This window comes from Cyclopterus lumpus, chromosome 24 (genome assembly GCF_009769545.1).
Source record: "Cyclopterus lumpus isolate fCycLum1 chromosome 24, fCycLum1.pri, whole genome shotgun sequence".
Lineage (NCBI taxonomy): Eukaryota > Metazoa > Chordata > Actinopteri > Perciformes > Cyclopteridae > Cyclopterus > Cyclopterus lumpus.
The window spans coordinates 7,143,030-7,263,614 of record NC_046989.1 but is presented as its reverse complement, the minus strand read 5'-3'; the positions used below and the strand labels follow the sequence as shown (position 1 = coordinate 7,263,614).

The 120,585-nt window shown below is 42.2% G+C and overlaps 6 protein-coding genes, 2 long non-coding RNA genes and 1 other non-coding gene across 13 annotated transcripts; 3 read left to right on the top strand and 6 right to left on the bottom strand.

Moving 5' to 3' along the window:
* Positions 1-2,081: 2,081 nt before the first annotated feature.
* On the bottom strand, positions 2,082-2,164 carry trnal-cag. Its single transcript has one exon. It is a non-coding gene; the product is annotated as a tRNA-Leu (tRNA).
* Positions 2,165-10,772: 8,608 nt separating this feature from the next.
* On the bottom strand, positions 10,773-14,086 carry sox7 (SRY-box transcription factor 7). Its single transcript, XM_034527819.1, has 3 exons — positions 13,851-14,086; positions 13,442-13,764; positions 10,773-12,470 (listed from the first exon to the last, which is right to left on the bottom strand). The coding sequence occupies exons 2-3, from the start codon at positions 13,671-13,673 to the stop codon at positions 11,506-11,508; spliced, it is 1,197 nt and encodes a 398-aa protein (XP_034383710.1). The 5' UTR covers positions 13,674-13,764; positions 13,851-14,086; the 3' UTR covers positions 10,773-11,505.
* A 1,596-nt stretch (positions 14,087-15,682) lies between these two features.
* On the bottom strand, positions 15,683-34,550 carry pinx1 (PIN2 (TERF1) interacting telomerase inhibitor 1). The gene is made up of 7 exons (XM_034527820.1): positions 34,499-34,550; positions 33,770-33,879; positions 33,583-33,675; positions 33,359-33,440; positions 32,369-32,461; positions 27,736-27,815; positions 15,683-16,581 (listed from the first exon to the last, which is right to left on the bottom strand). Exons 1-7 carry the CDS (start codon positions 34,515-34,517, stop codon positions 15,853-15,855), a joined length of 1,206 nt encoding a protein of 401 aa, XP_034383711.1. The 5' UTR covers positions 34,518-34,550; the 3' UTR covers positions 15,683-15,852.
* A 5,396-nt stretch (positions 34,551-39,946) lies between these two features.
* On the bottom strand, positions 39,947-45,639 carry tdh (L-threonine dehydrogenase). 2 transcript variants are annotated; one of them, XM_034527818.1, is made up of 9 exons: positions 45,451-45,639; positions 43,723-43,917; positions 43,315-43,357; positions 43,110-43,180; positions 42,296-42,445; positions 42,034-42,206; positions 41,729-41,819; positions 41,162-41,431; positions 39,947-40,863 (listed from the first exon to the last, which is right to left on the bottom strand). In XM_034527818.1, exons 2-9 carry the CDS (start codon positions 43,907-43,909, stop codon positions 40,724-40,726), a joined length of 1,125 nt encoding a protein of 374 aa, XP_034383709.1. In that variant the 5' UTR covers positions 43,910-43,917; positions 45,451-45,639; the 3' UTR covers positions 39,947-40,723. The 2 variants fall into 2 exon arrangements, with proteins under 2 accessions (XP_034383709.1, XP_034383708.1); XM_034527817.1 differs by lacking the exon at positions 45,451-45,639 and adding an exon at positions 44,489-44,668.
* A 620-nt stretch (positions 45,640-46,259) lies between these two features.
* On the top strand, positions 46,260-55,897 carry LOC117727481. Its single transcript, XR_004609045.1, has 7 exons — positions 46,260-46,493; positions 50,475-50,542; positions 52,771-53,445; positions 53,618-54,556; positions 54,977-55,330; positions 55,456-55,544; positions 55,682-55,897. It is a non-coding gene; the product is annotated as an uncharacterized LOC117727481 (long non-coding RNA).
* mtmr9 (myotubularin related protein 9) lies at positions 48,362-56,500 on the bottom strand. 3 transcript variants are annotated; one of them, XR_004609044.1, is made up of 12 exons: positions 56,430-56,500; positions 55,891-56,080; positions 55,199-55,307; positions 54,955-55,080; positions 54,672-54,845; positions 54,327-54,544; positions 53,985-54,146; positions 53,666-53,807; positions 53,204-53,424; positions 52,761-52,912; positions 50,301-50,520; positions 48,362-50,136 (listed from the first exon to the last, which is right to left on the bottom strand). XR_004609044.1 is itself a non-coding variant. In XM_034527815.1 (11 exons), exons 2-11 carry the CDS (start codon positions 56,070-56,072, stop codon positions 50,354-50,356), a joined length of 1,653 nt encoding a protein of 550 aa, XP_034383706.1. In that variant the 5' UTR covers positions 56,073-56,080; positions 56,430-56,500; the 3' UTR covers positions 48,362-50,353. The 3 variants fall into 3 exon arrangements, 2 of the variants coding, with proteins under 2 accessions (XP_034383706.1, XP_034383707.1); XM_034527815.1 differs by having other exon boundaries at positions 48,362-50,520; XM_034527816.1 differs by lacking the exon at positions 56,430-56,500 and adding an exon at positions 56,377-56,428 and having other exon boundaries at positions 48,362-50,520.
* A 6,255-nt stretch (positions 56,501-62,755) lies between these two features.
* Positions 62,756-103,932, top strand: xkr6b (XK, Kell blood group complex subunit-related family, member 6b). The gene is made up of 3 exons (XM_034527867.1): positions 62,756-63,318; positions 102,006-102,202; positions 102,962-103,932. Exons 1-3 carry the CDS (start codon positions 62,756-62,758, stop codon positions 103,930-103,932), a joined length of 1,731 nt encoding a protein of 576 aa, XP_034383758.1.
* A 3,153-nt stretch (positions 103,933-107,085) lies between these two features.
* LOC117727415 lies at positions 107,086-113,476 on the bottom strand. The gene is made up of 2 exons (XR_004609042.1): positions 113,427-113,476; positions 107,086-107,802 (listed from the first exon to the last, which is right to left on the bottom strand). It is a non-coding gene; the product is annotated as an uncharacterized LOC117727415 (long non-coding RNA).
* Positions 111,082-118,112, top strand: ccm2 (CCM2 scaffold protein). 2 transcript variants are annotated; one of them, XM_034527704.1, is made up of 10 exons: positions 111,082-111,482; positions 114,251-114,427; positions 114,556-114,639; positions 114,995-115,178; positions 115,513-115,649; positions 115,894-116,029; positions 116,179-116,239; positions 116,374-116,509; positions 116,611-116,749; positions 116,858-118,112. In XM_034527704.1, exons 1-10 carry the CDS (start codon positions 111,453-111,455, stop codon positions 117,151-117,153), a joined length of 1,380 nt encoding a protein of 459 aa, XP_034383595.1. In that variant the 5' UTR covers positions 111,082-111,452; the 3' UTR covers positions 117,154-118,112. The 2 variants fall into 2 exon arrangements, with proteins under 2 accessions (XP_034383595.1, XP_034383596.1); XM_034527705.1 differs by lacking the exon at positions 111,082-111,482 and adding an exon at positions 112,731-113,765.
* The last annotated feature ends 2,473 nt before the right edge of the window (positions 118,113-120,585 follow it).

The following is a 120,585-nucleotide window of genomic DNA, read 5'->3' as shown; positions in this document are numbered from 1 at the left end:
AGCCTACAAACTCACGCACAGTGCGGCAAGCCCCCATGCGGCCATCTGTCTTCAGTCTTAAAGAGCTTAATGTGTCATGGTGGGCTGGAGTTGACTCGAGGAGGGCTTTATTTTGTCGTGACTCATGGGAAGAAAATAGCAGAAAGACCCCTCTGCTGAGTCATGTAAGTAAATGCCGAGAACATGGTTATTGTTTTCTGTGGGCTCGTCTGCGTGAGAAGGGCACCTCCTCTTCACTCCCTCGAGTCAAGTGAAGGAGGTGGCCATCAGTTTGAGTCAGCTGAATGAAGGGAAGATATATCTTTTCATCAAATGTTTGAATTCTGAAATAATATTCTTATACAAGGGCTTTCATGTCTTCTGTGATCAATCAATCAAACCACTCAATCCAACACCTGCCCTGTCAGACCTCAAAAGTGCCACAAAGAAAGAATTTCCCTGCATCAAATTAAATTAAATATGATTAGCATGACATTTCAGTCAGCTGTCTAGCCGCACCATGCCAATGCAGTTTGGATCACAGTCGCAGCAGGGCGCCCTGAAGCTCATCATCCGTCAAGCTCACACGTGAGTGCTGATTCTCAAGGCTTAGCACTCCCCCCTCCTGGCTGCAGCTCACATATCAGGGCTAATTAGTGTGCAACCTGCTGTGCAGCAGTACTCCTGCAATGTTAGTCACATATACTAAAGCTACCCAGGAAGTTGGAGCCTTAATAAATGGTTAGAAAGGTACGACTTAAACCCAAGTTCATGGTTGAGTAAAAGACGTGATAAATACTCTCACTAAAAAAAGGTCCATTATGGTCACACATACTAATATTGTTATGTAATTGCATTGATTTAGGCCAAAACATAGGAACAAATTGCACCTAAAAAGTAATTACAGTTAACCTCCTATGATGAGATATTAAGTAATCATTATGCACACAAGTTCAAAACAAATACTAGTAACGTTGATTGTTCTATCTACAAAAAGAGAAGATAATAATATATGGAATATGTCATCTGCGCATGCATGTTAAATCTGAGATGATGAATACATTCAAACAAACCATGCAAGAGTTATAGAGTGGTAATAAGTGCCCAGACAGGATTTACCCCTGTTACTCTTTAACCTTTACTGTCGCAGAGTAAAGTTGCAGGGAGGTCACAGTGAGGATCACAGGCTGGGAATTTAAATATAACCAAGAGAAGCCGCCTTGACCGCACTTTTAAACACACACAGACCTTTATCCTGCAGTAGCAGGGCCAAGCTCTGGACAAATCCTATTATACTTAAAAAGAACTTCTGGGGAATACCACTGAAAATGTCTGGTTTTATTTATACATTTGTTGTTTTGTTTTATTATTATTCCGGTTTAGCGAAACCGATGTAACAGATTTAGAGCTGCAATGATTAGTTGCTAAAATGATTAGTCGATCAACACAAAAGTAATCACCAACTGTTTTTATAATTGATTAATTATGATTCATGCAAAAATTACAGAAAAAGGCTGTTTTTAGCGTGTAAAATAGATTTTCCTGCTTTTTTCAGTTTTATCATATTTAACTCAATATCTTTTTGATTTTGGACTGACAAAACAGTATTTTTAAAGACGTTATACTTCGACTTTGAGAAACATTTTATTCACTCCACGATTAATCAATTAATATAATTGCCAGATTTATTGATAATGAAAACGATCACATTATTTGCATCATTATTATTTTCCTTATGTAATGAGGTGGATGCTACTTCAAAGGTTAACAGACAATATTGCTCCATATGTGTAATACCACCACCATAACACAAAAAGCAACACTATGTAGTAGAAGGCATAATTTTACAGAAGTCCTACAATGTTTAGCTGGATCAGGTGAGGCTAGTAAAAACCCATCGTCAGCGACCAATAGCTGTGCTCGCGCAACAATGATTTGAGCCAATGGCCGATTGAGAACAGTGTGTTGTGTATAGCTGGATCAGGTGAGGCTAGCAAAAATCCATTGTCGGCGACTAATCGCTGTGCTTGCGCAATAATGATTTGGGCCAATGGCCGACGATTGAAAACAGTGTGAGCGAGGAGCACAAAACAAAAAAATTATGTCAGAAGTGGGATTCGAACCCACGCCTCCAGGGGAGACTGCGACCTGAACGCAGCGCCTTAGACCGCTCGGCCATCCTGACTGATAGTATACCATACTTTTGATAGTACGCTATATAAGTTACACATAAATGACTTCTGTACAAATGACGTCACACAATATTCGCGATTACAATATTTTAAAATAGAAGAAAACGGAATAACTAGCGTGGATGTAGCTCAAGAAAGATAACATCTAATGTCAGCCTGAATCTCAAATCACGGGATTTTCCAGTGCAATGACAGGAAACTTACAGTTCTGCAATAGAATATGGGACAGGACATTTCTAAGTCGGGAAATAATCTCACAGACCTCTCTCTGCTTGGTGGGGACGTCATGCGGGAGGACTGTGGGCTGCAGCGTCTCTCATGGCCACTAGAGGTTAACACGCAGTAAACCACATCAATTCAATGGAAGAATGCTGCAACTATTTTTATTTGTCACCATGGATTACTTTCTCACATTTTTCTTTACAATGTGTACTACAAATGGCTTAACTTATATATCTACTTTAAGGTCTACTTCATCACATAAACACAGAAAACTGCACACTAAAATACTTTTCTATACTAAATTTTTTTGTTGGTACGCATGATCAATTTTAACATGGTCACAGTGCAAATAAATCAACTTCTACAATAACTTAAAGCTATTACAGTATACTCAAAATATACTGTATATGTTATACACAATGTTAAACTATCTCTTTCTCACTCGCTCTCTCTCTGATTATATATATATATATATATATATATATATATATATATATATATATATATATATATATATATATATATATATATTAGATACATCTATGCCTGCATTGTATTTTGTTTTTGCCGGATCATTTAGCCATTTAGAAAAAAACATTTTCAGGAAGTAGCCTAACGTATTTTTTGTAGGAAACTCAAAGGACTAAGAAGTGTGAGCATAAACTTTCTCTCATGTCTGCTTGTTTCATTGTGTTAATCTGCTGTTTCATTGTGTTAATCTGCTGTTTCACTGTGTTAATTTGCCGGCTCTTAAAGATCCATTTCGTTTAGATTAACTCTAAAGAAAATTGGTCCTATCCATGTTAGGTCTAGAGACCAATACAAACCAAATCACCCAACATTATTATTATTTAAGTGCCTGAGATTGACCAATAATATGTTTCCTGGCAGTTTCTTAGATATGGCAAAAACTTTTGCATGTTTTCCCCCGTGTCAAAGTGGGTTCCCTTCGAGTTCTCTGGCTGACTCCCGCAGCCCAAAGACATGCAGCTATCGGTTAACTGATGACTCCAAATTGCCCGTGAATGTGAGCGTGAGCGTCTTGCCCTGGAGACTCGTCCACGGTGTACCCTGCCTTCGCCCAATGTCAGCTGGGAGCTGCTCCGGGCGACCCTGAATAGGAAAAGCGGTTCAGATAATAGATGGATTGATGGATGGATGGAAATGTTGCTTCTCAACAGGAATGACCCAAGAGTCAAACCAAACTAACGAATGCTTTTGAATTGTTCTGTCGGAGAGGCACTCTTGCCTCTTGAATTATTATCCTACTAAGCAGAAATTGTTCAGTTTATAGATGGCATAAATTAACCTATAAGTTCATGGGCTATTGTAATTAATGTTTTTTTTATAGAATCTTAGTTCCAAACACCTTCGGGTAAACTGTCTCTTGAAAGTGCAAGCTGTGTCAGCACAATTAACCAAACTACAGGTTAAAACTTGCAGTTTGCACATTGCAGAGTTTTGATTCTGTAAAATGTTTTGATATACATTTACCCACTTCTTTCTGCACTTCTGTTTCCAGAGTGAAGAAGTATTTGAAGTGTCCAAGGAGCCTAAACACGACATTAGTGGAGCCATGTTTGAATCAGTCTTATGTAATATAGCTTCTGTATAGCGCTGTAAGTTGAGACCAATGGTTTGTGAGTTCATGCTTGTGGATACGTGACTGTCGCTGCTTTAGTTGCTTATCAGAGCTTTCAGCTATCAATGCTCTTAAGTAGCCCGCCATCTGTAATAAACATAGACCTATCCAGCTCATATCCTGTTTTGAACTTGTCAACATGGTACTTTGGTTAAAGTGTCTGAACTCTGGGGACAACTGTGTGAGTCATTTCCACGTATCTCATTTTTGATGTTGAGTCTTTAAGGAAACTGCGCTGAGCACCCTGCAGGAAGGGATTCCTCTGAGCTCAGACATCAACAACATCCCAAATATTAGACCCGCAACGTAAAGGTCAGAGGAATGGGAGTGAGCGTGGAAATGATGCCAGAGTGACCCATTGCCAAGATCATACAGGAGTGCTCTTACCCAGATATTCTGAGTCTTAACAGTGCACATCAAGGCAGCGGAAATGCTGTGTGTCATGACTGACGCACTTTATCTCTGAAAAAGCAGCTATAATGGGGTTTGTTGTTCCTGTGGCCTGTAGGAACTCACATCACTGGTCAGTCATCTTACATCTACAGGTCCCTGGGTAATTAACGCGAGTCCAGAGGTGTGGCCAGGGTTTCTTTGTGTACATAGCACATGTTCTTTTTCTGCCAATAAATACTAATAAATATGAATTAGGGTTAAACATTAATTTAACTATCAATTAACCTGCTGATTATTTTTCTTGGTTATCAATCGAGAAGGATTTAGGTAAAAGGACAACAAAGAAATTATCAATCACAATTTACGAGAGCATCAAATGTGGCATCTTTAAGTGTCTGACCAACAAAGAATTTCAGTTTCAAAATAGGAATCAGTTCATTTTTAGACATTTGTGCTTTAAAAAATCCTTAAATGATTAATTGATTATCAAAAGACATTCATCCGTTACAATACCTTGTATATTCCTCTTGTCCCCCAGACATTTAAAAGGTCAGCTTGGTTCCATGATGTCCTTTTTACTATCAACATGGTAGAAATCACACTTAAAATGGCTAACCCATAGCCCTACGAGTCCATATTTAATAACTTTAATCTCTGTACAAGCCGTCTTTGAGTTTCAAATTCCACAATGGTCTGTCAAAGCTATCGATACTTTGTGAGATGCATGGGACGATAAAGGAATCAGATCATTATACTATTTGTGTTATTTGTATAAAATGTTTTCGCTTACCTTAATCTCAGGTTAGTAATGCAAACGAATGGGGTCCCACGGGGTGACGCTGTATCAACTCATTCACTCCCTGTAGAGGTGGGAGGTCGAAGCTTGGAAGCTCAGTATCTAAGATGAATTCACACTTGACTTCTGTCGTCCATCACATCTGGAGAAGAGATTTTGACTGTTCTGTGGATGACATTTGGTGGTTATCAGTGAGGCCGCATTAAACTAGTATAGGCTCCAGGGTTTTGATTTATTTTTCAAGGCTTTTTCAAGCCCCCTCCCCTCCTACCTTGACGCCTCAACTTACCGTATGTCCTGTCCAACCTGCATACACATCTGCCACACTTAATTTGCAGAAACTAATGCAAAAAATCACTCATGAAGTGAAGGTGTAAAGGCTAAACGTCAGCTAATTGTCAGCTAATCGTCATAAGCCCATGATGATGCATTTAGGGCCGGCAGACCGGTATGCATGTAATGAGTGTTGCTGTTGTATGAAAAATGCACGAAAAATGTTTCTTTTCTTAGGACATCATATGCATTGTTGTATGAGGATAAGTTGCTGAGGGTACAGATGTGCACACACAGACGCACAAGCACACACACACAAGCATGTTGTTTGTTACTACCCTTGTTAAAAGAAGAAAAAAAAGATCAGATGTAATTGCTACCAGTTTTATAATAATATTCGTTCATTTAACATTCATGCCCATCAAGCAAATAATGATTTGAATGTTAACATTTCTATTTGAATTCCATCAAACTTTTCAAGTCGTATTCCGTTTTGATTTTTATGATATATATGTTAATATATTCATAATGTAAGCACACTCAGGATGTCTCACGAGCTGTCACCCTGTTTTGCTTTGTCTATCCTCCACAGTATTTGGTAAAAGGGTCTCTCTCACTACACTGAACTTATAACATCACTCATCTAAATCATTAGTGCGTCTGCTTTTCAGGATGCACGCTGAGTAAACTCTGTTGGTGCAGGACAACAGGTCCAGAAGCACGGTGGAAGTGTGTGAGCCAACTCAAATAGAGAGTTACTTAAGACATGCAGCTCTTGTGATCAAAGAGCCCTTTTAAAGAGCATTGTCAAAAATTAACTGTGATTTGTATAAAGCGAAAACAGCAGCACATCATAAGATGCTCAATTTTAAACTTTCGTTAAATATGCAGTAATTAGCCATATCCTTTACAATTTCACTGCATGTATCCTCCTGGTCTTGATTGAACAAAGTTGTCAGAGATTTAAAAACACTGCACTAAGTATTATATCAAAGCAATCAATCACAAATAATGCCTCTTCCAGTTATTTCCACCATATTGGATCACACGCAGAACAGATAAGGACGTTCTATCTCTCAAATGGAACAACCACATTGCAATTAGGAAGCACAATAGGAACATCCTCCTCCACATTGAGGTGAAGAGTCACACCACCCCTGGGACACTCTGCGGCAGTCAAAAACAAGCCAGAGAGCGCTGCGGCACAGACACACCAGTGCCAGCTATGATATTAGAGATAGAAAGAGGGACCAATGCGGGCCAGATGGTAAAAATAGGACATGAACTGCAATTTTGCATCACTTGTTTAAAAAAAAAAAGAAAAAAGAATACATCCGTGATTGTAAGTATTTATATCCCTTGACTTTTCAGCACTGTTTCTAATTTGAGAAGAAAAAAAACATTCTAATACACAACCGCAACTATCCTATTAAAGTGGGGAGTTTACTGACATGCATATAGTTTTGGAGGACATTTCTAAATCCTTTTTTCCCCGTGCATCTTGCAGTGCTGCACAAGCTTTGCCGCCTGTGCCGATTTGGTAATCAGGCCGTGCTTATGGGTAAATGGAAATCTAGCCTTCTCCTTCCCTGGGTTGGCAGCCATGTGCTGGCCTCCCTCCGTGCTTTTGCTGGTAGCCTGTATCTGCTTAGAACAGGTGCCGGATCCCGTTCAGCTGCAGCATTCACAGCACAGGTACGGGTGGGAGGCCCTTGGCTGCTCGTACAGTCCCCCAAGTTTTCCAGGGGTCCCCATCTGTGTCCCCGCACATCCTCTGCCACATGGCACCTGTCCCTCGACGGGTCTGGTCCATTCTTCGTCCGGCGACGTACACGCCTGCCTGCCACCCCACACTCTGCCTGTTGTTGAGCCACAATGAGATGAAGAATAGCTGCACCCCGTAATCCCTTGCTGTGAGATGTGTGTGTGTGTGTGTGTGTGTGTGTGTGTGTGTTTTTTTTCTTCCTCCTCCTTCCAGATTTAGGGCCAAGTACAAATTGTAAACAGGTTATTATGCGGCTGTAACACACTCCAACTGGAAATGCACTCCGACAACATTTAGTGTTTACTGATGTAAGTGTGTCTTTATCCATCGCACAGAAAATTTTAATTTGGTGTAAAGTTCAGTGCATTTGCTGTAATGAGGATGTTGTAATGGGTTATGTTGTTTTCTATTTGCAAGGCTTAACAGGAAAGATATGATTATCCCCAAAGAATCACTCTGAATGATAACAGTGCTTTATCCAATTGCAAATAACTTACAATATGTGCAAATGCATATATTAGGTTTGATAACTTAGTAGTAATCCAACTGTCTTCATGTAGTAACAAGGCAATAACTCAAACACATGCAGACATATATATATACATATATGTCCACATGTGTTTGATATGTAAGTAGGTTTAAAGGGCATCTTAGTCTCGAGCATTAATATACCATAGTCATGTAGTCCAAATCAAATCAAAATTCCCCCATGACCTATACACCGATTCACGTCATATAGCATAATTGTGACGTGATTGGACGCTCCCTCACCGGCTACACAATGGAGGCTGGACCAAGCAGACAGTCAGCCTCCTCCTTGCCTCGGGAGGACACTGATATTTAAAGTGATCACTGCGCACCTCGGCCCCGGCAGATGAATAATACTTTACACAGCTGTGCAAGCTCTGCGCCCCATCCACACACACACACACACACACACACACACACACACACACACAGAGCCGTACGCCGTTACCTTGACAGTTGGTGTTGGGTTAAACCGCAGAGTTGTTTGTTTGCCCAGGGAAGTGACATGACGGCAGAGGAGGAAATAGGAAACATAACAGACTACCTGACAGACTCATTCCACAGGCTTGACCTGGCATTGGAACTGAGCCAGTCAGCAATCAGAGAGAAATAACAAGAGGAGGCGTTTTGTTTGTTCAGCCTATATCCTTATATTTGCAAATCTTGTCAATTTTGTGAACCTGCAAATGTGTGAACGATTCAATTAAGTCAAATTAAATAGATCACGTGCTCCCTTCTCACAGAAGAAGGGGCTTTAAAGCTACTTCTTGCGAGTGCCTGCATGTTCAAGGAATCAAGTTTATGCAGCTCGCGACAATGTCATGCCAGTGTTTGTTGACACATCATTTTCTATTTCCTTTCTTGTTGATTTATTGCAGCTAAAACAGCAGCAATGGCTGTCTCGGGTTTTTAACAGAAGCCTCTGACTAAATGTTGTGATGACGATGAGTCAACTTCTAGGAAAGAAACGATTGAGGAGGACGAGTTGAGTGTTTTGCCCTCACTTTACGAAACGTAACAGTCACACAATCCACAAATATCTGGCCACTTACACACACACACACACACACATATGTGTATAAACATATGTGTATGTATACACTTGTGTATATATATATTATGGTAGCCAGTGAAAGTGTTCCTTTATGGTTTTTAATTGTCCTGCTCCACTAGCTAAATAACTTAAAAAAAGAAACAGCATTGGATTATCACCATAATAAGAACAGGGCTGTATTTCTTCATCCTGCTTATATTTGTATTCCTTATCTAAAAATATGTTGTGGCAATAACTTTTAAAAACATTAACACTATTAAAACATGAAAGCGTTAGGGAATAATATGACAATATTGATAATAACAAAACACTGCTTTATAGTTCAAGTCTAACGTGATGATGCTTTGTTGACGTTTGAGTCTTTGTCCTTGTTTCCGGTTACATTGTCCCACCCTGAGGTGGTGGATGTGACTGTTGAGACATTGCAGGGAGCCTGGAGCGGCACAGTGAACTGACCCTGACAACTCTGGGGCCGACGGCGCTCCAAAGACATGCTTCTCAGCCCGTAGCACCCGGAGCACCACCCCACGTCCAAAATACAGCCACCCTCCTCAAGAGTGTTGAAGCCCTGTAAGCACAAAGGTAATGATCTAACCCCCGAAGAAATGAACATGACATCAGCAGGAAGCAAACGCTGGTGTCTGATGAATGGTGTCATTCTGGTTAGTTTAATCACAAGGTGTGTCAAAAGCACACACTCATGGTGTGGGGGGAAGAAAGGTCATTTTAGTTACATATTTAACCGAGTGTTCCGGTATGAAAGTGTTGTTTTCTGGTTTTCAGAGTGAGAAACCTGCTCATTGCTGCGTGGATGTTTTGTGGTGTGTTTGTGGTCACGGTGCGACAGGCCAGGCTAACAAATGGTGGGTAAGTAAAGACGGGTTAGTAAGATGCTAATCAGCACGGCAGTGTTTCCTCCCGCTTGCTGAACAGTGGGTTCCCTTCCCTCTCCCTGGCTCTTTAATGCCGGGCCCAGCCAGGCCCAAACATCCTGACGGAGAGAGGCTTTTCCCTTATCAGTCAGGAAACACCGCTCCTCCGCCACATCCTCTTTACAAGAAGCACGACTCAACCGTTCCCAAAAAAAATGCAGGAAGAACAGCCAGACTCCAGGATTTGTCAAAAGCCCCTTGAATTCCTTTTATCGAAAAAGAAAAATTCAAGAGAACAGAGAGGGTTGAGACGGGGGGGGGGGGGGGGGGGGGGAGTGGAAAGGAGAGGAGAGAAGAGAAGAGAGGGGGTAAAACATTTTTTTTTTAAAAGAGAGAGAGAGAAAGAAAAATGAGGAGGGTGTAAAACAGTCAACGAAGCCCTGGGATTTATTATTTTATTTATTCTGCACAGATTACGAAAGGTCTGCATCAGCAAGATAGAACGCGGGTGGTGGGGGGCGGTGGGGGTTTGGGGGGAGTGGGGGTCCGGAGTGCCTAAGAATGGCACCCAGAATAAGACTCCAGGAAAACAAAGGACGGTTGAGATGGAGGCGGGTGGCGACGGCTGTGCCTGTTTTACACTAATCCTCTGTAGCGGGATGAAATGAAAGCGAGTGGAGACGGATGGAGAAGGATGATGTGATGGAGGGTGGAAAAAGCAAGAGGGGGGGGGGGGGAGTGGGTGTCAGAATGGGCCACTTGCAGTACAACAGCTAGATAGAAGAATACGTGACACGGAATTCAAAGATGAACAAATAGCCCCCTCCCCCCCCATTTGTGTCTGAAAAGTGTGAATACTTTTCTTTCTTTTATTTTTTTAAGTGATATATATATATATATATATATATATATATATATATATATATATAGTGGAATGGGTTTCATCCGCCATTGTTTAATTCCTTTCAAGTGTATCAGTTACCAATACTTCATACATAATGATGTTGTTGTGGTATGTTTTCTGTGGGCACATCATCCAAGTAGCAACTGCGTTGTATAAAAATGTAACTTTATTTTAAATTATTGTCTTTCACAAACTTAAATCAGCATACATTTATAGTTACCATTATTATTTTCCATGGTAGAGGTTATGATTATATATTATTAAGTACTTGAGAAGAAGTATAAACGCCTTTTTTCTTCATTATACACCGTTTTGTTAAATTGCATAAGAAATGTCCAACTAAAACCTCATTCAATTACAACTACTGAGGTAAGGCTCCCAAACTTATGAGAGAGAGAGAGAACATACACACATTCGAATGGAAAGCGTTGATAATAGCAATACAGTTAGCATTTATGCGAAACATCAAAGGACTTAAATTAGCTGCTAAAGAGCGTCTGTACATGCCGCGGTGGCAACAGTAACATGGTGACATTTACAAGTGGACAACAAGTCTTTACGATTGTTCTTCTGGTTTAGAAATGTCATGACAACTGGAGGTGGCGTACTATAGTATTGTGTGTCTGCATCCCTGAGGTGTCAATCTCCCTTTCTTCATATTCCTCCAATTGCTCTTTGTTCTTTCCTCGGCTCCAGACAATCATTTTGCTCAGCAATCAGTTCAGGTTCAAATCATGGTGGATTTTGCTCATATCTGCTAATATGGGACTTGCATTTACAGATCAAAGCACAGCCATTTTTATCCTCTTACTGGCACCCAGGTGCAACATCACCCACTTTAAACCCCTGTTGGTGTCTCTGATCGGCAACAAGTCTAATGGGTGCTTACGAGATGCCGTAGTTGTTGTAGTAGGCCGCCGTTGCGTCCGCGAGCACCGAAATGAGGGTGCTTTCTGTGGTGCTGCTGGGAGATGCAGAGGCAGCTGCAGACGCAACCTGGATGTGTCCTGTAACAGTCATGCTGCCGCCCTGCTCAGGATGGAACCCGGCCCCAGTGGAGTTCAGGTACTGGTCAAACTCATTGCGGTCCACCTCACCCAGAAGCTCTGCCTGACTCAGCTGGTCTAGAGTCTCCAGGTGACCCTGTGTCTCTGGTGGGGGGGACAGCTGACCCAGGTGGCCGTGGTGGAGCCCGTGGTGAATCTGGGGGAAAGATGAGGTACTGTAGTAAGACAGCGGCGGGCCAGGGATCAGTCCACTGCCAGTTTGGGACATGTGAGAGATGTGACCTATGTGTGTGCCCCCACAATGGATTTGGGTCTGAGTGTAGTCGGTGTGGTAGGGGGGAGGGCTGCCCATGTGCGTCTGATTCTGGTGGTGCTCATCTGGGCAGGAGGAAGAGCAGGAGGAGCTACCAGATGTTGAATAATAAGAAGGGGGTACATGCTCGTGGTCCATGGCATCTAAGGGGGACATCTCAGGGGGAGTGGGCAGGCCGTAGGGGTAGGTGTCAAAGCTGCTGTTTGAGCCAGCTGGGTCTCTGAAGCTTCTGACGCCGGGCAGAACGGAGCTGGGGCTGGAGAAGCCGCTTCTGATACCATTAGGGCTGCCCTCGTCTTTGTCGAGGGGGTGACAGAGGACTCGCTGGTCGGGCAGGGCGTTCTGATCGGGGGCCAGCCCGCTCAGCATGAAGCCAGGGTCCACTCGCTTGCAGATGCGTTTCAGCTGTTTCTTCCGGCGAGGCCGATACTTATAGTTGGGGTAGTCCTGCATGTGCTGCACCCGAAGCCTCTCCGCTTCCTCCACATAGGGCCTCTTATCAGGGGGAGTCAGGGCCTTCCATGACTTGCCTGCGAGAAGAAAAGATGGAATTTAGTGTGTTTTAATTTGAACTACAAATATAGGTTAGCTCGCAATTTATTTGAGCACCTTTTTTTAAATTCATATTTAAAGTCTGTTATGCTAACACTAAATTAGAATCACTCGCACACTGATAAGCTTCTAACTTGTAACATATACTTATATTCTAGATATGTTTTAAGTTTTAGGCTGAAACTCCTTCATCGGATAATTACGATTAGAAATTGCCTGTAAAATAATTTAAAAAAAGGTTAAAACAGACATCACAAAAATATTAAGATAAGTATTACTTTGCTTTAAAACAAAAACTCTGAATTATCTTCAGAAAAAAAACATTTGCATTAAAACATTCACCAAACCTCAAAATTCTTCTTCCTTTTAGAAGTTCTAAATCGTTTTAAGGGACTTTGCTTCAAGTTATGAATGCTCCATTTAAGATAACCATAAGTGCCAATTGTACCTTTTATAATGACAGCATAATTTACATGTATTGCTGTTTTGTAATTTGTAATTTCATTTGTGCGAGATTGCCAGATATTGAGCTTAACATTAAACACTAATCCAAGTGGCCTAAAATCATACATTTCTGTTATTTTCTATATTAAAGAATGAATGCGTTTTTACAATGACATTACATTTTAAATTTAAAGGGGTTGGGCCACGCGCTTCTTTCTAAAATAGCTGTGAAGTTAAATGATTATTTGACTCAGTCTAACGTTGTTTTATGTTCTTCTTAAACACATGTACTAGTTTTTTAATTTATTTATTTAATATACTTTTGTTGTGGGAAACAACTTTAACAACTTTTGTAAAACAGCCGAGGCCCGGGGGAAACATCTTTTTTGTTTTGTTTTTGTAAAGCAAGTCATATTAGTTACAATAATACAATATGAATACTAATAATAATCCGTAGATCAATAAAGCAGTTCAATTAATAGACCTTAAAATAACTTAATCTCACCCAACATTTTGCTGAGCTCGGCATTGTGCAGGTCTGGATTTTGAACCGCCAGCCGCTTGCGCTCATCTTTGGCCCACACCATGAACGCATTCATGGGCCGTCTGATCCGCGGCTCCGGCGCCTTGTCCACGGGGGTCCTGTGCGGGCCGTGTCCGTCCGACACGTCCCCGTCTCCCGGAGGACACTCGAAGGACTCTGGCCACGACGAGTACGCGCTGATGAGGGCGGCCATCTGCGCGCTTTCTCCTCTCCAAAACTTAAGATGCGCTTCTCACGCTGTCGCTCTGACAAGTTGAGTTCTCTTGAGTGAGATGCACTGGAGGCTGATGGTTTAAAAAAAAAAAAAAACAGATGAAAAACTACTGATTTTTTTTAAAGAAATAAATCCAGCTGTGTCTCACACACTCACTAGATCACTAAAGCTACAGGCAGCAATCAGATGTCAGTAGAAGTTTAAGGCGAAACCAGAGGAATGCTCAGGCAGCGTCTCCTCCTTGTGAATTATGATTCAGTCTTTCCTGGTGGATGGGGAGTGCGCTTTATATTTGAGGAGCAGGTTCCAGGAGAAGCCCCGGAGGAGGCTCGGCTCCTCCTTGATTGCAAGTTGAGCCCCGTGAAAGGGAAGAGGGAGAGAGAGAGAGAGAGCATTTCAATACCACTAACTACTTGAACTGGCCTCACAACAAAACAACACTTTCCACTGCAGACAAACTCAAGAGTCACCGTGCAGGTCGTGGTTATGTTAATGCATTTTTGTGTGCAAGTGGTAATGCTGCTGTGATGACAGAGGGATTATGCAATAATTCGTTTTTCTTCCTACAAGGAAACCCTAAAACTCGTCAAACTTATCTAACCTGTTCGGCTGTCTACTAAGTGGTGCTTCCAGATTCCCCATGAACTCCCAAGCAGACCAGAGCTTCGTGGTCCATGCAGATGGGCAACACTATGATATTGAAATGGAAGAAACACTTTACTTTTGTTTCCATGGTAAGCTGCACTCAACATATATTTTTTTTCCAGGTTTCTAAATATATTGTTCCACTTAATTCCTCCTCTTAAACATCTAAATGCAGAAGCCTATATGTTTAACCCCCACAAAGGAGGAAAGGGTCCTCTTATTTTACAGTTTGGGTGCAGATCCACGTGGAACCTCTAAACACACATGTGGATGACAAAAGAGATAAAACCACTGAACACACGACACATTAAATCTGTTTCCTTCTGTGGCTAGAGGCGGGTGCGTATCAAATCCTTGAGTTCCTGTTGACAGGATACTCTTGGGCTGCAGCCATGGAGTAGTTCACACTCACAAACAAGGACACACACACACACACACACAGCTACTGTTGACCACAGGTCAGATGGTTTGCAGTATTTATGAGGGAGGGGGTAACCTGACAGATACTGTGGTTTTAACTCTTTAACTTCCTTCCTCCAGACTTAATCCAGAAACATCAGGCATCTTAAATTGTAATACACATCTTTTGGTTGGTCACGCCTCCTCGACCATCAAACTCAAGTGTCAGCTCAAGTTGTGTGTGAAACTTGCCCCCACCACACACAGGAAGAGGATACGGCACCTGAAGCCACAGATAGTGCGTAGAGGAGGCACATCAGTGATATATTGGGTCGTGCTGGTCTGACGAGGGCCACAAGTGAAGTCAGTGTGCTGGGAGAAGACATTTCCCAACAAGTGTGAGCTGATGGGGACACAGGAGGGAGTGCGAGTGCCCGTACAGACAGTCAGTCAGCACACTGGCAATGGGAGGGACCAGGTTTCACTCTACATTTGCATATTTGGAGTTTCCCAAATGACTAATGGCTGTACGTGTGTTAACTGCCGTGTTGGCGGAAGCTGTATCGGCCTGCTGTTGTTCACTCTCTGTAAAAGACATGTGGCTACTGGAGACTTGAGGAAGGGGTTCATCTCCATGTGTATGTGCGTTATATAGAAATGTCACTATGGTAACGTAACTCAAGCAAGTACACAAATAAAATCAGTTAATAGGCAAAATGTGGACAGACCTAGTTTCCGGTTTCCTCTTTAGACTTGTCAAACAAAAACACACTTAATAGTGATGCATATGAGATGGTAAAACAAACAACGAGCAGCTCAATGCAACCGATCTCTGTCCGTTAAATATGAATCTACAACATATTAAAGACTGGAAACGGGGAAACCGTTGAACACTTTTAACATCCAACACAATAATCTACATCAAGAGGCCAACAGTACAAGTGTGAGGTTTTACTTCAAGTTTCCTTTAATATGTTATAAAACAGTATCTGTACAAGACATTTGACTTGCTGAGGAAAGGCATTTACTCTGTCCCCGTGTCCCCATGATGTTTATAATAGGACAAGTACCAAGTCCCACTAAAGCCTAAAGGACCGATTCTATTAATTCCATCCTATTCTCGGTGGTTCTTTTTTTTTTTCTTGTCCTTTTTGGATTTCTTTTCTACCACCTCCTCCTCCTCCTCTTTTGCTACATCATCCAGCTCCTCTCTGTGTTTCTTCTTCTTTTTGTGAGCAACCTCAGATTCTACAGTTTGATCCTCAGTTGGCCCGTGTCCATTTAGTGGGTCCATTTCATCATGGCCTTTCTTAAGCTTCTTCTTCTTCTTCTTGGAAGGAGGCAGCGCCTCAGAGTCCTGCTCCACACCAAAGGAGGAGCCACAGTTCTCTTTTGCAGCTCCTTCGCTATCTACCACTTTCCTCTTTTTCTTCTTTTGACCAGAACACTCCTGCCGTTTGTCCTCATTGTCCTCTATTACGATGATAGGAGCGGCAGAACTGTTCTCTTCTACCACTTCGAGGTCATCTGCTGACTTTTTACTCTTCTTCTTCTTCTTCTTGGGCTCTTCCAAGTCGTCGCTGATGATGAGGATGGGGTCATCAGATGGAGCAGATGTTTCGTCAGTCTCCATTGAGGGTGCTGTACTCTGCGCCTCCATTGAGGGTGCTGTACTCTGCGCCTGTCCACAACCATTCTTCAACTGAGCCATTCGCTGTGCAAAATACTCCTGCATGGTGAGAGTACTCTTCACAGTATTGGTGATGGACTCTGTATCCAGTTTAAAGGCAGCTGGAGAAAAAGTCTCCTCCGTCTCACCCTTAGAATCACTGCTGTTGCTCTCCTAGACCAAGAAGACACATGAGAAAGACAGTTAGGATTTAATGCAACATTTAGAGAATACACACACACACACACAGATCTTAAGTGATCGTCAATCATCATGCATAGATTAACCAGGCAGATTTTCGTGAAAGAGCCCAAAATAGGATGTCGAGGTAACAATAGGTGTTAAAGGATCATCTTAAAAATAAGCATCAGTGGACCCAATTGTCACACGTGAAATTTATCATCTTCTTCTTCCAACACAATGTAGCTTCGCACAGCCAGCTGTGTGTCCTTGCACACTCCTTAACAGCCATCTCTCTCTGACCAAAAAAAAAAAAGTGTTGACAGTGTACCGTTTTCTTTTTCTCCATTCACATTGTGAAACTGAAGAATTGCTCCAACATCAAATCAAATGCATACCACTGAAGGCAATCATTTCACACGGTTTAAAAATATTTGCACATATATGCCATTATATAAACTGTATACATTCAAATTGATTTAATAAATTGAAAGTTAAGTGTGAATCAAAGCTGTGCCTTAAAGCTACTTGTATCGGACATGGTTATATTAGGCTTAAACATAAATGGTGAATTTAATTAGAAAGTCAACACTGACAACAGTCCATACTTTAAACATCTTTTATACAACACCATAATTGTGCAGATAAATTGTTTGGAGCTTTGAGGACTTTGTGTGCCTCCTTTACGAGTGTCTGCCAGTAGAAGCTGCTCAGAGCAAAAAAGGCTCCCACTGGTTCCAGTGAGGCAGTTAGAAGGTGAACCCGTTGCCAAAAAACAGTAGTCGTTAAAAAGGAGGGTTGAGCAACTACTCATTCATTTGTTTTGGCTAAACTGTCTCCGATCAGAGTCAGTCTGGTCACGGACTCATCTGTGCAGCCTTTAGGCTGCATTGTTAAACAGGGACCACTTTTCAGCCGAGAGGTACAACACAGTGTAGATTTGAACTCTACAGCAGGAACAATTTGTCACTTCACCCCCGCGGCCCATTTGTCTTCATTTTCCTAATGGCCTACTCAATGCATAATGATTTGTCCAGAAGAATTCAGGAGCTCCTCCTGAGAGTCGCACTAAACAATGCTGCCGCTCTGTGTATTGCTTCACCTCGGAGATGGTGACGCGGACGGCGTTTGTTCAAACCCGACAGATTAGAGATGAACTGAAAACACTGTTATGTCGAGTCACCTCGTGGTTGGCCCTTTAAGCCTTTACATTCAGATTACACTACTTTGACCCTCGACACTGATGGAGATGTACGGACAAGCTAACGGATGTGCTGATAAAACAATGTGGATGGACACCGGAACAGGTCTTGTGGGACCTAAATAGAGTGAAATAAGGAGTGACGCTAATACTTGTGCACTGGGAATCCTCGTTTACTGTAAATATTCGATTTTTTTTAAAAGAAGAAGACTCTTCATAGTTAATACATTTTCCATAAGGGAAACTACCATCGTTTTGTGGCATAGTATATTGATTAATATGGAAAGAAATGATTGCGTCTGAAAAAGTTTGTTAAGGCTATATATCATGCATGCAACATCATGATCTGACAAAGTGTAACACACTTGAGTATCTCTGGAGTTACTGCATATTCTGTATACTGCATTTCATCTCAATGTATTGATTCAGAAACCTCAAAGTCACGAACATATTGCGGCTAAATGACAAGTCCACCACCTCAGACCTCGACCAAAAAGAACCCCAACTTCTAACAAGGGGGGGGATAAGGCCCTTCACGTGAGGTGCCATTACACAAAACTTTCCAACTTCCCGAAAAAAGAAAATCTATACTCCCCGTTACTGCACAATGGCATCCTCTCTGCTTGGGAGAGGCGAGATGTGGCTTAGAGCTGACAGCGCCAAACAACATGTAACTGGGATTAGGGAAGATGGCTGGGGGCCACTTTAGAACTGCCTGTGAAATTACTCTCGAGAGGGAGCGGGTGAATGAGCGAGGGGGGAAAAGAGAGAGAGAGAGAGAGAGAGAGGAGAGTGACAGAGAAACTCCTTCATCAGGGCAAGTAGCAGGAACTTGCTCCATATGTCCTCCCTGCCTGGGGATCTCCATTAGACCCTGATCCAACAGAGCAAACACACCAACAGTAGGGATATAAACCAGATGCAGTCAGCATTACTGGCAGCCCTGGAGATTTTTGTTGGCGGGTGCCGAGGGCAACACGTTACCCAGAAACACCTCTGCAGTAATGTTTGAGGTCTTCTTTCCCCATTTCCAGGTACGTGTTGTTTTCTCTAGGCTGTTATTGTCATTCATCATTTCTGTGTGAGTAATATATTAGTGGACGAGGCATGAGACAAAACCCTCAGAGCAGAATAAATATTTCCATGACAAAACAAAAATAACGCAATAAACACAAAATACAGAAAATCACAAAAAGCCATTAAATGAATTTATACTAAAATACCAAAATGTAAGCACCACTGTGCTCCGCATAAAGTAAGGCCACAATGTTGTGCGTTTGTTACACCACAGAAAGATGCGGTAACAACCCAGCCAAATTTGAATGAATAAAGAAAAAAAAATGAATCAATAAGTATATCAAATTAGGTTTCAAAATCATGAAAAAAAAAGCAGTATTCTCTGCTCTGAAACACTAGGGGCAAACACAAGGCTTTGAAATCCCGACCAATCATGGGTGAGGGTTGATTACAAACTGGCACCAGAGACATCTGTCGGCCGATCCGGCTAACTTCCAGTTTAGCCCTATGCCACCTTAAATGGGGAGGGGAATTATTAAAATCGTGCAGCTCTTCTAGACTTTCCAAATGTTACCAGACCGAATTGATAAAATTCTGATCTTGAAGAGTCATTTGGCAAATGTTGTGACGCTCCAAACTATTTATCCATCATTCAGCAACAGTAGTGACACGGTAGGCTACAGCAGAGCCCGGGAAGTAAGATGCAGCGCACCCTGAATGGCAACACAAAGAGAAGGGCGGCCAGGACACACAATAAAATTTATATTTTGGCTAAAAATCCATTGTTTAAAAACAATGCGTTTAGAAACAAATCTCAGACTTTCCTTGACCCAGACATAAAAAACAATCTTCTTCAAGACTTTGAAAATGTCCATGTATTTATTAAGGAATATTGAATAAAAAAGGCAGCAGTACTAATTAACTTTTTTATAATTATTGTTAATTGCAGCTTACAACAAATGCAGTAACTTAAAGCAGTATATTTTTGAGCACAGGTTTGCAGTCCATTTCTGTAGTTTCAGTTTGTCGGTTATTATTTGTGTTCATTGAACTGACGCACAACAGAATATACTTAAACATACAGTGCATAGTTGTTAAGGGAAACCTTTTCATGTCACAAGATATTAACGCCATCGTGGTTTACATTTTATATTTCTTGTAATGTCGATCCTTGAAAAGAAAAATATTTAACATAACTTGTTTAATGCTAAACCAAATTTCGAAAGAGCAAAGTTTATTTCCAATGGGATTTGTTCAAGAAGGAACACAACCATTTTGTATTTATGAAATCTGTTTTAAGAATGGCTGGAACTACGGAAGAATGATTGAAAAGGTAGTCTCAAGCTGTAACACAGTGGGGTTGGAGAACACACCTATATCCAGTCGTGTCTACTCCTCCTCCGCCTCCTCCCGGACCCAGAACCCCAGGAAAAGGATGCGCTCAGTGCACTGTGTGCAGTTCTGAGATAAGGCTCCTTCGACAGAGGAGCGGTCTGGCTGGCTATCGGGCCCTTCCTGCTCCACTCTCTCCCCTGGCGGGGGCTGGGGCTGGGCAGGGAACACAGGGAGGGCCCGTAGAGGGTCCCAGAGAAAAGGAGAGGGTGGGAAGACATTCACCAGGCCGCCTCCTTCAAGACACTCCAGTCCTATCTCTCCCTGCTAATGTAGTCGATGGAAAGCCAATGGTATACATGTGCCAAGGCACCAAGATACTGAGGCCAACATATTCAGGAGAGTCAATCAAGCCAGCAGAGGGCCGGTAGAAAAGGTTCACTAGAGTGCATGTGAAACTTATTTTGACTCACTGAGACCGGTAGAGAATTTTACTTGACTTCTCACTTGATCGGAAACCTTTACGTAGCAAGTAAAGCCATTTCATGTCTACCTTTTTCTAAAGAGAGAATATAATTCCAGAACCAATACTTTGAGTGCGATGCCAATCCAAGGCTTTTAAAACAAGTGGGTATCATATGGCTCATTACACATTTGCTAGTTACAGCTTAAAAGGGTTAATTATTGTTGGACAAAATGATAACATCCAACTCGTGAAGAGCATTTGTCATGACTTATGTTAAATGGCAGCCCTAATTCCAGACATTGCCAATTGAAAGCACCTTTAATTGTTTTTATGAACAGAAGTTTGGTCAAATTGTGTGGCAAAGCACAGATTTGGTATTTTGGCTGCACAATAAAAACCCAGTGAATGCGGTTGACTTACAGAATGTACAGTAACGGTAAACTGGGGAATGCAAGTATTTTTGAATGCTTTACCAACTGACACGTTCCATTTTTTTGGTTAACAATTTAAGGGAAAAGAAGATCATAACTATTCATTTTTTTTAAATTAAATAATAAATGACTGGTTATATTTGGTACACTGTTAGTCCAAAAATATAATCTCATGTAATAATGTAAAACTGAAGATACAAATGCAAGGTTGAGAAGTTCACTCGCATTAGAGCTACTAAAAGTTATGAAAAAAACCTTCAAGATAAATATGTCTCACTAATTAGCTTTTCAAACAGGTATGAAGTCACTTTCTGGTCCACATCTTAATTAGCATTTGACAAAGCTGCAGTCGCCCATTTATTTTATTAGAAACTGCCGGTTTGCATTACTTGCCGTTTCCCCCCACCCCTCTTCTTCAATATTTTCTAGCCAATATTGGTTGGGACTGTAATTGCGTGAGTGTGCCCTCATTGTCCTGCCACAATAATAAATTTGGCGATACTCAAGGTCTATGGATCAGGCCTTGATTAGCCAGCTGTCTCTCCCTGATGAGCACACGAGTCCGGGAGCCCATCCTTCATGGGCCTGATGTGGGCGGACAGAAAAACAGGTTCTTATTCTTTAGCAAACCCTTTGGTTGACGTCAATAATTCTGTAAATAATGTCACTGCCCGGAATGTGATGCAAATATTTTACTTCCTTTTTCTGCGAAAAAACACTATTATAAAAACTATAAAATGACGTAGTGTAAAATGCCACACATGGACACTTCCCCAAAGCTGTACTTTTGCTAAAGGCGTACTTTGTGTGTGTAGTGAGGACAAAACACAAAAAGAAAATGGGGTTTGAAAAATTGCACTTTGTGGCCGGTGCAAGAACGTTTATCATAAGTAACACATGAAGACAACATTATGCATGCAGCACGACTGCCCCGTGCTTGATCAACATTGCAAACGCTTGCCGACAATGCCCCCCTCAGGTGCATCGGGTGCCCCCACCCCAACCCCAGAGAGGGAAGATGCAGTGATTATTATCCCCAGCTGTGATTTATTAGATTAAAGAGTCAGTGATTAAATGGTAGTCGGTGGCTGTGAACAGCCGAGAGGGCTGGAAATCTTTGGGCGGTTAGCTTCACCAGGCGGTAATTACCCTGGCCCCATGTATTCTAGCTTAGGCCCGTAACTAAGAGACAGACGCCCTCTTTTTCTTTTTTGTCCTGCGCTAATCTGTAAGTGTCAGCGAGCTGGCATGCCAGGAGGGAGCAGTCCACAGAACTGCCAGGGAGGTAGGTGGTAAATGTGTGGATGTGTGTGTCTTTGCAGCAGGGGGTGGAGTCAGGGTGGGGGGGTTGCTTGGCGGGTCCTGATATTTTCGGCGGTAGAAGCAAAAGGGCCTGTCAACAACCACACTCAAGAAAGGGAAAGCTTTTGCTTGAGGCAATTAGATGTTATCTGAGAATGAATTAAAGCTCTTCAGCGTCACAATAAAGCCTTCACCCTGCATGAGTGCTCTGGCCCATTCAAACTGCGCCAAACACAATGCGACAACACACGTTTACACCGGCAACCGCTTTCAACAGATTTGTGATGAGGTCGATGGACAACCGAGCCAAAAAGGAAATCTCTGACCCCCATTTCTATTTATACTGTCAATTATTAAAAAGGCAGCGGAACTCGGCAAATAAATCAAGTAAAATAAAGAATAACTCAGTTACTGTATCCCAAAAGTACACTGTTAGTGTTGAAGAATAGATGTTAATATAACAGCTTGATACAAATATAAAGAATACAATGCCTGTCAATCTGCATAAAGTTATTAAGATGCAATAAAACTCATGTCTTAGTCTTAGATAACTAAAGATATGTTAATGGTACCATGTTATGCCTCATCTACAATAACCAGCCCAGTTATTAATAATGTTGAGGCTGTCAAAACAACAATTCAACATTACCTCACTTCACGTTTCACAGGCCTAAGCAGTAACCTGTGAAACCCGAGTGGAAGATGAAAAAGACATTTGGCCCCTGCGTTGTCAGCAAAGTTTCAGTGCTCGACTCCGCCCACCGGCTCCCTGGCGCCTCGCCGACACATCTGCCAAATGCTCGAGCCCCCAAACTGTGCTGCTCCATATTCCTTAAGATGGTGGTATCGGGGGAGCCCCCGCTGACGTGCGATCCTTCATGCAGACGGCGCGTAGGCAGGAAAAACTTGCAACAGGTGCCACCCGATGAGGCCTGATCCTCGGCCCTTTGTGCCTGAGCACGAGTGGGAGTGGGAGAGGCCGCAAAGGTCATGCCGACCCAAAAGCAGGGCGAGCCATACCGAATGTCTGACTGCAGGATTCAGGACGTCAAAACAAGCCGTGTACCAAATTATAATCAACCATTTTTCTTCCCTGACATTTTTAAGGAGTACAGAACTAACATACCGGTGGATGTAACAATTTTAAAGGGTTTACAATATCGCCGTATCTATTGGCCGTAAAATGTGATTAGTTATAGAAATTTAGATACTTTTTTAAAGAGGCTTAACCGTAAGGTGACAATTTCATTTTGCTGATTGCATTAAGCAACAGTACAATAATATTAAAATTTATGCTGGGGATTCCTCAAAAATCAATACCTGGAAGACTAAATTAAATAATATTTGGTAAGTTTGAATGTCAGAATCTAAATTAATAGCATTTTACACTCGTACTATTCTTTTTTAAAAGGCTTCAAAAGTAAGAACAAGAAAACCACAATAAAACAAAGATTATAAATATAATGTTATCTTTTTCCAAACACCCCCCACTAGAAAAGAAATGTGGTAGCAACTGTAGGTAGAAAAATAAAACTATGGCTCGTTTCCACTTTCATCCGAGCTGGCGGCTTTAAAAAATGACTAACTTTTGTTGATATATGAATCGGCGGGGAGTCTATTTATCAGCAGGCCCTCTGCGGTCGCCCGCTTGGGTCCCCCAAGTCACAAGCCGCGTCGCTCCCCTTTGACTGATTAATTAGCCAATCAGAGGACATTTTTCACCGGGCGGCAGAATGGTTTATTTCAGCTAATGCCGGGCTTTCGGGCTGAAGCCCGTTGGAGCCTCGTCGGCTCTTTCGGCCTGCCTGAGTGGTCGGGCAGAGGGGCAAGGGAGATAAATCAAGCCGGGCTGGCCCTCCATGTGGCTCCCCTAACTAAACCCCCTGAGGAGGGCACAGTGGTGGAGAAGGTGGAGGAAAGAGAGGGGGACGCAGGACGGCCAGGGGCACTGCACGTCCGCCGATAAGCACGGGGAGCACAGGGCTGCCAAAGTGCCTTCATTTAGAAGTGGCCGGGGCTTTTTGATATCTCGGCAGAGAGAGCTTGTCGTTTGTCATGCTGTGAGTAATTGTGTTGAGGGGCACAAGAGGAGGCAGGAGATGGTGGGGGCTCGCAAGCGTGGGACGGGTGATGGATAACAGAGAGCCGTGTAGATGGACAGGTGCTCCACCACAACTTGAGAACCCTCACTGGTTAGGGAGTGTAAATAATGGTCTTAAACATACATTTTCAAGTGGCTATACCGTATGGTGGAGTGAGGTTGTGGGTGGAATGATGGACATCCATTTATCCTGTCATAAGTTAAAATGTCTATATTTAGTTATATGTTTATTACCAATGTCATAGTTAGATGTGGTGGTATGTTTAAATGTGTTTGTGCTCTTATTTACATGCATGAAAGTGGCAGAATATTCAGAATAAAATGGCACTTGGCAGAACAGTTGGATTGCATTAGCTTGTACAGGTGTACCTAATAAAGTGGGCACGGAGTATGTTTTGTATGCTTTTAATGCTTGCAGCTTTGTCAAATGCCCTAATAACAACATGTTTCTATTATTGATTAATGTATTATTCAAAGTTGACAACATGCTTGCCTAGGAATTTTCACACATTTTTTTTATCAGATGCCTGAATATTATACCACTCAATATTTTTACTGTTTATGAATAATTGTAAGCATATTGAGTCGTCGTACATGGACATTTTATGTTTGCATATCACACAGCTTGAAAACTTAAATTGAGTTGTTCCTCATACATCCACGTGCATCTATGGTCGTTTAAAGAATTCGAGACATTGATCAATTTAAAACATAAAATGTCAAAAATGTGAAAGTTATCTTTTATATTAAAAAGGAGGGGTTTTAACCTAACATACAGCTGTACGTTCAGGTCGAGAGGTCTACACAAAAACACTTAAAAACACAGCAGCTCAGCTGAAACAGGATAGTGGATGAAACGTTGTGGCCAACTGTATCGGAGCAATTAATATGAGGGGGGTTGATAATCTGTCCCATGTGCTCATTTGGTCATTTCAACACATTCAACCCTGCCTTTGATGAACAGGGACATGTGGGACAGCTGAGTGTGTGTGCGCGTCCGCCTGTCTGCATTTCAGGGAGCGTTGTGAGCAGCGATAAGAGGCAAGCAGGAAGCACATCACTGCGGAGGAAGGAAAACCCCAGCAGTGTGGGACTGGTGGAAGGGAGGCTGGAGAGACAGCCGTGGGTGGTGGTGGGAGATTCATGAGCGGGAAGGAGAGCAGTTCTGGAGAAGCCGAATCCAGACTCGGTCGGGTCTCCCGGCCTCCCCTTGTCGTCAGGATGCAGATATGTGATAATGCGACTGGCGCGAACCCCTGCCAATCCATTTCACCACTGAATCAGAGCCCTTAACGTTGACAGTGTCACTACTTCGGAATACAACTCTTTAGGGTACTGAGCTTATTGCATGCGTGTATAATGTAGAGCGTATTTTGTGCTGTAACAGTGGATTACTGTAAGCACAGATCAGGGTGCACTGAGGGTCACTGGCAGTGTCACGGACACTCGCAGGAGATTCTGGACAATGCCTAGAGCTTGATTGGTCCATCACCCTCTTTACCTCATCCCAGCAACCTCAGACGTTGCTGGGCTTCAACACAAAGCCTCATGGGATGCCATTGTAATTGTGTTCAGTGTTTTCGATATGGTCAATGGTGTCCCTCCTGGCTGAAAAATAACAACCCATAACCAAACGATTAGGGAGAAAATGGTGGTGTATATTGCTTGCATTTCCAATGTTAATCAGCAAAGGGAGCAGCAGCCATTGTGATGTTATGGCTCGGCACCTGCGCGGGAATAGAAAAGGTTTTTCCTCGTGCAATTTATGGATTTTAAGATGCCAATTTCTTCCAGCCAAATGCTTGAGATAAACCGAGGAAGCCAGCAAGAGGCTTTTCTGTATCTCTGCGTACAAAAGCAACATTTGTCTTTGTCCTGCTGGCTCCGTATGGAGTCAGCAGAACTTGAGACACAAAAAAATACAAGTTTTATAAAATGTAGATTTATTAAAATAAAAAAATAATAAAAAGTTATGCGTCTGCTTGAGTCAATGCTCACATCTTTGTAATATTAATAATCCAAGTTTGTCAGAAAAAAAAGTGCCATCGCTTAGCACTCAAACCATTTAATATCTGAAAAAGTATTTACAAAACTTTTGGGACTATTGCAATTTTATGCTCATACTTATCTACTTATGTTATTCACCATGATTATTTATTTTGTCAGTATTTATAAATAAATTCAACTGGGCCTTCAGTACACAAATTCCATTAGCAGATACTTATGTTTAACTTCTAATAACTCAAGCTCTGTTTTGTATTTCAAGGCAGCAGACTAAAATGTACCAGACTAAACGCAAGTTAATTCAATATCAAGTCCGGTTTTGTTCCTCACAAGTAAGCCAAATGTAACTTGTAACCTGTGAGCTATGTTTCAAACAGCACCAGCATAACGCCACATGGCAAGGTGACGTTTGAAGTGACCAACCACCAATGCCAAAAGCAAAAAGAGAACTTTTTTGCAAGCATCATCGTTTGACATTTCCGCACACCTCATCCCAATTCTGGAATTGCCTTTAATAATGCCCTCTGGCATGAGCACCACCTGATGTGAGCGCTCCAAGACAGAAGTAGAGAAGAGAGGGATTTCGGAGAGAGGAGTAGGGGGTAAGAGTGCAAATCCCTTAACTGGATTTAGGTGCTCTTGCCGCCATCAATGGCCTGTTGGCGGTGTTAAAGCCGCACGATGTGACATGGCTAATCTAGAGCGACAGGCTGTTCGGGAGCCGGGCCCCGTCGAAGCACATGGATCACATGACGCCGCAGCGATGATTGAGGCATCAGCACCAATGTTCACCCGTAATTATCAAGACAGAGGCAAATAATCTAAAGACACCTGGCTCCTCCCCTCGTTCACACTTGACAGATGAGACAGATCAAAGGCCTGCACTCAGTTTCACTGCAAAAAGAGTCATTTGTACCTTGTCAAAATCCTTGCATTAATGTCATATTACGGCCATTAGTCATGATCATATTTCGGATCAAAAAAGACAGACAAGTGTGTCCGATCAAAAACTGATAATGAAATGAGTTCACTTGAACACATTTTGGAAAATGTTTATTTTAGTTAGTTGTTTTTTTTAACACTTAATTTAAGACTTTTTGGGGTGATTGTTTCGATAAGTGTTTTTTTGTCCGTGGTTTTCATTACAGAAATGAAACCATTTATTTTTTTACTTTTGTATGCACTCGCCTTTGTTTGTATATTTATAAAATAAAACAATGACAAAAAATTATTTTTGGATGGAAATTCGAAACTGCCCAAATTATGTAATGTAACATATCTTGATGCATTTTACCTGTTGTTGATTGGCAGGACTTCCTCTCTTCCCAAAGATGCAGTTCATGTCTGTTTCACTACGGGAGGACAGATCTTTTCCTAAATACGAAAAAAAAGAAAAGGAACAATTAAAAATCGGTCTAAAACAGTTTGATTTTGGACTCTTTTTTTAAAAGGTATGTAAAAAAAAAAGAGACTAATTTAAAACAGGATACACTGCTAATGCACAACATACAAAAATTATTACAGGCATAAACTAGTACGTTTGTACATTTTCTCACACACCCAACAAATAGATAAATACATCTGAAATGTAGACATCTAAAGGGCAACTGTTTTACCTAGGCAACCTGTAATGGTTGCAGTTGAAAGAATGAGTATGTTTGTGTCTATATGTGTGATGGGGGTAGGGGGAGGTGATATCTTGAGCAAAGAAAGGGGAGGCTTGCGGGGTTTGCTTCTGCTCCAGGGATAAAACGGCAAAGAAAAATAAACCAACGACAAGGTCTGCCACGCCTCCGGATTCCCATTTTCAAGGCAGGCCTCAAAGACTCCTGGAGCACAGTCGCCTGTCTCAAACCCAGGTCCTGTTCGTACAGCTGCATCCTCTTCCTTCAGTGGGGCTCTGATAACATTTGGTTATTTATTGCTTTTGAACCTCTATCTTCCCTACTCTTGGCTTTGAAAGTCACTGCACATGCAGGTCTAAGAAGTAAAACCAAGACAGTATGTTGAAAAACTAAAATAAATGAGGGCGGCCTGTGGTGTTTGACATCTAGTGAACTCAGGTCAAATGTAAAATTATGCCCAATCCGACCGTTCTGCTGTTTGGATGAGGAAGTACCCGTCAACATTATCGGGCTTTCAGGTGAAAGTGCAAATAACAATGTTCTGATAAAAAAGGAGCTGAAACGCTCAAAAGGTGGCTGAATGCCATTACGCAGGATGAAGCATGTGCGCTTCTGTCGTGCAATAGGACGAGTTAGTGAATGCATGCTGGTTTCCAAGGACACAGTTGGATCGGCAACAACTGTCGGTACAGACGACTAGCCAAACAGATACACAAACTTGACAAAATACAAACTCCCCCCCAAAAAAACACTATATGATTAATGGTAATATCAATGTCACCAGTATTGAACATTGATCTGTAGGTAGGTGGGATGTTTCTGGAGCACAACTAACACAACGTAATACCTGGAGACCTCGGCTCTTCAGCTCGGTGTTATGCTGGAGTGCATTTGGTCCGTCATGCTCTCTCAAAACCTTTTAATTTACGGGCTCATAGCGGCTTCAAACATTTGTTTTGAGCAAAAGAAGTCCCAAGACTGCGATAAAGCCAACCACAGAGAGCAACGGATGGAGAACTGTAGTTGCATTCTGCATCAACCACCCTTGCTGCCGTGACAGATGATAGATGGAGGTAGCAATTAAAACTGGGTTACTGGTTTATACTGTGGGTCCCGGACCTAAGCAGCGGAGATTTTGGTGCCTTTCCCCACAAACAAAGGCCATCAATCCTCGGCGCTGGCAGTGAGGGAACCAGCCTGAACAGGATATCAATAAAAAAGCAGGAGAGAGTAAGGAGGAGGCCCGCGCTGCTACGGAGAGGGAGATGTTAAGGAAGGTTCTCAGGTGCTTCTGTAGCCACAACTCTTTTTCTTTTCAGCAATGGTTTTACACACACACACTTCTTAATAAATTAACCGATCAACTAATAAATACTAGACACGACTAGTATTTAAGAAAGCAATGAAATAAATGTAGTACCCCGTTATTGATTAATATACTAATAGTTTTGATGACTGGACATGAAATCGGGTTATTAAAGGGTAGATTCCATGCTTGACCGTTGCCAGATCTCAGACTTTTTCCAACTTATCATGTAACAAGCTGAACAACATTAAATCCATTACCACGCCTTCACTTGGCAACAGCTTCACAGGGAGAGGAGGAATGCTAACAGGCGTGGCTGCTTATATGTTGCCAGGTAACTTTTTTGGTTTCCCATGCTGATCCAGAGTACAAGTCGGACACAATAAGGCGATGCCAACAGAAGGAGATGATTAAAAACGTTGTTTGTTTTTTTTAACCATTAATAAAATACTGCATGTAGCAGTCTAATATCACTGTGAGAGGACCATAAATATTTCCAAACATAAAGACATCCATTTTAAACAGTTGACAGTTTCACAGTCAACCTGTACTGACAGTTTATGGCCGTCAGACCACTTATGGGAGGCGGAACACTCAACTCTCAAGTTCCCAATCATGTTATGAATCGTTTATGGACAAACAAGTAACGCCCGCGTCCTTTTTCGTTGCATGACAACAGCTGCTGCCTCTTTTCAGTGGAAACAAGTTAAAGTGGTGTCATGTTGCTATTGACATGTCGAATGCCTACAGAGCAACAAACTGGCTCAAGTTTAAATTCCAGTAAAAACATTCCCACCTGCATTTCCCCTAAACTGCCTCCTGAAAGTCTGAGAAAATAAAGATACTGAAGAGAGTGGATCTCAAATGTCTTAATGTAACAAACACTAGAAGTGTCAGGCGCTACTTGCTCTTTGGTTTCCCTCGACATTTATAAACAAATACAAAAAAATTAGAATATACGGTCCTGGGGGGGATCAGACTTATTTAGTTGACAATAAGCTTGAGTACAAGTGCATCCTAATGCAAAGACAAAAAAAGAGGCCCAAGTTCACAGTCAGCACAAATATCCCGTCATAAACAACAGACAAATGTGGCTGTCAAAATGTCAAAAGCACTCGAGCGTTTGTTTTCGGTGCTTTTCATGGGGTCATTGAGGCTGTGTTGAGGTGGACGAGAGGTGGATATAGATGCAAGGATACAGAGGTCCAAATAGAAATGGAGTAATTCAATAAGCTCAGTTTGGGGGGGATTCACAGTACAGGGTTAAAATGTTGCTGGCATAAAGATATTAGCATTTATTTACAAAAAAAGATTTTTGTCGGTGCAAATAGCATCATGCTCATCGGTCCTCGATGATATTCCCTCATTAGTAAAAACTTTAAAACCCAAACACCGTAGATGCTCACAAATCCAAATTTCCAATGCAAAGATGCAATAACATTTAACAATAAAAGGTTAGGGTTAAAGATGGTATGGCTGCATTCATAATCAAAGCTGGATGCGGACTCGCAATATGGGACATCAACTAAGGCAAAGGTGCCTCTGCACAAACCAGAAAAGTCTCACATTGAGCACAAATTAACTGCTAAAATGAGTTGTATGACTCCAATAAAGTATGTATGTAGTGTGAGGGCAGAAATAAGAGCCATATATATTAATATGTGTGCTTTGTGTCTTAAGTGCGTATGGTGGATCCAATCCACCGGGGACTAAGTCTTTTTCTGGCCCCTGCCAAATTAAGATCACAAAAACAGGGTGAGAGGGTCTGGGGAAGAGACGGAGACCACATTTTATCTGGCAGGGTCATCTAATGGGTCACACAGCCTCTGGGAGGTGTTGTTTGGGGGGGGGGGGGGGGGGGGGGGCAGTAAATGGACATGCCAGATGCCCCAAACAGGAAACAGGAAGTTGCTATTGAATGACGTAAAATATAAAAGTCTCTTCCAGGTGAGGCAAAAGTTGAGATTTTGTTTTCCCATGAATGCTGCCCTGATGAGTACATTTAAACCCAATAACAACAACGCTTATAGAATAATTACTTGAACACATGTTGGTATTTGATGAGCTTGCACTACTTCTCTGCAAAAGAACTTGTAGAATTACTGCAATAAAAATTACTTCCATTAATATTAGCTTAGTATTGCAAGTTCAACATCAAAACACCATTACTAATGAATACCTTGACAATCTTAATGAGAAATTGTGCTTGTAATCAGTCAACTATGCTCCATGCTTAAAAAGCAGCTCAGCAGTACATTTTGAGTTAGTGGTTATTCATTTCAGTCTCCAGTGGTCCCGAACACCAAATTCCTCCTCGTGCCTATCAGTGCACTGGCCTTGACCAGCAAATGTTGGCTTCCTGACTTGTAAAGGAGTAATGAAAGTAGAAGGAAGAGTTATTAATAACCTCCCCTAGCATTGACCGGGCCAAGTGACCCAGCACAGCCTGACAGTGCTCTGATCAGCATCTGTGGTCTGAGCCAAGTGCACATGGCTCAACGAATGGCTATGGAGGCCGTCGGTCTGTCTGGATTGTATGGAAAGTGGGAACACACACACACACACACACACACACACACACACACACACACACACACACACACACACACACACACACACACACACACACACACACACACACACACACACACACACACACACACACACACACACACACACACACACACACACACACACACACACACACACACACACACACACACACACACACACACACACACACACACACACACACACACACACACACACACACACACACACACACACACACACACACACACACAAATATAGAGGCACACAGTTTAGCAATTTAGCAGTTCAAAAAACAGTTGATCCAGTCTGGCGTCAGAAACAGTTTTCAGGTAATCAATGTAATGGCTGTTAAGAATTAAAAATAAAACACTGTGCACAAACAGCGTCCTCTTAAGCTATTTGTATCGATGTGATCTCTCTCCGCTGACAAAAGATAAACTCACCTTTAGTGAACTTCATGTAATGGACCCTCTTTTTGGAGGTCTTGGACTTCTCTTCCAAGCTGAAGCCCTTCGGATCTTCTGTTGGTGGAGGTTCTATAGATGATGAAACAAATACAAGAATATTATAAGTCACCCGTTACAGTTTTAAGATGAGCATGCAGCATCATTGCATTTCTCTACCACCTCATAAAATGTGCTTTGTCTCCCAGAACAGTGATAATGAAGACGTTCATCGTATGACAGTGACTAGTTTTCTCTCCTAAATGTTGCAGTGCAGCACCCTCTACTGTCCGATAGATGGACCACACACAGAAAGAGCTGCACTTGGGCGTAGACATGTAGTTTGAAACAGAGCCAAAGTGGGAAGATTACCATTAAGAGTAAGTATATACATCATGTGTCAACTCTAAATGATGCAGTACCAGTGTGAGTTATATGTGACACATTAATTGCACAACCTCTTTCTAGATGATTACTATTCACAAAATAAATCAAATCACAAATACATAGGCAATTACAATATCTTTGGCCATATAAGATTACCAATAGTAACTTCGATTGGGGATGCGCTGATGTGACTTTATCCTCCCAGATAGACAAAACAGATACCTGGGCTATGTGTATCAGCCAATAAAGAGCACTGATCCAATACCATTGTTTAATTAATACGAATTTGTTTATAATAAGGCAACATCATGGTTGGCTAAACATTGCTTTCTTAAATATGTAAAACAAAATGTAACAAATAAATATAGATATAAATGTGAGCTATGATGTGGCAATGGGCATAAGGACCTCGTTTTTGTCTAATTACTCTAAATAAATTAACACATTTTCTTTAATGCAACAGGCAGGTATACTTTGTGTGCGAAGAACAAGTGACACTTTTGTTCGTAACATCCCATGAAGCTGGCCACCACAAATACATGTTCAACCCGTTTGTTAACAGAGATGCACACTTTACATCTTAAACCTGCCGTTTGTACATACCAGCGCTGCCGTTTTGTCCATGGCAGTTGTTCAGTTGAGCAAGAAGCTCGTTGAAGTCATCTTGGTGTGAGATCCAGTTGTCCTGTGAAAACAACAGATCTCAACAAAACAGAATTCGGTTTGACAATAAAACTTTAAAGTCCCCGCCCTTTGTGAAAAATGTATAGCGTAACAACAATATTTGATTCAAGCATTCTGTCAAAAAAGGTGTTAAATATGCTCACCTCATGGCTGGCACTTTGTCCAAGACCATAGTGGTCGTTTTTTACTTTAACTTTGATATTGTCAGTGGAGCCTTGCTCAGTTCTGCCCAGACCCTTAACGTGAAAAGAGAAGACATAACATAACTCATCAAGTCACTGTGAAATGTCTTAAGAAATCGCCACACACAACAAGAACAATCCATCTCACTTTGCCCTTGGACCAGCCCATTCGCTCCATCATCTTCTGGCCGAATTTGGAGTCATCTTTACTCCAGTTGCTGTTCCTCGGGTCAACAGACCACTTCTGTTTCTTCCGGGCTGAAAAGAGAGCAGCAGCAGCATCGTTACATAACAGCCATCCAACACAACATTACGTGGACGAGCCACTCACAAATAATGCGTTTATACGCGCTGTATCGTCGGTTTCTCTTAACACACAGTGCCTTACGCCATTTAAATACACAGCTCGTATATGTTGATCTTACCTAGGCAATGAACCAGGTTTTGGCACAGATATTAATCGGGACACAGAGATGTGGTATGCATGTAAGTTAGCGTTAAGGGCATAAGCAAGCCTTTAAACTCCAACGTAAGGCCATGCTGTGAAAGAACAATCTGCCATCGCTTACAACACGTTTAATAGAAATAAGGTACTGTTCGGCCATTGAGGACAATACAGTTAGCTAAACTAAGCTAATGACAAGTTACTGGAGAAATAGATGCAGAAACACGTGTCGGTTTACACAGACTGCTGTCGTAATGCTAATGCTAATGCTAGCTACTAGACTAGTTTGACAAGTACGACATGCAGAATACTTTCGGACAAAGCCTCTCTACAGTGGGTACACAAAGCGAACACAAAACACAAACATACATGTTGTTATTTTTTAAAGAAAAGGGGAAATATTTGTAAAAAGTCTAACTAAAATGTACATACGGTCAGCAAGCATGGACATCTTGGGGTCCTTAAACAGCTTGACGCAAGTCGCGTAGGGTACCAAGAAAATGCCTGAAGAGAATACCACACTGGTTGTTTGCGTAAAGACATCCCGATACAATATTTATTGTGAGTCGTATTCCATACGGATGAAAGCATTTTAATGTGTCGTTCATTATAACAATATATCATATAATATATTAGTATCACTGCAAGTGGTTATCTTCGCCAACAGAGAGCGCCACAGCCACACACCTACAGCATAAACACATGCCACGTGTCCTCGGTCACCCGGGTTCAATGAACCTAAAACCACAGCCCAATAACGTCATACCAGTATATCATATTGCAAAATAGAATTTTCGCATTCACCAGAAATTTAACAATTGTATGTATAATTAGAAAATACGTCAGCCTACCAGAATATATATTATTCTTGAAACATGGTTTAAAATAGTTATATATATTATATAATATTTTTAAAATTATTATTTTCTTTATTTTTTTAATGCAAATTACAAATAATTAGTGACTTTATATCTTCCAATATACAGGATATGCCTGTACCAATATACGTAGGCATATTTGTGATGAGCCAATATTAGCTAATATCAGCCCAATAATTTTGTCCCCAAGTTCCATCCAAAACAAACTGATTTGACCAACTCAAACAAGCATTGCTTAAAGTGCTCTTGCAGACAGTGTCATACTGTTTGTACTGATGCACGTGATTCACTAAACTTCAGCTGTACAAGATCACATTTCAAAAGTGTTTCACAACAAATGATTCAACTCAATTCAATTATATTTATTTTGTAAAGTCCAAAAACACAAATCACAAAGTGTTCAACATACACCATCCTTTGTCCTAGGACCCTCATATTGGAACAGGAACTTTAACGGGTAGAAAAAAAGGACATCCCTGTGTGCCTACAGGACACAAGGCATGGCAATACTATTTATTTATGCTAACAAAGCCCCAGGAATGTTTGTTTTTAAAACAGCTGACTTGGTTCACCTTCAGGAATTGTTAGCCTAACAAAAGAGCTAATGTTTAAAAAGTGGACGTCAGTAAGGAAACCATTTTCCCCATAGACCCTATGTGAGGTAAACAATGCCAAATCCCAAATTGTTCAACATATGACAACATTGTAACATGAACCCCCCATCCAAAAAAAAAAAAAAAAGGACGAAATCTTCGGAAGAGCAACAGAGGAGGGATCCTTCTCTCAGGATGGACAGAAGTGCAATACGAAAACAACATAATAGAATTATAACACCGTCAATGCATATTATATGAATTATATATATATAATGAAACTAAATAATATATAAATATAAGCAAAATAATGATGAAAAAAGTACTGACTACTTATAATAACAGCAGCAGTGGATATAACAATAATAATGTTAACAAAAGCATTAATGGGAGCAGTAATATAAATGTGACTAGTAATAATAATAATAGTAGGAGTGGATGTCAGCAGGGCCATGGCAGGAGGCACGAACTCGGTCCAGATAAAACCTGCAATGAACATCTCAATACAGTGCAGAGATTTAAGAACCTGCTTTAAATGATGGTAACAGAGAGGTATCACTTTGTCCTCTCTGAACACAACTTCAAATACTCATTTGAAAAAGAAAAACTATATTTGTTGTTGTTCGTTATGCATATTGAAGTCCTCTTATGTCCTCTTGTCATCAACATTTCAGACCAAATATTAACATAAACAAACAACCAGTAACCAAGGCCTTGGAGAAAGATATAGCTGCCAGATTAAGGACAGTAATATAGTAGCAACAGTAACATTAGCAGCAGTGGAAATTCTACTTGGTGGTTGCGTCGGTGTCACTTAGAGTTGCTATTATTAGGGTGTTAAGTATGGAGCCGGATGTGGTTGCAGCTTCAATTTATTAACTGATACAATTAAATACTGTAAGAGTGAGTGCCCTTGAGCTACTTATGAGTTATACAAGCTGTTAGGGACACTTATAAGCCCTATCAAAAGGAACAACTTTAGTCTTGATATGTTGTTGCCAGTTTTTACATTTCTTGGCATTGCAATAATATTTATTTATGCTAAAAAGCCCCAGAAGGATGTTTGTTTTTTCAACAGCTGACTTGGTTCACCTTCAGGAGTTGTTAGTCTGAGAGAGGAGCTCATGTATAAAAAGTCAATGTCAGTAAGGAAACCTTTTTTTCCCCATCGTTCCCATGTCCCTCCTGAGATGCATGAGAGATTTTGAGATGATATTATTTGTATCGCAGCATTGTTTAACAGCAAAAATGTTATCATATTGCACCACACTAAATGAGCATGTTCCCCGGACATGTCCACTTTTACTCTGCATTAATAATTTATGTATTAATCTAAATCTAAATATAATCAACACATTTCGAAATAAAAAAATGAATAAAATATATATGTATATGTTCAATCCATTTGCTTGAGTTTATTTGCTTAGATGTTGGATCCTAATTATTTTGCTGTGGAGTTTTAGTTCATAAATTGAGCTTATATCTCCTTGCTTTGCATAAACTTACAACATGCACAAAAACAAGGTCAGATACTGACAATCATATATACGCCACAGCATCTTGCACATCTTTACCTAAGTAAACAAAATCATCACATCTGTTATTAAAGAGTCAAACATTAGTTTATTAAGGGTTAATGCCGAGTCATGGGAAACTCTAATCTGACCCCAAATCTGTAGTTAAAGGTATCACCTCAAGCTAGGTTGTGTAACTGTGTCCGAAAGCCTGAAAGGGATCAGTGACAGCAGCAAAGAATTGTGTCTGATACAAAGAAGCTGACAATAAAGAATCATGATACATGTGCAGTATCACTGCACCTGATCCTTACCCTCTTCGTTTTTCAACTAACCTAGAAAGAGTCCTCTGTGTGTTATAGCCATTATGAATTGAATCATAGAGCTCATGAATGTGGCCATGATCTCAAAGTCAACATGGCTCTCTTCTGACAGTCGGCCCTGTTCCAGACTAGCAGAGACAATGCCATTAAAATGGTTTCGCAAAACCAATAAAACCTGATGAACGAATAGAAGACGTTCAACACATGACATCTGTAATAAGGGCAACACAAGTTGTTATATGATAATGTCACTTCTGTCCGTTACAGTGGAAACATTGTCTCAAATAGGAATTAAAGAAGGCTGCACTGTTTCGACAGTATAGGCCTTTACATTTCTTTTGAGGCTTGAGGGTGAGAGGAAGGCAATGGTGGGGTCTTGGGCTCTATCACCATGGCAACTTGTCTCCATGAGGAATAACAGCTGTGGCGCAGAGTGTTATGGAGTTTCTGAACCCACTGCCCAGCAGCTCCCTCCCTCCGCCTTCTTTCTGTCTCGTCCTTCACTTTCTACCGCGTGCATCTTATTACACGATGACCAACACAACGCTGGGGGCCCGAGCCGCCGAGGAAGCCTTCTGATTGGCCGGCGGCAGGCAGGCCTGCAAGCTTGTGTGCACACCCTCCGTGCCTTACATAAGAGAGACAAGGTTGCCATTACTAGAAAGAGGACACGAAGGAGAGAGTGCATGGCCCTTTGTTTCTTTTTCTTCCACAACCCCCCCCCCCCCTCACAGCTAATTATTCAGGCTAAAGATACACTGTTCCCTATGGCATGAAATTACTTAATTATTATAAATTATCATTTGGTTCCCCGTTCTCAGACTTGTGGACTGAAACCCTCTTATGATAAACAAAAGATTACAAAAGAAAAATGCCGCTATTTTTGCTAGTAAGTATGATTAAGACGCTCTAGAGTCTATTTCCATGAGGTGTTACCATTGTTATGTTATACAAGCTGCAAAATCTGAGGACAACAAAGATAATATTATCTGCGGAATTTCTGCTGAAAGTGAGAACAGAGTGAACTCATTCCTATCCTTACAATGATGGGTGATAAAGCCCGCACGCACTTTGTGAAGGTTTGTTGAGATTTGCGATGAGGGAAATCATCACTTTAAATTCGAAGAGGGAGGCATACCCTGCAGCTTTATTGACACACATGCACAGAGGAGAGGTGCTGATTAGCGCCTGGAGCTCGTTCAGCGTTTGGTTGAGTTGAACGCCTGCGAGCTCTTCAGTCTGTGTGGGTTTCGGGATAAAGATCAAATGGAAAACGCACCCCACCTTAACATTTAATTCAGTTTGAAATATCAAATCTCTCATTGCGCTCAAGGCAATGTACTCTTTTTCTCTCTGCAGCACAGACATGAACAAGGTCAACTGGAACAGCTCCAATTACTGACACATGAGAAATTGAAGAAAGGGTACAAAAGCGTATGGTGAAGGACTTTGTTGTCTTCAGGGTTACAGTGTACGGTCCCGTGAAGAAAATACGGCTGGAGTTTATTGCATTTATTGATGTGCTGAGGAAGACACTTTCTCATCAGGGTTGTTTTTTTGTGCCTTCTGACTATATTATGGTTTAAATATCAGTATATATATATATATATATATATATATATATATATATATATATATATATATATATATATATATATGCTTGCAATATTAACGAATGTGACCTTACTAAATTATTTGAGGGGAAATAAATAAATAAAATGAATTGGATATTTAGATCAGTTAAACACACACTGGAGAAAATATGAAAAAAAATAACCAAAACAGACAAAGCTTATGATAATTTCTGCGTGGCACACTTTGCAGATGCACCTGAACAATGATTCACTAAACAGACATTTTCAACTGTCCAAATGCACAAGACAAAAAAGCTTCAAACGTTAACCTTGAATGGCAATAAGGGTATATTTACAGTTTGATTAGTGTAAAACAGTATCTTGACAGCTGGATGCGTCCCCAACTCTTGGATTCCTCTTCAAGTCGTTCGATGCTTTGACTCACTTTTTGGACTCACAGAAAGTTATTTAGATTAGAATTGCAGGTTCTACTAATCTAAAATCTTTGCACCGTGCAATGGAACAGCATCTTTCATATTTCTCATGTGTGCAATCAGACAAGACTGGTTTCAACCTGTATGTATTTTTTTTTTGCCAACTGAAGATCAATGAAGTTTGAGATAAATCTTTTAAAAAAAAATATATATATATATATATATATATATATATATATTATATATATCAATAAATAAAATAAAAGCACATTACAGAATTCACAACAAGATCACTAAATTCATGCTCCAATGCAAGTCATAAGCATCTCATGGTCCTCAGCTTGCATCAAATCAAATAAGACTTGGCATCTGTATACGGGTTTAAAATACATTGTTTTAAAATTAAATACATGGTAAAGAGACAGACTGTTTTTTCTCAGAGGACATGTTGTACTCAAAAAAGATTGCCGAGGTATGTCAGCCAGCACCCAGCGAGCTGGAACTGAGGGAGCTCGGCCTACAACTTGTTGTGAAAAGAGTGAAAAATGACAGATACAGGCGGAGGTGTGTGGAAAAAGGGGTTTTATTGTCAAAGCTTGTTCTGCGATTCAAAGAACAGTTTTCAGATAGAAACCAATCACAGCATTTCTCATAAAATGTTGAAATACAGAAACCACCAAATGTAAATGTGGCAGTCACATTTTTCTTTGCGCCATGATAATCCCACACAGTTGATGAAAAACAGTCAAACTTAAAAGTGGACAGGAATACTCGGAAACTGGGTTAAGAAAGGCTTTCACCATATAGACAGAATAAATAATTGTACGTGGAATAAACAGAAGAACAATTCTTAAGAATGGATGGGAACAAATACACAATGCAACATTAACGAATACGCGATGCAACATTAGTGTTAAATAGATTTTCTTTGCAACAATGTTGCGCAATTCATAAACATGCAAGTCATTCATCTTCTTTTTCATCCAAACAGGTTTTCACAGGCCTCGTTGTTGCCCCCGATGGCAAACTTCCACTGACAAACTGCTTTTCGGCCACAGATCTCCAAGCAGAAAGAAACGAGGAAGAAAAAAAAAAGAGAGAGGAAAAAAAAAAAAAAAAAAGAGCACAGCAGGAGTAGCTAGACAGGAGCGGGGAGGATTGTCGAGCCCGCGCTGAGCGTTGCATTCTGAAGATGCGGTGGCCTTGAGCCAGCTATGCAGAGCCCTTTTGATTTGAGAGAGAGAGAAGCGAGAGAACGACCATGTACAGGTCAAAGTTTCTCTACTCCCTTTGGTGAGTCTTTACATTAAGTACAAAGAATACTCAAGATGTCGCGCGCCCTCAGTTAGCACCAGCCATGCGCGACTCTGCGTCAAAGAAGTTAAGCATCGTCTGGACGAGCTCCGGCAGGTCGTAGTCGTGCTTCCAGCCCCAGTCTCTCCGTGCATTGGAATCATCGAAGTTCATCGGCCAACTGTCAGCTGGAAAGAAACAGATGAGATTTCTGATTAAAAAGTCAGCCTCTTTTACCGTGAAGCCAGATTATTCAACTTTTTAAACACAATCTTCCTCTGGAGAAGAATAAAAATGCACCGGAGCTCAGCTTAGTGCACCCAGAGGTTCAGCTATTACAGCCTTATTTGTTTTGGTGGAACCGGTAGCTTATGGATACGGCTGTGTAACTGGGGTCAGTTTGTTGACGTCGTACTCTACATTTCAGCGTGCCAGTGATAAGAAATTGTGTAGGAGAATCTTAAGAAATTAAGGTTAAAGACTCACCGATGGCCTGCCGTACGTGGTCTATGTCATACGTGACCTCCAGCTCGGGCATCTGCTTCTGGAGCTCCTGGGCCAGTTCCTCGGGGCTGAAGCTCATGGCGTTGATGTTGTAGGTCCTCATGGTCAGCGTGTCAACCGGCGCCTCCATCACCTCCAGCGTGGCGCGCAAGCAGTCGTCAATGTACATCATGGGCAGCCGCGTGTCGGGTCTCAAGTTGCACTGGAACTTGCTGCTCTTGATTGCGTCGTGGAAAATCTGGACAGCGTAGTCTGGTCAGATAGACGAAAAAAAAATAAAATATTATGGTTATTAAAATTCTTCTGAACTATAGTGGGGAAAAAAGCGCAACAGTGAACAATCTTTAACAATGCTCATCAAAACTGATGAACGGTGTTGAAAGGGTGCGCGCAGCTAATACAGACAAGTGATAATAAGCCCTAAATAAACAAGCTACAACAACTCTCTAGAATAAGTCAGTGATAAAACAAACTTGTGCCATGACAGGAGCGGTACAGGAATAGACGAACATTAAACTTGAAACCTTATCTCAACTTCATCTCTCTCACCTGTCGTGCCGCCCCCTGGCATGGAGTCAGCAGAGATGATTCCTGGGTAACGGAGACAGCGGAAGTCCAGGCCGTAGCGGTGGTGGTAATACTGTCAAAGAAAAGAGGAATCCCATTAGCGATAACTTATTGAAAATATGGAATGGGTTTTCACAGCAGATACCGGCATGCTACATTAAAATGTAACAATAACAACAACATGGGAAGAGAAGAATAACGTCAGTATATCCAGGAGGAGTGTAGGGTTTGTGTGGTGTCATGTTTTGGAACGACAAAAAGGAAAAGACAGAAATCTGAGCTCGCACCTCTCCCATCAGCTCAGCGTGGACTTTGGAGACGCCGTAGATGGTGCGAGGTCTCTGCACACAGAGATCAGGTGTAGGGTTACGGGGAGAAGTGGGACCAAAGGCCCCGATGGTGCTGGGGACGAACAGGCGCAAGCCGTGCTCCGCTGCGATGTCCAAGATGTTGTGAAGCCCTGGGGAAAACACACGGAGAACCATCCCATCAGGACGTCACACTTCACCTGAGCCTTCACCTCTTTATGATTGGGACCAAAAGGCTTACCGGTGATGTTTACAGAGCGCGCCAGGGCTACGTTCGCCTCCCCCACCGCACTGAGGAGGGCGCTGTAGTGAACCAGCCACGTGATGCGGTTGTTCACCACAATTTCCCGCAGGTTCTTGTAGTCCAAGATGTCGGAGTAGATGAAGGGGCCTGGCGGTGATAAAAAGGGGATTGAAGATTTTATATATTGACTTCTTGTGAAGCAGAAGTCAATATGTGCGGCTTGTGTTTCCAGCTTATAATAGATTGCCCGTCTGTCCTTTCCCTTTCTTGGAAACACAGCAATGACCTGGCTCTTACGGGGTAATGAATATTTATTTTCCCGTGACACGCATCCCAGTTATAGTTGGTTTACGGCTCGAAGCAGTAACATTCATTACTGGATATTAGCAGGACAAAGTCACCTTGCATCACGTATTGATTTTGGGGAACTGTATGAAGATAAACAGGGAAATGGGACATCCTCTTACGCATGAACGGAAGAAAAATCAATAAGAACTAGACAGGCTTTATTTGCCAACGATGTTCTTCGGCAATAACGCTATCACACATTCGTACCACATTAACAACCGTCATTTACGAATGTCGTAGCTACACTCCCCCAAAGTAACGCAACTTTGTGCATTTTGATGTGATGAAAGATTTTCTAGACACCAAAGAAATAGAATTGCACATTTATGATCGCAGACTGAATGCACTTGAATGGATGCAATGTAATCAGATACACCCTCCTGCCATCTGGCATGTCTTGAAAGTAAAATGTTACTGAATCCGGATTAATTTCAGACTACAGATTCTAGTACAGTCGACTCACCGCTGTGGAAAACGCTGCTTGGAGGTTTCCTGATGTCAGACAGAATGACGTTGTTCTTCCCAAACCTCTTTCTGTGAAGCAGAAAGTCATCGTTATACAACTTGGAGATTAATACAAAATGGTTCTCACATTGATGCAACACAATCACAAATTGGCCTTTTGCCAGCTGTCAGCAGATGAAGTGATGTTTGCCAAAAAAACGCACCTCAACATTTTTGCGAGCCCCACCCCGAGCTGTCCTAGGCCACCTGCATTAGATGGAGAGAGAGAGAGAGATAGAGAGAGAAAGAAAGAGAAACAACTAAGTGTCATCACACTGCACAAATCACTATCAGCTAATAATCATCAGTGTTGGTCTCCATGGAGACTGAAGTAACTAAGGAGAGTGGGCCATAAGACGAAGAAAACAGGTCAGAGCACCAGACGCCTACACGTTGTTTTTAACCTTCATTTCCAAACATCCTGATGGTCTTGAGTCTCTGCAGAGCAGACGCATCTTTATCTTAACTTCCATGTGTGAAAACAATGCAACCGGACCTCTTGTCTAAAAGAACTGCGCTCTACGGTGTTTAACAGGCGTTGTAAAATACCCCAAAAAGAAGATGCTTCGTACCTGTAATGAGCACCTTGGGGTGGTCCGTTTCTGAGAAGGACACGGAATGGAAGCTGGCATCAGAAGTCACCTGCCGGGGGGAGAAGCTGATGTTGCGTACAGCCACCGTGAGGGGCTGACAACCGCACCCCGGGGTGCTGAGCAGGATCTGCTTGGCCACCTTGCTGAGGGTTCTGATGACAGGCATGCTGGTACCTGCAGTGAAAATAAAGAGAGAGAGAGAGAGAGAGAGAAAAAAAGAAAGTTCACACTTCAGGAGAAACCTGTCAGATTCCACAGGCACAAGTGAAAACAGAGGAGTCAGGAAAGTTCTGTACCCACCCCACCCCACCCCACAAAATAAATTGAAGCCACATTTTTTTATATGTTTGACTGCCATCATCTGGTGGCCTGTTTTATTTTTATTTTTTTTGGTTGAGGCATGAAGTTCTGTGTGAAGAGATTTGGGCTCCTCCCCAGACCTCAGGCGCCAAGAGACAGACAGTAAGAGAGGACTTTTTTTTTAAATGGATCTGAGGCAACAACATACAAACCAAAAAGCGAGAATGGAAAAGCAACAACGGTTCGAGAAAATGTGCCAGCGGGGAAGACACGTAGGCAACTGTTGTTCCCAAAGACGCGCAAAAGGAGCACTCGAGCGCGCACCCCCCCCAACTCGTGTTAAATCATCCTAGTCAAACAAACACCGCAGCCTTTCTTCAGAAGTTTGTTCATCACTGAGCCGCCTCGACTTTTGCACAACACATCATTACAACAGTGCACTTACCGAGAGCTGCGAGCTTCCTCTCCCCCCCCCCAAAGAAAAGGCAGCAAGAGGAGAACTTAAGCGTATTTATACGGCCCTGCCTTCCGCGAGAGCCAATCAGGGCGAGAGGGCGGACAGCAGCGGAGGAGCGCACTGCCAAGAACAGGTCGACCATCTCCGGGACAGGATTTTGGAAATATATATATATATATATATATATATATATATATATATATTTTTTTTTTGTGGAACGATTTGAGGGAACTTTTTGTGATAGGGGGGGGGTCAATATGTACAACGGTCTTTTTAAAATAAGGAAGATCATAAATGGAGGCATCGACAGCAACACTTAATGTTTCAGACTATTTTGCGCAACAACAACAACAACAAAAATATAATAATAATAATAATAATAATAATAAATAATGAAAATCGCCACCTTGCAGGTGGCACTGACCCTCTGATAGCACGTGCAATCCACTGTTGTGCCAACAATGCGTTACGTGCACGTAAGCCGTCGCGTAAAAAGGGGTCTCTGAGGTGACCCCCTCTGGCCCGCCTCTGCACTTATAGTTCCTTAACAGGAGGGTTGCTGGTCTCCTTTTTCCACGTGGACGATGAGTATCCTACGGAGCCTTTTGAATGGGGGACAACCCCCACTGTTTGAGATGCAACCCATCTTTAAAATGTGGATATGCGAGACGCGGTCCGGACACATGATAACCGTCGTGGAGGGTCTCCTGGCACACGGCCCGAGCCCCACACGTCAGCAGTCGGGTACTAATAGAATCAGGAAGCAATATTTGCTTGGGCCAACAAAACACTTCAATTATACGGAGGAGAAACATATTTAATTAAGGCAGCACGCGATCGCGGTATATAGACAAATGAAATACATGATTTGATATAGTGATACATCACGTTAAGATGATTTAAAATCTAACCGGACTAATACAGGACACGTAACGGGAGGGTTTACTCACCGGTTAATCTTCAGGCCTGAAAGCAGTCGGTAACTCGTGTCTGACGTGCGGCGGTGAGAATAAGATGCCGCTTCCGGCTTCGAGCTCCAGTGATGCTGCTTGTGTTATCTCGGTTGGTGTTGCATCAGCTTTCGCCTCGGAGCTATATATCAGCGGCCATCTGTGCTTGAGGGGAAACCGGCTTTCTCTACGATTGGTGGGCTGTCGGAGGTGCGGTCCTCCCTCAGCAGACCACGCCCCCCCCCCCCCCCCCCGCCCTCACCCGAGTCAGGGCTCCGGGTTTCAGACGTGACGTCTCCAAAACACCGAATTCTCCTCCAGGACATTGTTCGGTATTAATTAGTGGTAATTTAGTCGATGAGTCTTTTTTTCCCCTTCTTTTTCTTTGTGTGATGCGGACTTATTTCCACGAAACGTATAAGCACATTTCTGGTAAAACACTAAGTGGAAAATTGCTTTTTTACAAATAAGAAAACCAGCAAATATTCACTTGTTGCATGTTGCTTAAAAAAACAAACAATGAAGCGAATATTTTTCTGTGGGTTTATTCGTCAATTAAAACACTACAGTACGGGATATATTTTTAGTCAATATTTGTTTAAAATGTGACTAAAACTATGGTATTCCAACATATGGTTGTGTTTATAGAAATCTTAGCTGAAACAACAAGAATATGAAATATATTTCTTCAAGTATCTACTGGATGGCTGACAACTTTGAGGTGCTAAAAGCACCCAGATCCAAAAGTGCTGTGGGTTTTAACATTTGCCCACACAGTCAGAGCTTATGATGATGACACATTGATGACATTAAAAGACACTTTACAGTCATTATTTAACCTTTATATGTGCTGTAAAAAGCCCAGGCTGTGATATGTGGTATCCTCTGAAGTGATGCAGTGAGTCTACTATGTGGCAACATCTCAACAAAGTGCAACAGAAGCCTTCTCAAGAGCCGGCGTCAAGTATTTGAGCTACTTTACTTGTATGACTTTATAGTATTTCCATCTTATGCAACGTTATACTTCTTGTCTAATCTCAAAGGTAAATATTGTCCTTTTTCGTAAACCTTTGTCTGACAGCTTTGTTTACTTTTCAGATAACAAATGTCCACACCAGTGAAAACAAAGATTTCGAATTTGTTCTGGTAATCTGAAAGAATAAGTGTTCCTTTATGGGCGAGGAAAAATGCTCCTGTATACTTCTTAATTATTACCCTCCTGAAATAGCTATAAAATGCATCGTCATAAACCTGAAAACATGGCTGCTTTTGTTCTCACAGGACAGAGCCGCTACAAAAATATGATGTATTGCTGTGGATTAAACTACCCAACAGTATATAAAGGAGTTACAGTTAGCACAACCGTAAACAACTACAGCAGTTAAATGCAACATAATGCAGCCGTAAAATGCATCCCAAACATAAAACGTAATTTCTTCACTGTAGAATGAAAAACAATAATGATCTCACGTGTCTATATACAGACATACAAGTCAATGAGTAATTTAAACGTGAGCTGGACGACACATGAAGCAAAACAAAGGAAACACCTCATGCATCCTTGTGATATAACAATGATGAGCGAACTAAATTGTTTGTAAAAGCACACTGAATCATTGTGGCTGCTTGTAACCTCAGAGGATAAATAAGGGGGGGGGGGGGGGGGCTCCTCGGTTTAAATGAAACTAAATCCATTCTTGTTTATCAAGGCAAAAGTGTGACGTGTACACACAGTCCATTTGACTTTGAGGATTGTTTACAGTAGATAGAGGAGGGCTAAAGAGGTCGCAATGGGTGGTCTTACGATCCGCGCTGGCATGTGAGTGGTGGAACACACCCACCACCCCCGCGCCCTTCATCACCTCGAGGAAAACAAGTTAATCTGTAAACTGATGCACTTTTGCTGAAAAATCACGTTGACATAATAAGTTCTCCAGGAAATTGACATCAGGTGACTGTGAGATGACATGATTATATTCTTGGCATAATGGTGAAGCAGCGTCTAACCCCCAGCTGAGAACATCTGGGCAGCAAAAGACAAAAAGACTATTTACATTTGACCAACGAGTTCAGAGTTGTGACTGACCCAAGCCAACGATGGACAGAGAAACACCGGCTGCCATCGGACGCCTCCGTGAAGCACCTGATCCCTGGCTATTTATTCCCCGGTCGCCTCGTCAGATGACCACTTCGTCACAGCGTTAGCAACATTTTTAGAAAGCTGTCTGGCCTGCTGTTTACTAATTCTAAGCCACGATGGGGACGGTATGGGACATTTGATTTGTGTGTCAACTGCCAGTGCAAAACATGCTCCTTCGTCACCGGGGAATGAAGAGAGACATTACATGTCATTACAGACATTATATATGTAAACCTGATATAGTGGTTGTTGTTTTGAAAGAAAAAAACAATAAATCCCAATGCTTTATAAAGCATGCATTATCTATATTATTGCGATATCTATGAACAATTCGAAGGAAATAATAATACAATAATCTAATGATATTAAAGCCTGTGGATTATTTACACAATGTATTATCATATGTGTAGCATTAACATAATATCAATATTTTAGTTTTTGGAATACTTGATTTTTGTTGGCGACTCGGACGCAGATGAAAAACTGACATATTATCACCTTATCGAGTTGTTATGATGAATGTTTCAGCATTATCTAATTTATGAGCTGCTAAACACTCTACTATGTTTACTTTGACTGTTCCATAAGAACAGGTGCATGCTGGGACTAAAACTTGTGTTACTGAGAGCGACGACACTGCATCAAAACAAGTAATTTGAGTACTATAAAACTAATACAAGCAAAGTTAATCAAGTATGGTTAGACTGAAAAATAATTAAACTGCTTATTACTAAAATCTTGGTCTGAGATAAAAAAAAAAACTCATTAAAATAATTTGGCACCGAAAATCTTTGGTGCTATAATTTTTAATGGCTTGAAACTTAAAAAAACAACAACATTTAATCTTTTCAACAATAATATAATTTTACAGAGACAGTGATAAAAGTAGATAAAAGTACATTTTGAATTATGATCTCGCAGTGAGGCATTGCACAAACACCATAGAGTTCTTGACTTTAACAACGCAACATCATTTTAAGGGATAACATTAAGCATAATGCAAGCATAGGGAATTTGCAATGTAAATCAAACCATTATCTTGATATAATCCATTATTCCATTCATGCACACACACACAAAGCAACGGTAGGTACAGTGTCTGTTGTTATTTTTTTGGCAAAAGGAAAATAGTGCAGCTATAAACAACTTTCCCTTTATAAAGCATTTTAATGTAGTGGCTGGGATCAGTTCAGTATAGTGTTTATCAAATCCTTTTGAAGCAAAAAGGATTAAATGTATCAAGATGACATGGACACAAGTCAAGAAAATGCTAATTCTTACTGGCAAAACAAACAAACATGAAAGACCCCTGTGGATTTAATTTAACCCCATCACTGCCATATATATTTATATTTAAAGTGCAGCATATCGCTTTCTCAATAGTATTATGGGATTGGAAACTACCTTCGCACGTGGAATGCCACCGCCAGCAGACTTTTCCGGTTTATCTGCTTCTCTAAGGAGTGCAATGGAGGAAACAACAGTGTGTCATTTGTAGTCTAATAGCTTGAGTTTGTTTGTCGTTGCATTGGCTTGTTTTAACATTTAAAGTTACGTCTTATTGTCTAATATGGCGACAGCTGGTAAGTACTGACCACAAAAAGTACGCTACAAGAATTCTCATCGTATCTTTCCGATATTGTGTAATGCCTTTCACACAAAGTGCATCAGTTTTGGATCTTAAACTAGAAAACAGCAGATATATGCATTTCGTTTAATAATATGCTCGAACACTTTATCAACAATTATCGCATGACTTTAAATGACCAAAATATAAATCGGTCTTTAAAGAAATATCTCACATAAATATAATGTTTTCACTTCGTAAGCAGGCCTCTGTGTGAACATGGCCAATTCTGGATCACACTCCATTTTTATTATGCTTAATGAGATTGGGGGCGGGGAAGAAAAAACACATAACCAGGCAAGCTAAGACGTATAAGGTTGTGTGTGGAGGACCTCCAGCTGTGCTCCTTAATGGAATGCCAAGTAATGATCAGAAAAACATACACGATATTTAGTTGATAAAAAAGCCTTTTCATTGCACAGCACAGAGGGTGATGACCAAACCCACGCTTATTAGATCATCTCATTGTGCGGCAAAGTCACATGATGCCTTATATCACCCTATATGTTGCCATAGTTACTCTGCAGTGCCTCAGTGGCATATATACATTCAGCAGGATGTTTTGGTGAAAAGCGGAACTCTGCCGTATATTCCCTCCTGCACGAGATCAATGCCCAACAATAAGGAGGGCTCTATTAAAACACATGTAGAGGAAATGGACTTTTCACACAAATGTTCAGATGCGTGTCAGCGAGTGGAAGATGCGGAGGTTTGATGAGCCGGCTGCCAGAGCAGAATTTAAGCTACAGGTTTTTTACATTTTTTTTTACTTCAAATGTTTTTTCATGAATCAAGGCACTCTTGAAGCCCATTCAGTTGCATAAACGGTGCGACAGATAACTGGATGAATGGAAAATCAAATGGAGTGATTGATTTTGAAGTTGGTCTGGGTTTCGTGCATTTCCACTTAATTTTTTATCTGTGAGGGAAAACCAAAATGTGTCATCGATCATGCAAAAAAGGAAAATCATTAAAACAGTTTGAATTATATGTTCTCAACAATCAGAGAAGAAACTAACAAAAGCCTAAAGCTGGGACATTGATTCCTTAATGTTTTTTGTTATAATTTCACATTTATTTTACCTCTTTCTTCCATCTTGCTTCCTTTCACAGCTCTCACACTCGCTCTCTCACTCTCACTCAAGCGTCTGCAGCAGAGGATCTTCAGTTTCCAGCTGGGCCAGCTGCCTGCGCAGGCTGTTAACCTTGTTCTGAAGCTCCTTGTTGTATTCGATTATATGTACCATTTCCTCGTAGGCCTCGTCCAAACACTTGGAGGAGCGGTTCCAACGCAGGAAGACTCCTGTAATAGAAGAGAGAGCACTGTGAGTAAAGAACAAAACCGGCACACTGGTTTCTCATCTTCCTTTCATGCCCCAACAAAACTATGAATCTACAGTTGGCTGATTTAAGTAGGTATAACATTTAATACCCCCCCCACCCCCCCATGAGCTACAGCCGACCCCCACGTTCACCGTCACACTTTAGCATGTCGGCAGTGAGCGTAAGAAACACAAATAAACCTTCTTGAGGCAGACTGTCACTGAATAGTGTTGAAGAGAACACCACGGACTGTGTGAAGCGAGTGTGAAACCTTCCTTTCTTCCACTGGTCTCGATGGCGGAGGGTGGGGGACTTTGGTAGAGGAACTTGTGGGACTGAAACTGGAAACACGAGTGTGACTACACACATCTGCCGTGTGACTGGAATGTTCACCACAGCGTGGAGGTGACTCGTCGGTTATTATGAGAGCGGGCGTGGCAAAGCTACTCAATTACACGCAGGTTAAGATTCATAAAGCCCTGCTCGACATGGACACACCCACCGCTACCCTCAGAAATAGTATGTGCGATTGTTGTTCCATTAAGCCATGAAGAGCACCATCGGTCCCCGTTAGTGTTAGCAGTCGGAGCTAAAGGGGTCTTTTAAGTTGGCCCGGGAGTATGCGCCATTCACTGTGAAAGGGTTTGCATAAGCAGGATGTCTGTTGCATTTCACATGCTTCAGTAGTTCTCATAGTTCATATAGAATGAGGGAGTGGCTCTGAGGCTTTAGGCAGGAAGGGGGCCCCTCAGAGAGGTTCGCCTGAACCTAATGACACCTCATCTGTCTAAAGCCCCTTCCCCCACTGTTCTTTATGAATGGCGTTGATTGGAGATTCAGCAATTTCTAACAGAATAGCTGGGACTTTTTTTTTTAATAATAAAAACAAAACAAAAAAAACTGGACTCCCAATTATTGAAGTCAACTCAGTCCTACTAATTTAAACAATGTCAAAAGAGAAAATAATTGTGTATCCCCATCATTATGTGTTTGATGAGAAAAGCCCTCCCGCAATCCAGGCCAAGCTCCTTGAGAATTGTTTGTTACATTTAAAAGGTCCCAGAATGTGTGAAATGTTGGACAATGTATTGAAATACTTAAGGTGGCATCTTATTAATTCCATGTAATACTTGATTCCTAATGACTATAAATGACAAAAAAACAAAAAACGGAAGTTAAGTTTCTTCAAGGGCACAAAAAGATGAAACTGCTTCACTGCTAGTTCATTTCAGGTTAAACAGAAGGCAGAATTTTGATTTTTAAAAAATGTACAGCGTAAACAAATAAATTAACTATAAAAGATTGCTACAGACAAGCAGGAAAAGTGTGCCAAAGTATATAAGCTTGCATATGACTGGTAGCTAGTAGTAAACCGTCACATGTGCTCAGATGTCACCGGAAACACAACCTATATTAAGACACACGAGCAAGCCAAAACACATCATCCCGATGCCTGCGAAGCAATCTGAGCAATGTCAAAAATGTAAAGATGCTGAAAGCCAAAAGGGGGTGAACATCATTTGACCTCTCCATAGAACAGGGTTTATTAAATACTGCGGTATTTCTAGTGGCTCACAGGGTCACTCAGTTCAATAGCAGGGCAAATGGTGAAATCAATGGCGCCCCCTTCTGGTGGGATTACAAAATGTCTGTCGGAGCACAAATCTAATAAGGGATGAGAAGTTGAACAATTTATGAGAGTTTAGATATTACAGCGTTTTTTCCAAGCATCGCTAACGCAGGGTTCCTCTTTTTTCTAGTAATCCTTTTTCAGGACATTAATATTAAAAGACTTTCAGTCTATGGCCTAACTATAACAATGCCAAAAAAAGAAGAAAAAAAAGTAGTTAGCCGGCATACAGACTGGCCTCCATTCATTGTTTTTACCCCGGCTTCCCATTCATTATTATCCAACTCTCTCAATTAACGATCAACACACACCCTGTAACAATAGTTGCAGGCACTCGGCATGGGTTTCATCTGTTAACTAAGACATGCTTGGTTTCAGGCCTAGCCTAAGCTTAAACAAACAGCATAAGTCAATCCCACAATGTCACGGGACCAGTCTTACTACTTATCTGTATTAAACAAGACTATCAGTGGTGTGGCCTACTCTCTCAGGTATTACTAATGTATTGGACTCACACTTCCTTCTCTCTGAAAAGCCAGAACCTGTGAGGTCGCCTCTTTTCTCAGTCACTGCATGTTTTTTGTGTTTACCTTCCCACAGCAGCAGGCTCTGAGGGGCCACAGAGGGCCAGATCACAAGGCTGTTGGCCTCGTAGAGTGGGTTGGTCAGACGCTCCAGTTCTTGGGGCCGGTTCACCCACGACCAAAGGGACACAGTCTTCTCAGGCAAAGACAGTTTGGCTCTATGAAAAGGGTGAGAGGGTGTTCACCAATGGTTAACCACTAAGAACAGTGGTTGCCTATACACACAATGACACGTCCCTGGATGAACAAGGAAAATCACAACGCAATGTGAAGGAAACGCGTCATGACATATTTGTTGCATCCTTACATCAATGTCATGAATAGGACAATCTGTAAAAAGTTGTATAAACCCTGCATATTGTATCTGATTGCATTAGATTATTTATGAGCAAAAGAAGCATATGGCGGACATAAGCTGGTAGACCAACCACAACAGACTTCAGACTCACCTCTCAGCTGTACTGTTGCCCAGGAAGGTGCCAAACTGAGAAGCATAGGCGTGATCAAAGACCAGCACCAGGAAGCTCTCGCTGAATTCAAAGGAACATGGAAACTGGCGAAGGATCTGCCACACACAGTCCAAGAAGAGAAGGAAGACGGGAGCCTCTTGACGAGGCTTGCTGTTGGAGAAGGCCGACTGGGCGCAGCGGTGGTGGAACGGGTGACCCGCCTGAGACAGATGGTCAAAGAGGTGAGCGGGGTCATGAGGAAGAATGCAAAGACCATGTCCATCTTGATTATGGGACCGGGATATACTGCACGGAAAGGTTTAACACCAGCTTATGTGACGTGATGAACATTTCTGGAACCTGCTTGTATAAATACTAAACTGAAAATACAAACAGAGTGTATCTAATTTCCAGGTCCTGAAAACGACTTTGGCAGTGCTTCAAAAGGTCAGATAACTTTACCTGGAGCCACTCTCGCTCCACCAGGCCTTGGAAGCCTCTGATGGTCCTGCAGGCCGGATCAAGGATGATCTGAGCCAAGGAGGTCACCTGCAGGGTGGAATCTGTCCCCTCTGTGCCGTGAACGAGGACCGACGCTCCCTCCCTGAGACCAACACACACAATGACAGTTTGTCATTGCTTCCTGCTACTCTACTGTACACAGATTCAAAACTGAACACTGGGACGTTCTCAGTTCAGCATGTTTAGAGCAGAAACACGTACTGCATATTGCTGTACTGGCCCAGGATTAGTATTACAAGGAAATCAATCGTTCCCTGACCTGTCGATACACTGGGCAGCCAAGCAGGCGGTGGTGAGGATCTCCTTGACATGAGTCTGCCAGTTGGAAGCCTCGAGCTTGCTTAACCAGCGGTCCATACTGTGGGACTGGTCGTTGCATGCCTCTACCAGTTTTATCAGGCTCTCCTGGAGGATGTTAGACCTGGAAATGACATTTGAAATCATCACGATTCACAATTCTTATTAATTCACTAATTAATATAGAGAGAGTATAAATATCAGTCATATGAATGTTGAAAAACACATAGTGTCGGTGCCTTGTCGAACACACCACCAACATTATTACTTTATGGATTCAACGTAGCCCTTACTGACCACTCACCTTTCGATTGCCTTGTGAATCCTCCTCCATTGGGGGTAGTTAGCCTCAGACTCGAACCCTCCACCTCGAGCTTTGGCCTGCTGGGCAAGATTGATGGTGCGAGTGTCGATGATGTAGCCACGTTTTCCTGGTCGCAGTGTGGCATTGATCAGCTTCTCGTCTTCCTTACAGCGTCGCCCATTGGTGCCCGTCAGAGGCTGCCCTGCTCGCATCATCACCTGAAAGTTGAGGTAATTTTCTAACATTTCATTTCATTCAAACGAAACCCACGCCTGCCTACAAACAGACAGTATATCCCAAAAGAATACTTTGCAGCAGAGGACCGACAGAATGATTTAAACTCACCATGCCATTCTTCTTGTGGTAGTAGCTAAGTACTGGAAAACGGCCACTGTGACGGAAGGTGGCTACTTTCCTTAGTGTGTCATCATCGACATCTTTGGGCACTGCCACTAAAGGGGGGTATGATGGACATACAGTGCAGTCCTTGTTGACATCACTCAGTCTCCATTCATCGGTCTGATAAAAGAGATGGTGAAGGGTTAAAAGAAAGGTGTTAAGCTTGTACAACAGAGGGCTGGGAGAATGTTAAGTACAAACATTTGTTGATCACTTATCCTGTCCATACCATGGTCTCCAAATCTTTAAAGGCATCCTCTGGAAGAAATGAATTCCAGCCATCTTCTATGACTTCAAACATGGGCCGGTAGAAGAAAGGATACATCAGGGAGAGTATGTCAAGCGTGGACAGAGCCTTGAAAGTAAAAAAATATATATATGTATTAGTTAATGTAGAGTCTCATTTGACATTTAAAATAGGACAATCTTTCAGATAGTAAAAGTGAACATTATTTTTTGGGGTTTTGTTTTACCTCAACAGAGCTGGCAATGTTGAAACACTCCTCCATGCCAGGAATGTCGAGCTGGATCACCCTCAGGTCTTTGCATTTGACTATGATGCTTCCCAGGGAGCCCACAAATCTGAAGGGGAAGTTCGGAGACAGGTGAGCTTAAAAGAATCCAAATAAAAATGACAGAATAACCCTGCGTCGCATGTTCTCCTCATTTTGGGTTTCTTCCTGGCACTCTGAGATTCCCCGTACTAAAACCCATTCACGTTCGCCATTAGGAAAACTCCTGCCTGCATTTGGTCGAGGCACACGCCTCAGAGCAAGAGTTGGTCGCCAGCAATTGCTCCTAGGGGGACAGTGCATTCATGTGAATACACAAGTTTTTTTTATAGCCAATATTAAATACTCAATGCTGTTAATCACTACCGAAACCTTCTCAACTACACAAAATGAAGAAAACGCTGCAGTGACAGCCCACAGACTGACTCAAACTTCCTGTCCTAGTTTCAGATCCTCTCTCCACTGGAACAGTACAGCGTAAGCAAAAAAAAAAAAGAAGAAGAAATACAGCAGTGAAATGCTTCAATCTGGTGCAGAGACCGGTGTCACCGCCGACAACCACAACTCTACTCTCACTGCGTTTCCTCTCCTATGTGCAACATCCCCCTTTTCATGTGAATCCTCACATCAGCCAGCGAGAAGCTCATCATCACCTTTTCTCTATGGAGTCGATGTTTGAGTGAAGCAGCCACAGCTCCTCGGCGTTGTCCTGTCTGGAGGAGAGAATCAGGTGGTGACCAGTCAAGCACAGGGTCCCCTCCACAGTGGGCATGAAAGGCCGATGGAGGATGACCCCGTCCACCCTGGGTGTCTTTATCAACTCTGCAAACTCCATGACCCGACCTGAAGAAAAGACAGCAAAGAGACACAGAGGGAAAGAAAGGATTGAGGGTGTGGGTTTTTGCTCTGACATAACAACCCAAGTCCGGCTGAGCTCTTTTTTTAAAAAACATATCAAATAAAGCGATGTCAATTAATGTTAAACCAATAAAAGTTCAGCTGCAGCTTCGCTCAAGTTGCCTTGATTCAGGAAATGAAGGGGCTAACGTCGGCTAGCAAGCTAACCGTGACAGACCGTGTGAAATGTCCGTTAATTTAATATGTTACGTCTAAATGTTAACGTCGCAGTGTAAACGTACAGAGCCAAATAAACCTTTTTCATTGACGCTAACACGAGTTGTCGTACAGTTACCTGCTTATCGTTTCCTTCTATTTGTTGTTGGGCGAGACTGGTACGCTCACATAAACAAGCCGACTGGAAACAAGTGAGCCGAGACAATTGCGTCCGTCAGGACAATTTCGCGTCGCACGTTCCCAAATTGTTCTAACACATTAAAAAAAGACTTCATTATTATCGTTACAGTGTGTGTGTTCATAACGTCGACTAGAGAGACTCAATGGACACAACATAAGTAGGAGATGAGATATAAATGTATGTAAAACATGTTGGTTCGTCTCATTCATCCGGATTAAGTCAAATCAAAAATGAATTTACCAAAGACTGTTTATGGAATTACCTTCAAAACTGTACGTTAAATAGTTTAAAAATAAAACTCTACTAGCAGTACTTCAGTTTAAGGAGATATTTTTTACGAAAGATGTGTCATCAAAATAAATTAAAACCCAGACAACAGATTTCCTCCATGGCACAATGCATACGTGTCAGGCTGCTTGTATTTTTAAGAGTAATCCTCATATCGTCTGTTCTTCCCCCTGCTCAATGAAACACTTCACAGTATCACACAGGGACACTAGGTGGGGCCATTGAACGTTTTCTTTGACGGGATAAAGTAAGTCCAATGAAACAAGTCCAGTGTCAGCTCACCCCTGAATGATACATGTTTGGCTTGATTTTAGCCCTGATTTCATCTTGGATTTAAAAAATAAGTAATGCTACAGCTCTCTCATATATATCTTGGTACTTAGCTCCAAAAGTGGTTTGCTCTCATAGAGAAGGCGGCTCTTCCTGCATATAACTCAGTAGATCTGTTGATCGTCTTAGTTTTCCACCCTTTATCTGAGCGCGGTGATGTGAACTCTTTCAATGGAGCGGGAGACACATCAGAGGGCTATTGAATCATGGAGGGTCCTAACAGCTAGACGGCGTGCTCCATCAACTAGACTCCATGCCAAGCTAGTAAACTTCTCTGCGTCAAACTTAAGTCTGGATTAATGTGGATTAATAGAAAGCATCTGCACGCTCATAGAAAAAAATATATAAAATATTATGGGCCTCGGTTGTGAACACTTTTGGCGAGTGAAGAAGAAGAAGAAGAAGAAGAAGAAGAAGAAGAAGAAGACGAAGAAGAACAAGAAGAAGAAGAAGAAGAAGAAGAAGAAGAAGAAGAAGAAGAAGAAGAGCAGATGGGCCTGTTTGTTTCATACACATCTTTGTCAGGGCAGTGTGGGTTTATGTGTGTATGTATGTGTGCGTGTGTCTGTGTGTGTGTGTGTGTGTGTGTGTGTGTGTGTGTGATGTGTGTGTGATGTATTGTAAATCAGCTCAGTATTTGCTTCAGTTGCAGTCTGTCTGGGCTTCACAATAGATGGTTTGCTCTCTGCTTTTCTAGTCATCATCACAGAGAACGCATGCACAGATGCCAGGGATTAATTTAATGTGAAACCTGGTGTTGCTTTACAAACCAAATAACTGCCCTTCCTCTGAGGAAAAGATGCTTTGCTGTTGCTTTTGACATTTTTTATTTTTTTTAAAGAAGATTAAAAAAATGCTTTCAAAGCAAATATTCAGTTTACGGCCCGACGCAGGATACAAAAGAAACCTCTGTTTTATTTAACAGGATGCTTTGACAAATGCGTTGGTGCAGAAGGAGATGATTTACTTTAACATGCTGTTGTAAAAGGGGTTTTGCGATATAGAAATGGTATCACTTTTATCTCAGCAGCTAAATGTTTAAAGAGTTAACACAAAATGCTTTTTGCTCACCGTGCCTCGGAGGATGTCAGGGAGAAATATGAATGAACATGTCAAACACAAAACTACATCTTCCATTAAAAGTACATCGGATGAGTAATTACAACCAGTAGCTGTCAAACTGTGATTAAGTTGTTATCTCTCGCTCTCCAAATGTAAATGCTCTGAGCTCTGAGCATTTTGGAACATCATCCCGCAAAATGTTGACAGTTTGTGCCCACACACCTCCACCATTACTCACCCGAGCTTTGCGTTCAGTTTCTTCAAAAGACAACGTCTCATCCAACCTTCTGTTCTGAATGGTTTGCTTGGTGTTTGGTCTTGGTGTTGTTGTTGTTGTTATGTTGGGTACGTCAAGTGAATCACTGCAGTCTGTCATGGCTGGAGAACGATAACTTGAACGTTGGTGCTAAAACCAAAATGAGTGTAAACTCTGTGAGAAATGTCTTTATTTCTTCACTAAGAGCACTAACAACAGCCATATTGCCGCTGAGAGCTTGGGAATGGTATTTTTTAATCTCGTCAGGTTTATGAAATTAATAGTACCAAAGGACACTCCTTAAATTGATCTGAAAGATCCACAATCCCATACAAAATAAAACAAATGGCAGAAATCAAAGGAAGATTCCTCTTAATTCAGCTCTTTAATTCCCATATACATATACTGTATGTGTCCCTGTATACGTGTTCCATGAGAAGTGTCTTGATGTAATAATGAAAAGCAGAGATGAATTGTATGTCTCGGAACTTTCCTCTGTTTTCGAGACATGATGTTTAGAAATGATTCAGGCATTGCACATGTAATTTAATGAAATGTCCAGTGGTTTTGATCTTGACCGGTCTTGAAATAAAAGCCTCTTTGTCTGAGACGGAGACAAGATCGAGTGAAAATGGTCTCGAGACCAAGAACAATCTCTCGTACACTTCTGGCATTACTTCCTCTTTCTTTTATTCTTTTTTTAATACATTTAAATCATTGCTTGTCCAGGTTTGTTCAGTCATGTCGATGACACATGAAATACTTTTGCATTGCGACATTTACAGCCACAGTAATCACCTCACACCCTCACCATCACATTTAATGTGTTTTAAGAGTTGTTGTATTTTTTCTTTTCTTTTCTTTTTTTTTGGTCTGCCTTTTCTTTCTTCTTGAAAAGCACCCGTGGTTTATTATACCTTTCGTGCAGAAGAACAGACATCACTTTTAGGCACACTGTCACTGTCAATTTGGGCATCCTGATGAGATTGGACATGCACGCTAACCTGATGAATATTATTTAGTACAGCATCGCTGACCCTCTTTTAAACGCCTCTACAGTTTAGGAAGGCAGAAAATCTCCCTCTTTTTTAAACCTCAAGTTATCTCATGTAGATTTCAGTAAAAAAAAATCCACCAACATGGAAGCTTGTACAAATAAACAACATTCCTTGTTTTATACTTTACATTATTTTGTACTGTGACTACAGTCTGTATTTTGTACTGTGTCTATAGTGACCTATATAAACAAGCCTCATGCAGCAGGAACACTCACACAAAGATGTGCCGTCGGCTTCTCATTGCTACCTGTATTGATTACACAGTCACACCTCTGAAGCACACAACATAAAATAGCCTTGCCCACAATGCATCATTGATTTGCTCCACCTGAGCACTTCGCTCACAGGATGCAGCATTTACATTAGAAGTACAGCTGAGTAGAAAGTAATACTATTCCCTCTGCAGGTTCCTTGTTTGGAAATTGCACATGCGCGCACACATGCACACAAGCACACACATACACACTATCTGATTTATTCATCTCTTCCTCGAGAGGCCTCTGAGTTTTTTCTTTCTACTCCCGCCTTGTATTCTTTTAAAGTCTGCTTTTATATTCACCCACTCCATCTGCCTCACACACACACACACACACACACACACACACACACACACACACACACACACACACACACACACACACACACACACACACATGTTAGGCCCGTGGTTTGTTTGTTTTTGTTTTAAATGACTAATGTCTCTTTGTTGCCCTGTGAGGCAGCTTGTGACAAATTGGTTAATTTGAATTATGATTTGAAGTGATGTCATCTGATCTGTTTTGATATTATTTATATTATTATTGCTGCGAGATGTTTGTTGCATTAAACCGCCTGCCGTGTCCTGTGGATATTAAAGCTGAGTGTGCATCTAGTGACCTGCTCAAAAGGCATTCAGTAGGCCTAAAGTACCTGAGCAAGAAGAAAGAATGAAGAATGAAGGCTACTCAGATGAAACGGGATACCACACTCTCGTGTCTGCATTCAAACAAGTGTATTCATTGAAGAATTTCTTCCAAGTTATGTCTGGCCTTGATGAACGGCTTTACCTGATTCTTTTCATGCAGCATCTCTGTGGCTTTTCCTGCAAAACAAAGGACTTCCCTCTCCCTAAACTCGCCTGAAAAGGTAACAATTCACAAAGACAAGGGAGTTTTAAAGGTATATAACACATTTGAGCGGAATATGGTAATTCCTTTGATTGTTTTCAATAATAACTAAAGAGAAGAACAACATATATTGTAATTGGTCTATAAATTACACAAATAGTGTTCTTGGTGTATTGTAGGGTTCATTGGAGTGGGAATCATTGAGATGTATAAACACCTAGCTCTGTAGATTACCAGATACAATGTATTTTTTTCCATTTACTGCCTATTTGGTAGTGGTTGAAAATAGCTGTTGTAAGGTATATCATAATGGGAGAAAACATATGGGTGTTTTGGTGTGAAACCAGAGAAGACCTGGTCCGATGAACTCAATCAGAAATAATTGAGTGAGTTAATGTAGCTTCGGGCTCCATCTCACTGGTCCAATGGCATCTCTCGCCCTGGCAGAGAGAGAGACAAGCTTGCAAACTGGTCATGCTTCTCCTCTCTGTAATGTGTTGACATTTTTCTCCAATGTGATTTGTCATTAGTCACAAAACCAGCAGAGGTGAACATGATGATCATATTAAGGTCTCCCGCCGCTCAAACATGTGTTTTGTTCGTTCGTTGACTTCTCTCGGATGTTTAAGTTTCATGGTGCAGAATGAATGTTTGACACTAGAAGGATGTTTTGACGTGGATACTTTTTTGTGGAAGAAAATATATACAAGGCACAAAATCAGTATTCAAGAGTATTTTTATTTATCTTAAAACATATCTTGAGGGGATTAGCGAGACAAGCCAATTGTTGAGATTGAGATTTGGGGATATTTTGCTTTCATAACATATTTTCTTTCAGATTAGTGTGAACAAAAAACATCCATAATACGCATTCAGGTGTTTATTTGACTACTTTGTCTATTTGTTTAATGGGGGATTTTTCTCATAATCTCCACTTCAGTAGCATACACAACCCTTTCCAGTAGAATTCTTATATCCATATTCTAAAGACTAGACAGACTGGTTCAGCACTACTTCAGCACTGGACAGTTCCGGTTGAGATCCTGCGTCCAAACGGGCGAGCGGATCAGATCAGCGGGGGGCGGGGGGAGGGGGGGGGGGGGGGGGGGGGGGGGGGGGGCGGACATGAGCCAATCACACTCTCATTGGACATGACCCCGCATAGCAGCTCAGTCTAATCACCGCGTTGTCACCGGCGCTTTGCATGCAGGAGGGGGGGGGGGGGGGGAAACGTCACTTTTCAGTAAATGCACAACGCCTTGACTGCTGCTGAAAGTGCTTTAGCAACCATTTTTTTTTCAGAGATCTTTAGTTTCTTCATGTAGGTATATGCTCTTTACAAAATATAATATAATTTCACAAGTATATCATAGTACCAGGAGACATAATACAAAGCACATGGTCACTATAAACTCTGTATAGAGCAATGCACTCATGTGGGATGCCTTTTTTTGTCATCAGTATAGAGGAGCTTTTGTGTTTTTGTTCCTTCCTACAAAAAGTGTCACACTGTCACTGCGACTGATATACATGTTCAAATAACATTTAAGACTTCGTTTAGTGGCGATGAGGCATATTGCATTACATAATTCAGTCCTCTCCTGCATATTTGGGGGCTTCAAACGAGACACTAGATGGCAACCACGCTGGGAGGGAGAGCTGTGTGTGTGCGTGTGCGTGTGTGTGTGCGTGTGTGTTTGTGTGTGTGTGTGTGTGTGAGAGAGAGAGAGAGAGAGAGAGAGAGGTGGGGGGATGAATAACGTCGGGGTGGCACAGTGGAGGGACGGTCTGCTCATGGCACTCAGCTTGCAGCTGGAGGAGAGCGGCAGAGAGGGGAAACAACTGCGCAGTAGGGAATGAGATTGACACAGGTACAAACTGGTCGACCACAGTTGGATGCACGAGTTCCACGTGAAATAGTTTGAACTTGTAGATTATATTACTGTTAGTGGGAGGACATATATCTGCAATAGAGGGAAAGCAAGGCACGATGTGCTGCGTCCGTGGCGCCACCGGTGCGCTAACCGAGGACAGAGTGAGCGACGGCGAAGCACTGACACCACGCTTTTAGATGGCTCCAACATTTGGGGTGCAAAACAGGTGTCAGGGAAGTGTCGTCACGAACCCCGGAAGCCGGAGGAGGTGGGAACATCATAGGGAAAGATGGCAGCGAAATCCGATGGTCGCGGGGTCGTCGCCGGTTTCGCCCAGCTGCACAACCTGGACGAGGTGGTGGGGACGGGAGAGGACGACACTCAGAACAGCAGCTCATTCCACATATGCCACTGCTGCAACACCTCGTCGTGCTACTGGGGCTGCCGGAGCGCCTGTCTGCATTACCTCCGGGAGAAGGGGAAGGGGAGAGATGCGGTGCGGCCACCGCATGAGGAGCGCCTCTGGCTGGACTGCTTGTGGATCATCCTGGCACTGCTGGTCTTTTTCTGGGACGTGGGGACCGACTTGTGGCTGGCCATCGACTATTACCACAAGCAAGAATTCCTGTGGTCAGGCCTGACCCTGTTCTTCGTTCTGGTTCCCTCGGTTCTGGTCCAGATCCTGAGCTTCAGGTGGTTTGTGCAGGATTACACTGGGGGCGGACTGGGCTCCGTGGAGGGGCTGAGTAGTCGTAGAGCTACTGCCAGTCTGCAAAGAGACAGGTGCTGTCGTCTGTCTGTCTGGGTCTGGCAGACCGTCATACACATCTTTCAGTTGGGACAAGTGTGGAGGTAAGACAAACTTCAAGTTCGGCCTTTAAAAGAATCAGTTGAAACCTCAAAAGCACAATGTTTCCAGCCCCTCTCACTTTCTCCATTCACTCAGCCTTCTAACCTCCTCCTGACTGTCACCTGGTATAACCCGTTGTTGTGGATATGACTGGGGTGAAAATCAGCACCGTGGTGATGCCGTTACGCTCGCCTCACAGTCTCCACTACGTGGTGTCACACATGCCTGCACCTGCATTTTCAATATATATTCAATACACATAAAGCGTTTTTGCAACAATTCCCATGCCCTGAGTCGAATACTCTCCAAATGTGTCCACACCAAACTGCTACTATAGCTGCCCAGAAATTGCGGAAACTGTGATTATTTTCACCACAGTGCGCCATTGCGCGCGTGTGGGGAGGGATGAGGGCTATTTGTTCAAAGACGGACAGGTAGTAGCCACAAGCTTGTACGTGTGCGCGTGTGTGCGTGCGCGTGTGTGTGCGCGCGTCTGAGTGTGTGTGTCAGGCACGGTCCCCTCAATTCACCCGCTCTCCCTCCTCTCACATAAAATACTCAAAACTCTGCAACATGAGGCCAGACGAGCATCTGTTTTCACGGCTCACAAAACTACATCTGCCCCCTACAGACATGATGTCATCGATTCCTCTGCGACGCTCGACGCCGTTGGTCCCCAAAATCCGCGTGCGAATTGATGCCTCGGGGAGACTCAAGGTGTATACGTGTCTGCGCGTAATCTGTGACATGCATGGGGCAGCTACAGGCGTAGTGAAATGTGACACATGGTGCATCCAGCTTATTTACACCATTTGGTCTGTTCAGACGGAGCTTCTGAGCAGCGAGTTGTTTTGGTGCAGACAGACGCAGTGGCTGGCTTTTAATGGGGGTGGGGGGGTGTAACGCATGACGGCTGCTCTGAGAGGACTGCCAGGGGCTGGGAAAAAAATGTAAAACAGCCCACTGTTAGACCCAGAGGAAAGGGTCACATCATTTTCAGTCGACGTTTGCTGCGTTTTTATTTTGGTGTGTTTTTTTGTTGCATCACACACTGAGACTGACCACTGATTCGGTTATTTGTGTTGGACAGCTGTTCAAATGCCACGATTGCGGGTTTAGGCTAATGCATGAGAACATTAAGAGGCTAAATGACTCTCATGCATAAAGAGTACAATCTTAACTGAAACTCACTGACCCTTTTTTGAGAAAGCAAAATGCTATTTCCTTATAGGAAACCCTTTTCATCTAGTTTTACCTATATCCCCCTTCATTATTTAGTCAAATGTTAGGATCATTATATTATATATATCATTATATGAGCCCTTCCATGTGGCTGGAAAGAGCATCTGACTCCACTCTTATGTTCAAGTTACATTGAGTGCATGCCTGTGCATCCCCTGTTAAGATGGCTTTTCCCAGAATGACACTCTGATTCCTCATCAGACTCATTTTGAGCTGCACCTGAAGGCCATAATATTGATTAGCTGCAGTTTGTATCGGCTCACGTTTATTTACTCTACTGTGGTTCAATTGATTATGTTTGCTCATATCTGTAATGGGAAGAAGATATGTAGAGTGCTGGGAACTGTTGCACATGGTCATTAGTTGTGCTGGTGGTTATAGTGGTTGATACAAATGAATGCAAATTGAGAGCATCTCAAGATGTCTAACCTCGTGTTTCACAAATCGGAGGCGGCTTGCTGTGGTGTCACTGGACAGGATGCCCGTGTCAAGAGGGACCACAAGATCACATCTGAGTCACATAATCTAACTAACACATTAAATGTTTGCTCATGTCTCACACCCTTAATGTATGCATGATGCACTTTATGTCCACCATTTTGCAGTTGAAATTGTTAGGCTATCAAAAATATTACCTGTAGATTGTCTACATTCTATATGTGTACGACAGACTTCAACATTTAGGATAATACGCAAATGTGCTTTCCGGCACAGAGTTAGATGACAAAGACTGATGCCACTCTCATGTCCGTACAGTGAATATGAAGCTGCAGCCAGGAGCGGGTTAGCTTAGCTTAGCACAAACACTGGAAACACCAGGAAACCTGGCTCTGGCCAAAGGTAACAAAGTCCATCTAGTAACATCTCTGACCTTTACAAATTAACACTCTCTATCTGGTTTGTTTAATCTGTACAAAATCTTGAGCACAACAACAGTAATTCTCTATATTCTCAATAAGGAGTCACGTGACTAATTCTTCCTGGAGTTTTCGTTGGTTGTCTGCCAACTGCCACAACCGTTGGCACACAAGTGTTGTTTTTACCCTTTGGTTTGTGTACGTGTATATTCAAACAAACAGGAAATAAGACAGCGAAAATTCCCCTGCCAGATTCTTGTCAACTTTTTTTAGAGGAGCAATAGAAAGTATCCTGACTGGAAACATTACAAATAAAATAAATATCTCAATATCCATATCTTCCGAGTGTTAAAATGGCAATAAATGAACATTGAAACTGTAACGAGTGAGCTTTGGAGTTGCTGGCAGGCGGATTGCTACCTTTGAACAGACCTACCGCTATAAAGAAACTAGTGCAATGGAACTAGCTTATAGGGAACTCAAGTAAACATAATGTGTTGGTGTGTATGTTGTGACAGCGTAAAGCCCGGGGCGAGGGATCATTGTCAGGCAACCGTCTCCCTTCGGACTCGATCCGCCTGGTTGCTGGTTCGGGGTCGAGGGTCAAAGCTGCTCTTGCCAGCTTACTGAGAGTTCACAACCTAAGACCCACAGGGCTAACACTTGATATGGAGATTATTAGCCACTGTGAGGCCAAACTGCCAATAGGTAGCATAATGTTACCAAACATTGTATTATGGAGAGTAAATATATCTATTAAACAGGACTGTGTTTTGCTTATTTTAGGTTTACTGCGATAACATGGTGCAATTAATTGTCTGAATTTGCCATTTCCAGTATGTTGTCATCATGTGGTTAATAAAGTACCCTTTTCCATGAGAGGATTTCACAGCCACTGCCATTCTTCCGCATCCCTAACAAGATGCCACAGTGTCAGTTTGTGAATTGTTTTCCCTTCGTTAATATAACAACACAAGATGAACTGCTGACAGGAGTCAAAAACACTTCCTCATCATGTCTCATTACTCATCCCTGTTTTCATTTCTACATTCAATTTGCCTGCCTTCCCCCGCCGTGCACCTGAGGACCGAGCCGGTGACAGAATCACCGAGCTTGTTCAGCGGTTATCTCCTTGTTAGTCGTTGACAGAACGGGGAGGATCCCTCTCCCATCTGTAATCCTGCTCTGTCACTGGCTCTTCGCACAGCTCTGTCATGTTGTCCGGCCGGTGAATCACCGGCGCCGCTGACGGTGTCTCCCTAAGCTTTAGACATGTGCTCAGGCACACAGTGGATCACACACACAGAGGTCTCTCGGTGGTGCGATGGACAGCTCAATCAGTGTAAACCCAAATTAGCATCGGACTGAAAAATAACTGCATCCGTCTTTGCCCCCCCCCCCCCCCCCCTGAGGAAATCCATGCAGAAGGTTTTGGAAGCTCTTTGTTGTTGGGAAATCCCAGCAGAATTGTACAGTTTGTTGTCTTCTTATTCCCTTTTTAATTTGTTACAGTTAGGGGTGACTAGGTTATATAATAATTCATTTTCAGTTGCTTCTCATTATACTACATTTTATTTATCAGAATAAAAAAAGGGCGACATGCTGCAAACCAACAACTAGATAAATCAGTCACAACATTTTTGAACATGGTGAAACTACAGATTCTTTAAGCTCGAGAACATTTTTAGAAGAAAGTGGGCATTTTAAACGAGGTGCGGAAGAAGTGGACATGTTGGAGGCAGGGAGGTCTAATGAAGACTAATGGCAATGCACTATGGGAATGCATCATGGGAAATGCAGGATCCAGCAGTTTTGTTGACCAATACTAGAAAGTAAAGGTCAGGGAATCTCAGCCTCTGCTGATTTGATTTCAAACATGCTTTTAAAAGGTTTGACTTCATGGAAGTCTCCCAACTTTAAATGACTTGATTCCCCCTTGTCACATGTGTAAATTCTGTAGATATTCATTCTAGAACATAATTCTTACAACACATCATTTGTTTAAGATATCTTTGCCCATTTATATTTCAAACCCTGTGGCCTTATATCATCCTGGACATCTAGAACCATTTAGAGGTCTGTGTTGCACAGCATCCTGACAACAATGAAAATATATCGAGAAGATATGGGTCATATTTTGGTATTCAGAAATTAAATATTGAGCCTAATATTGTTTTTAGTGAAGTGGAACAGACTTTGGTATTACATTAAACCTAGACTTAAATCTTTTATTTGTCATCTGATAAATAAAGCTGCAATGTTGCTGTTGTTAGTTTGAGTTTGTATCATTTGAATAACAATATCTATTAAATAATTAGTGTAAGTAGTTGGGTTATTATATATGTTAATTACTGTTGTTTTTCATGATGTTACGTTGTGTCCATGTTAGAGTGTGTGGGTTGTGTTACTGCTTGTTCGATAGTGTATAAATACATATTAACTTTTTTTAAAACTACACATTCGACAATCTCCCAAGTGTGTAGGACATTCCCAGTTCTGAAGAAGTCAAATAAGTGGGGAGCGCCCCTCTCCCCCTCCCCCTCCCCAACCCTCGCAATTCTACAGTTGGTTTTAAGACCAAAAATATGATGCCTGGATTATGTTGTTAAGAGTGGGCTCACCACCGAGCGACACAAAGAAATTACCTCATGGTTGACATCTGCCTCTGTTTCATAGCCTGGTAAATATTAATAGATACTGGGAAGGAGCAGACAACAGCCTCTCTTGGCTGGCTGGGCTGCTTGTAGTTGCCAAAAAGGTTTGTACACGCGGTGAGGCAAGACATTGAGATGATACAATGCAACCAGCTGCCCTGTCAATGAAAAAACAGGGGGAAAGAGGGAAAAGATGAAGGCTCCGATAAATCGGCGACAATCCGTATAATTACGTTTTGTTCAAATATGGCAAAAGATGAGGACACCCAGTTCCCTCTCCAGTCGAAGCGTTGGAGTATTTTTGGTGAGAATGAAATAAGTGCCAGACGGCTGGTGCTTATACTGGGCTGCTTATTCGGTTTGCCGGCAGAGTAAATAAGTCTGTGAATCTCCTTAAAAAGAAATCTAATTGTTTCTCTTTGTTGCAAAGGCAGATGAATAAATGTGAGCGTCTCGATGTTTGCACTCTAAAATACTTGGAATACCGGTCCCTCGAATGCATTTTGTTCTACAGAGAACAAAAAGATGACGAGCACACACAGGCACAGACAGAAAACACTCATCTTTATTACGCTCTTTTGTGTGTTATTTACAGACGGCACATTGCACTTGCATTGCAGCTCTGGAACATAGCAGTGTAATGCTACTCATTTTCTCATTAGCACTGATAACCGGGGACGGCCCTTTAAAGCCACTGCGCTCCAAGGAAGCCCCCCAATTACGCGGCGGAGGTGCCGATCAAAATGCAGGCGAAGTCGGCTTTCTCTCGAACGTTTCACAGCTGGGGGTGAAAGACACAGGAAGCCATAAATGACGCCGAAATGTGTGCTTCAGTTTTTCTTTTTTCAAATCGCACGGGGATCTGAGAAAGGAAAAAAAAAGAGGACTCAATTGCTGTTTTGGTTCAGTCGTCAGGATTTGAGTTCAAGCTGAGTTATTGAATTAGGGAGTATTGGTGGGAAACGTTTGATTCAGCATGCTGTATTTGTTTGAATACAAATGTTCTACCTACACAGACAGAACATCACATCAGAACGTTGTCGGTGAAACCCTGAAGTAAATGAGTAGCTAAGATGATCCCATGTCCACGAGCAATGATGCCGGGAGAGCTCTTAAGTCCAGTGCAGGGGGAATGAATGGGAGACGAAGAGCCGACGATGATGATGCTTGATTGAACCGCCTCAGGGCTGCCTCCTGAGCAAAACAACATTTTGTAGTAGAAGCCTGAAGGCCTCGGTGTTACATCCTTGTCGCCTCTCAACACCAGTCAACAGACAGAGACGGGTTGGCATATTAAACAACGCGGGCAGATGGGGCTACCAGACAGAGATTTGTATGCAGGTCATAAATATATGTGTACGCGCACATACACAAACCACGCCTCAGGGGAGTTGAGAGTAGCTCTTTTTTTATGTACCTCCTTATATGCAGTCTAACATCGCAACGCGCTCTCTTTGCTCACGGACGAACACAAACACACGCACCTTGGCAGAACAAGAAATGTCCTGTTTCTTTAGGCACTCAGATCAGAGAGAGCTGGTGCAGCCTGTGGAGAATTAACTCCTCCCACTCGGCGCTGGCTCCATCCTTTAATGAAGAATCATCACCGCACACTTTCCCTCAGAGCGCACGCATTAAAACTATTAAAAACACATCAGTGAGCCTCACCAGTGACATGTTTGCTCATGATAAACATGTGCACTGAAGTTTATTTTGATTAAATCCCACAAACATATATATTACATGCATTTCAATCCACACTATGTACTCCTTTTTCAGTAAAGTTTTACTTAAAACTACAGTGCAGCTGTTTTATGAAATTACTTAACATCTTTTATAAATGTTTTTTATATTTATAATTTTCTTTTTTTTTAAAGATAGAAGGAACCAATAGGCTTGGGGCTGATTGTAGAGAAGTCAGAACATATTGAGAGACTTTGTTGGTTATTTGTCTTTTCATTTAAAAGCTTTAAATCTGACTTCTACTTGACAGATTCAGAGTATTTCTTCTTAATTTGCTTCTGTGTATGTTAACATGTTGACACTCTCCGTGTAGCTTGCATGCTTATGGAACTTGGCTCAGAGTGATGGAGGGTTTATTGACTTTGAAGTCTGTTGTTTGTTCACTGTGCATAGTTCTGTTTGGCAATTATGTTGGCTGCATCAGTAATATTCTCTATCCTCCCGACAGCTGTCGGTTATTTCCATTCTCCTCTCGACAAAAATAAAAATCTGCCCTGTTGCAACTTTTCTTTTGAGCTTAATGCAAACACATCGTGCAAGGTGTGTGAGACATGTTTTCTTTCTCATTTGTCTAGCGCCTATTCCGCTCAGAGAAAATCATTACCTCAGAGGATAGCCAGTGTGAATCGCACACAAAGGCTATTTTTCAACTGGAAACCCCAGCCTAATAGCTGTGTTCCTAATATATATTCATCTTTCCCTTTCTCCTGAAATAGGTGAGGCCTACACTCCCAGATGTACTATTTGAGATCATCATGCGTTCTCCCCGTACACTCTCCCTTTCCATTAGTGCACTTTGTAAGCTCAAGCCACCACATTACCATCTGTCCTCCCTGCGAAGTTAACATATGTTTTTATTTTTATCCCTCCCTATCACTTACGCATGTTATTAGGCTCCTCATGGAGCCTTTTATCCTCCTCCATCCATCCTGGAGAATACACCACACTGTGTGTTCCTCTGCGCCGTCTTTTCCTCTCATTTGCTGTCGTTAGAGGGATCAGGCTTTCTACTCCGTGTCCCTTACCACTAGTTTAAGTCATCATACCTCCCTCCCCTCCATCTTTCTCTTTATGTCTTTATGTCTCTCTCCCTGTGTTACCTTCACATAAAGCTGCACTTGACCTCCATTTCTGTCAAGGAAACTGGAGCATCTGGCTCCTGCCCCATTACATCTCCTCCTTCCCTTCCTTTTCTCGCCAGACCACCCATCTTTCACTACCTGCAGAGCCCATCTCCTTTTTTTACTTCTTCACCTTGGCTCCCCCTTTCCGACAAAACGTCTCCTTTCTGCAGGAACCTGTTTCACCTCAGTCCACGAGTCAACCTGTGGTTTGATAGCTCTCCCCTTACACTGCGTGCTATTCGTTTGGATTTGCAGCGTTTCTCAGGCAATTATTTATGGTCTGTTGAAAAGAGTTGCACACGGAACGGATTAAAACTGTAAAAAAATAATACAACACGAAAATGCTGCAAAGAGGGAGAGGTTATAACCAACATTTGAAGGGTATTTAAATGTGCATTCATAAAGATTTTGATATGACCACAGAGTGGCGTGCAGCTGTCAGCCTCTTTTCAGCTCAAGACAATGTTGGTTCACATGCAACTGTGGGAAGCTGCACTCAGCACAGGAGATCCCATCAGCTGGTTGTGCAGAACCTGCACCGGCATGACGCGGAAGAAAACTAGTGGCAGGAAAGTCAGACATTTAGGAAGTGAAAAAGACCCATATGTATTTACTCAGGAGTTGGAGCTCAAACCAAACATACAACATTTACATCAAGAAATAATGATGTGAAACATTTTCTTTTGACAGTTATAACATGCCAGACACAGAAACAATACAATGAAATGCAAATAAAAAGTCAATTTAAGATGCACTTAAACATACAATGAGAAGCTCAAACACACAAGGAGTAGGTAGCCAGAGAAAGGACTCCAATTGGATGCACTTGATGCTCTGTTCCTGCTGGAGAATACGATTGTGTGTGGGTGGGAAGCCGGTGAGGGATCGCGCACTTGTCTTGGCAGTGTTGTCTCTTGTTGTTCTTTCAGGGCGGAGGGGCTGCTGGGTCTTGGGAGGAAGCGTGAGCATAAAACAAAGATTGCATTTACAACAAACTATAATATAGTTGTGTGATAAAGTATATATAGTTAATGAATCCTGTACAACATAGCATTACATCATATACAATGAAATAAAACACTGTTAGATTTCAAGCCAAAATTGAATTGAAGTATATTATTACTATTGCATCTTTCTTAGTATTATATGTATACACTTTTCTCAAAATTCAAATCTGATGAGCATCTACACAGAGATACACCTCCCAGCCCTTTTTTTTGATGTTGTCAGTGTTTTATTCATATCTGGGATGTGTCTCAGAAGCTGCATCAGCAGTGCTCAGAGAAGACCACCATTGTTTGAGTCTAATCACGGCCGACGCTCCAGGCGTCAGTTTGATAAACAGACAATCTCTGCTTATAAATAATTGAACAGTCCCGTTAGTTCTTCTCGCTCTCACAGTGTCACACTCGCAGGGCTTCACAGTTGTCTTCTTTCTCTCGTCTCGTATTTGCATGGTGATACCCTGCTTAGTGAGCTGTTACACTCACTGGGAAATGAGCAATATGAAGATATGCTGCATGCAAAGCCCAAAAAGAGCGCACTCCTTTGGGAAAAAAAAGTGTGCATGCAAGTCTCAGCTCGCCCAACATATGAGAACGAGAAGAAATGATGGCGAAACCGTGCAAACACCGTGACAGTGAGAGAGTCAAAATACACGGCTCTGACTTTTATTCAGACACTTTTCTCAATTTAAAAAACACAAACGGTAAACTAGAAAAGCACCAGAACTTCTATCATAAGGGAACAGTGTCAACAGATTATCAGCTAAAACACATAATGGATATGAGTGAGAGTATACGAGAGTATTTGTTATTAGTATTAGTTTAGTTTAGTATTAGGTAGGAGTCATATTATGAGCAGAGAAATGGATTTTCCATCATGGTTTAGATTTATTATTTTCCATTTGGTGGTTTGTGGGTAACAACATTTAGGCAGTCAATTTGAATGAAACAATGATGTATTGCTATATTGCTGAAAATGGAGTACTCATTCTTCAAAATCCCATGCTATTTCAAAGTGTGCAATATCATTTTACATGCATGATAGTCATTTTCTAAAGGAGTGGTTTGACACATTGGGAAATAGATGAGAAGATTGAGACCACTTTCTATGTCTGTCCCTTAAATATAAAGCTACAGTACAGCTCAGAAGAAGGTTAGCTTAGCATACAGGCCGACCAAAAGAAGTTTGTTTTGTACAGATTAAACAAACGATATATAACATGTTCATTTGTGAATCTTAAAAGGCAGTTTTTTAACCTTTGGACACAATCAGGCTATGAAGCTGTTTCCCCCAGATTCTCGGCTTCATGCTAAACTAAGCTAACTATCTCCTGGCTCCAGCTTCATTGATTGATCTTCCTATCTTACTCTTGGCAACAAAGCGAATGAGCTTATTTTTCAAATGTAATTATTCGTTTAAAAAAGATGTTATAGTATGTATAAATCAGCTTGCATCCTAGTGGTCTACGCGTGTTTCATTTGGCCTCATAATATTTAGGACAGCCCATCGTCAGGCCTTCTGCTCGGCAGTCCATCATTGTCCTTCCTGTCTGCCTTATGATTGTGGCTAGGTGGCGTTCTCCTTTCATCAGGTGCAGGTTCAGACCCAAATTGGGTTCTTGAAGGAGACCTTAGAGCATCACAGTAGAGAGGTCATCGGCTCAGGGGTCCAACGGTCATCAGTTAGATGTCACATATCAACACCTCTTCAGGCCTCGCCGGCCATGGGGGTCCACACCAAGTGTGCTTCAGATGTGGAAACCCAGACCTATTTTCTTTGTCTCCTGGTTATTTTTTCTGACTCTCGAACCTCTTCATGTCTCTCTGTCTCCGTTTCTTTTTGTATTTGCTCTCTCCCTACCTTTTATCTCCAGATTCTACGCCCCCTTTCCTCCATCCCGCTCTCATCCCTTGTTTTCTTTCCACTGCATTCTCCCGCCCTGTCTGTTTGCCTTCAGACTGTATTATATATATATATATATATATATATATATATATATATATATATATATGATATACACGTACACACACAAACAAGAGGAAAGTGTTATTTCAGCCACCTGCCTCTAACTCATCCTTCATGGCGAGTGTGTGTGTGTGTGTGTGTGTGCATGTATGTATGCAAATGAGTGAGCGTGAGTGCAAACACATGCATAGGAGGCGTGAATGTTCCTCTGCCGTATGCTACGATGACGTACGCTCGTATGGCATAGTGTAAAACATCTGATGCTTGGCCCTGCAGAAAGTCATGGTGTAATGTCAGTAAACAGATTATTACTGATTCAGATGTTCATTAGTGGAAAGACAAGATGCATGAACAAGCAAACGTAATTCATAGTGCACTTTGCAAGGCAGAAAGAAGAAAAGGGGAAAGAGGGAAAAGGAGACGGCGAAGACAATATATGAACACAGGCAGAATTAAGTGTAAGGCCCACAAAATAAAATGTATGAAATAAAGAGAAAGTCCCCCCCCCCCACACACACACACACACACACACACACACACACACACACACAAAAGCAATCAGTTGTATACATGCTTTTTGGGAATGGTTTGTTCCAGAGCCGAGGAGCAACAACAGCAAAATCCCAATCTGTAGTTTTCAGTCTTGACCTTGGAAATGCCAGAAGGGCACAACAACTCCTGTGAGCATAGAGGGGGCTTAATAATGTTATGCTAAGAGTTTGCTTTGAGTGAAATTATAAAATAATTCCGATAACTGATAGGGAGCCAACGGAGCCAACACTGGAGCAATGTTCTGTACCAGCCAGAGCCGAGATAGAGAGGATTTACTAAGAAGGCAGGTGAACAAGGCGTCACGTAATAAAAGCACAAGTGACTTTTTCCAAAATCCCCAAAAAAGCGTAGGACTGAACCAGATACTTCAATGGCTTTTCTGACGTGCTGTGCATGATGGTAAATTATATATATTTAATTGTGCACAGCAGCATCTAAGTCAAGCTCTAAAACGTACAGCTGCGTTGTCTGTCATCAGCATAACACTGATGTCAAAGGGTTAAATTGCGTGGACGGGACAAGAGAGAACACAGAGAACAGGATTGGACCTGGACTTGAACCCCGTGCGGCACCATTTATTAAAGAGGCTGATGATGATCATTCGTGGAGACTGAGAATATTCATTTGGACAGGATTTAAACCACTGGCATGTGGATCCACATACAGTATGTTTCTGTATACATAAATAGATAAATAACTAAAAACTAAGATTGTACACACCCAACTTTGATTGATGGCATTTAGTGCAAGTGCACAAGTCAAAGCACATGCACACAAAAACATACACACACACACACACACATATCAGTTTCCTCAGTGATCCTATAGGATAAACTGTATATGCACATAAACATATGAATTTCTGGAATGCACGGCACGTTTATGTACCACATAGGATGTGGATGCACATTGTTCTACTTTATACTTAATCTGCAGTGGTTTCAGAATGAGTCAGTGAGATATTTTCAGCCACCGTGTCTGAGTGGATTAGTCCAATATTCCTTTAAGGGACATAACAGTTTAAAAGCTGCTGCTGCATCTCCCCGGCCACCATATGGTTTACAGGTTTGGAAGAGACAGCAACACGCAGACCATAAATATCTCCGTCAAAGCTTTATTTACTTGACATATTTAGAGATTATAAATGAAAGAACACAAGGTTTGCGTCTCAAGTATAATTAGGCCATTTGCTATAACACATTTATTTCTTAGACTGCTCATACTTTGACAAGGACGCACAAACCAAACAACCTCACTAACGAGTCTTTTGTTTCTCCCCTCTCGGTCTCTTTGTCTCACTCACACACGCTTCTGATTAGCTATATGACTATTTACACTCTCCTTACACACCGTCTTCATAACGGGGCCATTTTCGATCTGAATATTTGACTGCAACCCCTCTCTCTATGTCGGCCTCCCCTCTAATTTTGCCATAAATGGATTTGTGCCCTATGGAGTTTTATTTAGAACGCGCCAAGATTAGCGGGATGTTTAATATGGAGCCTTTTGAAATAAGCTTAACATTTGGGTAAGGCAAAGAAGAAAAAAACAGTGTGGAAATTCTTTTTTCCTCTGTACTGACGGGAGAAGTCTGTGGGAATACAAAATCAAGCAGCACTGTCATATGTTTCGGTGTCTGTCTATTTATTTAGGACTTTTTTTTTGTGTTTTCCGTCCGGGACTTTGAGGCTGATCCCAATCATTTATGTCCAACAGAGAAAAGGTTGTTTATTCATTTGTGTTGTCCTCTCTGGCATATTTTACCCTCACTGCCACAAGAGATTCCAGAATGGTCTTTGTCTTTTTTTCTTTCTTGGCGTGGCCGAGCTCTCCTATCATCTCCCCATCGGGCACACATCTCTGCTCTTTGAAGACAAGTGAATGTAACAAAACATAGAGCAATACGCAGCACTGACATGCACCTGTAGGATGGAGACCTTAAGCAGATTCTCATCTAGACTTTAGTCCAGAGGATCATCTACTGCGCAGACTGCAGCTGCAGCCTAAGAGGCCGCTCTTACTACACAAAAGCATTTGATCTAATTTGTCAGTATAGCTTTTGAAGGTGAAAGGGAAAACATTTTATCCATATCTTAGAGTATATTGCAAAAAATATCATCAAGGACTAATCTTGGTTTTAATTAGAGCTAGACAAATAAATTATAATGAACCTTATTTCGGTGAGTATTAGTGTATTAGGCACAGTGGAGGTATATCAGTAAACACGACTAACGTACACTATTCTTCCCATTTCACAAGTTTAAAAATAACAACAATCTTTTTATCGTCATGAGTTTCAGTTTTTATTCTTCTTTAGGATATTGATATGTATGTGTCTACCTGAATAATCCAATGTCAGTCGAGTTTGATTAGAAAAGAAACTCTGGTTAAACTATTTTATCATTTCAAAGCATAGATGTGAGGAAATCATCTTCCTCAGCAGATAGAGCCCATGCATTTGCCACAACATAAATGTTCAGTGTTTCATATTTCTGAGAATGATCCGAATTATCCTTCTCATCCGTGTTGTCTTTCCAAGGTCAAGAATTTACTTTCAATGTCAATTCATGCAGACATGAATGAGGAATCTTAAAATTGTGCCCCATGTTGTAACTTTGTTTTGGCAAATTGTAATTTTACTTTGTTCATCATATCATAATTATATGGATAGAATAGTAGGGCCAAACATAACATTTTCACACCTAATTGTCAACACAAATTGACCGGTTGCTTTAACTCCAACATCCCTCCAAACACAGAGGACATGTTTGTGGAACCAAAAGCAAAACATTTAGCTGTAGTTTGCATCTGATTCAAAGACATACAGTTGGAAGGCAGTCCCTCTTTGTGAAGATAAATCTGTATGTTAATCATTAATGATTATGATTAATGTATATTATGCTGTACTTAATTTAGAATATAAATCTTTGTAAATATTGAACTTCACTGAATGAGTCTTTCCTTTCATCTGGAGCGCGGACGGCAATCATTCATTCTGATTTGTGCAGAAGAAGCTTGTGCTCGTGCTTATAGAGAACAGACGAGTCTTTGGCCATGTAATTATTGTATATTTGCAGGATGACTTATTAAAGCATACATCAAAATAAATGGTCGGGTTCTTAACATCTCAAATGGGCATTTTCAGCATTTAGAAAGGCTAATTTACAAAGGCTATCTAAAAAGTGTCATTTATACTGTCTATCATCAAATAAATACTACAGATAATCCCCTGAATAATAACGAGGCTTATGAATTCTGCCTATTATCCTCCCACCATCTCCGTAGTTGCACATACCTGTTACATTAATAAACCAAGCCAAAATCTTTCACAGCTGTGTGTGTGTGTGTGTGTGTGTGTGTGTGTGTGTGTGTGTGTGTGCGTGTGATTGAAGGAGGGAAAGACAAAGACGGAAAAAGGACGAAGAGATCATAGAAAAGTGCTGCAGCGGAAGTTGATTATGAGTTTGTGAAAATGCTTTGTCTGCTGCTTTTTGCCAGAGACTCCCTGAATTAATTTGTTCTACAGTGAGAGTTATTAAATAGAGGATCTGACATTACACTAATAATGCACTTAATTATTCGCCGCTGAACTCCCTGTACAGTTTTAATTAGCTCTTTGCACAGCATCTGCCAATCAGAATTATAACCAAGCAATCTGACACTTTCATATTCAAAGTGTTGATGAATGTTTAATGGTGGTGTTGGCGAGGAGCATATGTGTAAATAAAGCTGTTCAGATAAAGTCTCATAGATTTGTAGACATTTTGGGGGCTTTATGGGAAAACGATGGTGACTTTGGGATGTTTTGAAGCCTTTTGTGTTTTGTAACATGTATATTCTCTAAACCGATGTTTGTGCATTAAAAATTCTGTCCGAAAAAAAAGGTATTACAGTTTTTGAATGCATCCTCCAGAGTTGCGGTGTGTTGTACTTGCAGACTCAAACAGGTTGAGGCTGGAGTGAATTGTCCTTGTCTTCTCTGAATCCTTTAAAAAAGGACTTAACGGGTTATTAAGAAATACATTTATTTGAGAAAAGGTGCACAGTCAGAGCAAAATATGATGTGAGGACGCGTCGGCTGCCACATCATTTAACAGGAATAGAAGCTGGTGACGGTGACAGAGTGAACAACAAGCCGAGCCGAAAAAAATCAGAGTGGATGTGATTCCTGATGAGCTCGCTGGAAGGGACTCACTGCCCCGGCTGATTCTGATGAAAACTGGAGGTGCAGGTGGATTGGATCAATCGGTCACTGAAATGCCAGCTGACAGAAGAGGGCTTGGCAAATCTGATTGGTTTAGGGGGGGGAATTGTAAATCCCCTCAGTCAGCTGATTGAGTTGGAAACTTACATGTGAGAGATAGTCTTCCTGATCAAAGCAGCATTCCTCCAGTTCCCAAATATATTCTCACAACTGAAGAGTCAACTGCCTTAATACCTACAGTATCTGCAGCTAGATAGTCAAATTAGTCCCGGTTTCTACATGCATGCTACACATACTGTTTATGGCCTGTAGTCAGAGAGCTGTGGGTATCCAGAACTGTTAATGAGGTAATGTCCTGCTGCAAACCGTGGCCTAGATTCATAATGGAGGCCAGCATTGACCAGTCAGACCAATGCTGCTGTATGTGGCGGTGCTCCGGCTTTCATCTGAAACACGCTCAGCTCCAGCCATGCGTAGATAAAGCAAAACCCTTCTCTATGTCTCCTTCTCTCTCTCTCTCTCTCTTTCGTGTTTTTTTAATATATTGAAATGTATGTGGAAGATGTGGAAGAACAGTATTTATTGAGGTTAGAAATTGACAAGTAGACTCAATGAGAGCTACCCTCATTAAAAAGTAGGTCATGTGATCCGATGTGAGGTCCTGGGACAGGCATGTCGTATGTGTACAGATTGTAAAGCCCTCTGAGGCAAATTTGTAATTTGTGATATTGGGCTATACAAAATAAACTGAATTGAATTGAATTGAATTAAACGCAGGTGGTGGAGAACCCACGAAACCTTACCAACGTACCAACAGTAAATTCAACATAAAGGATATCAGAATAGGACTGGCAGGTGATGTATTGATGATGAAGACTAAGACAAGATCACGCATATAGTACACACATCTAGGTGAATACGCACTTCTTTTTTTCTTCTTTTCTTTTTTCTTTTTTTTTTTACAATGCACTGTGGCGGGGGCACCCATGTGCACCCTGTTGTATCCAGTGAGGTAGAACACATTGTCTGCTCAGAGCCATCCACCTGTCTGACCTGCTGACCGTGATGCTACAGCGTGCAGCCTTGTCACAGGATGACCCCGGTGACTCACGGTAGTCTGAGCAGTCTGCCTCTGCAACCCACTCTGCTCCCGCTCGCCCAGAACATAAGTTCTGTCTCACTGTGCTTGCTTCACATTTTTACTGCATTCTCTCCTTTGGGTCTCTCTCTCCCTCTCTCTGCTTGTTTCCCCAGACATATCCCGGTGTGCCTTGGCGGGCAGCAGGCGCTGACAGTTGTATTAACAGTCGATTGCGAGGTCACTTTCGCTCAGCCCCACTGAGACTCAACTGCACTGTCTGAGCCACAGAAGCAACGAGAGAGGAAGATGAGGGGGTAGTAAATGGAAAATATTGACAAACAAAGATAGTAGGCACACATCATTATATATGCCTGTTTTTATTTCAGGCTGTGTAAATATGTAATTAAATAATCATCTCCTTTCGAACATCAGGCGCGGATTGTTTTCATGACACAAACAGTGAACTCCACCTACATATGTTTATGTTTATTTGCTGTAGTCCTTGCAGCTTGAATAAGGAAAGTGTGAGACTGAGTGCCGGCGCACGTGGGTGTAAAATCTCTTGATTGACATTTAATCTCCATGGCAACGAGTGGGCTGAGAGTGACTGCTCCCCTGAGAGCTTTTAGACCACAGGTTGCAAGAGAGAAGGAGACTGAGCACTTTCTAACTGAGCTTCACCACTGTTGCTTTTACGAGTCCATCTGCACCAGAACTAAACACCTTACACACTCTAAACCCACCCCGATGCATTTGCCCCCCCCCCCCCCCCCCCCCCCTCTCATCCCCCCCCAACCAGATTTTGCCCGCTATTCAAATGAATAACTGTCGGATGACCCGAACCGTCGCAGCATTTTGGGTGCTGAGCTCCATCGCTGTTCTTTCCTCTCTTCCAGCTGCATTGTGTTGATTTCAAGGTGCTGCAGGAGATCTCAGGTTCAGAGGAACAACACGATGACGGCGACACTCCCTGGCCTCCAGATGGTGTTTGTCTTAGTGTTGTGATCTGACTGTGTACAGGGTTGACTCATCCCTCCGTCTCCCATTGCCTGAACATCTCCGCACCCCCCTTATCACTGTCTCAATGTCTCTCTCTCTCTCTCTCTCTCTCTCTCTCTCTCTCTTGTCCTCTTGAAAGCTTTGCATAAAGTGTGGAATCAGTGTGAACTGTTGAGCAAACAGCGATACGAGCAGTCGCTCTCACGTCTGTGGACGGAATCCTAAAGTGAGACAGGCGGAGGGGGGAGGACTGTGGGATTCCCTCAGAATCTGAGCCGTGATACTGTGTTAGTTTTCTACTTCTGCTGTGTGCAGACCAGCATCTCTCTCCAACACTATCCCACTCCAGTTTCATTTATTATGCAGGTATCAGAAGGCTTTTCAAAAACAGTCACATCTAATTACCATAGCCCCCCCTGCTGAGGTCCTAGTGCGGGGGCGCTTCAAGCCCTCTGCAGATGGTGTCACTCCAACTCGCCACCTAGCAGGGGTCCACTCAACTGAGTGGACAGTCTGGGTGGGCGGATTCTTGGATGTTTAATCTTAGCCTGCTCATTCGGCAAGGGGATGAGAGGCCAGAGCCTCCCACAAAGAGCTGCTCTGTCCTCTGCTCGAGGGGGGCATAGCTGCTCTGGACAATAACGATGTGTCCTTTTTATGGACTCCTTTTGCTTCTTCACAGCCCTTCAAGCTGCTTAACAGTATTCAAATAACCCAGTACAAGCAAGAAAACCCACTCTGGTTGTTTATGAACATGTACAACGTGTGACGAGGGGTCACAAATTGGCATTGCTGTCTTTCTAAGGGAAGAAGAAGCACTAGTTTAAGGGATGAACAGGGAGATATTGTAGGGACTGACGTGCCTGAATTGAAACTAGCAGGACTAACATGGTTAACATCTTGTTTTGGTGTTACCGTTCAGGGAACAGAATCCAGTCATTCTCATTAAGACCCCTCTATCTTAATCTGACTACCTAGATAACAGATTAGTTATTTGGCCTTGATAGCTGTCATCAAATCCTAAATCGATATGTAAATTATTAAATCACTCTGTTGTGAAAGAGAGAGAGAGAGAGATGGCGATGAGACTAGAATTCATAATGTTAGCTTATTTTGGTGTAATTTGTGACATCATTTTAAGTGGCCACAGTGGCCTTTTAATGAGGTGGCTCCTCTGGATCAAAGCACAGAGGATGACCAGCCTTATTAATTACCTATATAATACATCCCAGCAGCTCAGCCTTATCATAGTTTTATTTCCTCGAGTGCACTGCAACCGGAGCTTATCTTGTGACGGGGCTCCACCCACCATCCCATGGCCTGCCTTTATCTTTTCGCCTGTCAGGTATCGTTCTGGTTACAGGCAGCTCCTCTGAGGATTGGGTAAAGGAGCTGTGTGTAAGGCCCGAGGCGGTGCCGTTCTCCTACTGAGCCACTTCTCCGCTTCTTCCCCGGAAATTACAGTTTCTCTCTCAGTCGCTAACTCACACGCAGCCTGGTGGAGACTTGACAAGGGACAGAGGGATGATGGGGGGCTTAAGACTGAAGCTCTGGTACTAGGACATTTTATTTAAGAGTAAATCCAGCTCGCCCAGCTGAGCCAAATTATTGCGAAATTGTATTGCTTATTTTTACACTGATGGAGTCCTTTTCATCCAATTGGTGTTGAGATATTTCAGCCTAACGTTGCCATCCATAGAGCCACTTTGTCAGCATGGCTAAAGAGCAATATACAGTAAAACATGTATGTCAGAACTACATGTGAATCTTTAGTTTTCTCCTCCACATTGCACATTTTACATTTTAATGTTGGACACGACATTCATGGTCCCCGTGACGTTGGTGTTCCCTTGACTTTTCATTTAGCGTCACCATGACGTCGTAGTTTTGAGTCAATGTCAGGACATCCTTCGGATGGATTGGCATAAAATGTGGTACAGACTTTCATGTCCCCCTGAGGATGAACCGTAAACACTTTGATCCTCCGACTCTCCATTGAGCACCACCAGGTCAACATTTTAAATTACCGTATCTTCGGCACTATAAGGCGCACTTAAAAGCCTTTCATTTTCTCAAAAAACAACAGTGCGCCTTATAATCCGGAGCGCCTTATATATGGATTAATTCTGGCTGTGTTTACTGACCTCGAAGCGATTTTGTGTGGTACACGGCGCTCTGTCAAAATGTTTTAGTACGACTTTGGTAAACTACAAAGCTGCACCGCTTGCAGCATTACGGCTACCGTAGTCAGGAGCGTCGCGGAGTAATACATACTGTGCTTCGCCATAATATTACAGTGTGTGTGTATAAGGACCCCAAAATGGCACCTGTCAAGAGACACGCTTACGACGCGGACTCAAGGCTATCAGTCACCCAGTAGAACATGGGAATAGAGCCGCTGCGAGAGAATTCAACATTAATGAATCAATGGTACGGAAGTGGAGGAAGTAAGAAGATGACCTGCGCCAAGTAAAGAAGACCACACAGAGTTTCCGAGGGAACAAAGCGAGATGGCCACAGTTAGAGGACAACATTGAACAGTGGGTTATTGAACAGAGAGCAGCAGGTAGAAGCGTCTCTACAGTCTCTATTCGACTGAAGGCAACAGCGTTAGCCCGGGACATGAATATCAATGACTTTCGAGGCGTTCCTTCTTGGTGCTTTCGTTTTATGAAAAGACGTAATCTCTCCATCCGCACACAAACTTTTTTTTACGTGTTACAACTGAACAAGGTTGGGAGTTATTGTGAATACGCTCATTAACGTTTGAACAATGTTGAGTTATTGTGAACACGTTTAATAAAGTTTGACCGACTGACTGTTTTGTTTCGCTTAATGCGCCTTATAGTCGGGTGCGCTTTATATATGAAAAAAGATCGAAAATAGACTATTCATTGACAGTGAGCCTTATAATCCAGTGCGCCCTTTAGTGCGGAAAATACGGTATACGATACTCATGGCTGGACGCATTATGACCAATTATGACAGCTGTAGTTTGCGGTTAGTGCTATTTAGCAAATGTTAGCATGCTGACAGTCGAAAACTGAAATGGTGAACATGGTAAAAATGATACCTGCTAAACATTAGCTCATCAGCATTGTCATTGTGAGCATGTTAGCATGATGATATTAGCATTTATGTGAAGCACCACAAGTGCAGTACAACGTTGTAACTTCTTTGCTACACTTCCACAGCATTAGAATATTTTGATAAATGTTAATTAATTTGAAGTGTTTAACTTCTTTAAAGAGGTTATTGATACAAATTAACAGTAAGAGACATAAATCAAACAGAAGCTTCTTGGCTAAACTACACTTGTGTGTGCACCTACAAACACTTTGGCTTTCATCACATTAATATGTTATCTGACTGCCAAAATAAGGAGGGGATATTTGCCAATGCATCACATTATTAAAAAAGAAAGGCCTCAGATGTGGGCCATCGTTGCTCCATTAAACATGAATTTACCAAAGGCGGGTGCCTTTACCAGACCCTTATGTTTGAAGCACTAATTAAAAGTGACTCATCTGTGGTACTTATTGTCTGCATTAACTGAAAAGGGAAAGCTATGCATTCTTCTCCATTCTCACAATGATTGCATTGTATGGATTTAATACAGGACACAGGTGAATAGATTACATACTATAAAAGACAAAAGTATGCTTATACATACAGTATGTTCCGGATTATGTGGGCCCATGATATATTTGAGTAATGGTTAAAGACTTTAACTCTATAACATTAATGCTACTGCTTAATAAATAAAAGGCACTGTTTGATCCATTATACAGGAAAAAAGATGAGGATCGCTTTTTACACATTAAGAAAAAGCAGTTTGTTGTTGCACTGGCAGTTTCCTCCATAATTAAAGCCTTGACAAAATTGTGTAAAAGGACTGAGTGGAAAGCAAAGAAACAAACTGTAAAAGCACACACAGCGAGGGTCACAACGAGAGGAGCCATGAAAGAGACTTTCTCGAGCGTCTCTGTCCATGCACTATGCATAGAGGTTCTGATCTCAGTCTACAGGCCTCATGAATGCCGACTGATCTTGCTGTGAGTTGTTGCTTTTTAAATCTTGCCATCACATCTTTTTTTTTTTTACAACATCTACACAGCTCGACTTGACCCGGTTGAAGCTATTCCTGTCTTGTTTGCAGAGTTCTTTCTTTCTTTCTTTTTTTGCTCCATTTCTGGCCTGGAATTGCACTTGTAAGACAGTAAGGACTTCATAGGGGCTAATCTTGTATCGCAAGGTTAGATAATATAGCCCAGCTGGTTAAGGATGTGCCAATGCTTTCCACATGAGTGCTTCTGAGTCGATCTTTACAGAGATTTTAATAGCTTGACCTACTTAGAGGGAAAGTGCCAGACCTCCCAGACTTGAATTTGATACCAATACCACAAATAATGTTGCTGAGAAGACAATATATAAACCAGTTCTTCAACCTATCCTCCAAGACGTTTCTCATTCCCGTTTGTACCTTGGATCTGAAAGGGTGGTACGCTGGTGGTCTACGGTCTGACTCTGGGTCAGTGCACAGCCTCACAAGGTGAACAACTGCCATTAAAGCTTCCACTAATGACGTATTGACCGGGCGCCACTGAGCATGCTCCATCCAGGGTGCTTCAAAGGTAGAGCTGGCGGGGCTGTGATGTGTTGTTCGATGGGACAGGACTGTTTGAAGTCAACTCTGCCTTGTCTTGCACTCATGCACAGGCAGTATGTAGTAACAATAGGAAAAGCCAAGGAAACACCGGCCTCTGAGGTTGTTCAGAAATCTTCGAGCTCAGTCATATAGCTGATGTACGGGCAGAATTCCCCTTTGAAAAAGATCAATATTTTGGGCTGTATATATATTTAACCTTAGACTGTACTGTACGTGTCGCACAGAATACATTTTGTGTGCGTCTTTTCTTTCAGACTTGGTACCATTTACATTAGAGCACTTTTCGTCTGTGTGTGTGTGTGTGTGTGTGTGTGTGTGTTGTGTGCTTTATAGTGCTGCTTATATCCCAGCCTGCATTAGGAACGCAACCCGACCGTGACATATTGAGCCTTTCTGAAGACATTTCTCTCTCTTGTGAGCTGCCTTTAATGGAAGTGTGTCACAGACTTGAGATGCAGCCGTTTGATGTGGTCTGATGTGAATTGGGGAGGTGACCTGGGTGCAAACACACACACACACACACACACACAGACTAGCAAATGATCCGCCCCCAGATGTTTAGTTTTTGGGCTGCGCTGCCACCCTGACACAGTGGGAATCCATATAACGAGACACCAACAAGGAAATAAGGCTACAAGAATTAACTTATTTATTAACTGGGCTCCTCTTAGCCCCTTGTTCCTTCTTGTGTCTGTGCATCATGTTTGCTGTGTGGTCATTTGATTAAACATGATGTAGGTATATGCAACCACCTGTGGGCCATTTGGACATTGGACATTGAGCCAGTAGTTGTGAAACACAAATGAATCAGCTGACTGAACTAACGCGTCGGTCCAAGGGTGACCGGGACCATCCTGTCCTCGCCGAAGAAATGACAGCGTTGGTCGTTTGGCCTCATCAGAGTAAAAGACATTTGAAAAGTCGGGGCTTCAAAAGACTTTGTAATGTTCGTTCACATAAACATCTGCATCAATCAGCAATAGCAAAGTATGACTGTAGATTATGCTCTGGCATATCAAACATCACAGTGTATGAACATTACATGATTGTGTCTGGTGGATTTAAAGAGTATATTGTCTTGGTATAGGAAGAAAATATTTGTATGCAGGTTTCATGCGAAAAATGCAATGTCTTCACAACTTCACGGTCAACCAGTTTTAAGCCTAATATTTGAAGCGCATTAAGCTGGAGGAGCAAAGAGAGAGAGGAGAGGATTGTAACCCTGCTTGGCCTCCTGGTCCAACAGAGGTACCAAACACACTGGAGCAGTTCACTCTAGATATAGATTGACATTCCCTTGTTAGAGACGGGCGCTTAAGCCCACAGCCAGGGAGACAAAGACGTCGGTGTGTCCTCTCTCTCTCTCTCTCTCTCTCTCTCTCTCTCTCTCTCTCTCTCTCTTTCTGTTTCTCCATCTCTGGAACTGTCTGTCTGTCTATTTCAAGTTTCATGTGCTTCCAGGCCACGGATATTGACAGATTGTTTTTCCTCCACAAAGTGCCGAGTTTTCAAGAGACTGTCGCTTCACATTTGCTATTTAATATTTCAGTGTGAGGTGTTTCTGGGTGTTGTTGCTACAGGGTCTGCTACAGGGATTGGGACTTTGGTGACTTGCATGAAAAACAATTTGTGGGCTGTATAGAGGCTGATGGGAAAAAGTTTGGATGAAAAATACCTTTTTGCTGATAGTTGGGACACAATAACTTTTTTAGTATTGCATCTTTATATAAATGACTGAGGCGAATCTAATTCATGGGCAGATCTCTTTGACTACTAATTGACTCCTTGCAAGCCCCGCCCCCCCATAGTTACTGTTGCTATGCCTACCAAGCCCACATACCTTTGATAATTTGAAGAAACATTGGACATTTTTGATTGATTTCATTGATATATTAAAGGTAGACCAAAGCATGAACCTTATTTCTAGTCGATAACTGACACAAGCACATTTTTGTCAGCGCAATTTTTTAAATGTTTATAACAAACTAACTAACTGTAAAAATGAAAACCCTGTGAATATGCACTTGAAGGCTGCAATACGAGATGTTGCGCTAAAATTGACGCTGAAGCTGCACATCCCAGTCAAAAAGATCTTTCTATAGCACAGAGTTGTTCTTATACTGCCGTGTAGAACTAGTTAAGCCCGGCGTTACAAGACAAACACAGCATCCAAATGAATGAAGTTCATAGAAGGTTTCTCATCTATTCCACCGTGATCCTCGGCAAATCCATTCTACCTAATAACTTACAGCTCTCACCGTGTCTTGATACAGGATGACATTGCTTCCAACAGGAGCGTGTGCGATTTAGATTTCCCTCCTTGATGTTGGAGCATGAGGAGGGTTTTGCCTCCCTTCCCTGAGAGAGCGCTGGAGTAATAGCAGCTGCTCAGTCCTGATTAGAGCCACCGTCCTTCCAGAGCCAGGCCCACACATCTCTGTCCTACTTTCTCGCGCTCTCCCCTTCCTCCTTATCTTCCCCTCTCGCTCGCTCCCCACCCGATACAAAAGTCATGCTCCGAGCTGCTGCTTAAGAATCACAAAACCACACTGCATATGATATTTCTTTCCCTGTTGATCCTTTAAAAAAAAAAATCAAAACCCCTGTTGGTTGTCCACCCACCCATAACTTCTTATCCTACGGGAAGATCTGCATTATTTTCATCCTAAAAATCCACACGTACATATGGACCCACATGCGCACAGGCCCACGTAAGGTTAATCTTGTCTCATTTTGTCTATATTTGTTTTCCGAACCACCTACACACCCATAGACAGGTACACACACCAGCTATGAGTCTGAGCAATTGCTGGAACCCTGGTGAGGTATTTCTGAATCGGAGGATCCCTATCCTGCAATAAACAAGCAATATATTCTAAAAGCCCAGCAGAGAGTTGTACTTTTTTTGTTTCTTCTTGAAAGAGTTTGCTCAGATGTGCTCCGCTTGTATGACCTTAAATATGTCACCGGGGTCGTGTGTTTATGAGTTAAAGGTCTTCCATATCTCAACCAAAGTGATGTACATTATAGCTAAAGAATACCGAGACACACACACATATATATATATATATATATATATATATATATATATATATATATATATATATATACACAAATTACCACATGGTCAGGGTGAGTTGAGCTACTGTACATGAGGGATGGGATGTTTTTTTAGGTACAAATTTATAACCACATTTTTCCATTTTGGAGAGTCTGCTCTGGATACAATATTGAAAAACACACCTCAGTCATTTGGTTCAGTTAATTACAGCAGTAACAAAGCCCGTACAGCCGATGGTCAGTCTTTAGGTGGAATTCATTGTTTTATTTAATTAAAAAGTGCAAGAAAAAAATGTTCAACGACTCACTTCCCACTTGGAAAATATTTCCCAAACCCAAAACCACAATGGTTTGGCTCGGTGGTATTGGCACATCCACAGTGATGCTACATGCATAAAAGGTTTAATGTGAGCAGAAAATAAAAGGCAGGGAAAGCCTGATGAAGAAAACTAAAATAGTAACAAACATAGGAGAAACAGAAGAGGATGAAAGCAAGCAAAGGAGAAGGAGGAGTGACAGTAGCTTCCGGGCCCTTTCCCCTGGGCTGAGTACGAGCAGATCGTTCAGCCTGAGGTTGGACATGCTCAGGGGTTTTGTGAATGAAATGGACGCCTTGGCACTGTGCCCGTACATTACGCAGCTAGGTTTTCTGCTGTCTTCCTTCCCATCCCTTCTCCGCTGCACTCTCTGCCTTCTATTCATCAGGAGACTTCCCAGACTGCAACATGTTGGAGTCCAGTTACCATCACTTAGCAACTCCCAGGAGTCACCAGCGCTCTCTGATTCTCTCTCTCTCTCTCTCTCTCACACACACACACACACACACACCCTCTACACTCTCATCCAAACAACCACATACGTTCTCTTCTTCCTTCCGATCTCTCTCTCTCTCTCTCTCTCTCTCTCACACACACACACACACACACACACACGCTACACTCTCATACAAACAACCACAGACCTTCTCTTCTTCCTTCCGATTCTCTCTCTCCGTCCACCCACTGAACTCAAAGAGCCCGATGGCCTGTGTTTCACCATGTCACATGACATGCAGAACAAGCCTTAATGGAGTGAAACATGACTCCGATCTGGTTTACAAGTGCAGTAATTCTTTCAGGTATGTTGTGCATGAGTGGAGTGAGTGAAACTGTTACTGTAACATGTTAGCTGAACAAAGTGTGTTTAAAGCTGGACTGCAGTTAGAAAACAAGGCGACTAATGCAGCAACGTACGATATCTCATACAAACCGTAAGTGGCGGTACTTAATTATGGAAGTTACATGACAAATAAATCAACATCGACTTCTAGTTTCACACGGGTTCACAACGGTCTCCTGGGGGAAAGATCGTTGGCCCATCCACCAAGTTGTAGGTCTTTACAGTCTTTGTACTTCCTGGTTGATAATTATGTGGATTACATAATACATTGATTTTGTTGGATATTTATGAATTACAGGGCATTCGTTTGTGTAGCTACGACCGTTGGATGAGAATAGTCTGTATGCAATGGTGTGTGTACGAGGCGGCATTCTGCAAAACTGATTAGGTTCCACCCTTAAATCCTCAGTTATGATTGGCTAATAGTCATTTTTTATGTTTATCTCACGACCAGAAGTCCTGGAAACAGACTGACAAAGATAATCACAGCACACACATTTAAATTGACCCTAAACTCAGAATGTAATAGGAAGCGATGGAGCTACTGTAAGGAGGAAGTTATCTTAGCTTAGCATAAAGGCTTGGAACGGGTGGAAACAGCTAGCCTGGATCTGAGGGTAAACAAATCCACCTAGCACCACTCACCAATTAACACTCTTTTATTTGTTCAATATGAATAAAAAACAGTGTAAAAACATCATGTTATGTTTAAAGCATAGTATCAATCTTCCATCTTCTGTTTATATATATTTATATTTATTTTTTGACAATTGAATCTTCATTTGTGGCCAATTCAGTCACAGATCATAGTCCAGCATGTTTTATAATGCAAACGTACAACATTTGTTTTTTTGACATCCCGTTAAGATCTACACTATATCTTTATACTATTCTCTAAAAACACTACCATTCCGCTTGTCATGTTGTCAATACCTCACGTATTACATATCATAGCCCGACCCTTTTCATCCTGAGGCACAGACAAGGAGATGTAGCTGCTAACGTACACAGTTTTTATCTGTATACGACAAGTATTACTGCATGAGGGATGTTTGCGTCTGTTCAAACAGCCGATCATTTACCCCCTTGCACTGATAAAGCTCCCTAAGATGGGGCAGAGGCCTTAGATCGTGTGTCCGGAGAGGAGCTTAGCCCTGTCAGCATCCGATCTTCCCTGCACAGATTCATGGAAGAATTCCCAGGATACTTCAATCGATCTAGCCCCCCTCCCCCACACACACATCTTTTTCTTCCTTCTATCCTCCATCTGACCAGCCCCCAGCCAAGACAGGCAGAGCAGACCCAGGAGTGCTCATCTTTGCTGAGCATCTACGTGTGTGTGTGTGTGTGTGTGTGTGTGTGTGTGTGTGTGTGTGTGTGTGTGTGTGTGTGTGTGTGTGTGTGTGTGTGTGTGTGTGTGTGTGTGTGTGTGTGTGTGTGTGTGTGTGTGTGTGTGTGTGTGTGTGGTGCTGACACCATGAATCCAGGCTGCTGTCTCAGAGGATTTATATCATATTGTGTTAGCTGGTGTTTGGGTGAGGAGAGAAAGCTGTTTATGGGGTTGCAATGCTGGAATGGGCCGGAGAGATTTTCCACCACTGCAGCTTTGTGTGTGTGTGTGTGCATGTGTGTGTGTGTGTGTGTTCCTCCAGGAAACTATGATGACTCTTAATTTTTGTTCCTCATTGTCAGTAACTGTATCTCTCTCAGTCTGTGCTGCAGCCCTGCTGCACTAGTGCGTGTCTGTGACCTTAAAGTACCCCGCGTAGCTAAAGTATCCCTGGATTAGTTGTTATGGTGGCCACTTAATGTGCTTTCTCCCGCTCTGTCTGTCTCTATCTCCCCTTTCCTGCGCCTACCAGGCTGACATTTTGATATGTCACAGCTGGTTTTGCTCAGCGGGCCTGTCACTGACTAACAGTTGGGGGGCTTACACATATGCTTTCTATCATTGGATCCCCTCAGGTCAACTTGGGACTCCATAGTAACACCGTCTGATGATGTGATGACTATTTAAAATTGTGAAGTGTTTGCACACATGTGTGCGTATATCATTTGTGTGCAAGTGTATTTTTTGGCACATGTATTTTTATCTGTAACGCATCAGCCGTGTCCATGCGTGAGTGCGTGTTTTACAAATCTTGTGGGGACATGAATGTGAACACAGTCCCATTGTGGTGACTCTCCTTCCTTTTGGGGACAAAATGATCCTCCCCTTATTATAAATCCTTACATTTTAGGGAGAAGACTTGGTTTAAGGTTGGGGTAAAGGTTAAGATTAGGCTGGTAGCGGTTATAGTTAAGGTAAGTTTCCATGCCATTAATGTAAGTCAACGTAATAAGCCCAAAAGACACAACTGTGTGTGTGTGTGTATATAGGTTTGTGTGTGTGTGTGTGTGTGTGTGTGAGAGAGAGAGACAAAGAGAGACAGATAATGTGCACACTGATACTATTGTGTAAGAGTGACAATTTGATAAGCTTGATGAAATGGATCCTGTAGTCTGCTACAGTGTGTGTGTGTGTGTGTGTGTGTGTGTGTGTGTGTGTGTGTCTGTGTGTGTGTGTTTGTCCCTATGAGCCTCAGTCACAGCAGTATCACTTAAAGTAAAGGGTGACATATACTGCATGTCAATAATGAGCTAGCTCGCTTTCCTCTCATCTGAGAGGAGAAGTGCTCCTATCTTTCAAATTAGCACATTATGTGACAGATCTTCCTCTCCAGTCAGTGCGCAGTGAGAAAATATAGGGCAGTTTTGAGGCTGCTGCGTGTGGGAGCTTTCCGCATTTTCCCGAGGGTATATTCCCTAAAATGGAAGATTATTATATCAATAGATGACTTGATCATAGTCAAACATACACACGCGCTGGTGTGTGTGTGTGTGTGTGTGTGTGTGTGTGTGTGTGTGTGTGTGTGTGTGTGTGTGTGTGTGTGTGTGTGTGAGTGAGTGAGAGCAGGAAGCCGCCTCCTTTATTTGCATGTCTGGAGCGAACATCTATCATCATCATCAAGAAGCTGCAAAACAGTGAGGCAGACAGGCGGCGGCGCTGCCGCCGCTCTCGGGAGAAAGACTGAACACATTTTCAAACCTTTACTGCAGCGTTATCAAACGTTTCCTAAATGCCTTCACCCCGGGGGGATGTGTGTGTGTGTGTGTGTGTGTGTGTGTGTGTGTGTGTGTGTGGGGGGGGGGGGGGGGGGGGGGGGCGCTCGCACAGATGCAAACAGAGATATTGTGTTTCATGGCATTTTTTGACTCCATCATTCACCTTGTCACACATAAACCCCATAATAAAGACGTATATATATATATATATATATATATATATATATATATATATATATATATATATATATATGCATGGGATCACCTGAGGAAACACATACAGCACTAAATACAAATAACAAATCTGTAGACACAGAATCCTCCTCATTGATAAAACGCTATCATCCTTCATCGACAGCATTTTTTTAAATTTATGTTTTATGCTGATGGCCAGAGTGGCTGAATCCATTTTTGTGAGCCAGAGGGATTTTTACTCAGCTGTATTAGAGATGAGAGGGGAGCGCTGAAATGGTACGGCCTGATAGATAGAGGAGCGAGAGACAGTGTGTGAGCGGAATAGTAAAAAGAGCCCCCGAGACGAGGGGGGGGGGGGGGGGGGGGGCATGCGAGGGAAAGGGAGCGGGAGTGAAGGAGGGAGGAGTGTGGTGGAGTGGAGGCACAGAGCCAGAAAATTGCATTGCGTGCTCGGTGATTAGTTTACCTCCTGGGTCTCATTCTCTCTCTCACTCCCCTCCTCTCACTCTCCTCTCACTCCCCAGGTTCCTTTCTACCTCTAGTAGCGTTTCCTTGTGTCTTTGTCTCGCCACTTTCTCTGCCTTTCCACTTCCTCTGTCACTACATCACACTGTCACTTCTCTCTATTCTCTCCTCCACTTTCTTGGCGGTGATCTCCACTGCCTCTCCTCTCCTCTCTATCTCTTATCTCTGTCTGTCCCCCCCTCCCTCCCTCCCTCCACACACACACACCACCACCACCCTCTTTTTCTTCCTTGTGTGCTGACTTGGCTCTCGCCTTCCATTCTTGTGTTGTCTGCGGGGCTTGAAAAATGCATATTGCCACCTCACCTGCCAGCAAGCCCATCAAACCTTGAAAAAAACCCGCTGTTTTTACATTATGTGGTTATGTGACGGTGGCGGTGGCGGTAAAATCTCACAGGCACAAAGGACATTTACACAGAGAACTGTAAGTCACTATAAGCCTGTCCAGCTAATTATTGTCTTAAGAGCCATAAACATGAGCTTCAAGTGACTCGCACAGCACAACAGAAGTGCTGACACTGAGTGAAAGCCGGCCTGCACACAACTCTTTTTGGTTCGGTGGTGCTCTTTGAAAAGCAAGTGGGTCAAGCCTTTTTTTTTTCATAATCCGTACATAATCTGGCCCTTCCTCTCGTCTAGTCCAAGAGCGTGCCACCCACAAAAACAGTACAGGGTGGGTGGGGCAAGGATAGACAGAGAGCAAGGAACGGGAAGGGAGAATGATGGATTTCACTTCAGGCTGCGCTGTAATAACCACGTATCCAAATATTTAAGATCATTCTGTCAAATTTGTGGCAGGGGAAGTCATAGAAGCACGTTTCTTGTGTGTGTGTGTGTGTGTGTGTGTGTGTGTGTGTGTGTATGTGTGTGTGCGTGCCTCAGGTAAACATTCTACTGTGCATTTGATATGAGGAGCTGTGAAATCGGCTGTAACGTATCGTTTGTTTGAGAAGGTAATCCAGAAATATCACTGCAACTGACAAGTTAACCTTTAAAACACAAACAACAAATCAAAATGCTTTTGCCTGCCGTGTGCTGGAAAAAATAAAATAAAATGGTTCTGAGAGTGGATGTTATCACAGCATGCAGTGGGTGAAAAGCAGCTGAAATTGTTCATTTCAAATGATCCATTTTCATTTTATAAACTTGTTGTTTGTCTTTTGTTTATTTGTGTTTCTTAAAAGTCTTTTTTCCCCATGTGCTAGACTTTTTGTTCTGTCAATGAAAATAGATTCAAAACTGTAAAACCAGGTGACATCTGGTCAATGAGTGGCACGACATGACTACTGTGTACATTAGGCACATTATGTCCCTATATTTCTAACCTTTCAAATCAATTATTGAATTAAACTTGCCCTTCATTTGATTACCAATCTGGGAAAGTGCAGCCCTATCGCTGTTGATAGCCAGCTGAAGTGATCAATAGCCTTCTGTATCTGAAAGGTAAGACAACATCCCTTCTCTTTAGCACTGATACAGAATCTGCACCTCCTTATCCGCATCATGCTTGAGTCTATTATCGGAGAATGACCCCAAATGATCTTTGATCAGCCCGAATCTCTGGCTGCCGTCCATCTAAAAGGCAGAGCGGCCTTGAACATGTGCCTGGACTGTACGTCTTCCCCTCTTGCTCTTATACTGTCCACTCCTTTCTCGTCACCTTTCTATTCCTCCACTTTCTTCCCCTCCTCCATCATCCACTATCATCTTATATATCCTTCACTGCTATTTATTCTTTGACCCTCTTCTCCCTGCTTCCCACTCGTCTTAGTGGTGTCACTTGATCACGGTGCAACGAGGTGGGCTACCTGAGGTCCGTTGCTAATGGCGACAAATGACTGGTGTGCAGCGAAGGGAAAGAGAAAGAGTATAGCAGACGAGAGGAGAGTGACTATACATGCTGGGGGTCAGTGTGCTCTGTGCACAGATAGAAAAAAGCTCTTTGACACAGAGAAAAATATGAAAACAGCGAGTAGACCGCTAGCTTAGCATAGCATGAAGAGCGCAGAAAGCCTGGTGTCTTGTAGTCACTGTGATGTTTCCAGGTAACCGGTGGAAACTCCAGGAAGTCACCAATTAGTCAGGGTAGGAAATCCACAATGTGCTGTCTGGTATACAGTTTTATTTTATACCTTTCTCCATCGTGGACCTATTGTCCCCTGCTTCCAGTCTGAATACGAAGTTGGCAGATTAGTAGTTTAATGGTAAAGTGGTTGCTTTGTCAAAACGAGAGGGTGCTTTATTGATCTGTGATAAAGATGAAACTATTAAACATTGACTTCGAAAATGCCAGAGGTCTAGAAATGTATGGGGAAAAAAACCTGTTGTTTTGAATATTAATGTCAACTATAGTGCAGTGATGTATGTCTTTCTAGAACATCTGCACGAGTTGCAGAATACATTTGGATATCAGGCTGAGGCATGATATGATTATAGTACTCTGTATTTTGTTTTTATTTTCATTATGCATGTAATTCCTTATACAACTCAATAAAGCATTATACACAGTAAAATCATGACAGTGTGACAGCGAGCCAACAACAAGCACAATATCAGGATCCAAAATGGAAATCAGCTGTCATTGATGATATGGTTTACACGCTTTTCCTACTGTGAAATGTTTTCCCGTGGAAAAGGCCCATCATTCCTTGAGGATTTCCATTCAGTAAATGAATAAATAAATCCCTCCTAACAGACCGCACACAATTATGTATACGTTTGATGTGTCATAATTACAGTAATAATATTTAGTCGAGACGTCAGAGGTGGTTATTAACCACGACACACTCCCGAGAACTGACAGGGTGGAGCAGACTTGACACAGCATCTCTCATCTCGGCTTGCCGCTCCCCATCGCTTTCAGCTCGCATCACGTCAGCCCGATCTCCATTCAGCATTCCAGCAGCTCTCGGTGTAGCAATGGCCCAAAGGCACTGGTCACAGATCGTTGTGTGTTTGTATGTGACTGTATCTGACTCGCCTGTGGGACTCAGATCTCAACTCAGTCAGCCTTTCATCCAGGGTTCTTCAGCGCCATAAGGAGGATCAAGACATATCTGATGTAGGATCAGTGGTACGCGGTTAAGGGGGAAGCCCGTAGAGCCCAAAAGTGTTTCTGGAAGGTGCAAAAACTTTAGATTTTTTTTTTTTTTTTTTTTTAAAAGCACTCATGTTATACTTTTATTTTCTATTCCGCTTCCTTTAAAGCTAGGATGCTAAGTTGAAGACTTTTTTCTTTGGCTCGGTACACATTTGCGGATGATGAAAACACAACAGTGACATCACTGTATTTCTTTCATTCACTGTAAATGTGAGACGCCCCCCCGCTGAAATGTCCTTGAGCAATACAACCGTATTGCTGAGCTCATGACGTCTGAGTGAAAAGATGAATCTCTCCTTCAGAAATCACAATCACTAGAAATATTACTACTATATAGTATATACTATATATACTCTGTCCCTAACTTACTTTCATAGTAAGCCACAACAATGTCAGCTTCACACACATGTCATTTGACTTCATAGAAGCAAATAGGAGGACAATATTGTGTCTGTGTGTGTGTGAGGGTGATTGCTAATTCATAATTCTGGTCATTTCCATGAAAAGAAGGAGAACTTAAACTTAGAGAAGTTTCTCACCTCTAAACACCGGGCCACCTGCTTCATTTGAAGCATGCTGACTCCATCAGGCCGTGCAGAGAGAGAATAATTGCAAAATAAATTGATCTTTATCATCATCAGGCAGCGACCCACTAGAATACTGTACTGGTTATATGGGCAGACTTTAATAATAATAATAACGTATCCTAAATTCTTCTCTGCATTTGGTTGCGGGATGACCCCAAAGCAATGTGCATCCTCTAGATTAAAAATGATTACATATAACAAAAGGTAACTCAGGTAGGACGAAAAGGCCTGAGAAATCTGACCTCAGCTTCCAGAACAATATGAAGCTCTAGCGTAAATAACTTCAGTGTAACTCATGGATGCATCATTCGGCATTATAATAAACGTTAACTATTAATCATTCGCTCGTCTCTCCTGATTGAAATGCAGTAGGGGTTGATTATTGAAACAATATTATTACACAACATTAAAAAAAATTGGCATTCGTGATGGAATTGCTGATATAGGCAATAAGATGAAAAAAGCACCGAAAGGGTGGAGACAAGAGCCGAACAGTATACAGGTAGAGAGGAAACAGAATGGTCAAGTATCGGCAGCATCTCCCCGCACCACCACACACACACACACACACACACACACACACCCTCCACCGCTGTCCTCAGAAAAATAATCAGTATGGAAGAAGAAGAAAAATTGCGCACACAGAAATTGAATTCTGTCTTGGAAGCGAGGTGTCGTGTTGAAGTCATGAAAAAGAGGGGAAGACACAGAGAGCAAGAGATATTTAAATCTCATTGAGAGTCGACATGCGGCCCCTAGGTGGGACTCAGGGTGTGACTCACTGCAGCTGGCACTGCCTCCACCTTAATCACACACACACACACACACACACACACACACACACACACACACACACACACACACACACACATCTATACACCTACACACACACACACACACACACACCTTTCGTAACCCTCAGGCCGTGGGTATGTTATGTGTCCCCCGTGCTTAGCGTTCTGCTGAATTCCACCTGTTAACACACGATGCCCACGCTCTGCTCCATGCTGCTGTATAATGTTGCTTGTGATCTTCTTATGAATCAGCTGATGCCAAGATATGAATGCAGTCTGAACTGCTGAGCCTTCCCACGAGCATGACTTAGAAGACAGATGCTGTTAAACTTGGCTAGGTCTAAGTCTGTGCGTGTGTGCGTGTGTGTGTGTGTGTGTCTGTGATCCTTCTGACCATCCACTCAAGGGATTAGTGTAGTGGTGGTTGGATGACTCATCGTTCAATGACTTTGGAGGAGAGGGAGGAACAACATGCCAAGTCGTCCACACGGTGTGCGTTTGTGTTTCCACCTGTCTCTCTCTGTGGCTCACCTTGGATGTCAAAATATCATTCAAACCGCCAGTTTCATATCTTACAGCAACTTTGATAAAGTGCAATTTAAAATGCAGGCACATTTGAAGAAGGGGTGTTAATGGTTTGCCTGTGTCTCGCCAGCAATGGCAGACGGCTGAGCCTTGGAACACGACCCTGGCACGGCGTCGAGCTGTTAGGCCACGGGTACGCTGCTTAACGAGCCATGAGCAATCGCCATGATCTCGCCCACAAATAATTCATGAGGAGCCCTGTAGAGGAGCTATTGAGCTAAAAGGGAAGGGGGGGGGCAACCTAAGTGAGTCAGGAGGGGAAGAAGGCAGAGAGGGATCCAGCTGACAAATGTCTCTGGAATAGAAAGGAAATCCCCCATTACCTATGCACTGACAAGTATGCGTGTGTGTGTGTGTGTTATTTTTAGACAGCCATTTGTGTTACTACGACTGAAAAAAAGGCACAGTGGGAGTGTTAACAGTGTGCATCACAATAGCGGGATGTGTGTGAGATTTTTGCGAAGGCATGCGCTATGTGTGTGTTGGAGATGTGATGGAGTGAGTTCACATTTTTCTGACAGCCATGAAACACAAAGTGTTCCAACTGTGCAATAATTTTTCTTTTTCTTCTGCTGAAACCAAGGGAATGTGAACTGATAGAGTGTAATATCACAGAGTTAAGAGGTGGATGTGAATGTGAACTGTAAATATCAGAGATGAAGTGTGAATTATTGCATTATATGGCTATCAATTAGAATATTTAAGAAACCTTTGGATGGATTGACTATGGCTATTCCCTGATTTTTCATTTAGCGCCACAGTCAGGTCAAAGTTTTCTCTTATCCTGTGAAATATCTTAACATCCGCTAGATGGATTGGTGCAAAATTATGGGCCAACATTCAATGTATCCTAATAAGGATTTCTGTGATTTTACTTTAGTGCCATAGGTTCATATTAACGGTTTTGAGTTAACTGTCAACAACAACTATCAGATCGACTCCCATAAACTACAGTATAAATACAGGATGTATTTGACACAACGTTTCATTCAGCGCTCGCAATCATTATGTCAAAATTGTCATTTGGATAATAATGTCTCTACACCTGCTAATCAAAAGCATGTTAGCATGCCGCCATTAGCCCTGAGCCTCACAGAGCTGCTAACGTGGCTGTAGAGTCTCGTTTTTTACAAAGCGAGACAGCTATGGAGACCAAGAAGATTCCTGTTTCTGACGCAGGGCACTACAGACCAGTGAGACGTGGACGGTAGAACACACAGACTAATGGGAAATTGTGAGATGGAGACAAAGGGCCTGCGTATAGGTCTCTGTGGCATGTCATTAGGGAGGGAGAGGGGTTGACTTGCTCCATCTGACATTTACCAGTCCAACTGAAAATGTCACAGAATGCCAGCCTTTACGTCGGGATATAATGGCGCCTCCTACAGTCCAGAGCTTTTGATCCCCCCCCCCAAAAAACGTCTGTCCATTTTGCCCCCTGTCTTGTTCCCCCTTGCCCACTGTCCCTATAGAAGAAGAACCCCATCCCTGTGCTGCTAAACTCCGTTTCAAGTCTCCACACTAATGTTTTGGCTGCGGTTGCTGCGTACGGAGGTTTTTTGTTCATTCCTCCAGTTGCTTTCCCACCTTGAGGGAAACTCCGGCTGTCTTTTCAGGTTAGTTAATTGACTGACTGACCGTCTGACTGGCTGAGTGGACCGGACCACGTAGAGGTTTGCCAACTTTGTCAGAAAAAAAGAACGAGGAAGCAGAGGGAGCTTTGTTGTGGGCCCGGAAAAAACAAGACGGATCCAATTTGGCTTCCGAGTGTGTGCTCAGACTTATTATTTAACGCAAAATGTTGCATTTATCTTTTTTTTTTGTGATCTTTAACCAGAGCATGCTGCTTTTCTTGGCCATGAAATAACTATTTAGTGAACACAATAAAAGTCCTACGGAAGACTTATTCAAAAATAACAATCTCGATTCAATTACCTCTGGGATCAGAGCAATAATCTGCCCAATTAAAATAATGTGTAAACATTTTCTCGTGGTGGAAAGATTTCTTTTGTGATCCCGGGAAAACTAACAATTCCCATTTCTCAGTCCTTCCACGTGTACAGGATATATTTCATATTCCCACTATCACATTTCAGTGAAAGTCTAGTGAGTTGTGCATTGTATGCAGGGAGAATAGGAAGTGGATAAATCTTGTTAAAAACAATAACCAAAAGCAATCAGACTCTACTAGACGATGCATTCTTTACAGAGCACTGCTCTCAACCTCATTTCAAATTAAACAGTAATCTCTTCCCCAATAGCTAATGTGGAAGCTAATTATGTTGAAAACCACTCATAGGCATTTTCTGTTTTTGTTTGCTATGCTGCAGTGCCTTTGCGTCTCACTTTTAGGGAACTGTATTTAGATCCATGGCCTCTCAATTTGTTTTGGGGAGTGTTTCTGTCTAGTCTATTTCTGTCCTTGCTACACTATTGTCCTCGGTTGACTGCCTTCACATCAAGTGCTGGATTTATTTGGCCACTCTGCCAGCTCAGGCAGATAGGCCCTGCAGCTACCACCCAATACGCATTGGCTGAATCCACTGTTAAGACAACTATAAACCACTATAATTGTCATACTTGTTCCAGAGATTTTCTCTCTCCGAGTTAACATGTTTGAAGGGCCGTAGTTGTTTATGGATTGGAGAGGATAAAACGCAGCCAGACTGCAGTTTTCGTTCTTTTTGTTGGTTTAATTCTGCTTTTTAAAAAAAAATTTATGTTATCCCGTGCATTATAAAGCTTGTGGTGTGATGTTCCTGTTCAAAGCGTCAGTCCGCCACATGTCTTCCTCATCGTCTTCCTCCATGCACACTAATTGGTGGCTGTTACATTCGAAATCCATACCCAAAGAAGATTACGATCTTAATTAGCTATATCACAGCCTTGGGCATATTACATTTTTGCCCAGTAGTACACAATGGCATGAAAGCAGTGGCACAGCTTTGATGGCAACGGGAGCTTGATCCAATTAGCATCCGCTCCTCAGCTGCACTACCTACCGTCTCCCAGGCTTCACCAGTGTCACTTTACCGTCATATCAAGAATGAGTATTGCCATGCTTACTATATGCACCCTACAACCACCTACAGAGGCCAAAGAGATGCTTGCAAAATCTTTTTTTAATTTTGTCATTGCTGCTTTACACCAGGCAGCCATACTGTGGCGTAAAGCTGCTGAGATATGGAAGTCGTTATTGCTCTCGTTGGAAACGTATAGGCAGGAGGAGAGTTTTCTGTAAGGGCTTGTTCTTGTCTTTTAGTTACAACACGGCAACCTTCTGCAAGGGGATTGTGTTCACAAGTGTGTGGTTTACTTATTAAAGTGAATTGTATTCACCAGTAAACATCTGAACATCTAGAATTGTTTTTGTGCAATCAAAAAGATGAGGCAGCTGAGTATGCCCTCTAGAGTTGTCCTGAACTGTGCCTTTATGATGATTTGTTATTGCATTGCCTAACTGTCCGTCCTTCCTCCCTCTGTAGGTACATCCGCACCATGTACCTCGGTGTACAAAGCCACCGGCAGAAGGAGAACCAGCGGCGTTTTTACTGGGCTATGATGTACGAGTATGCCGATGTCAACATGCTGCGACTGCTAGAGACCTTCCTAGAAAGTGCCCCTCAGCTGGTGCTGCAGCTCTGCATCATGATCCAGAGCAACGAGGCTGAGTGGCTGCAGTGTAAGGGCTTCCCTGAGGCTCCAGAGTCGAATGTTCTTCTTTTTTTGTTGCATTATGTCATACATACATGGATCGTCACATGAAGCCAAGATGCTTGAGCATTTTACACCCGACAATCCATTTTCCGCCAAGTTCCATTATCACTTTATTTACAGTGTGCTGTTGTGTCCCATCTCCAACATTCATCACTCTCGTTATCGAAACCCTCTTTTACAATTCTAGTTTCCCCGTGCAATACAGCTCCCCGGGGGAAGGCAATTCAATCATAACAAGTGATACCTTGCCTGTCTGTGCGTCTATAGAAATGGCATCAACACATTTGCCGAGAAGCCACATGCTGGCTGTTCTGCAGATAATCCTCTATCCTCTTTCATGCAGCAGGTTACAGCTCTGACATCTCTGCTGTCTCCACTATTAACCGACTCTTAAGGAAGCTGAATTGGCGCCCTAAATTGAGGCCGTGTTGACTGAATGACCTGTGATGGTCTCAGTAATAATGTGGCGTTCTAAAATGTGATGGATTGCTTCAGCTGAAATAAAGTGTACCGTATACAGTAAGTGGAATGGCAGCCAAGTCAAGATGAAACTATTACTGTTTGGGCAATGCTTTAAAATGAAGCTGGATTTTTTTTTTTCAATTTCTGATGTCTTTAGAACCATCTCACAGCGTCTTGTCGGTATCAGCCCTGCCATTCTTGATCCTTCTCTTCTTTTACTCTTTCTCTCTCTCTCTCTCTCTCTCTCTGTCTCTATTCCCAGGTGTTTCTGCCATTTCCTCCCTTGTATCCCTGGCCTGGGTGCTTGCCTCTTACCACAAACTCCTGCGTGATTCACGTGACGACAAGAAGAGCATGAGTTACCGGGGTGCCCTGGTGCATCTGTTCTGGCGCCTTTTTACCATCTCCTCACGGGTGCTCTCCCTCGCTCTATTTGCCTCTGTTTTCCACATCTACTTTGGCATTTTTGTGGTGCTCCACTGGTGTGCCATGGCTTTCTGGGTCATCCATGGCGGCACCGACTTCTGCATGTCCAAGTGGGAGGAGGTACTGTTCAACATGGTGGTGGGCGTGGTCTACGTCTTCTGTTGGTTCAATGTACGCGCGGGCCGGACGCGGTACAGAATGGTGGCCTATTACATACTAGTACTGTTCGAGAATGCCATCCTCAGCCTCCTTTGGTATGCGTATCGTGACCCAGCCACCACTGACGCCTATGCCTCTTTTGCCCTCTGTGGTGTCTTCCTGTGCTTTGCTTCAGGTGTGGCCTGTATGGTGCTCTATTACGGGGTTCTTCACCCCATGGGCCCAAGGTTGAGGGTGCTGGCCAGCTCCTGCTGTGCCGAGCTTCTGTGGGGCCTTCCATTACCCCCGGAGGCCGAGCCCATGGCTCCCACACCAGGCCCCCGTGGCTCTCAGGCCACCCCCACACGGGGTCTGGCAGGGGAATACGAGGAGTCAGACGAAACACCCACGGACACCTGCCTTCCGGTTTTCCAGGTGAGGTCCACAGAGCCCGTGGATGCAGCTGGCAGGCCCATCCAGCCTGAGGGTCCTCTTATTAAGATAGACATGCCCAGAAAGCGCTACCCAGCCTGGGATGCACACTTTGTGGATCGGCGCCTACGCAGGACCATAAATGTGCTGCAGTACATTAGCCCTAATGCGGTGGGCATCAGGTATAGGGACGGTCCGCTTCTTTATGAACTCCTGCAGTACGAATCCTCCCTCTGAAAGCTTCTTCTCCCACAGTCACCTCCTCTTACACACTACGATGCACATGCATTCCTTTCTTTCACTCTGCTCTCCCTCCTCTCCAGATATTATCTCTTTCCATTTGACACTCGGCTCACTCCTTCTCTCCCCTCTGATCATTCAATTTTCCTGCAGGAGATGTGTGCCGGTCAACCGAAAATCTGTCAAGACAGTCTTAACACACAGTCCTGATTTATTTTTGGAAAAAAAAAAACATCCAGTACAGAGAGAAAATTATGAACCTACAGTATCTGATGTGATATAAAGTAGTATCATATACATCCCTCTACATTGATAGAGGAGTGTTCTGTATGAGTGTGTAGATAACATATGAATGTTTCATTATGAAATGTGTTTAATGCATTATACTGTATTGGTGATTCAATCTGTGAATACTTGTGAAGGGCATATTGTATGTCCCTGTGACATGGGACTGGCGCAAGGCCTGACGGGAATGATGGAGGAGAGTCTCAGAGGGGGCAGGTCTTTGCACATCCCAACATTTACTGCCATTCTTTATGAAAGTTATTGAAATGTATGATAATGTTTACCAAGTCCTTAGCCCGCAAGCACTGAAATTCCTATCATGACCCTGTAAATTACAGAAAGGACACAATCAAAGACACGTCTAAGAGAAGCACTTCAAAATGGATTTTCCCTCTGTGAGCTTACGTGGCTCAAGTGTATCCTGGCTGTTCTATTTTTGGTCAGAATCCTAAATCGTAATCGCATCATGTATGGAGGAAAAAAGAAGCACATTGACCTTCAATCAGTTCCACCCACACATTCAATTTGTACAGTGCAGACTGCCCTCCAGTGGAGGCAAGCTGTAACAGCCTTACTAAGTTGACAGCACAACGACCTGAGATGAGAAGAAACAAAAAAAAAACAATGAAAGGAATGTAGAATGTAGTTGAAATGAGCACAACATTTTCTAAATTGGTGGCTAGAAAATAATAATAAAAAACATTCCAAAGACTTTTTTTTTTTTTTTTTTTAAAGATTGTAAGGAGGTAGGAAGGGTACAAATGTGTTTACACACATTTTGGTTTGAAGTGCAAAGACGGCCTTCAAGGAATCCTCCACCATTCCCTTCTGAATCCTAGAAAGTACTCCCTTATACAACCTCCCTATTTTTGATTTACTATCAACAAATGTTTTAGGATGATTAATATATGCTTATTGGGTGCAAAGACGTGTAATAAGTTCTTGAAGAAAAAAAAAAAAAACATGACAAATCAGAGAAGATATTTCTATGCTATTATACTTCAGTATGTATTTGTGTCCACATTTATAGTCATTGACATAACTATATTTTGTCAGAACATACACTTTTTTACATCGCGAAAAAATGTTGTGCAGTGCAGTGTTAAAAGGTATATTATTCCTCACAGAGCAACTGCTCCGGCACCTGCTAGCGCAGTCGAAAACAAAAGCCAAATCGCATCTTACAGTACTGTCTTTACAATGTATCGGCCCCCCTTGAACCAGTAGAAGGAGTCCCTGCAAAACGTGTGCCATCCATCGGCCTGCTGTGCAGCAGTTACACACTGATATATACATCTCTCAACCTGCGTGAGCTCCCCGCGACAGATACCCACAGGACGACCGTTGTATTCACTCATGACAATCATGAAATAAAATCGAAAGAAAACATGCCTTCTAAGTCAAACGAACTTGACGAAAAACGTCCAGAGGGCTAGTGAACAATTCATGAGAAAAAAGTGAATGCATTTCATTCTTAAATTTGATCTATTTACTCAATGATCCATCCGTATATATTTATATAGCGTGTGTTTTTTTTTTTTTTTTTTATCATTGCAGTGTTTGGCATGACTTTGGTATCAGGCATTAGTCAAAATGCACCCAATAAGGGATGCCCAAGAGCCCTTCACAAAACAGAGATTCCTTTCTCCTGGCTCCTCGGCTTTCTGCCCAGCTGTGGCCACATGTGCCTGCTAACATCGTACTGTAAAAAGCAGATGCCATGTAAGTCCAGGCCAAAGGTGAGAGGGTTTTTTTGCCAGGGTTTGGAAAAGAACATGAGGACCGATCGTGATAAAGGGCCTGACTGGTGTGTGATTCTTGGTATGCTTGTGTGAAAGAAGATAGGCGTTTACCAATCTCGAGCACGTGCAGTGCCACCTACAGTATGTATTAGGGGATCCAAGTGTGCTTGCATGGTGTACGCATGCTTGTCTTGCGTGTCCCCTCAGCCCTCTACCACAGTTCTGTTCTCTCGCCGTTTGTTCGGCTCCATCCCTGGTTGCTGCTCCGCCCTCTTCCCCATCTCGTCGGTGCTGGGCCTTGGTGCACTCCCGTGAAACACTCTCACACTCTCTGGTAACTGAACAACAGGGTTGAGGCTGAACAACTGGAGATCCTGACATGAGAACATGCAATGAGGTACACTGCCATAATAACCGAGAGCTTCAACATCCAGGGTCTGCCCGCTCTTCAGATTAAAAGCCCTGAGTATTTGAGAACTGTTTAGTCAGCTAAAGTGGAGCAAACACCCAAGACACCATATGTATAGATATTCATAAGTATGCAACCAACTGGTAGTTCTGAGTAGTTCCTCTCTGTTGTAGTGAATGAACAGCCATGTTAATAGTTAGTCAATTATTGAATGAGGAGTATTGCTAAACTAAACAGCCAATACAAGGGTTCCTCAGGACCAACACACAAGACCACTGAACCAACTGACTCAGGGGTGTCTCAATGCAGTTCTCATCCGCAGGCATGTCCTCAAGGGTCTCCACTCTTTTCCTTAACATATTGCATCCTGGACCACTCCTCGGCTGGGAAAGTACCACTAGATTATGGTTTGCACATTTTTTGTTTTCTTAGAATGAGCGTTTTTTGTGGTAGTTGGCTGCCTGGCAAATGGTGCATCCTTTCTAAAACACTGCTGACCTTTTCCAGACGTGGACACGTCCAAATCAGGTGCAAATACACTGTGATTCATTCATTTGTGTGTGTGTGTGTGTGTGTGTGTGTTTGGAATGACTGTAGAAATATAGTATCATAAACTAGATGATGTACAACTGGGCTGCGTTTCATAGTGGTGCTTAATGTTGTGAAACATAGAGTATTTATGCTTGCTTAGCTGTGTCATTAGAATAGCAGTAATGACGGTTAATTAAACTAATTTATTTTTAATTAAGTCTGCAAAGAGTCCATATGTACAAGTCATTTTTATGAAACACACAGTATATTTTACAGATTATTCTACAGAACAATCATAGTTTTGCCACTTTCTGTATCTAGTAAAAAAAAAAGACGAGCTAAAACATGGTTACTAAGTGGGTTTTTAGTATTTTTCTTGTTTTCTTTAAATTACACGGGTTTCAAGAGCTAAGCTACAGGGGAAGTGGCAGGCGTTACAACACAGGGCAGCGTTAAGGCTACCGAACTTTATACCATAAGCAAGGTGGCAACGAAATACGTTCCCACGACAGCCACTACACACAGAGAGAGCATTTGAACAGCAAGCTGGTTCTTCTCAGTCCTTGTTGTGCCTTTGTTACTTTGGGTGCTTCGATCCAGCCACGGCAGCCAGGTTCACAAACAACAATACCAACGTCCTTTCGTCACTCGTTTCACGTGCCAGCACACTCACCGAGACGATGACAACACCAAACGGTATTCTCCCCGTCTGTCTCCCGATCAAGCCAAGTTCTCCATTCTGTCAGCTCACACCTCGGTCGGCGATGTCATCCAGTCTCACCATTTCATCCAAGTTGTCATCCACAGGACTCCACTGTTTCCTAGTTACGGTGTTGCAACTAAACTTCACAGTGTGACAGAACCAAGTGGTGGGTACGGAGTGAAACACAGTTATTGGTTCTGTCAAAAGATATAGGAGACAAAGTAAGGCGATACTGAACATCTTCTGTACCTCGAACGTATAAGACTCCTCATCTTTATTACGTTTCAGCAAGCTGAACAGCCCCAGGTGATTCAGCAAGTTACAATAAGCAGTTTGGACTGAGTTCAAAAGCGTTATCATTGAACTGTTTGATGGATGGTCTTAACAGATACCGAGCAATTTGGTCAATAATTGTTTTGTACTTTTGTCTATGCCTTTACATCTTCTTCTGTCTTGCAATGATGAATGATTTGTAGTGCCGAGACGTAAACTGTCTGTGTCGTTTGTCCTGTGTGAAAAATACATCCTCTCTAGCCAAAACAATAAAGCCTGCAGTTGGAATAAAACACGGAAGAAGGGAATGATGACAAAATTGCGCAAAAGAAAACCCCAAAACACTTATGTTGCATTTTGTTTTTGTGCAATGGAACGATGAAGCAGGCCCGGTCACTGATTCACTTTTGAATAACCTAATTTCCTGGTTTTCCCACCACCTCCCAGCATGCCTTTGAAAGTCATTGTGAGGTGACCCTCAACATTTAGCATGCAAGTGCTCTCGACTGCACAACAAACCCTCTGATTTCTGCGTTAATGTGTAGCAGCAGGTCATTGTAGTGTTTGACTTGGTTTAAGTCTGTATCTTTGTGTCATGACCATCTGTTTGGCCACGGGAGCAGTACGTTCAGATGATAAAACGGTGCATTTACTTCTTTTTCTTGAGATCTTTCTTAAATTATTGTTGCTCACCTGGTGCTGAATAAATACATTTAAAAAGGTGCTACCACTGTGGACTGCGGTCCACTTTTTTGCTTTCAGATAGCATAGCCTTCCGGGTGACTGAGAGGACCTGCACCCCACAAACTTGCAGTCTCAAAATGCTCAAGAGCTAGCACCTCAAATCCACACAGTTTACAGCCAAACTCAACTCTCAATGGTGCCATTTTGATTTTCCAACCTGCACACAAAAAAACAGAGATTCTCTGTTCACATTATGTTAAATGTACTGGTTTCAGCGTACAGTATGTTTTTTTTATTTTACTATGATTCTGTCTGCACTAGAATTTCTTTCTTTCTTTTGTCTGAGAGAATTAAATTAGCAGATGATAAAATGCATCTTTTTGGCAAACGCACAGGAGCACAAATGTACTTCAGCTACTGAAATTTGGGTAAAAAAGAAATCTCTATATATATATATATAGAACGTGATTGCTGTGTTGTAAATTCCTGTCATCTATATGTCCTTAATCTGTATGTATCTATTTTTGTTGTTATTGTAGAATTGGCTGTAATATTTTGTTTAAAAATGGATTTGGTATTCCAATGAAGCAACTATGGTTGTTATATTAATTGCTGCTGATTTTTGAAATTGTTATCAAATGGTGTTGGGAAATATTGCTTTGTTTATATTGAAACAATTTCTAGATTGTGTTAGCTTGTTGGTGTATTTGACAAATCTATCAGGATACTCCCTAGACTATATGATTTAGCCGGGGTATTCCAAAAGTTTGCAAAATGTCAGTAGGTAAATTGGCTACAATCTGTAGCATCTTTATGAAATTGTACTCATACAACCTATGTTGTGACTGAGATCATATAAGGAATAATTTCTTTGTTGTTGTTAAGTATACAATGTAAGTAAATTGTTTCATGGAATCCCCGTTTCTTTAAAAAAGCAAAACTGATGTCCTATTTTTTTGGGAACAATATGAGTATTACTAATAACATATGGTGCTACAGTTCTTTTTGTATGTTTTGGTTTTTAGATGAAAAGAGAAATATTATGCTGAAAATGTAATGTTAAGCCTTACTGTAGATTCATATATCAGACTGTTCATCCCAGAAGAGAAAAATAAATATAGTATTTGAAAGTGCAATATATATATATATATATATATACACATATATATCAGTGCTGGATTCACATGCATGTTTTTTTAGATTTAAAAAAACCAAAAGGGATTCAGTTGCAGTATATGGCCTGGTGTGAGATGTAAGCCGACACACAGTGAATGTGTTGCAATATAATGCTTTTACAGTTCTTCATTTCGCTAATCAAAGGCCTACACGCTCAAACAGGTGTTTTCATTTATTTTGATGAAACCTCTGCAGATTAATGTTGAGTTATGCTGGAGATTACTGTATGTGATAACACAAAGTTGCTGCACTAATAAAAAATGATGAAGGAGAGCGAGGAAACTGAGACACATGACAATCAACCTGAGAAACGGCTAATCAGGCACACAAGTGAAAACACCTGTGTGGTTGGATCATGGGCGCACTAGATCAAATCATCTTGCAAGTCATTTTAGTAACACACTAGCTTACGAGGGACATTATTTTGCACATCAAAACAATGGTTACAATGAGGATGTTGAGACATGGGCATCGCTTACATTTAACTTCCAGGGCAGTTCTAGGGTCAGCAGTAAGGATAGTGTCAGGGCAACAAACACGTTTAGACCTATCTTAGCAGGAAAGCACGATTATTAACAGAATTTTATTTAGCTATAGTTAAATTAGATATATGGGTCATATACCATGGCTGCACGGTGGTGTAGTGGCTAGCACTGTCGCCTCACAGCAAGAGGGCCGCGGGTCCTTCTGTGTGGAGTTTGCATGTTCTCCCCGTGGCAGCGTGGGTTCTCTCCGGGCTCTCCGGCTTCCTCCCACAGTCCAAAGACATGCTGCAGGTTAATTGATCTCTAAATGTCCCATAGGTGTGAATGTGAGAGTGAATGGTTGTATGTCCCTACATGTGCCCTCGATGGACTGGCGGCCTGTCCAGGGTGTCCCCTGCCTTCGCCCTATGTCAGCTGGGATAGGCTCCAGCGCCCCCGCGACCCTAATGAGGATTAAGCGGTATTGAAAATGGATGGATGGATGGATGGATGGATGGATGGGTCATATATGTAAAATGTCAGCTGTAAAACATAAATAAAACTACATCAGGCCAACTGTTGATAGAGTTATTACGTGATAAACAAAAAGTGAGATGTGGGGGTTTTCCTGAGGAGAACTGAGACAACATTTCAAACTCTTCTCCAAAAGAGTAAATTGCCGTGAAGCTGGTTCGAACGAATAATTAATTAAAATTGCTAAAATAATTTAAGAAAAAATGTATCCGGCCTCCTATGCATTTATAGCTGTAGGTATTTGGTATAAAGTGAGTGGGTCAGTCGCTCATTAAAGTAGGCCTACCGCTTCGTCAAACAGCCTCTGGGTTGTCAGTGGCAGCTGTTTTGGTTTGTGCAGAGCAAAGCATGCTGGACCATAGTTTATACGCCCAAAATGGCGGCACGATTGAAAAGTTTTGCTTGTTTTATCCGAGTTTGTCTTCCTTACAGACTATTTGTTTAGTATAGTGTTCGCGGCACAAACGCATATTACTTCCGCAGTGGTGGCACGCAGGCATTTTCTTCAAATGCCTGTCGAATAAGGGAGGAGGAAATCAGGATGGCGTTTCGCTATCCGCTCAAATTCCGGCATCACTTTATCAACGCTAGGCTAACAAGCTAGTAACTACTTTCTGATGAGCGCTGGTTAAAAAGCTTCGCTCGCTGGCGACAGTTATGTCTCGTCTCACCTGGATCACCACGCTGAATGTGAGGAAGAGGGCATTTCCATAGAAATGGAGGAGGATGTGAAAAAAGTGAAAAAGGTAAGTCGGGCGGTTGACAGTTACTTTTCACCGCAAGTTGACAAGCTAGCATGCTAACTTTCTACAGTCAGACCCGGCTAGCTTAGCGGCTAGCTGGCTAAGTTAAGACCGATATCCAGCAAATATGAGCGACCAGGGGGAGAAGCGGTCACGTCAACACGCCGACAGATGAACACGGTTTTCATTAGAGGGGAGGAATGTGTACATGTGCATATTGGATGGTATATAAAGGGAACGCTAAGTTCAGTAAGGCGCAAAAGATTGAACCCCAAAAAGATCGCGTAAAGTGTTTTTAAATTACGATTTTAAACGTGTCCTTACTGTGTCGGATTCAGGATGATTGTATTGTTCTAAAATAGCTTATCAACTTCCACACTGTTTTGCCTTCGTTCGTTGTGTCGTCAGCTGTGGACATTTACGTTAAACGTAAAGTACTTTCACGGAAAGCATCAGCCATCGTCGTGTGAATCTGTTGTGGGGATTTTAAACAGTGAGTGTTGATGCTGTTAAAATCACAGTGTTCTCAAAACGTGTTACGATCTGTGTTCAACATCAGCTGTCAAAGACGCACACACGCACGCACACACAGCCTAATTAATGATCCCGTTCAACAAAGAGACAGATCTGTATGTTCAGACACACAGCCGACATTCCTTTAATCTATGTGTTTTAGAGCAGACACAAAGGAGCAGGAGGAAGCTGAAGGGCAGGACCCACCAAATCGAGGCAGGACATGACACACTGAGAATCTCTCTCAACCTGATCAGTGTAATGCAAAGTTGTGCTGGTCATTCCATATACATTTTTTTTCTGACAAACACACTAATGTTACTTCTCTAATTCCACCTCTCGATGTGAAGGGGAATTTGGACGGAAATGAAGTGATATCCTTGTGTGAAGAGGGTTTGTTGTGACAAGGAAATGTTTTTGTCAGCTGTGTTGACTAGCCCAAATTCTGCTCTTTTTGATAAGACATACATTTAAAACTTCCACTCCAGAATACATTTTATTGCTAATTATAAGTAGTTTGTTTGTGGCGGTGGAAAAATTCTTATTTTTAGCCTTTTCAGTAGTTCATTTTTTCTACTTTATGAAACCGGCTTGAGGTGGAGCACCTACTGTTCAGGGTTGATCTTTACTTTGAGGCATCAGTGTCACCAATGCATAATGTTGTATGTGCCACTTGGTGGGGATAATGAGCACAGTATGTGTGTTTTTAAAGGGAAAGCTCGGCCCCTTCATAAAATGATATGATATTGTTACTTTCACTTTGTTAACTGATTTTATGTGAACTTCTGTAAAGTCTTTAAGCTGTCAAAGGTATTTGGAGAAGTTAAGGAATCTGACAGCTATATACAAATTAAGTTGTCCATTATTCTTTCGTGTAAGAAAGTCTGAAAGTCCACCTTCCCTCGTTGTCACCGTAGCCATCACCGCGCAAAGAAGACATACATCCCCTCCACTTATGTTAACTGGCTTTCACCCAAAAGGCACTCGTTCATCTTGAGCAAATTAGCTGGGGTCAAACACGGTAGCTCTGGTCTCACATTTCACAAGGATAAGCCTTAAAATGTTAATGCACTTTGTTTTCACAAGCTACACACTCTTAAATAATGCACTGGTCGTGCTGTTCTATAGAGTCTAAAGTCTGTGATCAAATGTCCGCACATCAAGCAGGAACCAAATTAAGGTGGCAGTGTAAGAGTCAAATACACCTTCCTGACCCTTTTCTGCATTCATCCCTATTGTGTTATTAAACTACAGCTTATTGTGTGCACTTGTTGCCTTATTGAAGCTGCAGTGTAAACAGCGTTTCAGATGGGACATCTGTGGTTTGCATTATAGAGTAGACAAGGTCTTTTATGGACCTTTAGTTGCAGAGCTGAGTCCTGATCGATTTGATGCAAGGCATCGCAATAAGATCTGGAGCAGATTATCACTCACCGCACACCATCTTTGCATGTCGTCAACAGCTGTGGAGCAGTTTTCAGAACACGAGATGTCACAGTTTTGAAAGCGTTTCAATATTCAAAGCACGCAAATGCGTGTGTCATCACAGGAAGTTGTGGCTAGTCCCTTTCCTGTTCTTGAACCCGAGTACAGAAACTTCCCTTCCTCAGCGAGGGGAGTCACACTGTTTTGTACGTCTGTCACCGGTTGGCAGTTGTCACTGTGTGCGAGTGGAGGCAACAGGTGACTAGTCCAGACAGTTGGAGCGTGGCAGCATCTGTGGCTACGCAGTGTGCTTGCCGGTAATACGCGAGAGGGTTCATGGAGAACGAGGTAGGCTTTCTTAAAAAGGCTTTGAGCTAGAAACACGCAAACAAAATGTTTTGTATTATGCTAATGGTCACAATCGTTCAGGGCGTTAGTTAAGCACACTTAACTGAGCTAGTGTTGACATTTTACCGGTCGATACAAGCCGTATGCAAAGCAATGCAGAAGCTTTATTGTTTTTCAGCAGAAATTACAAGGCATATAAGTACCACAGTCAACAGAAGTTTAATATAGTTTCTGCATTTATTTTTGTGGAGAGACATTAAACGTGTCTTTACTATGTTGCCAGCTCATTGCAACTAAATCGTTAAGTCAATCGATATGAGTAGGCCTTGTAAATATGTATAATGTATTATTTCATAGAAACTGATGACGCCAAAGGTTCATAATTAGTTTAAAGTTTAAAATGTTATACAGCGCATTTCGGATGGCGGCTTCACAATCTTCTGATGTCTCTTCTCAACTCTGCTCTCTTTGTCTTCATTCACCAGCCGGGTATCGTGTCTCCGTTCAAGCGAGTCTTCCTGAAAGGAGAGAAGGGGAGAGACAAGAAGGCCCAGGAGAAGACCACCGAGCGCAGGGCACTCCACACCTTCTCACTCTCTCAGCCTGACCACCGTATTGACCCCGACATCCTGCTTAATGACTATATTGAGAAGGAAGTCAAAGTGAGTGTGACAATATATAAAAATATGTTGTAAATCGCAAGTACGTTTGGTTTACCTTGATTGTTGTTGTTTTTTTTTTTAAAACAACTCTAAAAGTAAATCATTTGTGCATGTTCTGTCTTGTCCAGTACTTGGGACAGCTGACATCAGTTCCAGGATACTTGAACCCATCAAGTCGCACTGAAGTGCTGCAGCTCATCGACAATGCAAGGGTAAGTTTCTAATTTGATGTCAGTAGGTGGCTCTCCCTTTTTTCTTGCGTTTTTTCAAAATGAGCTGTGATAGTTTTTCACATGACCTCATTAATTATATTCAATTAAATTCCTTGAAGAAAAAGAAGAAGAAGAAGAAGAAGAAAAAAATTAAATCAAATATATATATATATATATATATATATAAATAAATAAATAAATTAGTTCACTTTTATATGAAGAGATAATGCAGGTGATAAAAGCTTTCATGCTTATTTGTAGTGAACTGTAATATTAAAGTTGTCAAATATGGTCTTTTTCATTTCTATCATCACATGTGGCATTACCCGCATTGTATGCCTTTTTTGTTTCTCAGAAGTCCCATCAGTTGACAAGCCAGCTGACCTCAGAACAGGACGCAGTGGTGAGCTTGTCAGCGTACAACATTAAGCTTGTGTGGCGCGATGGAGAAGACATCATCCTGAGAGTGCCCATCCATGATATCGCTGCTGTCTCCTACATCAGGGATGACTCTTTGCACCTTGTGGTGATCAAAACGGGTAAATAAGTAAACAATCAACGGTTCCATTCAGTGTTGAAATTAGTCATATTGTTGTGTTCAGAGGAGGAGGAGCTTTATACAGTGATCATCTAGACAGTAAATATCTGTTGTCCTGTTGAAACACACTTTTTAAATTTGTAGCCTATGTTGTCGGGTCTCTCAGGTTTTTTCTGGTTAACAATGATGGGAAATTATTTTGTAACTCTAGACAGTGTGGCCCAATAATAAAGAAAAGTTTTGATACATTAGATTATAAAAATGCCTTGAGTCGACAACATTTGAACATTTTAATCATTTAATTTGACACTGTGCCCTTTTTCTGTGTTTTTCAGCCCAGGAGTCGGGAGGTTCTCCATGTCCCAGCTCGTGTCCTGATCTCAACAAGTCTCAGACCCTGAGCTCTTTATCGGAGAGCGGAGCCGTGCTTGTGGAAGTCTGCTGTTTGCTTGTGCTGGCTGTTGATAACAAGGTATGATTTTGAATCTGCAGAGTTTATTTCTTTAAGTTTGGTTACACAGGTGGAGCGATGTCTTTTGGACCAAGGTGCACACCAAATTAACTTACTGAGAAATATTTAAATTAGTATTTACATTTTGGCTCCTAGGCTCCTGTAGTGCTGTGTCTTAAAGGTTCCTTCTGCCGTGTTGGACCTCTAGCAGCACTATGGAGCAGCATTTCAACAAGTGTTAACATGACTTTTGTTTGTTTCTTAGGCAGCAGCAGAGGAGCTGTGTCTCCTGCTCAGCCAGGTCTTTCAGATTGTGTACACAGAATCAACTATCGACTTCTTGGACAGAGCCATTTTTGATGGAGCGACTACGCCTACCAGACACCTTTCTCTCTACAGTGGTAAAGGAAAAACAGACTTGCTCTCTCTCAAAAAAAAAAAAAAACTTACTCAAGCATTGTTTTGATTTTACAAACAAACTTAACAAGTGTGTGTTTGTCAAATTTTATTTGGTGTAAAATAGTATTTTTCCCAAAAAAATATTCTTCAGATGATTCTTCAAGTAAAGTGGATATTAAGGAGGCCTTTGAAGAAGAAGAAGCCAGCACATTGTACGTATACAGTTGAGGAGCCGTACTTTGAGGATTCTATATTGGGCACAGTGATGCAGAAAGATTTTGACATGTCCGTGCAAGTGTGTTACTTTTGCTTGTCACTTACAAAGGATGTATCTCTCTTCTCTCAGCCCTTTTCAAGTCTCTATGGAGGCAGAAGGAAACTCTCCATCAGCATCGACCCCGGCGTCCCCTCAGACGAAGACCGCGAGTGAAGGAGAGCTCAGCACCACTGCTGCCGAGCTGCTGCAGGACTACATGACCACAGTACAAATCTTTCCTTGTCACTTGACGCTTTTGGGAGCTTTTTCTTTCAAGCTGTGTTCATTCTTGTTTTGATTTTCAATATCTTTTTCTTCCCCTTCTAGCTGCGCACAAAGCTCTCATCGCAGGAGATCCAGCAGTTTGCCACCTTGCTCCATGAATACCGTAACGGGGCCTCAATTCATGAGTTCTGCATTAACCTGCGACAGCTCTATGGGGACAGCAGAAAGTTCCTTCTACTTGGTACGACCACTGTATTTCCGCATCAGTTCTTGCATGTCCTTTTAAAGACGTTAAGATGTCATGTCGGACACAACCCATGACCGTATGCATTGTTATGTGCCCCTGCAGGCCTGCGACCCTTCATACCAGAGAAGGACAGCCAGCACTTTGAGAATTTCCTCGAGACCATCGGGGTGAAGGACGGCCGCGGCATCATTACAGACAGCTTTGGTCGTTACCGACGCACAGCCAGCTCTGCCTCCGATTCCACCACCAACGGCAACGGAGCAGCGGGAGGCAGCGCAGCCTCAGACGAGGGCCAGGAGGCCCCCGAGGGAGACGAATGGGACCGCATGATCACTGACATCAGCAACGACATTGAAGCTCTCGGCTGCAGTATGGACCAGGAGGGAGTGACACCCTGACACACGATGAATAAAGGGAGGTATTTTTTGCAGGAGCTGAGGACTCCTAATGGCAGCCACTCCTCAAATGAACAGTAGGCACGAGCTGAGCAGATCAGATGAAGGGGGTCCTTAGCACTGACCTAAGATTTTCGTTTATTGTATTTTCCTCTAATTATCAAGAGGATGTTTTATTTTCCCTACGCACTCAAGGAAAACCTCAACCTATTACCACAAAAACATGAAGTCAACAAATGCACTTATGCAGTCCCTGTACATGACAAGCAGTTAGTTGGCTATTTTTGCAATTCGGAGGGATTCATAGCCTCTGAGAGAGAGAGAGAGAGATATATTTTTTTTCTTCTTTTTTACGTTTCTTTGATTTTGTACTTTATTGGCAGTATCTGCCACGGCTGTCAGCAATGTAGCGAATAGCTCCCTTTGAGATTATTTCAGTCTCTTGAATACCATCAAAGATGTTTTCAAAGCTTAAGACTGAGGCTGTACTTGTTTGTGCTATCGTAATACTATAGGTCACTCGGCTTCATCCACCAGGAGAACTTTGGTTATTTTCATGTATTTCATATTCTGTTCATCCCTGTGAGAGCGTAACATTTTGCTATATTTAGTTTTTAGTAAGATTTGTGTACCACTTTGTTTCACAATTTTTATATATATATATATATATATATATATATATATATATATATATATATATAAAAATTGTAAAAACAAAAATTATTATTCAATTAAAGCGATTGAATGGTGACTGTATTTGACAAAGCCATTTAGGTTATGGCTGATGTAAATCTGTTTTTTGTTCTCGTGCAGGTCATATGTCTTGTGTCATTACATTTATCTGTCATTGTGCCTTTACACTGCAGTACTGCAGCCATCTGTCTGTCACACAGAGACGGGTAATTATGTACTGTAACTACAGTCGTTGAGCAAATCATGGTTATTAAATAACAGCTATTTTACAATGTCTGCTTTCTTTGTTACATTATAAGCATTACAAACGATGATTATCCTTCACACCTGTTGCATTATGAGCAGTTTTAAACTTCACAAGGGGTGAAAGTTTAATCCTCTCTGATCATTTGCTTGGATGCACTTAAACTGCTGGTGGAACTTCAGTCTGAATTACATCAAAGCAATCATGCCAGATGTTCCCCCTCAAAGTTGGGGATTAGTTTTGTAAGTCTGAGTGACGAGAAATTGGCAGGACGACTTGAGTCGAGCACATTCCAGTCTGCAAAAACCAGACTTTTAAACCTTTTCTTTCACGGCTCTACTTCTACGAGTTTCCTCAGCAGGTTTGAGGAGTGCACCGGGTGGTCTCGTGTGCATGGTGTGCATGCACAGACGGGAACACTACACCTGGTTTCAAATGGCCGCTTCGGCTCGAGACACCGTCTGCCTCCAACAAAAGGATGAGATGATCAAGAAGCCGAAGATCAGATTCTTTCTCATGACACAAGCGCGCTATTTGTGGTTAATTTACGGCGATGTTGCGTCATTGTTTTTGTTGCAGAGGGAGAGTAAATGATTGTTTTGGACATGGTATCAGTCAAATGTAACCGTGTCTGCGTTCTCACAGTGCTTGGGGAACTCCTAATTGGCCTCCTGTAAATTCTCCTCTTAATCCAGTTTTGAGAACAGGATGACTGCTCTCAGTGCCTCGTCTGCAACAAGTAATTATTAAATAGATCAGTCGGTCTAATTAAGGCATTAAAAGATCCCCTGCTGCGTTATAAAGGGTGTTCCAATTATCTTTACGACTGCAGTGCCTCCCATCACCTTGCATGATCATGCTTCACGAAGAAGAGTCAGACGTTGGGCGTTAATTTACTTGTTTCACTGAGAAGATCATGAGTGTGACAAATGAGAACTCAAGCTTTTAGCCACAATGGCAAGAAGATTAAATGTAGAAGTCTGACTACATAGTGTGGGCAACAGCCAACGGTTGTTTGAGATGGTGATCGACACACAAATCTATATATATATTTAGAAAAAAAGCAACACTTGATTCACATTCAAGGCCCACTAGTCAAATCTCAGAGTACGTAACCTAATCCAAAAATGAAAAGGAAATAGCAAGCAAGGAGCTTTCCCCAAATTAATATCCAACATAGAAAAAAAGCTATGGTTTAACTGCTATTTTTAGCATCATGACATGTTTATGTGTCCAGGAGCTGGTCCAAGTGTTCCTCTGACCTTCAGCCAACAGTCAGAATCGGTGTCTCGACACTTCAGGGGTTTAATTGTGTGGTCAGACGTAAGCCTCTGCAGAATGTCTGATTCAGCTCTTATTTCCACATAATTAAGCGAAGGATGCCATTGCAGGTTAAGAGTTAAATCGATGATAGTGGTCCAAACTGTATCTTTGCAAATGACGAAAAAAAGTATATTTTGTCAATACATCATCCAGGTCGGCAGCCAAAAAAGAGCTCAAATGGGAAATAACCCATCAAACGCTCCCTTTCTTATCTATTTAATGTGTTCTGCTCAGGGCTGTGAGGTTCTGGTCTCAAATGTCTCATCCTTACAGTAAATCTCAGCTGTGATGGAATGAACCCAGACACTTTGCACAAAGGCTCTGCGTGAAGATGCCGTCTGGGATGCTCGCCAGTCTCGCCCTGTGGTTCCCCTTGGTGAGGGTTTCTGCCAGTCAATCATGGCCGTGTCTGCAGCTCAGTCGTGGTGAGAACTGCAATTCTCAGGTGTGACATCTGTTATATTCCTGGAACGGGAGGACGGCTGCATCCCCAGTTGTAAACATCTGAAAAATGGCTCTTGGCATACAAAGTGTAGCAATAAACTGCCTCCTAACTGGAATATATACCAGCTCATATTTAAACTGAATGCAGATTCTAATAACATTTTCATTTTTTTGCTCCAAATCCTCCTAAACCAACTTTTGCATCCGGACTCTGGCCTCTAATACACTTGTGTTATTCATGCTTCAGCAGCAGAGATGGTGCCTGTCAAGTCATTTTGTCATGCAAATGAGACGGTTTTGGCATGAAATTATTAAAAACGGCAGCCTCCAGGGACAGCTGCTGGGATTTAAACGAGCACAAGGAACTTTTTTGTTTTTCAATTTCTCTCAAATAAATAGTTTCTTGGATTAAAACAGTGTTGATTTCATTTTTTAAAAAAAGAAGGTCTTCCGGTAGAACACAAAGGAGAAAAAAAAGAACAGAAACCATCTCGGCCCCCGACGGACTTTTAGGAAAAAGTATGCGACAGCCCCCCGTTTGGCAGCCTTTCAGTCAAAAGGAGTTGTGGCTTTCAGCAGCGAAGCCCACTTCGGGCCCTCCAGATGGAGAGGGACGCAGGGATCAGCGAGTGGGTTACACTGACTGTCCCATTATGCACATGTCTTCACACAGGCCCCCCCTGGCCGATCCCTAATGTTGACACAAAGTAAAATGTAGCGTGCACAGACGA

Excerpts from the sequence above, each read along its gene's own strand:
- sox7 (XM_034527819.1), bottom strand. The coding sequence starts at position 13,673 with ATGGCCGCCCTCATCAGCGCGTACTCGTCGTGGCCAGAGTCCTTCGAG. Across the intron at positions 12,471-13,441 it reads CGAGCTCAGCAAAATGTTGG|GCAAGTCATGGAAGGCCCTG; the intron begins GTGAGATTAAGT and ends TTCTTCTCGCAG.
- pinx1 (XM_034527820.1), bottom strand. Across the intron at positions 33,676-33,769 it reads TGGGCTGGTCCAAGGGCAAA|GGTCTGGGCAGAACTGAGCA; the intron begins GTGAGATGGATT and ends TTTCACGTTAAG. Across the intron at positions 27,816-32,368 it reads TTACATGAAGTTCACTAAAG|GAAAAGATCTGTCCTCCCGT; the intron begins GTGAGTTTATCT and ends TTTCGTATTTAG.
- tdh (XM_034527817.1), bottom strand. The coding sequence starts at position 44,642 with ATGGTCGACCTGTTCTTGGCAGTGCGCTCCTCCGCTGCTGTCCGCCCT. Across the intron at positions 43,358-43,722 it reads CCCCAAGGTGCTCATTACAG|GTGGCCTAGGACAGCTCGGG; the intron begins GTACGAAGCATC and ends CATCTAATGCAG. Across the intron at positions 43,181-43,314 it reads GGGCTCGCAAAAATGTTGAG|AAAGAGGTTTGGGAAGAACA; the intron begins GTGCGTTTTTTT and ends TCTGCTTCACAG.
- mtmr9 (XM_034527815.1), bottom strand. The coding sequence starts at position 56,072 with ATGGAGTTTGCAGAGTTGATAAAGACACCCAGGGTGGACGGGGTCATC. Across the intron at positions 54,846-54,954 it reads TTAAAGATTTGGAGACCATG|ACCGATGAATGGAGACTGAG; the intron begins GTATGGACAGGA and ends CTCTTTTATCAG. Across the intron at positions 54,545-54,671 it reads ACCACAAGAAGAATGGCATG|GTGATGATGCGAGCAGGGCA; the intron begins GTGAGTTTAAAT and ends CTCAACTTTCAG.
- xkr6b (XM_034527867.1), top strand. The coding sequence starts at position 62,756 with ATGGCAGCGAAATCCGATGGTCGCGGGGTCGTCGCCGGTTTCGCCCAG. Across the intron at positions 63,319-102,005 it reads CAGTTGGGACAAGTGTGGAG|GTACATCCGCACCATGTACC; the intron begins GTAAGACAAACT and ends CTCCCTCTGTAG. Across the intron at positions 102,203-102,961 it reads CGAGGCTGAGTGGCTGCAGT|GTGTTTCTGCCATTTCCTCC; the intron begins GTAAGGGCTTCC and ends CTCTATTCCCAG.
- ccm2 (XM_034527704.1), top strand. The coding sequence starts at position 111,453 with ATGGAGGAGGATGTGAAAAAAGTGAAAAAG. Across the intron at positions 114,428-114,555 it reads ATATTGAGAAGGAAGTCAAA|TACTTGGGACAGCTGACATC; the intron begins GTGAGTGTGACA and ends TGTCTTGTCCAG. Across the intron at positions 115,650-115,893 it reads TGCTGGCTGTTGATAACAAG|GCAGCAGCAGAGGAGCTGTG; the intron begins GTATGATTTTGA and ends TTTGTTTCTTAG.